The sequence below is a fragment of the Excalfactoria chinensis genome, chromosome Z, assembly GCF_039878825.1.
Source record: "Excalfactoria chinensis isolate bCotChi1 chromosome Z, bCotChi1.hap2, whole genome shotgun sequence".
Classification (NCBI taxonomy): domain Eukaryota; kingdom Metazoa; phylum Chordata; class Aves; order Galliformes; family Phasianidae; genus Excalfactoria; species Excalfactoria chinensis.
This window is the reverse complement of record NC_092857.1, coordinates 26705798-26849976: the sequence shown is the minus strand read 5'-3', so window position 1 is coordinate 26849976 and position 144179 is coordinate 26705798. Positions and strand designations below refer to the sequence as shown.

The following is a 144179-nucleotide window of genomic DNA, read 5'->3' as shown; positions in this document are numbered from 1 at the left end:
ATCATGTTACAGAAACACAAAGGGCTGCTGAGAGGGCTCACCACACGCTAGTGTGTCTTTCAGCTCAGGAAAGGAAGAAATATAGGCAGACTGAGACGGTTTGCTTGGCTGTAAGGAGATCAATGAGTAAGGTGGACGATATCTTTGCTAAGAGGCTTTGACAGGAAAAGTGATTCTTTCAAACCTACCACAACCTTCTCGGCCGTCGCCATGTTAAAGTAGCACCTCTCAAGGCCTGGCAGAGGAGGGCTGCCATCTTGCGTGGAGCTGGGGTATAGCAGGGAATGCATCCCGGATCACTGCAGCCCCACAGCAGCCAAGTGAGAAAGTCAGCTCCCTTCTTTCACATCGGGGGCTGGGGGAAGGAAGGAGGGGGAGAGAGGGGGCAGAGTGAGGCCTCCACTGTTTCCTGGGCAGGTGTTGCCCTGTGGCAGACAACGTCTGGATTCTTGGTACAACCTTATACAAATATCAAACTTCAGTGACATCTGCCACTGCAGGGCTTTTCAACGACAAAAATCTTTCCATCCATCCATCCATCCATCCATCCATCCATCCATCCATCCATCCATCCATCCATCCATCCATCCATCCATCCATCCACTATCCATCCACCATCCACCTATCCATCCATCCATCCATCCATCCATCCATCCATCCATCCATCCATCTACAAGAAAGTTGTTATGAAAATAATGAAAAGAAAACAAAGAAAATAATCTTTTAGCAATATATGCAAACATTTTTATTTCTGCTGAATTATAGTTTTATCAGATGTAACCATAAGTTTTGTGTAGAAACAATTCGCATAGATAAATACAAATGTTCCTATAAATAGAACCATAGAATCACAGAAACATTTGAGTTGGAAGGGACTCTTAAAAGTCATTCAGACCAACATCCCTGCAGTGAACAGGGACAACTACAGGTAGATTACATTGCTTAAAGCCCTGTCCAGCCTGGCCCTTAATGTCTCAAGGGAAGGAATGTCCACCACCTCTCTGGGCAACATTCCAGTGCTTTATCACCATTATCATAAAAAACAAACAAACAAGCAAACAAAGAAACAAACTTACTTTCTTATATCCAGCCTAGATCTCCCCTCTTTTGGTTGGAAACTATTTCACCTTGTCCTACCACAACAGACCCTGTTAAACAGTCTGTCCCCTTCTTTCTATCCACCTCCTAGTATTTATACTTAGAGATGCTATCAGATCTCTCCTGAGCTGAACAGCCACAGCTCTCTCAGCCCATCTTCATAGGGGAGATATTCCTTTCCTTGAATCATTTTTGTGGCCCTACTCTGGAGGTTGTCCAACAGGTCCATGTCTCTCCTGTACTGAGGACTCCACACCTGATGCAGCACTCCAGGTGAGGTCTTATCAGTGCAGAGGGGCAGGTTCACCTCCCTCAACCTGCTGGCCGCACTTCTTTTGATGCAGCCCAGAATGCAACTGGCTTACTGGGCTGTGAGGATGCATTGCTGACTCACTTGCCAGAGCTACATAGGTAGTATTCCCACTCACAGAGTTTCTGGAAATCCTAATGGCTGAGGATGGTGATGAAATTGGTACACAATCTGCTTCTCTGATGTGCAGAATAAAAGACTGTGTTGAAAAAAGAACTTGGATTCAAGATGGCTTTTTTAGAGTGCTAGGAGCTTTGACTAGGAAACACTGTTTGGCCCTTTGGCCACAGAAGACTGTCTGAGGATCAGTACAAAATAAACAAAAACAAACAAACAAAAAACTAACCCAATCAAAAAAACAAAAATCCTTTTCACGATCACTTCATAAATCTTTGCAACTTGCTCTGTAGGATCTCTCCCTGTGTGGTGTTTCACCTTTTTAATAACACTATTAGGCAACACCAATGATTTCATTCTAACAGAACACATACCTACTCATATCCGATTTGCACTTTGTTTGCAGAATCTGTCCACACTAGAAAACCATCAGCTATTAAAGCTACATGAAGTGTGTAGTTATGTCAGGTGCAAATAACTAGCTAGGGTCAAGGAGAGGACTAAATGTTGTGTCAGGAAGGAATGGAATAAAACAGCTCTGCTTTGAGCTCAGGCTAAGAGAAAGGAGGTTTAACAAAAGCAAGTGTAGAGTCTTACACCTAGGTAGAAATGATTGCATGCACCAGTACAGGCTGGGGGAGGACCTGCTGGAGAGGAGCTCTGCTGAGAGGGACCTGGGTGTCCGGGTGGACAACAGGTTGGCCATGAGCCAGCAGTGTGCCCTTGTAGCCAAAAAGGCCAATGGCATTCTGGGGCCTTTTGTCTTTGCATATGAGAGTTCAATGCAAGTGAAAACCTGTGACATGTTCTAAGCATAGCATTAGACAAACTGCCTTCAGGCTATGTGTGAAAGATAGTATAGTTTGACTTCTTTGCTTTTAGATAGAAATCGTGGAATGCTGTACCTGTAAACAGTCATGGTGTGTTACTGCTCAGACATTAAATACTTAAGTCATTGGATTTACATGGAGAATAAAATCACAGAAAGTGCTGGAAAAACCTCTAGAATCTGTGAAGGCTTCTGAGTTGTTTGCATATTGGGAGAGCCATAAAGGTACTGTAAACTGTTCAGAAAAAGACTAATGTGGTATTAATTTCCACAAAAAACCTTTGGGTTAAAGAGAAAAGGAGGAGAGAAAAAAAAAAAAATAGCAAAACTAACAAAACCATATGCTCTGTTTAGACACTGACTTACCTTCTGTGGAGGTTTGAAGCTTAGATGGAGATTGTTGCAAAAATAGGAAGGTGAGTAGCATGACAGAAGTTGACAAAAAACTCTAAAGCATAATCCTTGGTGCTTTGTAAAGCTCGGTCAGTTTTAGAGTCACTCTTATGTGTTCTGAGCACCCAAACCAGCTTGCCTGTTTTCACGTTGGAGAATGTTAAAAGATGTTGTAAAGTCACGTGCATGTTTCTACCTTACATGCTTCTTGGGGTTACTCTACAAGAAGAAGAGACTGTGGCCTTGTAAAATGTATCTTAATGCTTTTCATGTAAAAAACATAACAAAAACCAACAGACTCAGTTTGCCTTGATGTTGAAGGACTTGCTTGTTGTTTGTGTTGTGTCTTCACGTGGCTTCAGGACACGGTATCAGTATGTACCAAGAGAAAACTTTTTGTGGTAGACATTTGTTGAGACTTCATTTTTATCATAACCCTGTTCCTTAGAGTGTAACTTGCAAGATCCCTCTAAGCACCTCATACGTCAGGTCTACAGCTCAGGCCTAGCATTATGGCCTTGTTAAATGCTTTTGGCATGGCTGCATTCATAAGAGAAGGTTCCAGATCTTGTAATGTGTCACAAACTGTGTGAGCACTCTTAGTGCAAAATGAAGTACTTTCTCCATTTCTTCCTTCAAACAGCTACATCCTCTACTTTCCTTTCTAGTTACATATTTATCTCTCCCATTTTTGACAACTAAAATGCTTATCTTCATAAGGAAATGACTAGTTAAATAGGAAAGCTATTTTCAGATGTACAAAGCAAACTCAATAAAAAGATGCGTATTTTGAAACTGACAACTAAGAGTGCAGAAGCATTTGTGGTTGATTATGCCTTCCTCAGTGTGAGTCAGTACATTTAAAACATGACTATATTCTGGATATTTCTGGACAGTGACGTGCCTTGAATGTCAGGTGAAATAGGAAGCTGTCTGAATTCATGCATTTTGTTGAAGCTTGCTGAAGACTTTGTTTTGATAAGAAAAGCTTTTGTTTCTAATGTAAGTACATTGTCTTGAAACATTTTTTTACAGTGTATTAAAAAATACCCACACAAATAGTATGCTCTTTCTACAGTGACATTTAGAGTGATACAAAGTCAAATTCTGGCAAAGTGTCATGGCACAGTACAGTCGAGATTTTTAAATCAAATCTCTTAATTAAGATGATTCTTGGACTACACACAGCAACACTTAGTAAATCTACTTTGCACCATAGAAGATTTTTTGTGTTGATTTGTAATAGACAGTCTAAATGCATTACAAGGGCTCTGTGGTTTTTTATTTTTTTTATTTTTATTTTTATTTTTATTTTTATTTTTATTTTTATTTTTATTTTTATTTTTATTTTTATTTTTATTTTTATTTTTATTTTTATTTTTATTCTGTTGAACTGTACAGAGGAATCAAAATTGCTTTCCTTTGTTTTGCATGAAATAGGGCTTCCTTACATCTTCCTCATGACAAACTGAGAAGTGATGTCTGCTCTCCTGTTGAGAGACATGAACATGAACAGCATTGCAGTCTGTTGAAATTACCTGTGACTTGGTCTAACCTTTAACAGTCAGATATGTGTGATACTAGTCTAGAAACAACATCACAAGAAAATTAAAGCCTTGGTATGTTCTGCATGTCAGATTTTGCACCCTGCAAGACCTAAGCAAAAGTCTTTCTTTCTGTGGGAATAATGTAGTATGAAAAAGAATTGCATGATCTCCTTATATTTTGACACAGAAATACTATGATTATAAAACATGAATTATAAAAATTTGAAAATATTAGAGTTTATAGAATTATATTACAAGAATTTAAAATTAAAAAACAAACAAACAAACAAAAACTATTACTAGATCTATAGAACATTTATTTCTGTATTAACCAGTAAGTTTCTGTTCAATATTATGCGTCAAGCTATAGCACGTGCATAGATAGGTCATATCTGGCAATTTCAGTAAAAAGCAATAGCCATTATTTAAGTACAATTTATTATAAATGTATTGCTTTAATGTTACAGAAGGTTGGCTCTGACAGACTTTCAGGGCTGGATCAGCCTGAGAGTGAAATACTGGAGGGCCTGAAAAATTTAAGTTTTAGGAGAAATTAAAAGAGGAAGCAAAAATCACTGGTGATGCTGGAAAGAGAGGTGACTTGTTAGTAATTAGGGCTTATCAGTGTTTCTGTGGTGAGCAGATTTGGGGGGGAGGGAGTCTACAAGAGCATAGAGTAACAGTTCAGAATTATCTTGTGTTTTCTTTGGTTCAGTTTAGTTGTTTTTCTTGTTCCAGCAAGAAAATTTCTTATCAAACAAAAGGATATAGTCTTCTCTGTGGGAAAGCTTAATTGCATTGAGGAGTCAAAGATAATCCTCCAAATTAATCTTTGATAGGAGCCACATAGCCTTTGAGAAAATAAACAGGCTAGGAAAATAATACACTTCTGACAAATCTTGTGTTTACCCATAATGAAAATGTTTGATTATAACCTCCTGTCTGCAATATGAATCTCTGGATAGTCTCACTCCCCTTCTACTTCTGTCCCTCCTCTCTCCTTGTTTTATTATGTCAGACTGTAAAGTGCATACTTCTCCCCAGGTAATCTTGGATAGCCGGGGAACAGCCACAGAACTGCTTTCATAGCAGGTCGTTTTGAGGAGTTTGTCATTATTGAGTTTGCTGCCTACATGCTGTCTGTATGGGCATGGAAGAGGTTCCGTACTCTCTAGTAAAGAAATGCCAAAACTAAGCAAAGCTGGAAAAGTATGTTAGGATGAGTGGACGGGGATATATTATTCTGTTTTGACAGTACAGTGCAATACATCTTGTGAAAAACAAGGGAGAGGATGGCATGGTGTTTCAAAAATTTTTTCCCTCTTTAGGAGTTCCTTACACCAAAGGTTCATTTTCAGCCTTTGGAAGATGAGACTATTCTGTTGTAATGTGTACCAGAGGTGATACTGAAACTCCTCTGCAATTCTGTACTTAAACTGACATATTCATGCTACTTTATTGCTATGCATATATATCTCCTTTAGTGCAACAGCGTGTATTCTGTTTTTTGTTGTTGTTGTTTGGTTGTTTTTTGTTTGTTTGTTTGTTTGTTTTAAAGATGAAGAAGAACGTAGTAGTTTCTTCTACAACTGAAGCATTGTTTTGTACATGGCAGAGAAGTACTTCAGACACACTGGATTCTTGCCAGTTATGTGCCTGTAAAAATAACACACCCAAATTACAAATCACAAGACCAATACAGACTTCTGATAACAGCTCTCAGATTGCAAGAAAAACAATGCGGTTGCATTCCCTTCCAGCAATGGATGTGTTTCCTGAAGAAATTCACATCAAATGGCAATAAATGAATGGAATGAGGCAGATTTCTCTGCATGTTTAACAGTTTGTCTTAAATCTGAACTGAAAGTAGAGCCTAACCCTATAGCAAGCTTCTTGGTAGACCATGTCTTATGATAGGATTTTTTTCTGAATTGAAGTAATAATATTAGTTTGGGGGAAAAAAAGTCAAGTCTATTATAAGGAGTGATGGAAGAGGACCAGAACATTTTAATTTATTTCCAGATTCTCCACAGTTTCACACAATAAAATCGGACCGTATTTCAGTGAAATGTTCCCTGCATACAATTTTAGATTGGAGCATTGGTTTAGAATTCAGGCTGTTACGATGAATTGGAAAATGCCTGGACTTATAGGTGTTATAATGGAATAAATGCCAGTCAGGAACATTATATCCAAGAAGAAAAGTTAAATAAATCAAGTATAAGTGATTATGCCCCAGGAGCTTAAATAAAGACCTGTACATTATATACTTGTGCATAAATATCAGTATATTATGTACACTATTTTATAAACATATACACAAACTAATTTAACAGTACAATTTTTCAGAAAAAAAGAACATACACCACTGTGGATTTATTAACTGGGGATAAAAGTACTCAATTCACATGTTTGATGACTTTGCTGAGAAAGAGATTTTAAAGCTGATTTTAATAAGCAGACAGGCTGTGAAAAGTTCAGAGAACAGGGCTGGTAATAATGGAAGTATTAGAACCTATGGCAGAATGATGAAAAACTGTATTTGTCTGAAGCTACAAACACACTTGTTATGCAGTTGAAGTTTTTGTGTGTGCCTTTTGCTTAGTCCTTCCTTTCTTTCTTCATGTGTCTTTTTAAGAGATGTTCAATCTTAATTTTCCACTGCAAAATCAAGCAAGATTTAGGATAAATGTTAGGAGATGCTAAGTGCTTAACTGCCATTATATGAGTTACTAAGAAAGACAATGAAATCTGTCATTTGTGGTCTTGAAGATCAGGATAAGCAAATGTCTATTTTTGCTCCTTGCTTTCAGGCTAAATTTAAATAACCCCTGAATATGCCTTCTGCAGAAGCTGACGTACCTGAGCTGAAAGCAGGTCCAGTTAAATACGTCAGGAAATCTTTCTTTTAGATTTATTTGGAAAGTTTTGCCAACATTTCTTTTCCAGCCTAACAGTTTCTAACCTGCTCAAGCACATAAGTAAATGTGATTTTTTTTTTCTTCCTTTTTTTCTTCTTTTCCTCCATCTCTTTCTTCTTTTAAAATCTTTTTTTTTCTTTTTTTTTTTCTTTTTCTTTTTTTGCTTTTCTTTAATGCAGAAAATGACCTGATTTTCAGGATCTGATACCAACATTGTGTGAACTTTATTGTATTACCTAATGTTATGGGTGAAACTTTTATCCAACAAAGTTTGCAAGATGATGTCACTTCTATAGCTGTTTTTATTGGTATTTAGCTTTCATCCCAATATCTTTTTGAAAATGTAGGCAATTGTAGGGTTTATATATACACAGTAAAAAGTAAGTTTAATTTCCTTATGAGTTTTAAGTTATTTGCTTATAGACAAGTGCTTGAGAATATAGTTATCCGTCTGCTGGTTTTTAAAGTCCTTCATTTTTAAGAAGCATAAGTTTCAGTGGCAATGTATGTGACAGGAAATGGTGGAAGAGATGCCTTAAGCATTTGAAACATTTGTTTGAATGGAAAAATGAGATTACTCAGCACAGACAAAAACATTTATTTTCATAAATATCCATACACAAATACTGCTTGTAATTTACCACAGAACAGTAGAATCACAGATTCATAAAGTGCAAGCAGGACTTGTATCTGGATATTTATGAGATGTTTTCATATACAAATATGTGCCTTTCTAAAACTATTGATTTTCTGAGGCTCAAACTGGATAATGGAGAGCATACCTATTTTTTCAACTTCCTTTTTTTAGCACAGATATTGAGAATTTTGCAAAGGAAAGATGAGCAAATCATTATGTATTGGGCAACTCAGTGTTGCTCTTCATCTCCCCAGTTAGTTTTAAACTGGGAAATAATTTGTATTTGAGAGGAAGATCTTATGTGCATAAAACCTTGTATTTCAGTTATATATAAATGCATTAAGAATGCAAAGAAGCCATTACAGAATATGTTATTGGAAACATTATGACAAAGTGGGCTTTGGGTTGCATTCTACTTTGGTCACTTGGCTTATAGAAAAGCAAAATGTACTAAGTAAAATACCAGGGGGAAAAACAAACAAATGAACCAAACAAAACAACAACAACAAAGTTGGAAAGGGGAAAATAGTAATGTCTATCCTGTATGTAGTAGATTAAGAGTCCTTCATCTTGTAGAGATATAAGGAGTAGATGGAGTAAGACTGTTATTCTATTTTTGATAGAGACTTGTATGTTTTACATATTCTTATTCTAGGATAATCTTACTCTCTGCTCCAATCCTATTTGAGCAATGAACTAAAGGCGAAAAAGAAATGTCAGGAAGGGTGAGAGGAGTTGCTGTCAGTTTTATTTGAGGGTGGAGTATGTATGCAAGTTGTGTTGTGTTTTTCTTAGTATATCCTTCCAACATATTCATCAGTATTCTGTGGATATTTTATTAGCTGACCATTAAAGGTAGTGTCTTTTGAAAGGCGTGTGTGTGCTATGTTTTGGCTCTTGGTAAGAAATAGAATGGCTACTCATAGAATGGCTTGGGATAGAGGGGATCCTTGAAGATCATCTAATACTACTACCTTTGTTAAAATGCCAATACGTTTCTGAACAATAAAACTTATTCTAACACTTTCACTAATTAAAAAAGGAAGAGAACTGATGTATGATTCTACACAGCTTTCTTTATAGAGATTCCTTCTGGAACCACCCCATACTTAGTGTGATGATGTTCTTCACATCAGCCGATTAGCTCATTTATATTTTAGTAAATATTTTATTTGCCATGATGGTATCTAAAAAGTGTGTTTTTCTCTTCATGTATTAGATACTGAGTAATTCTCTTCCAGTTTTTGTAAGTCTGTAGAATCTTTCACTCTAAAGATTTCACACAGAATTATCAAAAGGATTTTTTTTTTTTAAAGTCCTATTTCAATAAAAACAATTGCTCCTTTTCTTCCATGTGAATTAAAATGAAAGCATGCTTTCCCTCTCCTGACTTCTATCATCCTTCTCCCTTTGGGGTGGGAAGTACTTACATTTGTTTTCTATTGGCAAGATACTACAAGCTTTTATGGCATTTCTAATGTATTTGTCTTGAAGCAGTAGAAAAATTGTTTTGCCCTCTAGGTGATCTGGGCTTAATTCAGGAAATAAATGTTCTCTGGTAACAATTCTATATCCTTATTAGTTTGTGTGCATCAAATGGAACAGAACAAGATGAATGATATCTGTGTTGAGGAAGATTAGAACAATCTATCTCACAAGAAAAAAAGAGCCATTTTGGTTGGAATTAGCTGGGAGACTGCATTGTGTACTCTTCCTGAGCACTGTGAAATAGTAAATGCAGTGGTTTACAATGGCAAATTCTAATTATTTCCAACATACAAGCATTACCAGCAGAGTACATCTCTTCAGTCTTACCAGACTAGCACATTTTGTTATGAATGCAGTTTACATAGTTATAATTTTTGCCTTGCCCGGAGATACACCTGAAGCAAATCCCTAGTTCAGTGTGGGGGGATTTATCTCACTTCAGGGAAAAAACATCTGCTTTCTTTAGCAGTACAAGTTTTCTGTGTTTCCTTCCTTGTTAGAAAAGTTAACTGACCATTTTAGTCCTCTGCTGTTATGTCCATTGACATTAAATCTGGATGGATATTAATTATTTTTTGCATGAAAAAATATTTCCTGTTTGCTAAATTTAAAAGATTAAAAATCGGAAGCTCTATGAAGCAGGACTTGTAGGAGCACACCATGTAAAATGGATAAGTAAAATGGTTTTACATCTCTCTTTATTTTCTAACAAAAAGCTTTAAAGAGAGAATGATAATTTTGCAAGTAGAGATTTGAAACGGATAGGAAGAAACATCACATTTGAAGATTTTTGTGTTTTTGTTGTTTTGTTTTTTTTAATGACCTTTCTTACAACAGCATCATTTTACATCAATTTTGTATGGTTTTCACTTTGACTCAGTAGTGACTCTGCATTTCTTAAAAACAACAAAAACCACAGGTTCATGGAGCACACAAGGAGCATACTTAATGAAATTATTGGGGGCTGGAAATAATAAATTGAATTGCTCTTTCTTAGTTTTTAGTCAGATTTACGAACTATTTGATTTTGTAATCTTAATTCAGTCTAACACTGCTTTGCATATTTTGTCTTTCCAAACCTGTTTTTGACATAAATGTCTATCCAAAGACTTTGCTTTGTCCATGCAGTTCTTGTATAAGCCTCCTAAGAATTCTGCACACTGATACCAAAACATGGTTTACTCTGTACATAGAAGATTTTTAAGTGCAGGTGGAGAACACTCTTCTTCACTCTGCTGTGTGCTCTTAGCTGCAGTGCCAAGAAGCAGTAGCACAGGTAACTCCCATGGATCGTTACTTCCACATGACAGTTCATGGATCTCATCTCTTTATAGCCTGAAACCCTGGATGGATTTACACACAGTTTGTGTTATTTTCATTCTAAATGGCATGTAATTCCATTAACGGTTTTTTTCAGTGCAGTTTACCAGCTTCAGCTGATGTTTTGAGACCCCCTTTTTATGACAGCGTTTAGCTTGTAAATATTTTGCAATCTGCATTTGCAATTGGAGGCTTTAAAAAATGAATTTGCCTTTCAGGGACTGTAATTTCTTGCAGAACTAGTAATTTTAATTGCTCTGTGTACTCTGTATTTGCAGGCAAGCTTTGAAGCTGCAGGATGAAACATTTATTTTAACTGTTTGATCTGGAGGCCCATTTCCTGACACTTCTATATATGTGTTGGATGTAGAATCAAGCAATGCTGTGTAATTATTACAAGCTACCATCTCTATTTTCCACTCTAATGATTTACTATGTAGTTGTAAACATAAGTATCACTATTCTATTTTCAATTTAGTTATTTATTTTTTGCTCAGCAGCTATTTCTAGCAGCTTCTACTTATTTATTTATTTATTTATTTATTGCACATTGATCAGGAAGGATGACACTTAGGACAAGTCACAAGAGCCTTAGTCTTTAGTCTGCTTATGAAATGCCTACTGCATTGCTTCTGCAAGTTGTATGCAGTTATTTAACTAAACTACATGCAAACCAACTTTTATAAATTTACAGGTTTTTATGTGTGACTGTCACATTTTTGAAAAGAAAAAAAGGACTCAGGAATCAGTAGTAACAAGGTGTTTGAGGAACACTTCCAGACTTTATCATGACTGAAAAACTTCAAGTGGCAATAAACTCCTATTAGAGCCACAGTAGCCGTAGCCTTTACCCCTCTAGTAGACACGCAAGAGATCAGCCTCTGGCAGAACTGAAAGTTCTCTTAAAATGAGGATTTTCTGACAGTTTCTTTGTGTTTCTCCTTTCTTTTTAGATTTCCGTTGTGAGTTATAGAACTTAAGCAGAGACACATGTGTATTTTTCTCTGACTGGTAATTCCTTCAAGGTAAATTTCTGTCTGAATATCTATTTTCAAGACCATCAGAATAATGATATCTTAATGACAGTGACATGAAATGCAGTTCCCTCGGAAGTGTAACTGCTGTGACAGCTCTCAAGCTGAATGCTTGCTCTGCTCCCTTCGCTGGAGGACTTGGGGGAAAGGGTGCATCTGCTAGGTGAGCAGGTGAGCAATTAAATATCAGATAAATAGAGACTTTATCAAGAGGTGGTTGCTGTGTCATCCTCTCTCCCTATGCATTGAGTAGTGCATCAAACAAGTAGTATTTAATTCACTGGGACAATGAAGAGGGAACTATTTTCATGGGTAGTAGTTTCCACTTCCGTTGAAACTTTGTATACCTCCTTGCATCCAGTTTGTTTTGCTTCTGAAAATCATCCTAATGCAAGATCAAAGTAGTATTTGTTCCTTCTTACAGCACGTGAAGATGGAACAGAAAGCCAGAAAAAGAGAAAATAGAGAGCCTGAAGTATCAGAAATTCCCAGTCCTACTTACCAGTGCTCTTGTAGTTTGTAATCCAGAGAGGGCTGTTTACTTTTCTTTACAAGTTGTCAAAGTTGATTAAATTATTTTGGATGAGAAATCTCCCATTAGATTTTAATCAGTGAAACGATGGCGTAAGTGTTCTTTTCTATGGTTTTACATCATGGTCTGAAATAATAATCAATTGAAATGATAAGGATGGTTACCACTGACTAGTTTATTAGCATAATCAGTTTCACAGTAGCTGACCTTTTCTGTCCCTGCCTCACATCTCCTCATATGTCATGTTTCATTTTGTCAGATTGATTTCCTTTTACCATAGCAGTTTGTATGTGTCAGATTTCAAATGCTAATCAGTCCTTACAGTTTCTCACAACATTTAGAAACCACTAAGTGTATTAAAAAAAAGGAGGGGGGGGGGGGGGGGGGGGTAGATGGGGATTCTCCTGAGAATATAAATATAAAAGAATTTTTTATTTTTCAACTTCGTTTTGAAATTCCAAACCTACATTTTAAAATGATATGATTAGTATTTAAGAAAACCTGTGGTGTTTTTTGTTTTTTTGCTTTTTGTAGGTTTTTTTTTTGTTTGTTTGTTTGTTTTTTAATCCTGTTCATTATGGAATTAAACTCACAAAAATTTGTGTCACCTTTTAAATCTATGATACCAACTTACTTGTCTGTAAAACTTGGTCTGATTCTTGTAGGACTTGATTTCCCAGCAGTAATAGGAAAGCATGCTTGAGTGTATCCACACATTCACATCACAGCTTCTACCCAAGATTGCTGGCTGGGAAATGTTCAGCACCTTTCTTCCTGCCATTGTAGATCTGCATCTGAGTCTCTTTAAGTTTTTTTAAATAAAAATGTAGGAATATGAGTAGTCCCTGCTGATGTTTCTGTGGTTCCATGGATGGAAGGCCTATGTGTTTAAAATGAAGTAGAGTTTAAACCCTGAGACACAGAACTTGGACCATGAACTGTTTACCTTCATGTATGATGTTCACCTGTAACTTTTTTCTTTGGTAATCAACTACTCACATCAGTGAGACTGCACTACGTTTGAATGACAAGGTTTTTATTTTTCTTTTGTGATCTCATGAAGTTTTACTTGAGATGTTATGGTTTCGGGAATAGATACTGTTCTTAATTCTTGTGTTCCATAAAGGAAAAAGTCCTAAGGGAGTGTGAGCTGGCCTTTGACATGAAATCTGCATGTTAATAGCTCAAAAGTCTCCTCCACTCTTTTGCTACACCAGTGTGGCTGGCATTTTCAATAGAACACATGTGGAGGAAAATAAGACACAATTACTAAGAAATTAACAGGTGAAAATGGGATATTGATTTGAAGCGCAGTCAAACCTTGTTTGGTTTTGTATCTCTCATCTAATTTGGAAGACTTTTGTGGTGGACTCCTGAATCTTTCCCTACTTAGGTTTACCATCTGACTTTGTATAATTTAATCTTCATAGAACCACAGAATGGCAGAGTTTGGAGGGTTCCTTTGAAGGCCATCTGGTCCAACTCCCACTCTGGCAGTGACACCCAGAGCAGACTGACCAAGTCCTTGAAATTAAACAATTATTAATGTAGTTGCTTTGTCTTAGGATCTACCAATAGCTGTTTGCCAGTGTAAGCTCAAAATGTCAGGCTGTCTAGTTCATTCAGAACTATGGGAATGCAAGATCTTCAGTTAGGTTTGCTGTATTGAATGGGTAGGCATGAAAGTATTATGCCTAAAACTCTTAAAGGCTGAGGTACAAAGGAACTGCTTGAGTGCCCTTGTAGCTCCTTAAAATGATAACTTACAGTATCCAAATTCATTTAAGATATAAGTACACTTTAGCCATCAAATACTGTTGATGAAAATTATTGAGATGGTTGAACAATGGATCTGGACAGGTTTAAGTGTATTCTGATGTCACACTTGTCTGTATGGTGTCCTGCCTTCTATGTGCTCTGTCAGAGTCTGTCAGATGGACATTCTCTAAACATGTGTTACTGGAGCCTGTGCTTGGGCCATGCCAGAAATATCAACTCTTTTCTTGACAATTCCCTGGCTTGAGTGTTCTCTGAATAGAACTCAGACATTCTCCAAAATATTATTTCTGCAATTATTCCAGTAAGTTTTGTGATGAAACACTTTGTTTTAAGGCAACTTTGGCCATGAGTGTTGCTTGGTTTTCCCCTTTCCTTTTTCCATAAGAAAAGCTTGAAATCCAGTGAAGTCACCATGGAATTACCCTGAAACACTTTCTCCATTATTCAGGTTCCTGTTGCAGACCTACTGCTGAAGTCTTTTGTTTTGACAGGATGAAACTACACAAAGTGACATAACTGAGCATCCACTCATGTGGTAGAAATGGGAAACAAAAATGAAGATTTTCAGACTAGAGAAGGACAGAACAAAGGGTATTTCTAGTGTTTAGAAGATGTATTTCTGTATTTGATATAATACTGCACAGATGCAAAGAGATTAAGGAGCACATTTAGTGATGGTGATACTTTATTATTTACTTATTGCTACATATAAACTGAATTTTCTTAAAAAAAAAAAAAAAGTTTGTTTAAAAACAAGCTTTTTCAGTAATACTGTCGAGTGCTTACTGCCTCTAAGGTCTTCCTTCACTCTGTCTTGGTACAGTATTGTAAATTCATGAACAAGAATAGATCTTGTATAATAACATTTTCATTGTAACATCATAGCAGTTGAGCAATAATAAGAATTAAATTATTAATTTATCTAAATGTCACTAATCAACCTTTTGCAGCCTCCTGTTCATGAAGATTACAGTGAAAAATTTTCTTCTTGACTATGTCACATTTTCCCATGCAGATATAAGATACTTTTCTCAAAATTCATCAGTCTAATCTTCCCTTTAACACATTCTTTTGTAAGAAATGAATTTAAATGCAGTACTTTGTTTCAGCTAGGTGAGATGTTTTATACTCACATTGAAGAAGTTTGCTCAAAGGAAAGGGATTATGAGGGCTTTACTGTGATTTTTTCCCATTTATTTTACCGTGGTAATGTGTAGAGAGATGAGGGGTTTAAAAGTGAAAAAATTTATTCTTCTAGTTAAAAAAGAATATGAAAAGAATATGAAAAAACTATTCATGATGTTATCTGGCTGTTGTTCTTAGTATGTACAACAAGCTGTTTTCATTAACACTGTTATTTTTATGTATTAGTTTTTAATTGTATAAATAAACATGAAAGTAACCCTGGGCTTCTGAAATTTGTTGGACAGTCTCCTACAGAAAGGCTTTTGTTTGACCTTCGTGTTTGTGACTTAATTATCCTTTCTTCTTTTCCTCCTCATTACTATGGTTACAAAGAGCTGTCACTCTGAAACTTATGTGGTTTACTTTTTAAGAAGTCGTGTTTTAGTTTACTCTTACAGATTTAAACTTAAAACTTTATTTATTATCCTTTTTCCTTTTATTATCTGTGCATAATAAACCATCTGATTTTGCTCTTCTCCAGAAAGTTTCCTTTTGGAAATACATGCATTTCATCAGCATAACCTTGCCCCACTTCTTCCCCATGTGCGTCTTCAAATTGAAGCTCATTTAGGTGCCACTGTGAATTTTAGAAGCATATGCTCCTTATGTGCCAGCAAGCAAACAAAGGATCCCTTAGTACTTTTCATACATGTGCAAACTACACACATCATCAAATTGAAGGGAAAAATAGAGAACATTAAATTACATGTCATTATTTTATCTTGTCACATCAACCCTCAGCAATTTACAAGGCTTAGGATATTTGGGACCACAATGGGGCTAATTAACAGGCAGCATGCCTGCTTACTTTAGAATCTCTAAGTCTCTTGTAGGTGACAAAATAAAATCTAATTATTTTGATATTTTATTAAGTGGTTTGCCAGCCACAGTGTAATTACTTCTTCTGAAAAAAAAGTGATCTGAAAATTATGGATGTCAGGAAACTGAAGCCTGTTGATGATATTTTTGTAAGAACAACAACTACAAGGTAAGTCTTCAGGAAAGAGATTAAATAGTATTGAGACACTACACTGAATGTTGTTTTTCCTACTGTGTACAATTATATGTAATTAGATCTGTTGTCCCGGCCCCCCCCACCCCCTTGTTTTTTTTAACCATGTTGTCTAAAAAATTAATTCTGCCTATCTAGATCCTCAATGACCTCGTAAATAAGATAGCAACATCAACATAGTCTGAAGAAATAATTAGTAACAATTTAACAGAAATTGTTCAGCTCAGGCTAAATCAATAGTAATGGAGATGAATAAATGGTAGAAACCTTAAGTAATTACAAATCCTTTAAATTATTCTTGAATTAGAAAAGAGAAGAAAAGAACAGATTTAATTACTTGCTTTACTGATACATGAAGATAACTTTCTTAATCCTCTCTGTACTTTCTTTTCTAGAATATATTTCTTTAGGCAGCTAGTACTCAGTTTCCTGTACCTTATGCAACTCACTTAGTTAAGCTAGATACACTAAATTATGTACTCTGTTTTTTTGCTATGCTGAGTTACAAATATCCATGGGAAGAAGCAGACTTCTTAGCTAACTCAACTAACTTCTTAACTACACTGTTTCCAGACTGCTTATTTTTGGCACAATTCATATTTTTAGTAGAACTCAAGGAGTAAAAACCAGTGTGTTTTTCATACATGCAGTAGAGAGGAACTTCTAAGAAACACTAAATGTACCTTTAATTAATGGGAATCAACCATATGTTTAGGTAGTACATGTAATGGAAAAAAAAAGAAAAAAAATCTAGTAGTATGCTGAGGCTTTTTTAAGCTTCTACACCATATGAAGTTCTTTGATGTACTTTTTGCGTTGTTATACTTCAGATGGTACTTTTTGCATTATTGATTTTAATGTTAGTTATGGAAGTGTTTTCTTATGGTCTGTAGAGATGTATTACATTGTCTTTAAAAGCTCTGTTATCTTCACAGTGCTTTTCCGTATTTGTAAACCATACTGGTTCACAAGAATTATTATCTTGACTCAAAGGAAAAGAAATCTTTGAAGGGCAAAGAGATGTCAAGGCTGACCCTAGATGTGTTTATAGCTAAAATAAAATCAAGCAGGAAAAAATTGAAAAGCAATTACATGACACTCTCTGGATCGCTGCAGAAATGTAAAGGTCAGAGAAGCTTAACTTAAGGACTTCTGTTGAAATTCGGGGATTTCTCAAAGATGGTATTTTGGTTTTTATGACCATGAGAAGCGGCAATAGAGAGATTTTATAATAAAGTATTTGCGAATTGACCCAAATGCTTTCTTGGTATCAACTATTCATAAATATTACTGATCATTATTTTCAGTCAGTCTACTGACTGCAGTGAAAGAACAACTGCAGTTGAGAACAGGAGGCAACTGTTTTCAGTATTTTGGATGTACAGACCAATGACAAAATGACTCATCTTTAAAACAAAATGGTGACTTAATTTTCACAGGATGATAGAATAGCTTGAATTGGAAGGCTTCGTGGGCAGGGTTGCCAGTTACTAGATCAGGCAGCCCACAGCCCCATGCAACCTGGCCTTGAATGCCTCTGGGGATGGGCATCCACTGCTCTGGGCAGCCTGTGCCAATGCCTCACCACTCTGTAAGTAAAGGATTATCTCCTAACATATTACCTAAATCTCCCCTCTTTTACTTTAAAACCATTCTCACTATAACTATCACAATCTGGCTTTTTTTCATCACAGGAGAGGTGACCCAGCCCTCTGATCACCTTTGTGGCCCCACTCTGGACTCACTCCAACAGCTCTATATACTTCTTGTGCTGCGGGCCCCAGGCCTGGACACAGTGCTCCAGGAAGAGCATCATGAAGGCATTCTCTCTGCACTAAGATACACCTGGAAAAGAATGCAGTGTTCTGATTACTACATTTTGCGTGTGTCTGGGTGGATACGTGTGTGCTCAACTGGGTAGATAATCTCATTTTGTAGAAGATATGTTAAAAACTCATTTGAAGCATTTTCTATAATGTCTTCTAACTGACAGTAAAATAAGAAATGAGAAGGTGACCAGAAGGCAATTTAATGTACCTTAACAAAGTACATTTATTTGTTTCTTAATACAATGAGGCAGATAAGCAGAGGGATAGAAATCAAGTGGGTCATAGAAAGTAGTGCTGGTTTGATGCGGAAGCAAAGTTTGGAATTTGGAATTTGTTGAAAAATGCAGTAATTTTCATTCCTTTTTTTTTTTTATTTTTTATTTTTTCAAGAGAGATCATACATTAGGGCAAGCCCCGTGAAAAGAGTATACAACGTGTTTAGTGAGGACACAGTAATGTCATACAATATTTGGAGAGCAATGGTGGAAAGTCATCATCTTAATTCTGGATCCATTAGGGAAACTTCAGTGATTTGCAAGGCTTCTAATGAAGTTTTGAAGAAAATAATGAGAAAAAAAAAAAAGCTATGGAGTCAAATGGACAATAAAATTAATGGTAGTATGTGTCTTTTCTAAGAAAATCAGTTCTCTTTTCCAAAGTAAATGTGATAGATGTACAATAAACTCTTGAAAGCATTTACAGTAAGATTAAGCCACCATGAAGGACACTGAGATTAGCAGAAATGTGAGAACTGGGGTAAAGAGAAGATATCAAACGTCTACTTAAAGAGGAAGGCTTGATTTTAGCAGGGTTATAAGAAGGATCCTCAAGAATTGGTCTGAATCTGCTTTTGTTTTATATTTGACACTGTGAGTACATTATATTGATAATATTTGTGAATGACAAAATTGATTGGTTTTATCAAGAAGACAAATGAACTGTAATACAATAACTGATGACCTGAAAAACTGACATAATAAAGCAGAACTCAGTTTGATACGAAGGACAGCAAGAAGCTAGAGATTAATAGGGATTTCTACCATCAGAACTCACCAGCTGGAAGTCATAGCGAAGAACCTTAATGCATAAGATGGTCACAGAATTAATATAACTCAGTAGTGTGATGAAATTATTAGAGCATCTTGTGAAGCCTGGGAACATCAGGTGAGGTTTTCTGGTATCATGGAATCACAGAACATTTGAGTATGAATACATGTCTAAAGGTCATCTGATCTAATCTCTGCTCTACTAAAGCAGGACCAACTAGAGCCAGCTGCCCAGGGCCATATCCAGTTGTCTCATGGATCTCTGCAAGAGTGGAGATTCCACAACTGTAGTCAGAGTACAGACTGAAAAGTATTGATGCAGAAAAACAATAATACTTTCCTTTAAATTTTGTATGTATACACTGTATAAGAAATCTAAAATCACCAAAGAGTTAAAGTTATTAGAGGATGTCAGGCTGCCTTGTAAGAGAATTCAAAGTGATTTGTTTGTTTAGCCTTACAAAAACACAACAGAGATTTATGTCTACACATCCTACTTACAGGGTAAGATATAAGAAAGTAAGAGGCAAGTTAAACTAATTATTAATTTCAGCACTAGAATAAAAGAGATTGAGCTAACCATAATGAATCTAGACTGGAAACCAGAATAAAGTTTGTAATGATGTGAAAAAATGTGTTTAGGAGTTTATTTTATGGTAAAAAACAAGTAGATGAAGGGAAGGTTTCATGACACAACTGACCTGTAGCCATCAAACTTATTCTCATTACTCAGCTGATACCTGTGTCCAGGCACATTTTCAGCCACTTTTCTGCTTGCATGCCATGGTTCATCTCTGTAGTTTTATGGTGAATTTACACCTATCTACTTCCACTGTTGCCTCTTCAATTTCACTCTTCCCTCTAGTGTATGTCAGTGTTCAGCCTAAGAGCAGCTCTCCTAAGCTAAATGCAGTTATTTCATTGTCTCCATAGTCCTCCCTATATCTGAGCCCCTTGATCAAATAGCCCAGCATCTACTCTCCTTCTTTCTTTGCAGCCATTCTGTACTACTGGGGAACTTCTCTGTTTCTGTTTCATCCAGTATTTTGTCTCTTGTCTTGTTCATATTTGTTTCATTCTGTCTCTAGTCTACTTGAAAAACATTTTCTCATGACATACTTGTTCATACATGATGATGAAAATTGAGGGTTAGTGTTTTTCTTCTGCTGTTTAGGTTTGGACTAACTAAGGATAAAACTGAGGACACAGTGGAACATACTCATTTTTTGTTCTGTTTCTGTTTTGGAAAGCTATGGGTGTGGCAGGGCTGTGTACCAGAACTGAATCTTTTGGAGATGGCAGAGCTACAGAACTGCCCACAGGTGCATCTTTTCTGAATGTCTGGGGACAAAAGAATAAACAAAGTCTCCATAGATTTCAGTCATGGACCTGCTATCTGTGCTGTTCCCTCAGTCTAGGTATTCATTTTTGTTTTTCAGACAGATTATTAGAGGAGGGGAGAGATTGTGTAGGCAGACTCCAAGTGCACAAAACTTCTCTGCTAGCCATCACGTTCTGTCTGCTTGTTTCAAGATTTCAAAAGTTCAGTCCTTGTACTCTGAGCTATCTGACAAGGATGGTAACAGGGAAGTCTGTTCTAGTACATGTCTGAGAGAATATGAATGACAGGCATAGAGATGTGGTCATCTGAAACATCTGCCAGCTAACACCTCTTTTCTGTTCCATATTCTGATGTCAAATGCATTTGGACTACCACTGTGGTTTTACCAGTCACTGAAAGTGTTAATTTACATCATCCATTTGGGTCTTAGTAATGTGTGGAAAACACAAGCACTCTAATACTAACCAAAACTGCAGCTGGAGTTTTCAGCACCCAGATCTGTTTCATAGAACAAATACAATCTGGACTGCATGACAGTATTCCATCTACATAAGTAGAGCTTCAGATCACTGCTGTATCAATTGAGTTAAAAGTTAGGATGTAGATAATCAGCAATGCACAAAACAACATCAACCAAAACACCCTTTGCCTAGTCTTCATCTTTTCTTATAACAGTCAGACTACCACAACTCATTTAAGATGTTCAGTCCCTATCTTTGTTTTTTAGATTCTCCATCCTAGATGTTCTCATTCCAGCCTTACCCAGCACGTTCTGCTCCCTACAACTTTTCCCTGCACCGCTGCTAAGACTGCATGTTTGGATAACAGTCCTGGCAAGTGTTCTGTAACCAGTACAGTTCTGTATGTGCTTGTACCCTAAGATCCTTTAGCCAGGTCTGAGGTGAGAATAGAAAGGATGCCCAAATTGGTCATATCTACGACAGCGCATAGAGGGAATTTACTTCTTAAAGCACATACACTCCATAATGTGCATGTGTGATTCTTCCCCTGGACTCACCTAATTGGTCACATACAGAATGAGGTCAGTATAAAATGCATCATGACGCTAAGTCTGCTGTGTCTCATGCCTCCGTTCCTAAGAACTTGTGCAATATAATTATCAGAATAATTCTGTAGGCTTTAGGAGAAAGAGCTAACAGGGACAGCAGCAAGAACACAACTGATTGTTTTGACTGAAGTTCTTCCAAACAAATGCAGCTTCAGGAAGGCATTCATTTCAGGCCAAATACCTCTGTGCACTTCTATCCCACTGGCCCAGAATTCCTTAAAGACAATTTTATATCTCAGTGCTGTCACTCCTTTGTAAAGTACATGTCTGCAACATGATATCTTGTTTTTCTGGACCAAATAGGAATAGATTAATCTGTCTTTTTTCTCTTTGTGTATTTGGGGTTTTTGTCTTTGTTTTGTTTTTTAAGGTGTGGCAGAGAACATTGAGCACACTTTTCTAGAACCACCAAAAGGACCATTCACCTGTGAAGACCTGGAAAAAGGATCCAAAAATCTCGAAGCAAGTTCTGGAAATAGGAAAATAGAAGAATGGCTCTGAAGTTTAGTATCTAAAATGAAATTGCAATGATGTTTTTGGATGTAAATGAATCATAAAATATAAATAAAAATAAGTGCCTTTACAAACAAAAAGAAATTTAAATATCAATGCTTTCTAAAGTAATTATCTTCATACTGGATGTATCTCTTGAAAATATCCATTTTGAAGTACAGTTTTATTGTTTAGAGTGAAGTACTCTGAAAATAACTTCCACCTGTAGTAGAAACGTGTGGTGCTGGCTGTACTCATGATAATCAACAAAAAGCAATTTAATTGGCAGATACACATTTTGTGTCAAATAGTTACAATTTTCAATTATATTTGAGGATGCAGAGATTAATTTGAAGTCAGCAATAGACCGTCAACTTCTTTGGCAGGAGGGGGCGGGGGGCCGGGAGGGAAAAGATCCTTTTTATTTCCTGTTCTTTGGGCAGTGAACTCACCATCTCTGCTTCAAATTCTGGAATAAACAGCTTTTATCAGAAGTAGGTCAGAAGTACACACGTCACTCACTAACTGTGTGTTTTATGAAAATCTGTATTAAAGTATGAGTAAAGATAATTTCTCAAAAAGAGAAAACAAATTATGTAGCTATTTCCTCTGTCTTTTTAATGCTTGTTTGACATTCTGAAACTCAGGATAATTTGTTTACATGAAATCAGAGTTTCACTACAGAGATTAATATTAACTTCGGCTAGCAGCAAGCAAAACTATTAATGCATGTTTTTATAATGGGAACATCCAAGGGGCCTTAAAAGTACTGAAAAACTGAAGGATTTTTTGCATGCCTTTGCTTTACTGAGAATATAATTTTAGTATATTTTTGTGTTCAAACATTACAATTGGAAAACAATGTAACTTTGCCTATTGGAAATGGTGTTTAAAGACGGATTGTTTGCGTGTTTGTATAGAAGATCGTCCAGTATTAATCTAATTGCGAGGATGAAAAACAAATGCCTAAAAATATCCAGTAATGAATTACGTATAAGTCATCTGACGATGCTTTTTGAAGACTACTTTACTGAGATTAGGATATTATTGCAGCAAGATAGGTGAGTAGATCATGTAACAAGAGCTTTTTAAAGTAGAAGAAATATGACAATTTTCATAGCTGTCTAAGATGAGTCCTAACAGTGCATTCACTTTTATTACTGGTTCTGTATGTCTCTCTCATCTGCATGTTAACAAAGTCTGTATGTTTCCAAAAATGATGCATTTTAACATGCAGGCCAGTAAAATTGGTTATAAATAGCTTGGTTTTGTTTTGTTTTGTTTTGTTTTGTTTGTTTGTTTTTGTTATCTTGGTCTATGCTTTTGCCATGTAGGATTTCAGGCAGCGATTTTAATCAGCTTGGAAGATGTGCCTGCTGGCAGCCCCTTACTTTGGTACTCAGGATGTTTATGGAGCAGTTCCTGGATCTCCAGATCTCTGGGGCTCCTTCCAGGTAGCCAGGGGCAGGATGCTGAGGATAAGTATCATGGGATGACAGAGAATGGAAGGACAGCATATGGAACAACCATTGCCTCAGGGATCACTCATGTTGACCTTCTGGGCATGGTTAGATGTGTGTTTTGCAGGGGTGAAGATAAGGTAGAGACCTGTATCTTGAATGTGTGTTTTACAGACCAAACCCACCAAAACAACACACAGCTAAAGTAAAGAAAAGGAACTTAATGCCAAATATATTCTTTCATAAGATCACTTTACAAAACATAGAGAAGTTGTGCCCAAATAAATCATGGATGCCCCATCCCTGGAGAGGATCAAGGCCAGGTTGGATGGAGTCCACAGTTTCTGCCTCCACTATAACACAATCTCTCACCACAAAACCATCTGTTCTAACTTGCTGCTCAGATCTGTTCTGTTCTTGGGACATGGATATCCCTGCTTACTAGGTTTTCTTCACATAGCAGATCATCCTCTATTTTTCCTCCAAGTGCTAAAAAGGGAGATGTTCTGTCATCTATTGATACTCCATCTTCCAAGAAAGGAAAACAAAGACACCAGCTTGCTTTGGTATTTGTACGTTTTCACCAGTATCTCTGAATCCACCTTTGAATCCTATGAAAGATATTTTATAAGAGAGCTATTTTAGTGGTCCATATTGTAGTTTTACTTTTAAGTCCTAGAAAATTAATGAATATCCTAATTCTATCCACTGAGATGGATTGCCGGCTATGGTGTTTGGTCTAAAAGCAGTGTTAAATAAAATAAGCATGCAAAGCAAAACAATGACCCAAACAACTAATTTAAGAGATAGTAGAAAGGCTGTGTACTACATCAACCTAGCTTAATTTCTTCTGTTTCATACTGTTTTTCTCTCCAGGATTAAACTTGAAAGAACACCCTCCTCCCCTTCCCCACCCCACCCCCCAAAAAAGAGAGATAGGGCATGTTTAATTCAGTGTTATCCAGGAAGTATCAGTGAAAGCCAACAAATTTATAAGAGAAAGGTTCAAGCATACTCTAAACAGGACAGCCTGATGCCAAACTCTGAAATGCATTTATATGCACTATACAGAATGTGCCAAAGCTTGTTAACAGTTTAGTTACTTTTATGCCGATTTATTCTGATTTTTTTTTTGTTTGTTTTCTTGCTTTCTGGGTAAATTATACTTCAGAGATGTGGGTAAACTATGCTTTTGTTTTGAAGATTCTAATTCTTTATTAATGAATATTTATTTAGGGAGGCTGAACAGTACCGTTCTCTTCAGAGAACAATGTAGGAAAATAGGAAAGCTATTATGCTATATAAGCTATATATGCTTCAGGGAAACAAATGTTTACAACACAAGTTGCTCATAATCGTCACACCAGTTGTATTCAGAAACAAATAAATAAAGCACACAAAATATCCAGATCCCTTCTATCAGGGGTGCTCAACTGGCTTCAGCTGTGACACTTCCTGTAATAAATCACAGCAACTGTCTTTGTTTTCAAGAATCATTGGGGAAGAGATGAATAACTGCAGGGGGAACCTGTTCTAGCCCACAAGCTACTCTTACCACAGTAATCCTGTTGTTGCTCTGGCTGTAATGTATGGCAGCCATGTATCCTGAATCAGTGTCACTCAGAGCAGGATTTTTCAGGGAAAGTGAGAGGTAAGTCATGATTAAGTTGTCAGAAGTAAACTTTGTATGTTTTCTCTATGGATGTGCCTTCTTTGGGATCCAAGAATGTGCATGCTACTTGCAAGCCATAACTGACTGTCCTAGCCGTAGTTAATCTCACTTCAATAGGACGTGAGTATTGCTGATAACGAAGCAAAGCTTTGTTTAATCAGTCTTGGAATACGCTATGTAAAAGTGCTTGGATTTCTTCATTTTTTTAACTAATAACTTCCTTAAAGATGAACTGCTGCTTTCCAAAACCCATTGCCTCTTTCTGATAAAGCCCTGGTTAGATATCTGGATAAAAATGATGTGTGGTCACCAGACACATGCATGCAGTGGTATTTCTCTTTTCAAAGAGAAACCAGTCTCTCTGGCATAAGCAGTTGTAAGAAATATCTAAAATTCATGCCTGAGCAACTTCCAAAAACTCAGTATTTTTGAAGAAGTGAACTCCACGGATTTGAAATGAAGTCTCTAAAAAGAGACCGACAAAATCTAAACAACTCTGTCGTCGGTTTGACATTTTGTGTGGATTGCCTGATATTTAATGTGGGAATAAACCTTTAGCATTCAAGCTTATCAAATTATTATTAAAGGGTGTGATCACCTAACTGCTTGTTTTCACAAATCACACTTTACTCTATAAAATTTGATTGCTATAAGCCAGTAGTTTCAGAATTTATTACAAGAGAAAGAAAAGGCACTTCATGGTAAATGATGGTGTATCATTTTGAATATGGGTAGGTTTTCCAGCTATGATGAACCAGCTTAGCCTCTGACTTCATTTAAATTCATGGCAAATTGCTGAAAGATTGCCAGTTAGGCTTTTCTGTATAAAAGCCTATATGATTTAAAGTTATCCAGCTTACTAGTATGCATCTTTATAACCTACTGTTTGAATCACAATAGATCCAGTCAAAAGCCCTAGGTGCGCAGGCACTGCTATTAAAATATGGCTTCAGGAAAAACACTGAGGAGTATACCCTACTGGTGACACAGCACTGAGCATAGTTACATCAAGCAATGTCAGACCGCTGCCAGCTCATTCAGGTATGATCCATTATAAAACTCATGAAATCACTGCCTGTTGTTGCAGTCTTTAATCGTAGTAAAAGAGAATTTGCAGCCTATGCTTTTCTACAAGAAGAGTGATGAAGAGTGCTGCAGCATGAGCTCCTGTGAGGGATCACAAGTGTCTTGATACGACATTCCCTTCAAAGTCTCCTTGACAGCTCACACTCTATCACCCACCAACTAGCGTTAACAGAGGCATAGAAAGTGCTCTTTTGCATTTTGTAACCCTGAAAAAGAAACACCAGAGTTTAGAAAGTTTTTCTGGACTATTTGTTTTCCAGTCTTTTGTTGAACACTGGCATTGCAGTCAGAGGTTATGTGCTTCAGACAGCTGCAAAGAATGAGTTCTTGAGAAGAAAATAAAGATAGCTATCCTAATGCCTGCCTTGGCCTAAGGAGGGTGAGGTATGGCATCGCAGTAACAATGTTCCACTTAAATTTGGAACTAAAATGCTCAGAGTCAGTGCTATCACAGCCAGACTGACCAACCAATGTGACAGCACCTGCCTTGAAATTCCCTGGTGAAAAGCTCTGAAAAATCACATCATCAATTTTGAAATCTGGATCCAGTATTTAGTATGGGCATCAGGGTATAAAATAATCGACATTAGTTGGCAAATTAAATAAGCTACTCAGGTCAGTCACTGCCGAACTCAAGAGGCATCTTCCTTGTTGCCCCGAAGTTCTCCAGCTAGGCTAACAACGAGGTTACCGGAGGTCCATAAAATGTGATGCACATATTCGGAAAAGCCTACTACACCAACAAGGTTAAGCTGCTGCTTTCTTTATAAAATGCAGGTTGTCAGTAACTCTGCTCCGTTTGTACGTAAGATAACCAAAATACAAACAGAGGGATGTTTTGTCCTTCAGAAACTTCAGACTGACAGCTTCCACCTGGCAGGATCCCATCCTCTAGTAGTCCAGGTGTGTCTGCTCCTGAAGCTACTGCCCCATCCAAAATATTGCACACAGGACCAAGAAGGAGGAAGTCCAAGCACGCAAAACTTTGAATCTTGCATACTTTCTAGATCCAGCTCAGCACAGAACACAAGAGTCCTCCTGGAAAACACGGCTGGAGTGTGTGTTCCTCCTTTTCAGCTGAGGTGCATCAGTCACCTTCACACACTGGGCTGCACGTGTTTTCTGTGTGCTTTCCTCCCAGACTGAATTCTGCAGCTTTTCTGTATGCTAGCATAACTCAAGGAATTGAAAGTACAACCCAGACACGAAGACCCACAACTGCCTAACTGTATTTTCAGGCTTCTTTTTAGCTTTCCGTAGTGGGAGTATTTAGAAAAGGGACAGCAGGGGTTTGCTGTCCGGTTATGATGAAAAACAGCCACAACGAAGCGATGTTTGCTTTCACAGGGCGCACAGCTTGTGAGGTGGGGCTGAAGAATGTCCCCACCAGCGCCGCTGGGGGCTGCTCCCAGAGCCGAGGTGGCCCCGGCGGGAGGTTCAGCCTCGGCGTGGTCCCGGGAGGAGCTCAGACTCCGCTACCACACTGCAAGCGCCCGCAGTTCTGCGGAACGGCGTCTATTTCACTGCGCTGCCTTCTGTATCTTTGCTTCAGCCCAAGTGTTGAGGATCTGAGCGGTTCGGCACAACCTAGACTGGAAAAGAGTTATCAGAGGCGCTGCTCACACGTTGAAGTCATTCCAGACAGCATCACTAGCCGACACCTGGCAGTGAACCGGGAACACAGCGGAGGAGGTGGAAGCGTGTCCCGTCCCCACGGGGGACGATGGCTACCTTCGCGCCCCTCCCTAACGCCTCGGTGCCGCTCGGTGCCGGGCAAGAGAGCGGGCGGGACGGAGCCTGCAGGGCAGCTTCATTGCCCTGGGAAGGGCCGCGAGGGCAGAAGGAGAAAGCGCTTTCCCCTCGCCCGGAGGACGGGGCGGTGCTCCCGAGCCGAACCTCGACGCCCACCCGGGACGCGAGCCCCGCAGCGGCGGCACCAGGCGGCGGGGGCGGGAGGGCACTGCCCGGGGCGGTGGGACCGGGCCGTGCCGAGGCGGTGACTCAGCGCCGCCCTCAGCCCATAAAAGGCGCGAGGCGGGCGGCAGGCTGGGGCAGCTGCGGGGTGCCGGTCGAGCTCGACGACGCTCGGCCGGACGGGACGGGGAGGCGGCGCGCCATGGGGGCGAAGCTGCGACTGCTGTGCGCCGCCGCGGCGCTGCTAAGCGCGGCCGTGACGGGACAGCCCGGAGCGCGGGGCGCGCTGCTCCCTGCGGCCGACGGGGACGGATACGGGGTGAAGCTGTGCGGCCGAGAGTTCATCCGTGCCGTCATCTTCACCTGCGGCGGGTCCCGCTGGAAGCGGCTCTCCCTACTGGCGATGGAGCCGGCGCCCGCGGTCGGTGAGTGCCCGGGAACCGGGGGCGGCGCGGAGCTGCGGGGCGGGCGCGGGGCTCGTCCGTCTGCTAGACGAAAACCCAGGGAGAAGCGAGGGGCAGGGAAGCACCGAGCTCCGGAGCCGGCGGGAGCTCAGCAGCTACCCTGGGGAAGTTCCCCGCGGTGTCGGCGCTCCTCCGTGCCGGAGACGGGCAGCGTAGTCCCCGCGCCGCGACGTGCGGGTGATGGCGGCTCACGGAGCCGCGTGTCCGTGCTTAGCGGGAGGAGTGGAGCCCCGAGCTCGGCGCTGCGGGCTGCCATCCCGACGGGCGGAGCTCTGTCAGCGATCTTCGGTGAAGTATCCCGTGGGTAAGTCGTTCCGCGCGATCTTAACTGAGTCGAATGCAGCAAGGAGGGGTAGGCGGATCGCTTTCGGATGTGTTCTCCAACGAGTTGTGAAATGCGCTCAGGTAACGGTAACTTCAGGTGCTGGCTCTCACCTGTACTGACGCATCAGCATGTGAAAGTGATGCTGTTAGTCAGAATTATGGCTGAGACGTGCAATGAAAGGGCTTCTTTCTTCTTATTTAAGCACGCTGTGAGCAACGTAGCATTTTACTTGAGTGGCAAATCAGTTATTTTTTTCTACCTTTTTAACAAGCTGAGTAGTAGATAACAAGTATACCAAACCACTGCCTCTAAAGTACATGAGAAGCTGCTGTTCTTTTGTGTGGCACCTTCCCCAGCCATCCCGCTGGCTGGGAGCCTTCCTGCCCTGGTGGCTGCTGAGCAGCAGTAACTGTCTGACAAAATGAAGGGGGTACGACTGCCACTTTCTTTTTCTTTGACGTTTTTTGATAGGTGTTTTATCTGCCAAATGTCAGTTGTCCTTACTGAAGTAAGTATAACATTTACTGGATATTCTTGTGTTCTTTCAGCCTTTTGAAACAAATAAGACCAAAGTGACAGCACTGAGAGTACAAGGCAGATAGTTCTTTCAGGTTGTTTAACTTTAGAGCAAAGTTAGCTCTTTCTCCTCATGTTAGCTGAGATAAGCAGTGCTGCTCACCCTGGCAGGAGTATATCAGGAGAAACAGTGCATGTTGAATAGAAGTGGAACTGGATCTATGGGAACAGCAGGGCCAGGAGGACAGAGTGTGTTCCGAGACTCTTCCCAAGGACTGGTCAGCTGAAATAATAAAGACAAGTGTAATGTCATGTGTAAGAAACAGTTCATATGAAATATTTGCAAATCAAATCTGATGCTTCAATCCTTCTCCCTCCGTACTTCACCTTGATACCAGTTTGTGTAACTGTGCATGAGAAAGGAGAGATTTGATCTAACTCACCTGTCACAGCCTTGTGTGGCCTTTGGACACACCTCCTTAGAACTTTCTTTACAGAAGGATTGAAGGACCTGTAGGTGTAGCAGTGCGGTTGTAATGGGATGTGTGTATCTCATGGACTGCTTCACACTGTACTTCTGTCTGACAGGCTGCCTGGCCTTGGAAACAGGGCTTCCCCTATAAGTGATGCATAAATTAATCACAAATGGAATCTCTGCAGCACAGCAGTTCTCCCAGATAAAAATGCTTTCCTTATTGTCCTGAATGGGTTTTCCCTTGCTGCTGCCTAAAGCTGTGCTTTCTGGTAATCCTGCAGTCTTAACCTGAAGTCTTTTCTTTCAGATTCTTCTCAAGCAGCAAGTAACAAACTGTTGGGACACTTCAAGCTGCAGTCAGTTCTGGGTCCTGAGGTGGAGCAGATGCAGAGAAGCAACCCATTCCTTGGATGGGAGACACTGAAGGACTTGTATAGCTTAAGTGACTATAATGAATACGAGCCTGTGGCAGATGACTTCAAAGAACTTCTTCGCCAGGTAGAAGAGGCTGCTCAGAGGGACAGGGGAGGAGCAGGAATTGCAGCCCCCCTAGGACCCAGCAGTTACCCTTGGGCCAGGTATCCCAGAAGAAAACGGGAGTCTCTGGGTTTGGCAGGAATGTGTTGCAAGTGGGGCTGTACGAAAGCTGAAATCAGTACTATATGCAGAGTTTAAAATCCTCTCTGCACTCGTGCATGAAATCTATGTTAGTCACAGTGCTACTTGATTGAATACTGTGCAGAGGAAGAAAACTACGTATTTGATTTTGTCTGTTGGTCAATAGCACCATTTTTCTTTAAAAAAATAAATAAATAAATAGAAATCCTCAAGTGTAACTGTAATGACTTAGTTTTGCTGCAGTTACTTCAAATCTATATTTTTTTAAGAAGTCTTCACAATTCATCTTAATATCAAGCCATTACCCTTATACTGCAAATGTAATTATCTTTGTAACATTTCAGGAAAACCTTAAGTGTTTCATTAAAATATAATTATGTTAAATATAATAGAATTATCCTTTCTGAGGGAAAGAACACTCAGGGATGTTGTTGAGATGAGAGTCACAGTACGAAGCTGTACGACACTTTGCCTATTGAAGCTCCCCTAAACACAGACTCAGCTTGCTGAGTGTTTTGAACACTTTTTTTCCCCACCCCCTTTCCTAACAATTGCAGAACTGTTTTATTCAATATCTTCCTAAAAAACTTACCAGAGTAGAATGCTTGCAAGCTAAATATTCCTCCTTTTGAGAAGTGATCTTTGATTGAACAACTAGTTAATGAGATTAAGAAAACTGAGAGGGGACCCGATCCAGGTCTATAAATATCTGAGGTGTAGGGGGGCAAAGTGACAAGGCCAGACTCTTTTCAGCAGTGTGTGCAGACAGGACAAGGGGAAATGGCCAGAAACTGGAGCATAGGAAGTTCTGTACAAATGTGCGCAAGAACTTCTTTACAGTGAGGGTGACGGAGCACTGGAACAGGCTGCCCAGGGAGGCGGTGGAGTCTCCTTCTCTGGAGATATTCAAGACCCGCCTGGACACCTACCTGTGCAACCTGGTGTAGGGAACCTGCTTTGTCAGAAGGGTTGGACTCGATGATCTCTAGAGGTCCCTTCCAACCCCTACAATTCTGTGATTATTTCATCACTTCTTTATCTCTTTTCCTAAGATACTATTCCAGCACCCAGGCATCTGTCAGTCATCTTTATTACTTTGAAACCATGTCAATTACAGTCAGAGATGCTGCAGAAGGAGCATTCACCATGAGCATTGCCTTCCAACCCACATACACCTTGAACGGGTCTTCTTACATCTAGAGTGAAGCAAAGACGTAGTTCCTCTCTTACATTTGTTAGCTTACGCCTTGAATGGAGCAGCCTGAAGTTTAACTTCTTGGTAAAACATAACCCAGTGTTAAAACTATAAATAACTAAAGGTGAAAGCATGAAGCATCAGTATTGATCAGTCATAAACAGGAGTTGTCACAGGCATGAGTCAAGATGCATCATTGTGCATCACCTGGAGAAATGGTAAAATCTGTGGTTTTATTTGGTTTAGTAATGGTCCTCTTGTAGTCTTTAAAGACTGTAGCAGGCCAGCTGTGACACTGATGTCAAGTAAGTTGAATTACATTGAAATTCAGTCTGTGTTTTACTGAAAGAAAATATTTGACTCCACTTATACTGTAAGATGTTGGTTCTGTTTTAATGAAAATCAAATCCTTAAAGACCTCCACTTGTTTTCTCTGTGGGTAAGTCAAATTTTGCAGTAGTTTCTTTACACTGTAGCTTTAGCTGACCATTGCACAACACCCAACTGCTGCAGCAGGTTTAACCACATGGTGCAATGTAGCCTGCTGCTGAATGCAGGTTCTCTGTCCAAACACAAAAACACTCACGCTTTCTTTAAGACCAGAATCAAACTTGACACATAAAATGAGATGCCTGACTAGTTACACAGGGGAAGCAAGGATGTTTTGAACCAGACAACTCAAAATATAAAAATATTGAGTCAACATATTGATCCAGATGGCGAACATGAAGGCTTAGTACCGCTGTACATATAGGGCAGCATAAATATGCACACAGCAGTTCAAAGCAACACACTGTGTTTACCGTCAGAGTTGTTAAAAAATACACACGTTTCTACAATAAATTGGCCTTTTTCTCCCCTCCGTTTCTCTCGGTGATCAATTAGCTATTGCAAACAGCACTGCCTTAACAACTCACTGCTTACAGAAATTGCAGTCCCATTGATGTGAACTTAACTCCAATGAAGTGGTCAATATTTGAGTAATCTATTAACATGTGAGCCATCTTCTCAACTGTTGTTTGAAGCTTGTGAGCAGAAAATAATATGTTGCCATATCGCCATATTAACACAGCTATATGTGTCTGCAAAAAAGTTTATCCTAATGAGGGGGAGGTCCAGGATTATATTTTTTTATTGTGCATAAAATCTGATGCAGGTCTGACAATGAATTCTTCTAACAAATCTGCCCAAAGACACGTGGATAATATCTAGGTCAGACTGAAAGTAATGCCCCCTATTTGTTTTAATGGAAATGACAACAGATGCGAAGACCGCTATTTGGCAGAGCACGTTCTCAGCTACAAAATACCATTTTTCAACAGAGTCACCACTGTTACCTGATTTGTATGTGTGAGCTGATTAAGCCACTCTTCATTTGAGGATGCAAAAGCTGTGCATAGCCATCTGGACCATGGCTTGTCTTCCATGTTGCTGTCATCACTGCTGAAATGCATCACCCACCACCTCACTGTGTTCACATCCACTGTTTGTTCTCCATAGATGCTCAGCTCATTTGGTGCCATTTTTTTCACATGGAGAAATTCAGCAGTACACCTTTCCTCCATATACACATTCACATCAAATGTCATTCTGTCCAGCTGCCACTCTGTTGTCATCTGTCATACTGCAACAAAATGTAATGGAATGTTGGTGGGGAGGTTCAGTCTCTGCTGCCAAACCACCACCACCACCTCTGATGCTGTGGGCCAACATCGTAAACTAGGATACATTACTTCCAGAGCAGCCCTTGTGCATCACATCTGTGTCTTCATCTTTCTCTCAACACTGGGTTTTCAAAAGACTTTCTGATACTACAGTCCTTCCTCATGAAACAGCAGAGGCACAATAGGAGATGCGAACTACTTTTCTCATCAGCAGAACGTAAGGTGGTTAGATTTCTATCCTGTGTGCTGCACTACATGTTTACTTTTACCAACAAAGATCTCAAAGAGGCTCTTCTCAGTTGTGCCACACATACCCATCACAAGTTGAATGACTTTTTCATGACACAGCTTTTCTGCATCCTGGGAACAAACACAGGAGCTGTTAGTCCTTCTCCCTGGGTTTTTGCTCCATCAGTTATATGACCATTGCTCTGCTGGTATCAAGTTGTACCTCCACAGTGTGCATTTCCAAACTATATGTTCCAGAGAACCAGAACTAATAGAAATTCTGGTATAGAATGTTTATCTGCTCACCTGTCAGTAGTCTCTTCATCTAACTGTCCTTGCATCTACACTTCTCCTGCCCCGGATTTCTCTTGTACTTGATTTGCAATACTATAAATCCCCAAAATGCATCACACCATCATGTTTTAACCTTGAAATGTAGAAGGCCACATCTGAGTCCAAGGATCTTTGTGAGTACTTTGTTAACACAGATACATGAGGCAGCAAGTTTCTCACATGTGGAACCTCAGAAGGGAAGCCAAAACTTTGCACTTTGAAAATGCTGTGTGCTGTCCTTCCTGTGGGCCAACCACACAGTCCCCGGCAGGATGGGCACATTTACCTTCTCTGGGTCCTGCACCTTGACCTGAGGCTCCCCAGCTCCTTGCAGTCTTTATGAAATTGCAGCTATCACTGAACAGGGAATCTTTGGAAACAGTTTTGTTCTGACAAGCTGGAAAATGGTATAGTAAGATGACACTTTCTGCTTCTGTACCTGAGCTGAAACCATGATTTCAGCTCTCTGGTTACCATCTGGGATACTCAATACCAGCATGAAGCTTTTTCCTGAGTGACTGGTTTGGTAAAATATATTTCCCTATGACTGCGCTTCTGGCCCTGCAGAAGTTGAACTCAGCACCAATTAGTCTTAGCATCAAAGGCCATTGCTGGAGTGCTTCTTTGCCTCTGTGGTTTTACACCTTATGCTCCTGTGCCAAGAGGTGAAATCCCTGCTACACAGGGATGGTTCCCGTGCACCAGCACAGTGTGAGAATGCAGTTCCAATTCATCCTTTTTAATTTGAGATGAGGCGCAGTGCCAGCCCAACCCCAGCTCTCCTATGCCATCTGTGCACCTCTCCTAAGAGGCAGAGATTTCAGCAGTCAGGCCAGAGCTCCTCTCCTGCCAATATGCAACAGCTTTTTGTCTGTGACTTTTTTTTTAGTAACATACAAAGGGACAGGTGTGTTCTATCACGTGTGTAGGCTGAGGTACCTGAACAAACAGACCACTTTTCAGGGCTTCTTAAGGTTTTTAAGGATCTTCTCCACTCTCATCCTTACTGAAGGAACTCTGTGCTGTCTACCTTAGAAAGCTCACCAGCTTTATATGACACAGGAAAAGGCTTATTCTTCTGCTGAACAACTGGAATAAACACAGCAGCCCTTTGTTTCAGTTTTAACCCACCTTTGTTATTTGCAGGTTCATCCAACTGATGTAGGAGAAAGGTTCTCAGCTTTACTTCAGGAAACTTCCTGCAAAGCACTGAGGAGTGTTTGGCAGACAGTCTCAACTGGGTGGGCATTTAGTGATCACCACACAACAGTCCAGGCTGAAGCCTCAGATTCACCTACATATGTCACTCCAAAAGTAGTGCCTCCTATTTATTTCCATGGAAACAACAACAAATTGCAGAATATCACTATTCGATAAAGCAAACACTGCTTTTCAACAGTCACCACCATTAGCAGATTCACATGAATTAACTGACTGATCAACGCTCTTCATTTCATGGCATGACAGCAGTGAATGGCCATCCAGAACGTGACTTATCTTTCACTGTTTAGCCTTGAGAAAAGAAGGCTGAGAGGGGACTTGATCCAGGTTTATAAATACCTGAGGTGTGGGAGCCATAATGGCGAGGCTGGTCTCTTTTCAGTAGTGCGTGGGGACAGGACTAGGGGAAATGGGCTGAAACTTCAGCATAGGAAGTTCCGCACGAATGTGAGCAAGAACTTCTTTATGGTGAGGGTGACGGAGCACTGGAACAGGCTGCCCAGGGAGGTGGTGGAGTCTCCTTCTCTGGAGATATTCAAGACCCGCCTGGACGCCTACCTGTGTGACGTGGTGTAGGGAGCCTGCTTTGGCAGGGGGGTTGGACTTGATGATCTCTAGAGGTCCCTTCCAACCCCTACAAGTCTGTGATTCTGTGATTCACGTCAGTGTCGCCAACTACTGAAACACACCACCACAACCTCAGTGTACTCACATCCACTGTTCTGCAAGCGAGAAAAACATCCTTAGGTGCCATTTTCTCCACAGGGAAGAGGTTAATAACACCCTTTTGCTTCATGTGCATGCCCATGTCAGACACCATTATGTCAAACTACCCCTCTGCTGCCATCTGTGACATCGCAACAAGATGTAACGGGATACTGTTGGGAAGGTTCAGCCCCTACTGCCACACCACCAACAACTGCCTCTGGCATCGTGGCCAACAAAATACAGAGTAGATCAGCCTACACACATGAATCTGTGTGAATTCAAAGTGGACAAGTGAGCCTTCAGATATCTAGAAAAAGAAATTCCTACAATAAAGATAAGGTCTTTCTAAAGATTAGACAAAGAGTTCCAGAATGATCAGTCTGGCTGCAATTTAGAGCAAAAGAGGAAATACAGCTAACATTCAAGTGAAAAAATATGCTGGTACCTAGAAGATGATAAAGAACAGCAGTTATGGATTTGAGGAAAACAAATAAAAACATTCTAAATTTTGTTGTTAGGTAAGATGTTTAGTATCATAGAATCAGAATTGTGTTGGAAGGGACCCTTAGAAGTAATGTCCCCTACAATGAATGGGGACATCTACAGCTACATCAGGTTTTTCAGAGTCCCATACAGCCTGACCTTGAATGTCTACAGAGATGGGACATTAACCAACACTCTGGGCAATGTTTTTCAGTGCTTCAACATCCTCATCATACAGACTTTTTCCTTATATCCAATCTAAATCTGCCCTCTTCAAGTCTGAAATAATTCCTCCTTGTTGTTACAGACCCTCCTAAAGATCCTGTCCCCACCTTACCCCCTCTCAGACACTGAAAAATCTGCTATCAGGTCTCTCCAGGGATTTCCCCTCTGGAGACTGAACAGACCCAGCTCTCTCAGTCCGTCCTTATATGGGAAGTGTTCCATCCATTGGATCATTTTGTGGCCCTCCTCTGGATGCACTGCACCAAGTCCACATCTCTCCTGTACTGAGTACTCCACATCTGGATGCAGTACACCGGGCGAGGTTTCACCAGCACAGAGTAGTGGGGCAGGATCACCTCCCTTGCCACCTCCCTTGCCCCGCTGGCTGTACTCCTTTTGATGCAGCCCAGGATGCAGTTGGCTTTCTGGGCTGTGAGGGCACATCACTGGCTCATGTCCAGCTTGATATTCACTGGTATTCCCAAGTCCTTTTTGGCAGTGCTGTTCTCTATCCTTACATCCCTTGGCTTATATTGAGAGTGGGAGTTACCATGGTCCAGGTGCAAGATCTTGCACTTGGATTTGTTTTGGGCCCACTGATTGAGCCTGTCTTGGTCTCGGGATGGCGTCTTGTCCGTTGGGCTAGTCAACTGCACCACATAGCTTGGTGTCATCTGCAAACTTGTTGCACTCAGTTCTAATGTCTTGGCAGTGAAAAATGTTATGTGGACCTACTTGACAATCTTTTTAAGTAATCCAGGGTAACATAAACTGAGCTGAACCGCTGATAACAGTCAGATATAACTCAATGTGGTATTGCAACCATTTCTAACGGTGTGCTAACAGGGAAGAAAGACATACAAAAATGACTTCAGATCATCCTCCTCTAAGTCTGTACAACCTGACATTTTCATTAATTGCTTGTTAGAAAGGAGCCAATAAAGATGCACAAAGAATTCGAGAAAAGATACAGAACCATTTACAGGTGGCATTTAGAAGGAAGGGACTGGAATTATCTTTGGAGATAAAGAGTTCAGACTGGTCTCCAAAAATTAGGCAAAGCAATTCCTACATTTAGAAATGATTGAAAGCATTTCAAGCCATTTCTGGCTATAGAAAAGAATCTGATATTATGGATGATCTCAGAATGAGGTAACAGCACCATATTGTTGCAAAAACGGGCAAATAGGACGTGTAAATGAGAATTTTATCTCTAAGTGACACAGCTCCTCTGCATAACAAATAAGTAAGGATGTAGTGCCATGTCCACTTCTAAACATTACATATCGGGAAAGAGGAAGTCTGCCAAACAGTAGTAAAATCATCAAAAATGAAGAAAATGTACATTAATAGAGAAACAGTGTAGATACAAATGTTGTTTTAAATAGAGAAAAGAAGACGGAGGCAAAAAAAAAAAAAAAGAAAAAGAAAAAAATGCAGAGGTCCTCAGGTATGTAAAGGCGGCAGTAATGACAAGATCTTACACAACGTGGCACAGAAAGCAATGAAAGCTGTTTCAGAATCAGAACGAAGGCTTAAGAGAATGGAAAATCAATAACTGAAACAGATTTCCTGTAGAAGTTGTGGGATCCTTACCGATGGAACGCTCCTGCAGCATATTGCACAACAGCTATCAGGAATAACTTTGACATGGGTGGGAGAGAGGTCTGCAAAGAACTTGCTTATAAACAACGAACAACCACCTCCACACACCCTGGTCTGTTTAGTGGTAACTTCTAAGTATCAGAAAGCAATTAATTCCAGATACTTTGTAAGCTTGTGGTTTGATAAAAGGAGTTGACTGTGATTGTCTCTTTCGATTTCCCTGTTCATTACCCTAAAATACAACATTCATTTGGAAAGGTGCTTGTGCTAGTTTGATTAAATCGACATCTGATTAAATTGTGTTTTTGTTTTTTTCTTCTTCTTTTTCCCCTATGGCAACTCTCCTCAGATCTCTCAAATCTGACAAATTTCCCCCCCTTGTCACCCTATTTAGGATTTCAGCTATCAGTGGGACTCCAAGCTGTTTGGTCCTTAATGGAGGAATTGTTTAGCCCTGTGAAAGCATTACAATAAATGAGCAACTGCAGTCCTCGCTCTGACTTGCACTGCAGCCACAGCACACTGCTGAGGGCTCAGAATTCCCCTGTATGCACTTGGTTGTCACATCCACTGCACTGCACAGGCAGATCCCATGCAGCAGGAGATCTGTATAGGACAAGGCCACAACAGCAAGCACCAAAGTGCCTGGTTCTCCCCTACTTCCCCTCCTCTTTTTCTTTCTTTGAATCAGAGTCAGTGTTACGTCAATGACCTCAAACACCTCACTGAATGAGACACCTGCATGTGTTGGAAACAGTAACCGAACTAGGATAATTATTTCCACCACAGTATAGTATCTGAATTATATATCTGATGGTGTACCTATATACATATTCTGTGTTTTGCTATTGCACCTTTCAAAACATAAAAAACCCAAAAAACCAACCAAACAAAAAACACTCCCCGTCCCTCCAATCCCCCCCAAAAAACCAACAAAAAATCCATTTGCATCAATTCTGTTCAACATGGTGACAGTCTTGGTGTATCTAAAAGCAAAACAAAACAAAAAGGAAATTAGAGGAAATCTTATAATACAGTAACAAAACCACGTTCATTTCTGCATTTGCAGCCAGGCTTGCCTGCATTACGAATTTCTGTACAATACTGACAGTAAAGGGAAGTACTTCTTCATGCTGGGTCCTGCACTTCAGCCACAATAACCCCAAGCAGTGCTAAAGGCTTGATGCTGAATGGCTGGATGACTGTGAAGAGCTGCGCTCAGTTTTGGGCCCCTCACTACAAGAAAGACATGGAGGCCCTGGAACACATTCAGAGAAAGGCAACTAAACTGGTGAGGGGTGTGGAGCACAAGACTTATGAGGAGCAGCTGAGGGAGCAGGGATTGTTTACCCTGGAAAAGAGGAGGCTCAGGGGAGACCTCATTGCACTCTACAACTTCCTGAAGGGAGGCTGTGATGAGGAGGGGTTTGGCCTCTTCTCCCAGGCAACAAACAGGATCCGAGGAAGTGGCTGCGGGTTGTATCAGATGAGGTTTAGATTAGACATAAGGAAGAACTTTTTCTCTCAGAGAGTGGTCAGCCCTGGAATGGCTGCCTGAGGAGGTGGTGGAGTCACCATCCCTGGCAATGTTCAAGAGGTATCTGGATGAGAAGCTATGAGATGTGATTTAGTAGCTTGTTGTAGGTACAGTAATGGGAGGACGGTTGGACTAGATGATCCTGTAGGTCCCTTCCAACCATGTGATTCTATGCTTCTATAATTCATCCCCTAATGACCAACTTCATACTAAGCTAGTTAAGTCAACCTTAACTTCAGGGAGCACCCAAAGTCAGCCTTTATTTTGGGACAAAAGAGTTCCTTATAAAAAGGGTCAACACTACATATAGCTACCCCAGGAAGGTCACAAAGTTGTACATGCTGCATTTCACCCCTTTAAAACAGAGCAGTCTTCTTCACCAGCAACTTAAACACCAAGAAATAGTTCTAGGATCGCATAAAAGAAAACCTTGGCAGGCACGTGCCATTCATTGTGTTCAGTTATTTTATTTTTACTAACCAAACTCAAAAGAAATGCACAGTTAAGTTTCAGTTACTAATACACAGTTTTCTAGAAAATATCCCCCTTCGTGTTCTCTCCAACAAGCCATGTGTCTGAATATTTGCAGTCCAACTACAAGTTACATGAGTTTTCTTCTCCATTCCCCCAAAGGGACTTTTTCTACTTTAATATAAAGTATTGTAAACCTCTCATTTAAAAAGCAAAATTCAGGAAAAAAACAAAACAAAAACTTAAACACCTTTTAAGATCGCTGTCTGGCATTGAACAAATTTTAAGCAGTTTCTTTTGGTGTAGTCATTCTCATGTTTCTCAGTCAGGACAGGTCTCTAAGAATTTTAGATTTAAGGCAGACAATACAGAGTTCAGAAATACATCAGCACATTTGTAATGATATGGCATTTTCAGTAGACATTATCAGTTCTTTTTGTAAATCGTTGTGCGCTTCAGAACGCTTCTTCACTGTTTAACAGCAGCCTTTCCCAGCAGTCCTGCTGTTCTTCTGTGCTTCCACTCCTGCTCTCAGAGTCCATCCCTCCCGCTTTTTCTGCTCACACCTTCCTGAACAGTTTGCTTTCTTCACACAAGAGTAACATTTCTCTATACTTCATGCAGTAACGTCGTTTCTCAAACATTTCAATACAGCTGGCCATATCTCAAGCAAACACAACAATTAAAGACTTGTTTTCTAAAACTAATTAAGGTAACTCAACGTCTTTTTAATAGTTTTGTCTCTACACATAGCGGTCATTGTCTCTACAATGGAAGCTTTTAATAATACAACTCGACAAAGTTTGGGTTTCTTTTCTTGAAAAATCTGTTCCTCTTCTGGCGTATTACATGACTGTTGCAAGGCCGTGGTGCATTATTAAAAATGGATTTTGAAGCTTAGACTATTTATACTGATCGGTAACAAACCAATATTATATTATATTAGGCAATATTTGTTTGCAGAGACTTTTTTCTTTGCTTGAAGATGCACTGTGCACTTCCAGGAAAATCCTTTCACTTAAAATAAGTGCAAAGCAGTAGTTAGTATTTTAATTCTACGTCATAGCAGCAGTCATGTATGCATAAAACAGCACTTCTCCTACAATAAATCACAGCATTTTGGGTAGCATATTGACTACACTAAAGTGTGACAAATGCAGTGCCAACTGAAGAAAGTTTCAAAAACAACAACAAAAAAGATTCTGTTAATAAAAATACTATATAAAAATACGGCATTCTACAAATCTACCATAGATTTGCTCTTGAAATGCAGGGCTTTTCTGGGGGGTGGGAGGTGTTGTGGGTTGTTTGTTTTTTTTCAATTATTATTTCATTTTATTAAAAAAAAAAAAAAAAAAAAAGGATACTACACATGGCATTAGCAAATTCAACAAATCATTGCATTTACATCCTTACAGCTTTCGAGAAAACCATGATTCTGTCTGCTCCAAGACCTAAACATTGACACCGCAGGTGATCGCACACATCCCCTGAGTCCTACGCACTACTTGGTCCAATTCATCCAGGTAAGAATACTCATTCTGAATGATCAAGCCCTTCGCACAGACCGACTTGGTACAATGGACTACATATGCTCCTGACCAACAGCACAACATTTTACTGCAGTGTAAAGATATGGCTTTCTCTAAAAATTATAAAGTATTAAAGTAAAAAGTCCACAAAACACTTAAAAAAAAATTATCCTTGAGTTCCACACTATATTTAAGCAATCAAACAGACTATGTAATCAATCATACGATAGTAGAACAAGCAAAAGACTTTTTATTCACTTGAAAAAATAGCAGACTGGAAGATCTCTTCATTGCATTACACAAACTTCCCTGAGATTTTTACATAAATTATGTTTAGTCTACTATATGTTGGAAACCAGTTAGCTACCAAGTGCCGCACACTGCAAATTTTACATAGTTCCTGCATACATTACCCCCAGCTAAAATGCTGCTTCGATGCTTTAAAGCTTTATCCTCTTTTGCTACAAAAAACACGCACACACAACTGGGAGTACAAATGCAAAGGTGTTCCTTGCCTGAAACTTCTAAATCGTCTTGAAAGCAATGTACAGAAACAGAGAAAACATACATGAGTACTCTAAATTTCTCTGCAGCTTATAAACTGCTTGCAAATTTAGTTTAAAGGTTCTGTGAAAGAGTTTCACAGGTAGAAAACCCAGCAACATTTTTACTAAACGCAAGGGGCAGAAAGAGAGATGATGCTGCCCTCCCTATTTAGCAATCTCCCATATTATAAAATTATAACTCTGAATGAGCAATTGTGGGAAAGAAAGGTCATAGTGGTACAAAACATTGCTATACTGGCACTATGTTACACTGAGCAAGAAACTCCTACCTTTTAACTAAAGTTACTTAAGCTTCTGAGTAGATGGATGTAATTAATCATAAATCTTAATGAGGCCTCACAGAGAAGTAATCCCTCTATTCCACAAATTCACTGCCACAAATTTTATAAATGAACACTTCACTTTCAATACGTGTATGGATTTTAAGGATTTGCAACCTTGTGAAGGCTTAACTGAACCTCAGCAAAAGTTCAAGAACAACAACCATTGTACTTTACCAACAACATCTAAGGACGTGTAGAAACAACCAGATTATTTGAATTTAAACAAACAAAATCTGAAACCTTTACTGCTTTTAGATACAAGGTTATTCCCAAGTTTCATGCTCGGAGGCAAAACAAAATTGTTGCCTTGTCCATAAATGTTAGATTTACATTAGATGTGGAATTAGATGTTTAGATGTGGATTTACACATTGTAATCTGCTCAGGTAACTCTGACCTCCTTCCAGTTCTCTTCTTGCCTCTAGCTAAATGTGAAGCAACTGCACTTATATTTTCCTCCTTCCAAATGGTCACAGACTATGTCTTAGATAAGAAAAAAGGAAAAAAAAAAAAAAAAAAAAAAAAAAAAAAAAAAAAAAAAAAAAAGGAAGATTTTAAAAATGAATTGGCCCAAAGTCAACTCAATGTGGTAGTCACTGGCCATATCATATACTGAGCCATAAACCTTCTTTTCAGTGTACTGGAAGGAAAATACAAGACCGTGATCATAATAAAGTGAGGAATTGAAGGACATTTTCTATATTTTTAATCTTGTTTTTAGAAAGTTTCCAATTTACAGCTACACTGAGGGCGGCATAAAAAACACAAAGATGGAAAGAGTAAAAGAGCAACGTTCTTAAGAAGTATGTTTGGCTTTTTCATACTCAGAAACAAACTGAAGACTCTTACATGAAATGTCTTCAATTCTACTTGCTATCGTTGTATCCTCAGACACGTAAAGAGACTCTAACACTTATGGGAAAAGAAGAATAAGGAAAAATTGATAACGCTTTCTTTTCCATTTTAAATTACAGTTCTCACACAAGTAAGCTATCAGGCTGTCCAAATTACAAACAATTCACTTCCTTTTCCTTCCCCTAGAAATACTTACAGTACATCACATGGCCTATGTCTCTTTGCATATATTGCTGACTGATCATTGATTCAGACAGGCACATTAAAAGTTGCTGGATTACATAACCAATTCCGTTTTGTTACACAGAGAAGCCACTTCTGCAACAACAACAAAAAGTTATAAAAGCATGTTAACAAACCAAGCCCTTGTGCAACACACAAAACAGGGTGCCCAGTCACTCACTATATACTCACAGTGAAAAGACAACATGTCTTTTCTACATATCTCCATTTCAACAAAGAAATACAGTCTTATTTCTTAATCTCACCATATCTCGTCACCTCTTTTTTGCATTGCCAAATAAGGCAAATAATGGTGTTGTAGACTGACCATATATTAATATAATTCCATTTAGAAAAATAATTTCTTTCCCTATTGAGAATTTCAACATGTTCTCATTGTAACAAATATATCCTGATAAAGAAAACCAGCAGGATTCCTCAGTTTGCAGATTCATAAAAGATATTTGCCACGCAGATCTTACTCCCAGCAAAGATAGATGCACATGTGCACATATGTCAACTATACACAGCAGACCAAGTACATTTTGTTCTGCATTCTAATATATCCTCTTAAGGAGGGACAGTTTTCTCATCCACCCATGTTGTCCCTTATTTGATCCACTCGCTGAGCAAGATCCCTAAAGGTGGGCCGCTGGGAAACATTATTGTTCCAACATTCTTTCATGATAGCATAAATCTGGAGGAGAAACACAGAAAACAAATATTATATAAATAGATACTACAGACAATTAAGTGCAAAGACTACCCAACTTAACTGTACTATTCCATGCAACAGCAACACAACAGTCCAGCAAGATTTTAGTAATAGTCATCAATTTTCTTGCTTAAGGACAGCAAAAAGCCTTTGTGGAGATTTTCTTTCTTTTAGTTAGTATAGAAATTGACTGAACTAATTTTCAAAGCATGCAAGAAACTTAGATTATGTTGCTAAGTTTTTACTTTCTTGCTAACTCTCACTTTTTTTGAAAGCTTAAATATGCTTAAAGTAACAAATTTTAAAGAAAGCTTTACAAATCTGACCAAAAAAACATTTAGAGGGACAGTAATTCTAGATTAAGCTTCTCTGCAAGTTTAACATACATACTTCAGACTCTTATATTAAATTATTATTCTTCATATCAAATCAGATGACGCAAATGCAAGCTGAACCAAATAAGATTAAAAATAGACCAAAATTATGTTTCGAAAATGTGTACTCTGAAAAGGCATTTATTCACGCTTCTTTCCCCAAACATAGAGAACAGTAGTCCTATGACAATCTCTGCATTTGTACTCTTCTCACTAATCTAATCCAGACTGTTAACAGCTTTCATACTTCCAAAAATGTCTCAAGTTTCACTTAACAACTACCTGAGAAGCTCCCAAGACAAACGTAGCTTTCAGTTCTTTTCTGCAATTCTGAAATTCTCACACTGACCTGAGCCTAAAGCAGCCCATAGGCTACAAACACGCAGAAGATTTCAAGATCTGTGGCCTTTTAGGATCAAAATGGGAAGAATGTAGTTTCTAACAGACGAAAGGCACTGCCACCTTGCTTCGCTAGCTGTAGAAACGTCAGACCTTAGAGTTCCAATGAAACAGATGTTGTATTATCCCATTTATAGGACATTCAGATTATCTATGAAAACTCAAACCTTTGTGATTCAACAACTGTTGTACTCATATGCACATGTCCAATGGTTTCCCTGCCCCATCTGTATCATTTATTTTCTTCTCTTCTAGACCACTTGACCCTGGTCTCTCCTGTCTGCATTTTTGCAAGAATTATTTCAGCAATTACTGCCAAGCATGTCCCATCATAAAGAGATAAAAGAATCTATCCAGACTAGAAGTTACAGGAAGAAACATTAGTGTATCTATTTCACTTTTCTTACTGACTCACTTACCCAGCCCTATCAATTTGACTCAAGCTGAAGTGCACCCTCCTCAAAAGAACAGTTAAGTTAAAAGCTTAGAAATAGTAATGAAATATTTTTATAACACCTGGAGTATTAGCAAATTAAAAAATATGGATTAACATACACTCACAAGACTGTTTTAGAGGCATATACCTGATCCACAAAAGAATACAAATCCAAAGGCCACAAACAGATAAAACCCAATTCATACACTTCACTGCATGCACAATCTGCAGCTCCTGTCCAAGAATGCTTGATGATTAATAATACATATGAAAAACATATGGTTTCCTTTGCTTGAGGAAGAAGGAGCAAGAGAGGAAAATAACCAAGTGTTTTTATAAGTCTCAGAATTAAATATGATTAATTGAACCCTAGGAAGACACTGAAGTTTCTCTCCTGAACATTGAATACATCAGGAAATTTAAGGTACATAATTTTGAACAAGAATGTATATAAGACCTCTGTGAAAGAAATTCCATCCACTGAACTTCACTGTCTTATTAAGTTTACATTTTTAAAATAGAAGCCTTAGTACTCCAGTGTAACAGTCATAATAATCCTATTTCATGTATTCAGAAAGACTACATCTTAGGCTCCTGAGTGAGTATAATCTAAAGTATCATGAAAACAAATGTGATTATACCCATCACGTAACTGATAAAATAACAGCACAACAATTCAGGCTGTATAAATTCTTCAGTAATCCACACAGAAGGAAACATGAGGTTTGCATTTACCATGTACTCACCCTTACTGAGCCCCTATAAGACTACAGTAATATATTAATATAATAATACTTCACCTCATCAGGGCATCCATCTGGTCTTGGCAGCCGTCCATTGTTCTTCAAAAGCTCTATCAAATGAAATACAATCATCTGCCCTTGTTTATCATTGCCAATCATGCGCATGAATTCCTGAAACAGAAGGCCAAGTATCATAAATGAGATTGGAAGGGGAAAATAAGATGCTGTAAAACCATTACTGGGTAAAACTCTTTATAAGACAAACCTCAGAAATTCTATAAATAGAGTACCATACAGCAAAGAAAATTATAAATGATAATTTCTGATAATACATCAACAACCACCATTCATTCAGGGGGAGCTGGGGGAACTAGGATTATAGATATATGATTTAAAGTTATTATTTAAAATCTTATTTTAAAATATTAACTATAATCTGACAATTATCCACTTGTAAAAGATCAAATCTTACTGCCAATTGTTAAAAGATCCCTGAAATGTTAAGATCAGGATGGTCTGAAAAGCCCCTGTCAAGCAAAAAGCAGATGATATCATTACAAAATGTTGTTATGTATAATAACATGAAATGCATAAAAAAGATGAACTGGATGAATCAGTAATTAAAGGCCAGAAATGATAGCATAATTAAACTCAGCTACAAAATAAGTCCTGCTAGCCAAGAATCAACATAACCCTGAAAGTAGACAAAAGAGATTCTAAAGTAAATGAGAAAACAGTATTAACTGAAAATAATTTCTAAGCATAATGTAAAGGGATTGTTCTTCTTCCAACGCTACATAAGTTTCTCTAATGGTGATAATATGAACACGTGAAATAACTGCTCATGGAATGTGCAAATGCCAAAAGTCAGTGACACAAGTAACAATCACAATCAATGATGATCACATACTGCTTTGTCAAATTGATAAAAATGAATTTTTCTTGACACATATCAAAGTAGCCAGGCTGCTCTCATCATGAAATCATGAACCCAGAAAATGTTGATTTGCTCAAAGTATATTCCATGACTTACTACATTACTCTCTATTTCACAGTCCTTTCGAAGAACTCCATGTATCTGCAGTGTTTGGTATCAGACAAGGAGGTCTGATACCTCCTGCTTTGAGAATTCTTCCTCTGCTGCATGCGGCAGTACAGATTAGGGTTTGAGCTGCTGGAAAGGAGCTCTGCAGAGAAGGACCTGGGTGTTCTGGTAGGCAGCAGGATGCCCGTGGATCAAGAGAGTGCCCATGTAGCCAAGAATACCAATGGCATCCTGGCATGCATTAGAGTATGGTCAGTAGGTTGAGGGAGGTAAACCCCCTATTCCTAGTATATCCTGGTGAGGATACACCTGCAGTACTGTTCCAAATCTGGGCTCCTCAGTTCAAGAGGGATAGGGAACTTTTAGACAGAGTCCAGTGGAGAGCCACAAGGATTATTAGGGGCTTGGAGCATCTCCCTTATGAGGAAAGGTTGAGAGACCTGGGACTGTTAGGCTGGAGAATGGAAGACTGAGGGGGAACCTTACCAATGCTTGTAAGTATTTAATAGGGGGGAGTTCAGTAGATGGGGCAAGACTATTTTCAGTGGTGCCCAGTGACAAGACAAGGAGCACAAACTGGAACCCAGGAAGTTCTACCTGAACATTAGAAAAAATTACTGTGAGAGTGACAGAACAGGCTGCCTGGAGAGGTTGTCAGTTTATCATCTTACAATGATAAACAAGGAGAGGTCCTGCTCCAGAAGTGAAAACCCAGCAAGACTCTTTCTTGTGTTATCTACTATAGAATCTGCCTTAGCAAGGGGATTGAATTAGGTGATCTCCAGATCATCCCTATGATTCTGTGGTTCTGTGATTCCTCGAAAGCTTTTGTAATTGCATAAAATTACTAAGTTCCACTGTAGTTGATGTAGAGGTCTGTCAAGTACATTTTGTCTACAATTACTGTTTACCTCACAGAGCAACATTTGCCAGGACTGAGACACTGGTCAACAGTGAGGACAGCTCCAGTAAACATTTGAGTTACCTCTCCTCTGTAATGCCTGTAGAGCAGTTCTAGGTAAAAGTAATGTTATGAACTTTATTTCCAACTGGAGAACTGTTCTGCAGTAAACAAGTAGTATTTTCCTTCATTTTGTGTCTTTAAAGACACTTGTTTGCAAGAAAAGAAAAACTCCCTTTCCTTTCTGAGCTTTAGTTAATTAGCTTGGGTTATGCTAAGATAAAGTAACTAAGAGTTATCTCATTTCAATCAACTTAATGTTTTAAGTATTTGTTTGGCTTGGCCTTAGATTTGGAGTGGTATTAAAAATACTTGTAATATTACAGTGAGACAGTTGCATCTGATCTCTCTATAAAGAATGAGAAAAGCAAGTCTCTAATTAGATATTTAAAATCTTTTCCAAACAGCTGGAAGTTACAGAGCAGATTAAATCTGCACAGAGTATTTTCCAGATAGCCTTTGCTTCTTATACCTAGATGCTAATGCTTCTCAGCATGCTGCTGATTTCAATTGGATGCTGCCTCAAACACCAAGATATGCTCCAGGAAAGGTTGATATTTACCGAGCCTATCTAAATACAGGAAAAATACATACACTTCTTTTTTTTTTTTTTTAAATAAACAAATAAAAATCTCTGGGAAAAAAAAAAAAAAAATTAAATACTTACAGCTGGCGGGCTTTTGCTCTTTTCAATGTAAGTGAAGAGTTCATACAAGACCACACCAAAACTCCAGACATCTGAAGCCACAGAAAATTTGCTCTCTGTCAGAGACTCTGGAGCATACCTGCAACACGTGGTAAAACTAATATCATTCCGCATCACTTGTATCTTTCCAGTTTTGAAGATATTTCTTTGAATAGGACTCTTTTTTTGTGAGTAAAGTACCTTTAACTCATATATATATGCATATATATACACACATACATACATGCATTCATATATATTCATAGTGGTTAACTGGTATGGAAGAACTGATATTTTTCCTGCATCTAGTGAGGGTAAACAAGATTTTGACATGGTTTTGACTGGAAATAAAAACAATTATAACCAGTAAGTATCTTCCTACTTCAGTAACTTTGAATTGTGTCCCATGCATCTGTGGGCTTTATTTTTTCAGATCAATAACATCTACTGTTAATACTATTTGATATCATTTTATTTACCCCTTAAGTATTACATTTTAAGGTCACCTATGGCAGCTATATACACTCAAATCACAAGTATGGAATGATGTTATGAATACACAGAAGTACATACTCCAGATGCAGCTGTATTAGGTTTACTTGACAAGTTTTTATTAGCAAGAGGCTGCAGAGGGGCCTCTGTGAGCAGGGACCAGCAGCTCTCCCATGGCAGATCAGAGCCAACTCCAGCTGTTCTGACAAGAACTTGCTACTGCTAGAGCTGAGTTATGAGCAATGCTGAATATGCCTCTGGGGGAGTGGATTTACTGGAACAAATGCTGCACAACAACAGCTGGGTGAGGGGAACGAAAAAAGTGTGAGAGAAGCAGCCCTGCAGAATCCAAAGTGCAGAAGGATGGCAGGTGTGGCAGGCGCTGCAGGTTTGGAGCAGAAGTTCCAGGCAGCTCAGCATCAGCCCATGGCAGAGTAGGCTGTCCCCCTGCAGCCCATAGGAACCATGCAGAGCAGATATCCACATGCAGCAATGGAAGAGCAGATGGTGTAGCAGTGGATGTGACTAAAGAAGGCTGAAGCCCATGGAGAGCCCCTGGAGAAGCAGCCACAGGTCACTGCTGCAGCCTGTGTCAAGGAGCCCATGGTAGGGCAGGAGGGCTGGGGGAGCTGCCATCTGTGGGGACCCAAGCTAGAACAGCCCACTCCTACAGGATGTACCCCATGGATCATTTACCTTAACACTCATCCTAATACCTTGCTAGCTGGTCTGTGCTATTTAACACTACTTGGCTAAGAGATAGTTGACCCAAAAGATCTCAGCTAGAAGATACATATTCATGTTTAAGGGTCAAAAACTTAAAGGAGCCTACTCCCCAGTAAGCTTTCTAGATATTTTTCATCTCTGAATACATTCCCTGTGGCATTGTTTAAGTAATTATGACTTTTTTCTTTTTTCTTTCTTTTCCGGGGGGCTGGGGGGGGGTGAAAATATACATAAAGTTAGGACTTCTCATCATTATTTTGTAAAGGCAAGTACCATGCACGTGACTTTCACAATGCTTTAAAAGCAGAAATGTAAATCACATTTCATAATTCCACAATATGCAAAACAGTTGTCTGAAACCACAGATCTGAAAACATCCTTATTTCACGTATTGATAAAAGACTTACCAAAATATAGGGCTTTCACCAGGTTCCTTCACTTTGTAGTACTCCTTATCTTGTGGCAAGACCTTAGTCAATCCAAAATCTCCAATTTTAACTCTGTTCTCATTCTCCACTAAGATATTCCTTGTTGCTAAATCCCGATGAACATATCTTTTTGTGCCCAGATACTCCATGCCCTAAAGTATAAGGTTCACAAACACAATAGTAAAGAAAATTATTTTAAGTGGCTGCACTATCTCTAGAGGATGAATCAAGCTCAAAGTTAAAACTGAAGAGAATGTACCAAAATCAGAGTACTTGAATATTTGCTTTCTCTATTAAGTTAATCTTTCCAAATGCAGGGATTCTCCTTAACTGAAGGCAGCTAGACAGAGAACATTTCTCAGAGAAGCGTCTTATGATTATGTAGCTAGATGGCTGTTACAGCCATACCCAAGTGCAGTTCACCAGTACTAGGCAAAAAAATAACAACAACAAAGTCTGGCCTAAGCTATATAATGCAGGGCAGATGAGAAACCTATCCTTTCATTAGCTGTTTGAATTAACCTTCTTTCCAGACATTCTTCATACCTCCTTTCCTAGTTGCCTTAACAAACTTCATCTTACAAGTTCTTGAATGTGGCAGCTATTCTCTGGCTGTATTCATATTTGTAAATCTTCTTTCTCCTTTGTATTGACCATTAACCTCTATCACAGGTCTCCTTTTACTGTACCTTGTGTAATGGCAACCCATGGAAATGATGATCTTTAGTTGTCATATCTTTCTGTTGTTGATCCCTTCTTACTAATACATACAGCTTTTGCAATTAATTGAGTGCAGAAGCCAGCATGTGAAGAAAATCAAGCTAATGTATTACAGCATTAAAAAGAATTCTTGCTTTCATGGCAATAAATGGTGAACAGAAGCTGACAACATGGTACTAAAAAATTCTTGATTCTCACGTGTGACAGGAAACACAAAGCAGGCTATCAGCTTCACGGTTTCATAAAGAAGCATAGCATTCCAACACAATGAAAAAAGCAATAAATGATGTACTAGAATACTAAATTCAAGCATTTGGGGCATTATATTTTTAATGTCAAAAGATCCCTCTTCTCCCTTTTTAAGTGAGAAACCTCTGAAAAAAGTGTAACTTAGAAGTCTAACTTTCCTCTCAGTCTCTTGCTACCTCCCTGTACCATTAGATGGCAACACTGTATATTCAGAACATCCCACTTCAAAACTGTTTAAAACAGACTTCTTCCCCATTACCTAGTAACCAGTTGATATCCTAAAAAATATTAGTATTAAACACTGTACTGAAAACAGTCCCTAAGTTTCTCTGATACTTTCCTGTTACAATAGCTGTTTTCCAGCCTCAGAGATATTTTTACTTGAGATCAATCAAATTTTGAGTGAAAATCATAATCCTCTGGCATTACACTTAAGATAGAGTCAAGTTCAATGACACTGCTCAAATGTTTTCACCTTTACTACTCAAATACCAGTTGTGGGGCCCTCCATCAAGGATACATGAAATTCTTCAAGCGTTACAAGATAGAAAAATAAGATTATTCCCAGCATCTCACCAACAAGAATTAAGAAAATGTAGTGTCAAGAGAGGGGAAAAAAGAAGAGCCTCAAAACCAGAGATGTGTCAGGAATCTCATTTTGTTATTTGCTAAGCTTTTTTTTTTTTTTTCTTTTTCTTTTTCTTTTTCTTTTCTTTTCTTTTGATTTGATGACAGAATTCTATTGCATGCCACCAGAAAAGCAGCACTAGTGACACGAGCTGCATCAGACTATAGGTGCAACAATTTGCATCTGCAGATATTGTACCAGAAGAGATTTTTGTACCAGAAGAGATTTAGATTAGACATAAGAAAGAACTTTTTCTCTCAGACAGTGGTCAGGCACTGGAATGGCTGCCCAGGGACGTGGTGAAGTCGCCATCCCCGGCAGTGTTCAAGAGGTGTCTGGATGAGGAGCTATGAGATATGGTTTAGTGGTTTATTGTAGGTGCAGTAAAGGGAGGATGGTTGGACTAGATGGTCTTGTAGGTCCTTTCCAACCTTGTGATTCTATGATTTTATGATTCTATAAAATGTCACAATTAGCAAATACCAAAAACACTGCTTTTCACAGTATGAGAAACACAAGTCAGGACATTTACATGAAAGCACAAGTTTTCCCACATAATTATCTGCATTTTGCAGATTCTAACTTCCTTCCTCCTATCTGATGCTAGTACTTAGAAAGAAGTCATTTGATCTGTTGTTTTGGTTTTACACTGGCAGCCTGCATACCTGCAGTATTTCAATGCTTCTCTCATATGTCACAAAAGCCAGGGTCCTGAGAAAGGACAAAGGAGGCTTTGGTGGACACAGTTCACCTGACCTAACTTCCATGAAAACATTAACAACTAAGATCAGCTGTTAACGGCACATGCAGCATTCATCTGTACATGTCCCAAGTTCAGCAGCTGAAAGATTTACAAAGACAGCCCAGACAGGCTCTTACTACAGATACCAGACACACAAATGCCCTGAATGTGAAAAGCACAAGACTACTAGATCATAGAATCACAGAATCACAAGGTTGGAAAGGACCTATAAGATCATCTAGTCCAACCATCCTCCCTTTACCATACCTACAAAAAAAAACACTAAACCATATCTTCTAGCTCCTTATCCAAATGTCTCTTGAACTACCTCCCTGGGCAGCCATTCCAGTGCCTGATCACTCCCTGAGAGAAAAAGTTCTTTCTTATGTCTAGTCTAAACCTCATCTGATACAACTTGCAGCCATTTCCTTGGGTCCTGTTTGTTGCCTAGGAGAAGAGGCCAAGCTCCTTCTCATCATAACCTCCCTTCAGGAAGTTGTAGAGTACAGTGAGGTTTCTCCTGAGCCTCCTCTTCTCCAGGCTAAACAATCCCAGCTCCCTGAGCCATTTCTCATAAGACCTGTGTTCCAGGCCTCTCACAAGCTTCGTTGGCCTTTTCTGGACACATTCCAGGGATTCAATGTCTTCCTTGTAGTGAGGAGCCCAAAACTGAACACTCAAGTATTGAGATGCAGCCTCACCAGAGCGGAGGGATGATTACCTCTCTGCTCCTGCTGGCCACATTATTTCTAATACAGTCCAGGACTCCAACGAGACCCCTGCTACAAGCGTCCTGAGAAGGTCAAAGTCTGCCCTCAGGAAGTTCAGGATAGCAGTTTTGCTAGTCACCCTTCTGACATCTCCAAGAACAGAGAATTCTACAATTTCATGGTCACTCTGTCCAAGACATTCCCCAACCTTTACATCTCCTACCAGTCCTTCACTGTGAAGAGCATTTCCAGCAGGGTACCATTCCTGGTAGGCTCTCATACCAGCTGTGTAAGGAAGGTATCTTTTACACACTCCAACAACCTCTTGGACTGCTTACTCTGTGTTGTATTATATTTCCAACATATATCAGGGAAATTGAAGTCTCTCAAAAGAATGAGTGCTGGCAAACATGCAACTTTGACAAGCTGCTCATAGAATGCCTCCTTCATCTCTTCATCCTGATTAGGCAGCCTATAACAGATCCCCACCAAGATGTCACCCATGCACGCCTTTCCCCTGATCCTTACCCACAGACACTCAACTTTATCATACCCAACCCTAAGCTCTTCAACTTCAAAACAGTCTTTAACATAAAGGGCCACACTACCATCCTCCCTTCCTTGTCACTCCCTTCTGAAGGGCTTGTAACCATCCACCACAGCACTCCAGTCATGAGAGCAGTCCCACCATGTTTCAGTAACAGCAACCAGGTCACAGCTCTCCTGACACACAGTCGCTTCCAGCTCCTCCTGCTTGTCACCCATGCTGCGTGCATTGGTGTACATGCGCTCCAGCCATGTCACCTGCCTCACCCCCAGCTCAAGCACTGTTCCCCTAGGCTCATCTCTTGTAAGCCTTGTTTCATTCCCTCCCCCCATCGTAGCTAGTTTAAAACTCTTTTGATAAGCCCCACTAGCTTCTGAGGTAGGATTCATTGATGCCTTTGAAACAGGCAGGTTCCATGGACAGACAGCTGGTCAGGGGCCGAGTAAACTGCCCTATGGTCAAAGATCCCAGTTTCTGGTTTGACACCAGCCTCTGAGCCATTTATTCAATACGTGTACTTTCCAGGCCTGCTCCATGTCCCTCACTCACCCTGAAAGTATATAACAAATAATCACTTGAGCTCCTGCTCCTTCAAATAAATGCCCTAAACCCCTGAAACCTCTTTTCATAGTTCTCAGGCTTCACTGAGCAATTTCATCACTGCCCACCTGAACAGTGGTGGAAAGTAATCGGTGGGCCTAACCAGCTTAGGGAGTTTCCTGGTTATGTCCCTGACCCAGGCCCCAGGAAGGTAGCACACCTCCTGATGGCATGGGTCTGGTCTGCATATGGGGCCCTCTGCTTCTCTAAGAAGGGAGTCACCCACCACAACCACCCTTCTTACTTTCCTTGCAGATAAAGTCTTAAGGTGTGAGGGTGGGCGCCCTGCCTTAGACTCCCTTTTAGGCAGCTCCATCACCTCTCCACTTACCTCCCCTTACATGTGGCAGTATGTAATGGCTACGTACCCTGAAGAATGCTCATTAACTAACCTACCGTTCCCTTGTTTGATATGGAAATCATGGAGAAGAAATTTAAAATACCTGTTACATGTCTTAAGATAAGAGGGGAATGTGCACATGTCTGTTTGTCCATCCCTCTTTTATTTTTTCTTTTAGAGGTAATAAACATGCAGTGAAATCTGAAGCATCTATAGTTTCTCATATCTCAAACACAGTAACAGAATAAATCTGAGGCAGTCATACCTCCTGCTTCTGAGATAGTAAGGCATAAGGTAATAAGAAGATTAAATACCTGTTCCCCATTTCAGAATATATGAAGTATTTTCACTGTCAGCCAGTGAGACTGAATTTTTACAGCTTTGGACACTTTTATAGCCTCTAGCTCTTCACATAGAAATCAGGTACCTTCCCTCCACTTGATCAAAATGTCAATATTACTTGCATCTTAAAGTAAAGTTGCCAAACACACGATCACTGTTATAGATATTCATCTCTAAAAGTCACCAAGTCTATATAAGAAATATCAGTTATGTTATCCCATGAACAGTTTGCCTGAATGAGCACACTAAATCCTTCAAAATTTTAATCCAGCTTTCATTAGAAAAAAAAAAGGGTTTAATGCTTTTGTATTAGTCTATATACCTCATAAATATAAATGACCCTCAAAATATAGTTCTCCCTCAATCAGTAGATACATCAGTGCCAGCATCTTGCATTAAGGATTACAAAAATACTCAGAATTTTATCAAGGTCTTGAATATATGAGTACACCTTACTACCTTTTTTAGTGTTATGTTTTACTATCTGCCTAACACTATTATAAAATATATACCAAATCAACTAATTTATGAACAAAATGATTATATGTCAAATTTGTCAAAAAAAAAATGTAAGTCATCTGAAAGCTGTCTTACCTTGCATATCTGAGATGCATATAGCAAAAGCTTTTTGTGGTCCAACCTCTCTTTGTGTTTCTGCAGATAATCCCGTAAACTTCCATACGGTAGATATTCCATAATTAATCTCAGATTCCTACGACCTTTTAGAATGAATAGAACATTTCATGTCACTTTTCAACGCAAAGTTTTGAAATAGGTATATTTACAAGTGTATTGAAGTAATAAAAAAGTCTCACTAACAAAAAATGCATTTTACTGCATGCTCATTAGTATGCATTTTTTCATCTGTCATTTGTACTTGTTACAGAAATGCCATTTATTTAAACATGACCAGAATGTGTATGCGCTTAATATTCATCATCTCATAAATACTACTATTGGTAGAAGTAAAGAGCAAGTGCCAGACATATATACCTGTGTTCACACCATTCCTCCTTTTTGCTGAGGTGAAACTCGGGATGACAACTGACATCCAATCTCCAAAACTATGTTCGACTTTGAACAATTTTTTCTTTTTTTAAACAATCAGATCTTGCACAAAACTTGTGCTTTTGCTCAATTTCAACATTATCAGCAATTAATTCAAATACATATGTTTCTGAAACTTTCTCCTTCTTAATAATTTATTATAATTATATTATAGTTGTTCAAGAAGAGGTACTGTCCACTCTCAGGCATCAAATTAAAGAAAACATAAGAACAGTTAAAAAAAATGGTTTAATCTTCCTACTTAACTCCAAATTCACTGCTTTAAGATGAAGCAACTAGGTAAGCAGTCAAAACAACCTGTTCTTTAAAGATCATAAAAATTATGCCATGAGCTGACTGAAAAAAAGAAGATTAATTTTACAATGAGAAGCTGTACATAACAGACTTTACTTCCTTTGGAACAGTCATTAGGCAATGGCTTTTGTAAACATTTATCTGAATTTCTTGCACTACACTTGCTCAGTTATGCAACCGAAGGTGTATTCAACACAGCACATACCTGCACTGTAGCATACTCCTTTGTATTTAACAATGTTATCGTGCTGCAGAGATTTAAGTATTTCAATTTCTCTTTCAAAGTCCCTAAGGTGCTCTTCTGTACTATGCTGCAGCTTTTTCACAGCCACCACCTCCCCAGTATTATCCTGCAGGGGGTCATATCGGCACATCTCAACACTGCCGAAGTTTCCCTAGATCATAAACAAAAATATTTGAATTAAAAAGTTAGTCCACATTATCTTCTCTTTGCCAGTGTTTGTCTACAAATACCTCAATGCTCACTATAATATAACATTGAAGAGATACAATAAGTTTTATGTAACATTTATTATGTTATTATTTATGTACTAATTATTTAAGTGAAATACCACAAAACCACCCTGAAAGAAGTTAAGAGTAAAGGATCACAGTGACATTTCTGCAGCAACTATCTGTGTGAAACATGCTCTGTGAAAGGATGTGAACAACACTGGGAAAAAAAAGGAGGGAATACCCATTCATTTTCTCTCCTTTCTTCACAAATTTCTGCTTATACTCTCATAATGCCTGCTGGGATACCTCTTTTCCTGCATTTGTAAAGAACTACACATTAAGATTAAGGCTCCTGCTGGTTCACGGCTCCCCTCTGTTTTTCAGTAGTTTTTCTACCACTCTCTGCTCTACTTTCTTCTCTAATCTCTTTATCTTTGTTTTTGCAGTCATCACCAGCAACTCTGTTCCTTTCCCTACTCTACACTATTGTTTATAGTCAATAATCACCTGCAAATAGAAGCAGTTCTGCAACTTTGCTTTCAGATTTTGTCACCAGTAGAGACAAGCCAACATGTAGCTACACGTCAGTAACCAATATAAAAAGTGAGAAACCATTCTGGAATAATGGTGCTTAGTGCAACTGATAGAACCCCACTGAAGTCATCTGTCTGTACATGTTTTCCACAGCCAAACTGCAATGACTTGCAAAACTAGTAACCAAACGCTGATTTCTAAAGCTTAAAAAGTTTGAGGCTCACAGATATCTCAAAGACATTGTTGAGTTTTGGGCCCTCATATTCAGACTTCCCAAAATGTGCATACAAAAGAAAAGAACCAACAGCCTCCTAATTTCTATACAAGATTGCTCTGGAAGAATTGTAAATGAATCCCAAGTACAAAAAACAACAAACAAAAAATTAAGCAACAGATTCAACTCTGCACTGGAAATATTAAGGTTTTCCTTGTGACTGGATTCAAAGTAGAAACCAGCTACCTTTCTTCTGCCTAAAAACATCAAACAAGTTCCTTTACATCGTTTTTTTTCCATTGTGCTCAGATAAGACTTGAATTATTCATTTCTGTAATGGAAGCATCTAATGTTACTAATATATACAGGGCCATTAGAAGACAATTGAAAAAGGTAGCTATTTCTTAGGCAATTCGAGATTTTCCAAATATTCTACCTTGCCAAGTTGCTGTAAAAACTTAAGATGTCTCTCTTCAAATTGTGTTGGGTCCCGATCTTCAAAGGCCCCAGAAAATCCAAGAGCTCCAGTTCGTATATTTGGTAACATATCATTTTCTGTCAATAACTCATAATCTGAAGTGTAGGAGGGAGAGAGAGGATGGAAAAAGAGAAGCAAACAAGAGAATGAAATAAACTTACTACAATCCAGCTTTTACCTTTACTAGACATACTCTGAGCTTAGTAGAATATTAGCAACCTCCTTTATTTCTATACAGCAAAGACGAGATACTACCAAACAGACAAGTAACTTGACTTGTTACAAGTCTTGCTGTAATCTCCAAATAAACTTTTTTTTTCCTAAAAGATCAACTGAACTTAAACTCAGCAGCTATTGTACAATGACTCCATTATTATAGAGGGAAGAAATGAAAACTTCCACTTAGTAAAATAACTCTTACTTTTCAGAGATAAGAAAAAACTTTGCAAATACATTTGACTAAGGACTAGAATATTTAAGACAGACATTAATCATCATTCAAAATGTTATTTTTATTTCACACTAACTTTTAACATATTCTTTATTACAACAAACTAAGCAGCAGTAATGTAATATTCTGTGGGGCTGGAGAATGGTTGTAGGCCAAAATACTGAAATGGAAGGCACCATAAGAAATACAACCAGCAGAAACTATGATTTTTTTCTCTCTGATGCTATCCTTTTGTATCACAGACTCACCAGGAGTGAACAAACTATTCAAGTCACGTATAATTGCCCTAAATGACGGCCTGAAGTCTGGCTCATAATCCATACAGTTGTTTATAAGATTTGCTAGCTCTGTCCAATTTGGGGCAGGAAGCTGGTGTCTATCTTCATAAAACTGTAGTTTCTGGAATAGAAGGGAAAAAAGCCTTTTTACCATGCAAGCATGAAGAGTTGCTCGACACCCCACCCCATCCCTTGCTGAGTCAACAGTAATATTTCCAGTTTAAATAAAATAGGATTGTCAGCAACACATCCCATCTTACAGGCCCTACGTATTTAACTACAGTACAACTAGAATTATGCTAACCAAAGGTCATGCACATTGTTAGGAATGCTTTTTGTTTTAAGAGAGATAAGGTTATAACAAAGGAAAAGAAGCGCGTGCAAGATAATTCTGGCACAACTGAACTTAGTGCCCATAAAAATAAAAAATTAACAACATAAAAAGAATCCTTAAATCATCACTTAGGATCACTGCCGATCAGAAAACATGTGATGTTGCCTATGGTGGTTATGGGCCGCACCATTTTGCATGCTGATTAGTTGCAAGAGCAGACGTTTTAAAGTATCCAAAGAACTGCCACTAATGCAGATCCAGTGACACTTACTCTTGAAGAATCGAGAGCACTCAGAGGTTTGTCTCCTCCACTGCAGATTTCCCATAAAGTGGTACCAAAACTCCACTTATCTGTAGGTAGGCTTAGTTGTTTGGGGTTCTCAATACATTCAGGTGGAACCCACGGTATTCTCTCAAGAAGAACTGTGCAGTCATGCAAAGAAAACATTATGTTAAGATCAGAAGTAAAACCAGAAAGTTCTAAAACACATTTGGTTCAGTAAAAATGGTTTTAGTACAGGTATTTCATTCCGTAACATATTTTAATACCTTTTCAAGCTTTTGTTCTTTTCTTGAAACTACTGAATATCTACAGAAGTAATACTTTTGAATCAGTAATGAATATTTTTGAATTAAGTAATACTAAAGTGATACTTATGAATACTTAGGAAAACATATGTTCAGAAGATCATTAGTTTTACTACAGAATTAGAGTAATGTTTTTTAAAAAATACTTTTCTAACCTCATTTCCACACTATATTTTGGCTCTTGCTTTAATATTCTCCCCCAAGTTATCAAGAATTTAATAGCTGTCATGAAAGAGCTAGATAGCAAAGAGCCAAAAGTACTTTACTGTTTGTTGATACATCATGGCACAGCAGTATAAAGTAAGCATAGTGAGTGACTTCCCACTTCATGATTTTCAAACTTTCAATAGTGAGTCTAGTATCAAGTTGAAAGACATTATTATCCTGATGCAGATATAAATCTTTTTAGAATGTGTTATTTTTAAGGTTACTGCTGCACTATGCTGCTAACAGTCTCTTAGATGCATTATATCCTCTACATAAAATTAATTGGTCTAAAAAGTGCTCATTTAAAAAAAAAAAAAATTAGGAAGACTCAGAAATGGACAAGATTACTTCTGTTTCATTAGCATAAGGATCTTGCACACACCTTATGCTTCTCTTAGTATGAGTTAATTTTGTTTGCAGTAAAATAACTCCGACGGCAAAGCTGACAACCCAGTACCTTCAGCAACACCTGTGACTGGGGTCATTCACCAAAAACCATACCAGAGATGATTTTCAACTGCCAGACAGCATTTTGATAATTCCATTAACTTTGAGTTCAGAAAAAATCCACAGAATAAAACAATTTAATCCTGATCAATAACATGACACTAAGCCCAGCAACTATCCACAGACTTACAGTACTTTATAGTATGTTCATAGTACCATAAGGGAAAAACATTTGTTCATATTGAGAACAACAGGAAATACTCATACAGTGGATAATTGTGACTTTTTTTTTTTCCTGTAGTTATTTGATGAAAAAGAGAACGCACTAAAAACTGCTGACTAGGGCTGCAGGGATTATTTTAAGGAGACAAAATAGTGAAGTGGCTTACTGAAACAACCGTAATCAGAAGGTGGCAAGGAAAAAAAAAAAAAAATCTTGATTTTCAAGTCAGAAGCATTAAAAAAGAAAGTTGATACAAAGACTTACTATCCCTTGGCAAAACTGTGATACTGATGCCAGGATCACTTAGTTTTATAAAAGGAAGGTTTCCAGACTTCCTGTCCTCCTCCCTGATAAGCAAGATATTCTTTGCACAGACATTCCCATGAACAAGGCCTTTATCCTCCTGATAAAAAGAAAGGCATCTTTTATAAAGACAAAAAAAACCCTTATGATTGAACAGCTATTTAAAAAAAAAACACAGCATAAAGGGAAAAAAGAAAACAATGATCAGAGATAAGGTTGACCAAACCTCAGACACTTCATCAGTTCCTTTCAGTTTTTCTACGCAAATTTTCAGTCATTTTAATTATCTACTTGTTTTTGTGTTTATATTAAGTATGTTAATTTAAATGAATGGGTCCATCAACACAATACATTTAAAATGAACACAAGAACAGTTAAACTCTGTCAAAAGGAACATTCCAAAAGAATGAAAAAAATCTATTACTTTTTTTGTAAGATACAAAGGTCTGACTTCAGCACTCAGTCAACATCTTATTTCTGCACTCAACACTTAGTTTCAAGAGATAGGATAATAGCTCAGTCACTCTACATGCATTGAACTGAAACACTTTAACTCAACCATTAACAAAAATGAAGAATAAACTACCTACCAGGAAATGCATGGCTAATGCCAACTGTTTGGCAACTTCCAGCTTCCACAAGATATTAATAACATTTTTGTTCTTTTTCAAATATGTGTCCAAAGATCCAAATTTCACATATTCTTGTACAAGGATATCTGATATAAGATGTTAAAAGTGTAACAATTAAAACCAACAATAAGTAAACGAAACTTCAAGGCAGACACTACCATAATATTACCCATCTCTTTCTTCATTATCCACTGACAATCTATATATTCAAATCTATATGACATCTTAATAGTGTCAGAAATACTTCATGTAGTTTACATTTCTTCAAGGTGTGAAAGCCTACCTAACTTCCACTCAAATGCAAAATTACAAGACTTAATCTTTATTTCACATATCAGGTTTCCACCTTAAGAAATGCAGTGAGCATCCTTCCACCCTCACTCCAAAGGCACAACAGATACTGTAGTTTCTCATAAGAGTAGAATGCAATAAGTCAAACAATGTCCAATGCAAACTTCTTTTAAAATAACAATTATGTGAAGCAATTGTTCCCAAATCTGTACATCAAATGTCTAATGCAGGGAATAAGTAACCTCTTTTCTTCCCATTTCTTACTAACTGCCACTTAGTAATATGTTGTAAGCCCCACCTTCAGGAAAAAAAACAGACTACAGAGGCTGACTGTGATCTATGGGAGAAATAATATCCATGCATAGATAACTAGCAATTTATTATTTCCATGTCTTAATGTCATAAACTATCTATCTGGAACTTCATCTATAGTCTCTAAGTATGATAACACGAATGAACTAGGAAAGGTAATCGCGGATGTATTTAAAATTGAAACCAGTATTATGTGTTCTCAGACAAAAAATGTACTGCCTTCCCAACCTTCGTAAGAAAAGCCACAACTTCCCCCCAACTTCCTTGCATTGCAAATTCCATTTCTCTTGATGGAGGTCACAGTCTACACATTATACATTTACTACAAAAATGCCTCATTTTGATACAAGCAGTTAAGTAGAAGAAAAAAATAGCTTTAGTCCAAACTGACATTTCGGCCAAAGACTGAATTAAAATGAAAACTGGTAAAGTGAGGTCCGGTAACACATATTCAAAGATAGCACATAAGAACTGCACAGCCAACCAAAATTAAGATTTAATTATGAGGTGCTGCAATTATACATCAGGTGTTCTCAACAACTTATTAATAAATAATTACAGTGCAGTAAGCTAAACCGAGGACATACTCCTGTAGATAAGGTAAAGATTTTGCTACTATTAATGTTTCATCGGTATGTGAAGTTTTTTTGTGTTTTTTTTAAATGGGAAACAAGTTCCCATCCTCCCCCCTTTAAAAAAAAAGCCCTAATGGCAGCAGTATATAATTAGTGAAAAAAAAATACTTACTCTCCTCTCCACACACACAGACTCCATAATTTAATACCAAATGTTTGTAAGAAAGCTGGCTCATCATACTTGCTGCCTCAAAGAAGGACTTTGAAAAAGAGAGGAAGAGAGAACAGATCAGTGAAAGAAATGACATATTTGTAGAAAAAGATGCGTACGGTTTAAATATACATATATATTTTAAATAATTCATCTCCCTCCTAAGTGCAAAGACTGCCTGAAATTTCATGTTATTTATTTGTGGATGTTATTTGGTTTGTGCTTTTTTTAAAAAAAATTTGATTTGCTGTTATTGTGGGTTTTGTTTGTTTATTTTAAAATGCAATCCACACTCTAGGAGAGCTAGCAGCCTCTTTTCCTACAGGCAGATGCATCACCACATCTTAAAGAGAATCTTCTATATTAGTTAAGTAAACAATGAGCAAATTCATAATGCTCTATTCAGTTTCCAATTTATTCTTTCATAATGCACTATTCAGTTTCCAATTTATTTCTTCATAGAACATTATTAAGTTAAAAGACAAGAACTATTATATCCCTCATCCAGTACTGTGAGACCTTACCCAACCTTGTTAGAAAATTTTCAAATGCTTTTATCTCTTTAGTCATTTTCTATTCTTTTCAGTGGTATCTCCAGCTATGTTTCCTCATGTACAGACTGTTTCCCCAATGAGATGTGGTTAAAGTTAGTATATTTTCAAGCAGGGGTCATATTTATATTTCTTTATTCTTGGAGTTCCTTTAACTATTTTTATACTATTTTAAAATAAGAGCATATTATCCAATTTCTTAAATTTCACAGACGTGCTATTTTTATTATAATTTTTACTTTCATATGCTCAAAGGGTATGTGTATGTTGCTTTTGACACTAGCTCTCGGAAATTTCTTCTCCTTTTCTTTAATTAACATTTTAATATAGATACATCCTAAGCAGTTGAAAAGTTCACTGAATAAGAGTTCTCCTGGCTTAACGCAAATGCTGCTAGGTTAATGAGGAATTTGAAACTATTATATAATCAGAATACACAAGAAATGGCCATATAGAGTTGCACTGAAATAGCACATCTGTTAATTTTTTAAAATAAATTTTTCACATATGCATTCTTGAGCTTAATTATACTACCACTGCATTGCTTTCTGCAAGACGGCATTTCAGGTCTGGTCACAGATTCACTCAAATATTAGAAAACTAATCAGATACAGATGATTCTACACATGGAAAGTGTTCCTCATATTTCTGATTTTTTATGACCTCAAATGAAATATTTATTTTACTGGAGACCTAAGTAAGACTTCAAAATAAACAAATAAATAAATGGAAAATAGTGAACAAAATGAAATTTTCCCTATAAGTTCACAGAATCACAGAATCACAGAATTTTTCAGGTTGGAAAAGACCTAGAAGATCATCTAGTCCAACCATTACCAATACTTCCCAACTAAACCATATTCCTCAACACAACATCCAAACGTTTCTTGAACACTCCCATGGTCGGTGACTCTACTACCTCCCTGGGCAGTGCATTCCAATGCCTGACTACCCTTTCTGAGAAGAAATACTTCCTAATGTCCAGCCTGAACCTCCCCTGTCGCAGCTTGAAACCATTCCCTCTAGTTCTATCACTGTCTATACGAGAGAAGAGGCCAACCCCCAGCTCACCACAACCTCCCTTCAGGAAGTTATAGAGAGCTATAAGGTCTCCCCTGAGCCTCCTCTTCTCCAGGCTGAACAATCCCAGTTCCCTCAGCCGCTCCTCATAAGGCCTGTGCTCCAGACCCCTCACCAGCTTCGTAGCCCTCCTCTGAACACGTTCCAGGGCCTCAATATCTTTCTTGCAGTGAGGGGCCCAAAACTGAACACAGTACTCGAGGTGTGGCCACACCAATGCCAAGTACAGGGGGACAATTACCTCCCTGTTCCTGCTAGTAACACTGTTTTTGATGCAAGCCAGGATGCCGTTGACCTTCTTGGCCACCTGGGCACACTGTCGGCTCATGTTCAGCCGTGCATCAATCAGTACCCCCAGGACCATTTCCTCCACACAGTCCTCCAGCCACTCTGTCCCAAACCTATAGCACTGCCTGGGGTTGTTGTGGCCGAAGTGCAGGACCCAGCATTTGGTCTTGTTAAACCTCATCCCGTTGGCTTCGGCCCAGCTCTCCAGCCTATGAGGTATAAGTTGGTACCTCACATGTAATTAATGAGTTTACTTGTACAAGTTTGTGGTCAAACTTTTTCCTGTGCTACCTGTGCAGTATTGAAGGATCACTGTTTTTTGGTTCTGTGTAGTAGCTCTAAATTGTGATAGACAGTGGGAAGAAAGGAAATGAAATATACAGGGGAAGTTCACAGAGCTAGTTTCAAACCTATTTTTCCCAATTTCACAAGGCCAAGAATGAGCTCTGTTCAACAATCATCCCCCTATCATATAACAAACACAGCAAGTTGTTTACTGTAACAGAAGTAATATGGGATGGACAAGTGCTGCAATTGACAATCATACCAACCTCAGAGTAGTTTCTGTGCACTTTATCCAGAACCTTTAAAAGAACTTCAGTTTGGTGGAGCTGGCCATAGTCTCCCACTTCTTTCCTTATACCTTTGAAAATCTTTGTAAAAGTGCCCTGTCCAAGACTTTCTTCCTAAAAACAAAAAGCGGGAAAGGGAAAATGAGAAGACTTCCACCACAGACAATGCGTATGTGTGAAACTTTTCAGCTAGTCTACCTCCAAAGTCTGACTAAGGAGTCAAAGAAGCAACTATACCATGAACAGTTGAAATACTTGTTAATTTATTATTATTATTGTTTTATTTATTTATTTAACAATCTACCAACTTGTCAAGAATCTTAGATAACAAACCGCTGACAGAACTACAGAGAAAAACAAAGAAAACCTAGCACTGCAGTCAAGAAGACACTTTTTTTTTTTTAAAGGAAAGAAAAAGCTTTTATTAATACACACTGAGTTTTTATCTAGTACTTACTAAAACAACCATTTGCAACTAGAAGCAACTAGTGGACTTACAAAAATCAAGTCCTCATTCCGGATTTTGTGAAAGACCATCTGACTGACATTGTGCCTCTGCAATGCTGGTGATGAAGGTACATCAGAGACGCTATTGCTTCTAAAGACAAGGAGGTTTGATTTATCTGGAAGAAGAAAGAGAAGTTGAGACATAAAAATATAAAAATCACATACAGCTTCCAAAGAAGCTGTAAATCCAACAAAAAGGCAACATCAGAGATCAATTCAATTTAAAAGCTATAGAGCATCTTGGTAAATAACTCACTTTTTCTGATTAGCAAGAACTGGTTTTGCTGCTTCTACTCCTACTGCTTCTGTACTGCCCTGTTTAAATACTCGTACTTTCAACATACGTTCTGAAACTACTCCAGCCTCCTTTCATATTTTAATTTCTGCTGTATTTGTAATAACAAGCAGTGGTGGAAAGAGGGCAAGTAACTAAGCTTCTTTACAGAAGCACTTCATAATGTGAAGACATGCATATCATTTTGACACCTGTCTAAAGATTTTGAATATTTTTGCCCTGGAAGCACTTTAGTGATCCTCGCTGCCTTACCACTACCGGAGATGTATACGGCAGATGCATTAGTGAAACCAAAGCCAAAAGATATGTATTTGTGGGTATATCCGTGCAAGTATGTGTGATTATTTCACAAATTAATACTTCTGATGAATATAAAACATTCGTGTTTGATCTTACTGGGTTATGCAGTTATTCTCTGTGATGTCCAAATGCATTTACTTATTAAATCTCTTCTAAGCTTTTGACCGCATTGGCTTTTTGGCTTATTTCTATCATATGTAAAAGAAGTATAAGTCAAATAGTGTTTTTGCTTAATCAGAGACCTGGAGAGCAGCAAAGACTTTCTAATATTAACTGTAAGTAGTATCATAATAAAAAAGGGCAGACAATCATTATTGCATTCATACTGGAGAAATATATGGTGCAGTGGTAGAATTGCCGCTTGCAACACCGGAGGCCTGGGTTCGAATCCCCCCTGTGGCGCAAGTGGTAGAAGTGCCGCTCTGCTACGCAGAAGGCTCGAATCCCAGGAGTTGGACTCAATGATCTCTAAGGTCCCTTCCAACTCCCACGATACTGTGATACTATGAATATAATACCTAGGAAGAGCCTTTTACATGTACTGAAGGAAGAAAAACACTCTTTTGGCCAGGGGCTCTAATCCACATGTAAAGAGGTGATGAAATCACACTGTAAACCTTTTATTTAAAACAAATACATATAAATATAAATGTATATAATAAATACATATAAATACATATAAATACATATATATATATAAAGAATAAATAGTTTCAGTTATAACAATGAAACTGGGATAGCTATCAATGCAGTCTAGAAGGCCATGTCACAACAAAGTAAAAACTGGCAGTCAGTGGAAATGAAGAATGTGACCAAGATGATGAACAAACAGGTAAGTGGAATGAAAAGAACCACACAAGCCAATATATGTACCTAACCACCTAAAAGTCATTTACTTTGTTGTTTTACTTTAAAATCTTTATAAGTTGTAAACATTCTTGTTAGAAATAAACTGCCCTTTCTTACCTTTCGGTTTTGGAGGACAGCACTTGATGAACTGGAAAATTATGCTGTCTGAGCGGACAGTTTCTGTCTGATAACAGGTCAATAGATCCTTAAGATTACCAAAACTTCTCTTGGTTCCACTAAGATTAAATTCCCCATTCTCATTCTTCGTAATTAAGCAGTGTTTATAATCAGTGGCATTCTCGCGCTGCAGAGATTTTTTCCAATCAAAAAGAAAATTGATCAATACTTAATCATTAAAAAATATTAAATGCACAGCAGTATCCTAAAGAACACACCCATCGGTAAAACATTACTACAATTTGTTATTTTGTTACTCACAATGTAACTGTGATTCTGACAAAAACAAAAAACAAAACAAAAACACAACCAAGATTCCACCTCCATCCCTGAAATTAGTATGTTAGCACTAAGGTGAACAAACATTAACAAATCTCCAAGTACCATTCTGAGGAAACATAAAACATAGGAAAGATCCCTTATATTTACAAATCTAGCAATGAAAGTTCATTTACTGTTACACGTGGTAATAAAATAACAACAGAAAAATGTTGGAAGCCATAGCCCACCAAAATCTCAAACTCCTTCATTTTCACAAGTATTTGGAGATCTAAGGTGTATTTCTGTTTTTTCTGCAGTGTACAGTGCAGTTCTAAGCAATTAATTCCTAGTGCAGTAGGCTCTCGATATGCATGTAATTATTTTGATGAATCATGAAAATATACCATTAGACATTTTTAATCAAGAGGAATTCTTAATAATGCTTTCATAATCCTTCATGGTAACGCTGTGAAAAACATTTCAACTAATTCCAAATCTGAAAAGTCTTCTAAAGGCTTGCCCAGAAATAATTAGAACAAGAAAAACAAATGCAACCAGGTCAGTTAATGGCAAGCTTCACTCTCAGAATTTGATTCTAGACTTGCTCAGGGACTTCTCTCTTAGTCTAAAAAATCCTTAATACAGTTCGGTGTCTAGACATAAAATTTTACTAAAACTAGTCTTAGAAATGGCTCTTTACTTCTCCACCCACAAATCAATGTTAATTTATCATTTTGAAACAAATACCTACTTGTGGCAGTACTGAGTAAATCGGATAGCTTGCTGTAAAACTAGTAAGAAAAGCTATGTATGCTACTTTCTCCAGTTACAAACCCAAAAGTAGCTCTGTTCATTTAATTAAAAATAATCCCATCCTTGGAACAAGATCAATATTGGAACAAGATCATGTAATTATGTAACAGCACTATTAAAGTGCTGCATTATCACTAACTGCAGTCTCATAGAGCAGGTGAACATCTGGCTTTTCAGCAGCAGAAGAATTGTAGGCATTTCAAGTGCAGCTTCTCATCTAGTTTACAGCAGATATCTTGAAGATGTATGCTGACATAACATGTGTCAGATAATCTGGCTAGATGAAGGGTACGACCCAAACCTATAAAAACTCATGAGAGACAACCTTAGATCACCACAGGAACCAACTGCATACTCAGTAGCTAAGTCCTACTGTGCCAGAAACAACAGAAATCACCAAAAGCCCTACACTGGCACCCAAACAATTGCAATAGTTTGAACAGCCATATTCCAAACCCCACAAAACTACCAAACTCTCTTTCCTCCACCTGTTTTGTTTTTGGGGCATATGATCTGTGCCAGTGATTCTTCATCATAAATTTATTTTGGTATGTTTCTCATGACACTGGAAAGTAGGCCTAACGCAAGTAGCTGTAGAATGAACAGACATCATACTAGCATTCTGAAAATCCAGAATCATTTACTGAACTTCCCATGCACCTTATCGCAACATAACAAAGCACAGAAGTACCACCCATGCCAGAATACAAACCTCAATAGCAAATGTGAGGAAGTATTTTTTAAAATCTTTAGGACTGCAACGAAGAACGTAGAAGCCAGTCTGATTACCCGCCTTCTTCAGTTTACTGATAGCAAAGTCCATGCTATATGAAAAGAAAACGATCAGTACTGCTTAATTTTAAAGAACAAGACCAGATATTGACTTTTGAGCACTGTTGTAAGATATCTAATACAATGACAATGCAAATTCTGAGTTTTAGAATCCCCTCTGAGATAATTCACTTGCTTCTCTATTTCTCAGTGGTCACAGTGGCTGCTTATGTGCAAAAGAATGTGGTAATTATTCTTAACACTGTAAAACTCAATGACCTATTTGATTAAAAACTTTGCAGTCTAAAAAGGTATTGCCTTGGGCTTGTGATATGACTCAGTTTCCATCATGGAAGAACCCATTCGAGTGAAACTGCCTAATAAACAAAGTAAGATAAGAGAAGCATTTGTGTGCATGGAATATGACTAGTTTAGTCTGGGAAAGGGCTAATAAAAAAAACAAGATTTGATAGAAAGCTTAATTTGTTACTACAAGAACTAACCTCCCCCTAATCGAGTCATTGCTAACTATTTCTATTTATCTCAAGGAATTACAAAGACAATGGTATGGAAAGTTCTGTACTTACAGTACATAATGCTAAAGAATTCTAAATAAAAATCAATATATGGTATTAGTCTAGGTGAAAAACACATGTACAGACACCTAGTAAGGTCTCTGTTCCTTTTTTCCTTTATCTCCCCTGATACTTATAGCACCTATACTCTGTCACTGGAAATTTCCAGAAGCATTCTGTGTTAGTGGAATGGTGCTAATTTTATGCAACCTATTTAGTGATTGTTTGCCTTTGAGCTTTCTGTACCCAAAGCTAACACCCATTTTTTTCTGCCTAAGAAAACATTTCTAAGCTCCCATATTAAGAAAAGAAGTCTAGGAAGGTATTGAAATTCTTCCCTAGAAATACAGAGAAAGTGAACAAGGAGACAAGATTCCTTGAAAACAAGCAAGCCCTCCAATTTACATGGATAGCAGTCTACTGTATATGAATTTGTCTTTTTCTCTTTAGCAACTCAAATAGTATAACTGATAGAGGCTGCAGCTAAAACATGAGTTTCTCTATGGCATTACACATTGCTGCGCTGTTAATTACTATAATTCAGTAAAAATCAGCACCATGACTTTACTGTGTGTATTGCTTGAACAAAAGACAGAATTCTAGGAGGAGAAAATTAAAGCCACAATCCTTCGTTCTATTTCTGATAATACATCAACAAGGTATTGTATTCTGCAAAGTGAAAAACAAGGAAAAAATGTAAACCACTTTAAGTTACATAAGTGAAATAAATGCATATCTTAAGACATCCATCATGGTTCACAATCAGCTGAAGATCATCCTTCAAAAATAACAGCACCTTTTTAAGTCACTAAAAAATTGCTTACAAAATTGGTCCATGGCAATTGCTTTGGATATTTTCAAGCACTGATGGTGGTGCTACTTCTTTGCAGAGATAATGGTGGGCATCTGCAGTTAATCTGTAATATCCATCAATTAATGATACAAAGGAGAGAGCTTCTCTTAAAGACTGAAATTCAGCCTCCTGTTAAATTGCCAGGGGAGAAAAAAAAGAGAAAGAGGAGAGAAACAATGAGAATTTGTAACAGTCAATGCAAATCTTCTGGATATTCAGAATTCAAGACAATTTTCATTGCTTAAGATTAAGGAAAACACCATTCTCCTATCCAAAATATTTTCATACTCTGAGCACTGTAAATATATATCACAGATATCTCAGCTACTTTTACATTTCAATAAAACGCCTGGACAAATTTTCAGATTCTTTACAGGTCATTAATTCTGTGCCATTAACATTAAAGTGATTTGCAGATCTTTCAAACATCAGTGAACTGTATGACTTTTGTCCAAAAGTGAGGAACACTAAAAAATGACTAATGTTTTTTGAACTACTTTGAAGGGGTTTTTTTTCATTATTATTTTTATGAAGAAGCGCATAAGCTGTATGTGGCTTTCTCACGCAAACAGTGGAAATCTCTGTGATCACAGAAATAGAGAGACTGTGTGTCCTGTGGACCTGCAGACCAGTCATGGAGACAAGTGAAATAAAAACTGTATGCCACTCAAATAAGACTTTCAAGCACATGGCAGTGGAATTCCTGAAGTTCAAACTAAAACAACTTTTTACACTCACACATAAAATTATTTTCCAGTATCGTCTTCAAAGCATTTTAAAAAGTAGGAGCAATGACATTAATTTGACGTCCATACACATTTTTTGAAAAAGTATTATTTCTCCAGAGTATTTTGACCCCTTTTCAATTTTTTTGTCACTGGCAGCCAGCTTAATCATGACTTCATACAAACAGTATGCTAGATTGCTAAAACACAGACTCAGATTTTAGGCTCCAACAAAGGAGAATCAATTTATCTGCAATCTTCCTAAGCTAGAATTGCCTACATTAGTCCACACACAAGACCTTCAGGGTTGTAATACACTGCTTACCTTGCAAAAATGCACTCAGTTTTACCTTGTGCTTAATTCACAACTAATGTTTTGTTATATAAAATCATGAACTCTATAGTCCGCTCAAAGCAACACCTATATGGAAAACAAAAATGGCAAACAAAAGTAAACAGACCAGATTCTTGCTGTCTTGTTTGTGAATGGTGACAATCCTCCTCTCACTGGAACCTTCTTGACTTGCTTGTTTAATGCTGACATCAATGATATCAGGAAAATCACAATACGTTTGTAAATCCTACAACAAATAATTATATAACCTCAGTATTAACAAATTTCAGCTGGAAAAAAAAAAACATACTTACTTGTAGCATTAAAATTCCTGCAACACTAACCTTGTGAAGTTAGCAATGACAGAGGTCAATAAGCCTTAAACATGCAGTTAAAATTAATGAGAAGCTGTATTCTGTGTGGTTTAACTTTTTTTTTTTTTTTAAACAAACAAACAAAAAACATCCCAATTAGAGAGCCTGTTAACATTTCAAAACATGATGTCTTCATGTCCTCATTTGCAGAAATTCAAGTTGCAAGATCTGGTACCAAAGAGATGGAGGTAGTACTGACAGAGAAGACGTCTACAAAAAGATCTTCTCAGCCATGGCCATCTCAGATCAGGTAGGAAGATTTCCAGCCATGACTTTTTCCCCTTAGTGGCAGCTTAGGGCCTTTTTGATATAATAATATATAATATTCTGTATAACTTCCTTGAGTCTTTCACAAGTCAAACTTCCATGTCATATAGCTCATATCTTCTTTTGTTTGCAGCATAACTTTAAATGTTAAGCAGCATCTTAAATAAAGATGTGTTTATCTAAAACTATTCCTCTAAAACAAATTTGGCCTATTTTAAGGCTGCAAGTGTATCTTAACACAAAGGGATGTCATACTACTGAGCTGATTATCAGAAGTCACAAACCAGTTCAAACATGTTTAATAATTAATTAATAGAGCTTCAGGGTCTTAAATGTGAACTGGCAAAACAAATTTCCTTGTATTTACCACATGTATGTTATTACCAGCTTCAGAAAATTAAAAACCTTGTTTCAATCCAACATCTCAATAAAGTATCATCAGTAAAGTCTGCTGAAAGTTATTATCACTTTTTACAGTCAACCTATTCCTTCATTACATTTTCACAACTAATTCTATACACAGATTCTGTATCAATGAAAACACATTCAGCCCATACTTGTCTTTGTCACTAAGGATGCCAATATTATCAATTATAAAAGATAGTTCTAAAATAGTCATATGAAAAGCAATCATTTTAAACACTATACTTAATAAAGGCGTAATTGCCATGACAGCACAGTATGCATAAGTTTTGTACACCAAAAACTAGAAGTTACAGAAACCCAACACCAGCTCCTGCAAAAGCAACTAGTGCAATTTTCCTGTAGCCACAAGGATGAGGGCTGCTACATAATGTAAAGGAAATTACTGGACCCCTAGCATGAATCTGCAAATATTCTAAGAAAAAAATGTAGAAAATCTGGGTAAGTAAACAGATTATTTTTTATTATTTTATTTTATTTTTTGAGTTTCAGGAAAAAATGGCATTTTTACAAGTTCATTAATAGTATATTACAAAAACATCACCAGTTTTGTAGGTTGGTCTTAATGCATAATGTGTAGCAGTCAAACTACCAAGCAACAGATGTAATTATTTTGGAAAACTGACATCTGCTTCACTTTGCCTTTAATCCTACCTTCACAGAATTCCCACACTCTCATTGTACACAGCTATAAGCTACTATTTGATTGTGCTTTGATAAAATGTACCTAAATCTTTCTGGGAAACCATACACAAAAGAAATAACAGAGATAAATAAAAATACAACAGCATAAGATTATGACAAGATATTGAACCACTTAGCACCTAACTCTTGAACAAGGAGTAAACAGTCTGCAGTTATAGAAACACCTCTTTAAATGTGCTAGCTTAGATACTAGTAAGAGTCTAAGTGAAGCAATACAAAGGTAAAGTGGAATTTGTCTCTTTTTTCTGGACCCCTTAAAATTCTGATTTCAAACAGAATTCAAGGACAACACGTATTTTATTGAACATAAATTTTAACAAACTAATCAAATTGTCACATGACAAACTGTGTAACTATTAAAATAATGAAGTAGATACAAAGAAATTACCTGCTCTGCCAGTGTCTCACAGTTTTTAAGTTTTCCTCTAGAGCACTGAATTCCACCATTCCCAGTTATTACAATAGTTGCAAAACTTTCTTCTCCAGAAGGATCTCCACCAGGTTCTTTTACTTCAAAAACTTCTGAATAGAAGGCAGACTGAAGGGTTTCCAAATTTATGAGATACTTAAGTTTCAAGTTCCTGGCAGTAGCTTTGCACTGGCCAAACTGCTGTATGAATTTACGAAACCTGTACCTTATTCTCTTTCGGGTCAAAATGTGATATTCTTGGATCTTTGCTCGCACACATTTAGGCAAAAACATTTTGTAGCTGTGAATATACAACCAGCAAAAACAAACAAACAAACACATAAATAAAAACACAACTAATGATTTAACCCATTAAATCCAGCTAAGATATCAATGTCTGTACTGAGCAAGACAACATGAGAAAACATTTTCAACTATATGTAATCTTTTTAAGCTCTAGGATAACAAGGATTCTTTCTTTAGTCTGTAATACAACTTTTCAAACACAGACTTATCTCTTCTTCTATTTTCCTTTTTTGTCCCCCATCAACTTTGAACATATACTACATTAGGCATTTTCCAAATATCCAGACACCTGCTCAAGGCATCATTTAAGCCAGAGGCAAGACACACACACACAAAAATAATAATTCAAATTATACGCTAAACAAAGCAGCTCTGTAGAGTGGAAAAAAGATGCTCAACAAACTGAACTTAGAGCTCATTGTGGAAAACACAACAGGTGGTAGAACACAAGTAACAGTGTCACAGATTCTCATATAAGTATTTTATACCACAGTCCATATTAGATCACAAGACAAAAATATAGTTTTACAGCTCCAATCAGCTGGTCATTCTGTTGTCTCATTCTATTTAACTCATTCTGCCAGCCTTCATTAAAAGACAAGCATCAAGAATGAAGTACCAACCAGAGACAGAATTCACTCAGCTGAAGCAGAAACTGATTACTTTGACAAATTGGAGTGAAGTGATTTGCTGAAGCAAGTTTAGTGGAGACTTGCCAGAGATAGTTAAGTGCCTGGAACACACAATATGAATGAAAAGGCTTATGGAATTTTGGTCTGTACAGTGTGGAGAAAAGGCCCCAGCAAGGTATTCTAGAAACTGTCTTCAACTAACTAGTTATGGAGAATACTGATGTAGGATTTTCACAGACATGCACAGTAAAAGGACAAAAGGTATTGCACACATGGTATGACAGAGGGGAGACTGATCAAATGAGGAGAAAATTCTCCCCAGTGAGGACAATAATACATATGTCAAAACTTCCCAAAGATATGGTGGAATCATCATCCCTAGACATTTTCAGAACTTTAGTGCCAAGGCCCTGTGCAACTTGTCTCAAATTTGGAGCTGGCCCTGACCTGAACTGGAAAAAAATCCATGTACTGAAAAACAAAGAATGGCTGTTGCAGTACAAGCTTTTTATTGATTTCAAGCTTACATTCTGTTTAAATTTATGGAACCAATACATAAGGCTAAATTAACCCCCAACAGTTAAACATCTCCACCCGGACAACTATGTTGTGGCTTTTCATAGGTATTCAATACCATGACATCATGCAGTAAACCATCTGAGTTGGGATGGCTGCAGAGGAGCTGCAGTTCCTAGCAACTACAGTTCCCAGCAGGTCCAGTCATTTTTACGTGGTTTCCAGGAACAAAGGAGGTGATGTAACCATGGCCTTACTTCTGGCCACATCACCATTCACAGCACAGTCAGAAAGATGTCTCTCTCTCTCTCCCCTCTGTTTATTACCCTCGATTCCTTTTGTATTCAGTTATCTCACATTTCATTATAATTTCAAGTAAATGAGCTTCTCTCTAACTCACTTGAGCTGTAATATCTCCTTTTCATTTCCCTGCCTTCTTCCTGCAGGGGAAGAGGTAGGGGGGAGGGAGCCCACGCTGCTGTGGGACAATAGATATTCAACTTGCAACAAACTAGTGTGCAAAATTAATATTTATAGATAAGAGGTGTTACACAGCTACAAACTGAGTTACCTGACTGAGTTGTAAACAGCCAGTGGGGTTTGGTCCTTTTCCTTGGCCACCCTCATCATATCCAGAACAGCCATTCCAAGGCATTCTTCCTGCGTTTCATGAGTAACAGGCATCTGTATCCATCCACCCAAAAAATCATCTCGCCACTGTAGAAAAATGCAAGTAAACAAATATTTGTTCATGAACTGCAGTGATACAGTTTTATTTTGTTGGTTTTGCTACTAATTTTATAGATAACACTCTTTAAATTGAACCTTTTCATCCCCAGAGAACAACATATGCTCATATTGGACACCAGATACAATTGTGACTAGAAGCTGCTCTCAAAACGTGCCTGATTAAAATCTTGACTAGGCCCATATATCACAGAGCCACAGAATATCCTCAACTGGAAGGGACTCTGGTAGATACCAAGTTCACCCCTCCTGGCTCCACACAGGATTATCCAAAATCAGACTATATTTCTGAGAGCACTGTCCAAATGCTGCTTGAACTCCAGCAGGCTTGATGCAATGACCACTGCTTTGGAGAGCCTGTTTCAGTGACCAATCATCTGTTGATGAAGAACCTGTTACTAATCCCCAACCTGACCCTCCCTGACACAGCACTTTACAATTCCTCAAGTGCTGTTGCTGTCAGTATAAAGATCAGCACTGACCTTTTGCTCCCCTGAGAGGAGCTGTAGGCCACTGTGAGGCCCTCCCAACCCAGTTTCCTCTTTTCTAGCCTAAGCAAACTAAAGGACCTCTGGTGCTCCTCATACATCTTGCCCCCTAGACCCTTTACCATCTTTGCAGACCTCCTTTGGACAGTAATAGTTTTATATCCTTATATTGTGTCACCCTAAACTGCACTCAGTGCTTGAGGTGAGGCTGTACCAGTACAGAGCAGAGTGGGACAGTCCATTCCTTTGACTGGCTGGCAGTGCGGTTAGCCCTACTGGATGCCAGTGCATAGTGCTGTCTTCTGTTCAACTCGCCATCAACTAGAACACCAAGTTCCCTTTCTGTGGTGCTGCACTCTAGACTCTTGAACATCCCAGTCTACACATATACATAGGATTAGAGAATCTGGTACTTCCTCTTCTTATACTTCATATGGTTGGTTATTGTCCATCTCTCAGTATCTCTTTCAAGGCCTTTTTACCCCTTGAGTGAGTCTACAGCTCCTCCTAATTTAGTCTTGGCTCAAACTTACTTAGTATCACATTGAGCCTTTATCCAAGTCACTGATGAAAACATTAAGAACAGGCCCTAAAAGTGGAAGCTTCCAGAACCCCACACTAGTGACTGGCTACCAGTCTGATCTCTAGCCCTCTATTCATTTCAAAAATAGTTTTTAAAAGCTGTTAACTACTTTGCTGGTCAGTTTCAATTCTAATTGACCTTTTTTTCTGTATAAATTTTCTCCCCAAGAAGGGAACAGCACCTTTGTACACCTCCAGTATTGCCTAACCTCACTTTCAGTGGCCACACGCTTTCTTTTTTTCTACCTAAGCTCTAGGTGAAGATCACTGTTGAGCCAAACCAGCTTTCTGCCCTGCTCTGTTGACTTCTGACACTTTGGAATTGCTTGTTCCTGGGCTGTTAAGCAGTGGTACTCAAAAACAGATCAGCACTGATGAACCCCAACACTTTCAAATTAGTTTCTCAGCAGACACTCCTAACCAGTTTCCTGGGCAGCCTTAGATCTTCTCTCTTCATATCCAGGGCTGAAGTCTTAGTGGAAGTTTTCACCCTGTCACCAAAGATTGTATACTACCGAGCAACACAGTCAGTATAGTCAAGAGAGCCACTAATTGCCACTTCACTCATAAGACCTTCTCTGTTTACAAGTGGCAAATCTGTTCCTCACCACACAGCAGCCACAGGACTCTTCCCAACAGGTTTCACTTATGCCAATAATGCTGTAGCTCTGGGATTGAGCCAAGACTTCTAGCTTTTCCTGCCTGTCTATCGCACTGTGTGCACCAGTATAAAAACACCTCTGATGTGCTTTACTGTACCTAGCATCTTGTAGAGCAGGCTGAAGGATCTCACTAGCACACGGACCCTCAAATTTTGGTATGCCGTTCCAGAACTTATCACTGGTGAGACTAGCTTTATTCTTTTCCCCTTCAGAACCAGTTTAAAGCTCTATCAGTCAGTTATGATAGCTCAAGCACAGAAGTCCTCTTCCCACCCTCTGAGAAAGGTGCATCTCATTGGGTACCAGTAGATCTCATCTTGAAAAAGCTATCCCATGATCAAGAAACAAAACTCTGCAGGACACCAGTTTTGGAGCCACCTATTCAACAGCTGGGTCTGCCTGTTGCTTTCAACATTGCTCCAGGCTTCTGGAAGGACAGAGGAAAATAATACTCCAAGGCCCTGAGGTTCCTTCTGACTTCCCTGGACTTTTTTGCTACCTTATCACCATGGACATGAAAACCCAATAATAGACATTAATCAGAGAATCACAGCAGGGTATTGAGTTTTCTAGTGATGTCTCCTACCCAGGATGACAACAGACTTCCTATGGATTGAGGCTGTTTGGTATATGAGACTCTCTGTTCCTCTCAGAAAGGAGTCACCTATGATAACAACCTTTCTTGTATTGACAGAGGTGATCATGATATGGGAAAAAGGCTGTCCAGCCCTAGGTGGCCCCTGCATCTGGATGAACCTTCATCCATATCAACTATCCATCAAATTCCAAAGCTTCATTCCTGTTCTAAAAATGCACCCAAATGGGTGAGATAGGCAGGGAGGAGATTCACCTGCCAACACAAGCAGAAGCCTGCCTCTAGTCTCCTCTCTCACTTAGTTACCTTCCTTCCTCCTGTTGTCAAGAAGATAGGGAACCCTTCATTTCTCTTCTTGTGGTCAGATAATACATCTGTCTTGGGGATGGTAGGGTACAGCTCCACTAGTCCTCCTCTTTCAGCTTCCCAATGTTCCTCAGCCTGCTCATTTCCTCCCAAAGTTCTGTCCCCAGGCTGAGCAGTACTTCTATCTGGGCATACTTCCTGCAGGTGTGCTCACTGCTGCTTCCAGACACTGATGGAAAGCTTGGGCACACCCTGCAACCTGAGACCTGGATTACTCCATGCTCCATTCAGGAACTCTGTCTGCATAATTGCATCAGTTTCTTTGGTGGGAAAGGCCAGAGGTGTCACACAACTATCACAACTATCTGTTGAATGGATAGCAAGAGCTATTGGAAATGGCAGATGGTCAGCAACTTATACAAACCGCAATGCTAACACTTGTGGAGGATGTTGTTCTACACTGTAACAGTACAAAATGAAAGTCGCAGTGAAAGATTTTCACATGGTGGCACTAGATGGAAACTGCACAATCTCTCTGCTCTCCCCACAACCACCATTTGAACTTCACCTTTGCAGAAATACAATGTGACAAAAGCTTTTATTTTTCTGCTTAAAAGCTTCAAGCTATCAAAAGAACTTGCATAACTACGATTAGATGTGAAAGAGAGAAATATCAACAACCTTTGTAAGTCTGCATTTTAAAGAAACAATCAAGCAAATCATACCTGTGCAAATAGGTAAGACATTACAAGATCATCAAGAACAGGGCTTTCTGAACCCCGAATAATGCCATAGCGATATGCTCTGCTTGTGCCATTGCAATACCAGTGAGGAAAATAAAACCTGTTAGAAAATATTTAAGTAAACGACAGTGAAAATACACTCTTGTTTACCAACACCAGAAATTATTTATTTCATATATCCAAAGTAAGTGCTGGCTGTTCTGATAAGCCAATATTAAGCTCCCCCAAAGTCAACAGAAGGATCTGGATCTAGCTCTTGGAGCTAGCACTTATAGGGTGAGAAGCTGCACTGGTAAAAACAATCTCCACAAATCCAACCTCACTAATCAGAATACAGAGGATTTTGTGTTACTCTTCCAGTTTCCTCTAAGACAATTCCTGAAGAAACAATCGAGCTATCAGGTTACATTATGCAATTTAAAAAAATAAGCAATTGTCTCCCTAAGGAAAACGAAGACTAGATTTAGAGGCCCACATTCAAAAATCAGAGTAGACAAGAATATATCTATTACAGACATACACCTGACTAAAATAATTATTCTGCATTTTAGAAATCCTACTGACTCCAAATGGGCAAGTAAGAAGGAAATCAGATGTAGTACTCTTAAGAACAAGATTATTTTGATTCCTGATATATTTAAATCGTTTCTTTCTCCAGTCTGAAATGGCATACATATAATACATATACAACTTAAACTTACTTGATTTTTATTCTCATCTATCCTTCATCTAGATCCCATCAACAATGTAATAGAGAAATTACAGTTCATCGAAATACCTTACTGACTGTATTTTCCTCACACATTTCTGTACTATCATGAAAAGCACATAAAATTTGCTTTGGCTTACCTTATCCGGTACAGTAGTATTAGTCTCGTTGCTTCATCTACGTGGAAAATGTGATTTGGAGGATACCAAACTCGCTCTGTTTCACTCATGAGTGCAAACATATTATGATACACTGGCATGATACCTAAATAAAGTACAGAGAAAAAAGTATCTATAAGAAATTATTTTCATGGATAATCAATCTCACCATGAAAAATACACTGTTAAAAGCAATAGATAGGCATATGTTCTCCAACTATTCATTACACTGCTCTAACACTGACAACAGCATTGCAGAGATCAACTTAAAACCTGCAGACTTTTTCCTGGTTTGTTTTCTCGTTCTCTAACAAGATTGTACCTACTTGTTACTCTATACTGAATGTTCAAGTTATAAGATTTTATCTGAATGGCATTTAGTACAATGGATTATTAGTCTTTTAGTTTAATTAAGAAGTAACAGTCAACAACAGTACCTCTTCCTTACCTTTTCCAAAAATCAAATCTAGGTAATGGTTTCGCTATTTCAGGTTGATGACAAATCAGAAGCCATCATTACTAGAACAACCTGCCATTCACACTTCAGTAGCTTAGTTAAGAACAAAACCAAATGTAAATTAAAATAGATTTTTTTTTTCCCCCTCAAAAAAAGTTTCAGAACTCTTTCAATGAGAACTGAGAATCAATTCTACTTAATCACAAAATATGTAAATATGTGAAGCACAAAATCTTCAGAAGCACAAAATTATAATTTGCCTTTGAGGCTGCTAACTTCATGGTACAGCCTAACTTGAAAGACAGATGACAAAGTAGCATACTATTGTGTGTATAAGGGATGCCAATGCTATGATTTGGAAAACTGGTTAGATATCCGAGACTTTGCAGCATTAAAGAAAGAAATTCAACCACTGACAAATTTTCAAGACATAATGGGATACGGGTATACAGACTATCCTACAGAGCGGGATAAAAGTTGTAGTGTGAAAGTCAAGTTAAGGAAATGAACCTGGAGGTGTCAATAGACAGTCTGCTGAACATGACAGCAGTGTGCACAGGTAGCTAAGAAGGCCAATGGCACCTTTGTTTGTATAAGAAATAGTGTAGTCAGCTAGACCAGGGAGGTGACTGTCCCCTTATATTCTGCTCTAGCAAGGCCACAACTCAAGTACTGTGTTCAGTTTCGGGGCCTTTGCTACAAGAAAGACACCGAGGCCCTGGAGCATGTATAGAGGTCAGGGAAGCAGGTGAGGGATCTGGAAATACTAGGAAATACTTCTGGGCCTGGAGCATCTCCCCTATGAGGAAACTTAGTGAACTGAGTCTGTTTAGCCTTGAGAAAAGAAGGCTGAGAGGGGACTTGATCCAGGTTTATAAATACCTGAAGTGTGAGAGCCATAGTGGCGAGGCTGGTCTCTTTTCAGTAGTGCGTGGGGACAGGACTAGGGGAAATGGGCTGAAACTTCAGTATAGGAAGTTCGGCACGAATGTGCACAAGAACTTCTTTACGGTGAGGGTGACGGAGCACTGGAACAGGCTGCCCAGGGAGGTGGTGGAGTCTCCTTCTCTGGAGACATTCAAGACCCTCCTGGACGCCTACCTGTGTGACGTGGTGTAGGGAGCCTGCTTTGGCAGGGGGGTTGGACTCGATGATCTCTAGAGGTCCTTTTCTATCCCTACAATTCTGTGATTCTTCTCTGAAAGAGTGGTCAAGTGCTGGAACAGGCTGCTCAGTGAGCTAGTTGAGTCACCATCCCCGGAATCATTCAGAAAAACATTTAGATATGGTAACAAGGGACATGGTTTATTGGGAAAATATTGCTAGTAGGACAGCTGGACTAGATGGTCTTAAAGGTCTTTTCCAACCTTGGTGATTCTATGATTCTATTCTATGAAATAAACACAAATATTTTAAATACCTAACAGATAGTGAGAAAAAAATGCAATTGCAAATAATGTCTCTTAAGAGACAAGAATTCTGGGAAGAGGCAAAACACTAAAAACCAATTCCATCCTGAAGACTTGGAAGGAAATCACAGAAATTCACACAGGAAAAAAATACAGTAGAAAAATAAGTGTTTTTTTTTATATACTTCACAGAATCACAGAACAACTTGGGTTCAAGGGATGCCAAAGACCACAAAGCCTCAACTCTCTGGCCACAGGCAGGGTTACCAGCTGCTAGGTCAAGTATTAGATCAGACTGCCCAGGGCTCCATCCAAACTGGCCTTAAACACCTTCAAGAACAGGGTATCCACAGCCTTTTTGGCAACATGTTCCAGCACCTCACCACTCTCTCAATAAAAAACTTCCCCTAAAATCTAATCTAAGTCTTCCCTCCTTCAGCTTAAAATAATTCCCCCTCCTCCTATTGCTCTCTATCCATGTAAAAAGTTGATTTCCCGTATATTTATAACCCCCCATTAAACACTGGGAGGCTGCAATGAGGTCTCCCTGCAGCCTTCTCTTTTGCAGTTTGAACAAGCCCAGTTGATTCAGCCTGTCTTAACAGGAGAGGTGCTAGGGGGTACTAGAGGTACTAGTATTATCTGGGGAGGTTGGTGGCCATGCCTGTGGCAGGGGTGTTGGAGATTCATGATCCTTGAGGTCCCTTCCAATCTGAGCCATTCTGGGATTCTGTGAAATTCTGTTAACAATGTATAGGTACAAGTAATTACTGAAGGAGGTAGGAACTGTATTTCTTTCATCACATCTAAAGCATTTAATCAGTTAGAAACAAACTAATCAACTCTAAGTTTAAAACTGCATGAGCACATAGAACAAAAAGTAATTCACACCTAAAGAACAAGCTTAAACTTCTTATAAATTGAGTATGTTGCTGCAGGGAGCCAGCAACAAGGCTAAGAACAAGAGCTCTTGAGTAGCTGCCAGATTAAGTCACTGAAATCTACAGGCTAATCATCTGAGATAGCTCACCAAAACATACAATACCTACAGATACTAACACATGATTTTCAGTTGAATAGAAGAAACTACGTAACCAAAGAAATACAAAAAACAAACAAACAAAAAAAAAAATTTGCACACAAATAACCCTGAATAGATTAGTAAATGAGAGACTGGGTATAAATCAGGATCTAGCAAGTTCATGGTGGAGTAAGAAATATTTGAATATTTGATCTGGGATTTTAAAAAATACCCAACTAATTATATTTTCTGGAGTTGAGAATAAGTTTATCCTCCTGTGCAAGTGAATACGGTTGTGAAATTGGATCAACTCATATTACAGATTACTAGCCTTCAAAGCAACAATAACTGACATTAGTTCTGAGTCTGTGTGGTATCCGGACACCAAATTATGACAGAATATTTAACAGTGTAACGCAAGTAAATTACCAACCTATTTGAGATTCTAGCCAAATGCTAGACACCACTCAAGACAGTGTTGAATATTTATGAAGTTTCACTAAGATATTACCCCATTAACGTCTGAAATAAGCTCACTGAAAAATTCCAATTAATTTTTAAATTCAAATGCTAAGGTACTGTGTTTCATCAAGTACATTAAGAAAAAAATAAAGGGAAAAACATACATATTTCACACACAACACTTCAATACTTCAACCCACATCATATCATTGCCATTCTCGACAGAAACTAATTGATTTCTTAGGCAAGGAAAAGGACTTCGAAATTCTCCCTACAAAGAGAAACACTGTTATTAACAAAATAAGAAGAAATCCATCTTTACTTCCCTCCTATGCTTAAGAAGTAATTTATATACTCATTCATCCTTCATACTTTATAATTTGTAATGCTATATGGTAACTGGTATCTTTCAGAGCAAGTGCTTGGGGACATATAAATCATGTGTTCATCAAGAAAGGGTGCTAAATTTCTTAATTCCTAAGGAAGAAAGAAAATGTGGGGGAGGAGAAAATTATATATCTATGCATCAGCATTGAAACATTTCCAGACTTGAAAAAAATTCAACCATTATGCACTTTGAGAAAACCCATTTATTAGGGTCTCAAAAATTGTCCATTAAGGTCTGATGAAGGCACAATTCAAACACTTCCCTTTTCTTGTAAATTTTGGCAGCACTGCTAATTGCAGGGATGTTTGAAACAACTAACAACGTCAGGATTTAAGTGTTTTCTCCAGAAACAATGAAAATCAAGAAGGAGGGAAGAGAGTGGGAGGAGGTAGTGTGTCTGTGCATCTAAATCTCACGATGAAACCTAGACGAGGATCCAATGGTGAAAATTTCTGAGAAATATATTTTCAGCACAAGTAAAATCTGAAAAGCTGTTCCAAGAGGTATTAAAAGCCTCCTCTGGTTTTCCACACTGCACTAATCACATTAGCAAATAAAACAATGAATAGCTAGAAGAGGCAACAGTGACTCAGACATATTAAAGCAGAATTACTCTCCACTTTTCATTCCTAGCAAGTGCTATTAAACAGATTGTCTGGACTACAGCAAACACAAAACCAGAGCTGTCTCTTGGCAAGTATTTTGTTTAGCAGACAAGGCTAAATAGAAAAGCCACATCACTCTATGCCATTTGTCAAGCAACATCATGGAAGTCTTTAACACAACGAAGTTTTAATCCTCTAACTTCTAACTCAAGCCTAAAAATAATAAAAGCAACAAAAACATTTGCACAGAGCTCCTTTCCCTCACTGTGCTTTTATAGCTTCACATTTGCACTGATCATGCTACTTGTTTGTTTTGTTTTTTATAAATAAACAATATACATACTGAATGCTATTTAAAAGTGTAATTTCCTCTTAGATTAATTTGAAAGAGAAAAGATATAAGAAGATAATTTCCAAAAAACAATCCCAGATACTGAACATAGAAAATGAATCTAACACAATGATGCTATAACCTCTAAAATAATTCTTTGTATCTCACTTTGATGGTAAGTTACTTGCTCTAGTATCATTTACTCTCTTTTGCTAAGATCGAAGGCTTCCCTTGGTTTTGGTGCAACTACTTTAGAGTTGCCTCACGTGGCAGATAACACTGATAAAGCTGACTGCTGAAAACAACTCATCAACTTAAAAACAAAACAAAACAACACAACATTTCTGGTTAGAAAATTTCATTCTTGTTTTTACATTCTGACAGTTTTTCATATAAAAATCCAAACAACCTACAAAAAGTTTCTTATTTATTATATTTTTCCCAAAATTGAATGCTGTTTTTTTAAATAAAAAGAGGGAAAACCTAGCTACTACATGAATGTCTCAAACTGGCATTCAATTACAGAATTTTTATACAGACAAAAATTTATATATCTAATATATGGCATATACAATGGATTTCCAGCATAGACTGGAAAACCTATGATTGTTTGACCTGTCTAAAAGGTACACAACAAGGCTGTTTGCCACAAACAGCAGTCATACTTTGATGTAACCATCTCTGCTACCAAGTGACCCTGCAATTGCTCGAATCATGGAAAGCACTGATGAAATTTTTCAAGTTTACTGCATCTCAGAGATTCCTACTACCTAAACCACTCTCTTCTTTATGAAGTACACTGATTCATAGAAAATTCCTGAAAATTCTTGCCAGCTTAAGCATTTGTGGAGTACATATGCTATGCAAACCAACACACTGTATCTTACAAGCATAAAATCTCTTCAAAAAAAGTGAAAATGTTTAGAGTGATAGTTTGTGATATAAGAACTGATGACTATTATGAAAAAGAGAATGAAGCCCAACATACAAAAACCATTTCAGTCTTTTCCACCAATTCAGAAGGTAATTAAGTTATAAATTCCACTGAGAATCTGGCAGGAAAATATTGCCATGGTAGCTGTCAGGCAGCAACCACACTTTCTTTACCTTAGCTCTACAAGAATGAAGCCTCAACATAACAAAATATTTTCGTTTATAGAAGCAAGTATAACATCACTGCAAATATGAATTACAAACTGATACAGAATGATGTAAAAATAGCTAACAAGATAAAATCCACTCAATAAGGAATTCTATTCCTACAAAATCACTTCTTAAAATAGTCAATTGCAGAAGGATGTATCTGGGAGCTAGAAACCAGTGATACCCACAAAACAGGAGCTAGTACAGCAGGATACTAGAAACCTTGAGAAAGACTGGTGGAATCTGAGAAAAAACAGAAACATGAGGTCTTTAGATATAATGTCATGGGAAATACAACTAATTGGATTCCTGGGTTAGCAGAAATTATATCATGCATGTTCATGACATGGATGAGAAGAATATTGTATATGGCCTGCTCTACACATACTCAAGGAAAATGGAGAAGGTGCAGAAGACAGTAAAAAATGGTAATAGTATAGACATTTAAACTACTGAAATCTGCCCAAAAACTTCATTTAAAACAATGATCTAAAGGTAATATAATGATGGTAATGCACATATCTTTCTAGCAGTGGTGATGAGGAAAGAATGGAAAAAAAACATGACTTCAAACAACGATCTGAAAACCAAAGCCAGGTTAAACACTGGCTGGACATCTGGGCCTAAAGAGTTGTGGTCAATGGAGTTAAATCCAGTCCAGTGCCTAGTCACAAGCAGTGTCCCCCAGGGCTCAGTACTGGAACTGCTTCTATTTAACACTTTTCTTAATGATCTTGATGAGGGAACTGACTGCACCCTCAGTGCATTTGCAGTGACACCAAGTTGGGAGGGGGTGTTCCATCTGGCAGAGGGGAGAAGGACATTACAGATGGACCTGAATAGACTGGATCAATGGGTCAAAGTTAACTGTAGGAGTTTCAATAGGGCCAAGGGTCAGGTCCTGCATTTTGGTCACAACAACCCCAAGCAACCCTATAGGCTTATGGAGGCATGGCTGGAAGGCTGCCTGATTCAAAGGGACACATTAGTGTACTGATGGACAGTTGCCTGAATGTGGGCCAGCAGTGTTCCCAGGTGGCCGAGAAGCCCAGTGGCATCCTGGCTTGTATCAGGAGTGGTATGGTAAGCAGAACTATGGAAGTCATCCTGCCCCTGTACTCAGCACTGGTGAGGCCTCACCTCGAATACTGTGTTCAGTTTTTGGCACCTCAGTACAGACAGGACACTGAGTTGCTGGAGCAGGTCCAAAGAAGGGCAACAAGGCTTGTGAAGGGCTTTGAGAATATGCCCTGCGAAGAGCAACTAAGGGAACTGGGGCTGTTCAGTCTGGAGAAAAGGAGGCTGAGGGGAGACCTTATTGCTCTGTTCCAACATCTGAAAAGTGCTTACACAGAGCAGGGTTGGTCTCTTCTCACTGGTGACAGGACAAGGGGAAATGGTCTTAAGTTGCACCAGAGTAAGTTTAGGTTGGATATTAGGAAACACTTTGTTATAGAAAGGGTTGTTAAGCACTGGAATAGGCTCCCCATGGAGGTGGTTGAGTCACCATCCCTGGGTGTGTCTAAAAACCATTTGGATGTGGTATTCAGGGACAAAATTTGGCAGAGAGATGCCAGTCAGGGTAATATGGTTAGGTTGTAGATGGACTCAATGATCTTTAAGGTCTTTTCCAACCTAACCAATTCTGTGAATTCTGTGATTCTAATTCAAATTAGAGAAGAGGGAATGAAAATAAAAAGTAGACAAGAAATAACAGTAGAAACAGCTAATTAAACTATCAAGATAGTTACTATTCCAGTAAATTCAAACTAGGTTGCCTACTTATCTGGAAGATGAGTTTCAAATAACTGATTTGTTAGAAGAGTTAGAGGAATTTATGAACTTCTGTTATATCTAACAAAAATAACCAGTCAAATAGTTAGAAAAAGAAGCAAGTTACCTGATGTCATGGCTGACGACACAATATATTCCTTCAAAGACTCTGCTACTCTAACATAGACATACATCAAACATACTAAGTTTGATGTACACAAGACCTCATTACTTTAATATTCTGGCAAGTTATTAGGAGAAGACTGAACTTAAACAAAGAACACTTTATTTCTCCACTTTCTAGTGAAATCATTCTCTAATTCATTCCTTCAGCACTGGTCCTTCACTAAAGTAGTAGTTAGATTATATTTGTCCCCATAAAGTATTTAATGTAAAAAATTCAACACCACTTTAGCATTCGAAAAGTGAAGAACCTCCTCCCCTATGCCACCTAGACTAACATACTTATAAATACTGTACCCAAGAGTCTTACAGCCTTGTGAGATTTAAAAGTCCAAAAAAGCCCACAGAAAATGCTGGCAACAATGCTAAGTAATGTACTCTTACTAAAGAATTCACAACAATCAATAAGCCACTAAGGAGATGATTTCCAAAGTGGGTTGACATCTGTGACTCATTGGAAAGCAAGTATTTGAAATTATTATCCCCTCATTTAAATACATTTGCACCTGAAACGTAGCATTTGGAGAACTAAAAGACAGACTTGTACCATGGACAGTCCCCAAAAGAGACAGAGATACTGTGTACAAGTGCACACATGGATAATAAAGTCCCTTCAGTATCTGGACTTTGAGATTTTTTTTTTTTCTTTCCAAACTGCTCACATTCAGAAATTCAATCTATTAACACAATGAAAGGAAAAATCCTTGTACAAAACATGTCTAGATTAATTTACTATAGATCTCAGCACCTACCCATGGTCTGAGTAAATATAACATTTCCAAGACATTAACTAGACATATTCTGAAATTGATTACGTACCTGCCGACTTTACTTTGTAAATGAGTCAGAAAGGAAAAAGCCACAGACATAGTGGTCATGCTGTACCTAATATCAGTTCCCATGAAAAAAGTGACTCAACCACTTACAGTAAATAAATATAAATAAATACAAAAATATGCATTATACATTAATATTACATGCTTGTATTCACATAAATATATAAACATATATGTTACAAATATAAATGAATATAGTAGACATAGTAACCTGACCACAATTTCAGCTTCACCGCCTGACAGCAAGAGAAGCCTTGCGGTAATCACTACTGATAATGATTACTTGAAAAACATCAACGAGATTAGCATTTCTGTTAAAACACCAGTATTATGATAATCTTTGGTTATTTTAAAGCTCTCTTGCATCAAGTGCAATTACACTGTCAAGAAAAACACTGCATGTGTACTTACCACATGCTTTACAGGCAACAGTGCAAATCTCTTCTGCAACATATTCTCCAGCTGGAAATTGAAGATAATCTCCTCCTGTCTTCCCAGGTGAATAATAAAGGTACACTTGAAGCAATGGCTCCGTCTGCTTGGGTGCACTAGTATTCCCAAGGATGTCACCATTCTGGTGAACAGTGGCAGTTGCTGTGCCTTCTATATTTGCCATTGTAAGACAGGCCATTGTTTTCATTTTATTTCTGTTCAGAACATTTGCCTAAAAGAAACATAAAGAGTGTTCTTTGAATAACTGCATACTGTCTTGCTTGTAATACTCTTATCTAACAATAGGTCCCTTCTGACACAAGGAACATTAACACCTTACTGAGAATAAGAGAACAGCTTAGAAGGTCTTCTAAAAGCCGAGTTTCAGTTCAATTGACGAATCACAGAATGGCTTTGGCTGGAAGGGTCCTCAAACACCATTTAGTTCCAAACCCATTGTCACCATGCTCAGGGTTGCCAGCCACTTGATCAGACTGCCCACGAACCCACCAAGCCTGGCCTTCAGTGCCCCCAGGGATGGGGTGCCCACAACTTCTCTGGGCAACCTGCTTCAGTGCCTCACCGCCCTCTAAGTAAAAAATTTCTTCCTAACATCTAACTGAAATCCCCCGTCTTTCAGTTTAAATCCAGGCCCCCTTGACCTAGTCCTGTCGTTTTCTACCTGTGTAAAAGTTGGTTCTCCAACTCCTTGTAAGCTCCTTTCAAGTACTGGAACATGCAATGAGGTCTCCCTAGAGCCTTCTCCTCTCCAAGAGAAACAATTCCAACTCCCTCATCATTTCTTCATAGGAGTAGTGCTTCAGCCCTCTGACCATCTTTGCGGGACTTCTCTGGACCTGCTCCAACAGCTCCATATCCTTCTTGACCAGGCCTAGGGCCCCAGTACACAGTATTCCAGGGGTTCCTCACCAGAGTAGAGAAGAGGGGGACAATCACCCCCCTCTCTCTGCTGGCCCCTGCTCTTCAGATGCGATCCAGGATACCACTGGCCTTCCAGGCTGTGAGAACACACTGCTGGCTCCTGTCCAGCTTTTCATCAATCAGAATTTCTAGTCCTTCTCTGGAGGGCTGATCTTAATGAGTTCTTCTCCCACTCTCTCTGTACTCATATCTAGAATTGCCCTAGTCCAAGTGCAACACCTTGCGTTTGGCCTTATTGAACCTCATCAGATTCTAACTGGCTCAATTTTCAAGTCTGTCCAGCTGCCTCTGGATAGTATCCCTCCCTTCTATTGTACTGACTGCACCAATGTTATCAGCAAACTTGTTGAGTATACACTCAATCTCACAATCTCACATCTGTTGGTAAAGGTGTTGAAGAACAGCAGTCTCAAGATATACCCCTGGGGAACACTGCTTCTGACTGTCCTCCACTTGGATGTAGAGGTACTGACACCAACTCTTTGGCTATGACCATGCAGCTAAGTCTTCATCCACCCTTCAAATCCATATTTCTCCAATTCAGAGGAAAGGATATGGTGTGGGACCATGTCAAAGGCCTGGGATTACTATCTAACCCTAATTCTGGAAATTATAAAACACCAGAAGAGGAAAAAACTAAGGTAAAAACTTGGAGTCCCGCTACAAGGTTTATCTCTGCTCACTACATTTTATAACATGTGCTCACTTATGCATCTGAAACATGCTACTTAAAACCTGACAGCCAAAATAATGCTTTTAATGACACTTGTGAATCTTATGATAATCTCAGTTTCAACCCAAAGATTGTGCTGAATATTTACAAAACAACTAGCCAGGTCACAAGCTGACACAGAAAAAGAGTAGGAATACTTTCAAGCTGAGTTTTTTTTACTCTTCCACACTTGAAACAAAACATGTCCCAACTGAGATGAGAATCGATGAGTAAGCAGCTACTATTTGTAGATATAAAGCAAGACTGCCCTTCAGACTTAGTCAGGTAACTCTTTTCCTTTGGAATGCAAGCAAGAAATCCACAGTAATATAAATGGAAGACAGGGAGACAAGTAACTCAACACACAAGCACAGAAATATTTTAAAATGAAATTAAAAAAAGTTAAAAAATAAAAGTGAGATTGACAGAGTATTCTAAAAGGTAGTTAAAGAATGGCTTTGCTCTATTGACTTCAGTTTTAATCAGTAAAAGCCATGCTTACAAAAAAAATTCTGGCCATAGTCTACAAAGCTTGCTACTATGAAAGCTATGAGAGTTCCTCTGCAAGTAATGCTTCCTATTTTACAAGGATTACAAGGGCTTCTCTGAAATTAATGCCTCTTATTACCCTATGTCAGCCTGTGACATCAGAAGCAGATGTTGGTAGTACAGAATTTGAACCTTCCCAACAAAATTCTCTTAATATTTTGTACTTAGACAACATATGGCAGAAGAAGGACTGTTTGACAAAGCAGCATCTGACACAAACACATGTACAAAGCAAAGGTGTGCCACTGAATTCCTCCATGTTGAAAAAATTGCTCCTATTGACATTCATTGATGCTTGCTGAATGTTTATGGAGATCAAACAGTGGATATAAGCACAGTAAGCACAGTATAAGTGGATATAAGACAGTAGAGTGGTGCATAGCAGTAGCAAAGCTGACGTTAAAGACAAGCCATATTCCAGACTGCCATGCAGATCTTTACAAGCTTGGAATTCAGGCTCTTGTTTACGGCTTGCAAAAGTTTATAGCTCATGGTGATAACTATGTTAAAAAAAAAAAAAATAGTGTCTTATAGCTGAGAATTTGCTCTGACAAACATGATTACTGTGCTCTTGGTATCTGTTGTAATTTCCATGGAAATAAATAAGAGGCATTACATTTGCAGAAACCGACGATATACTGCTTTATCATAAAATACCTGCTTGGATAGTAACTGTCATGGTTTTGTAATTTTACTACTGGTATTCCACATCATGACATCATGCAGAGCACAGAGAAGAACTACACGTCCCAGAGGACCTCACAGTTGGAGACGGAAATACATCATGGAAGTGATGCTGGCTCTCTCTCTCTCACTGCCTGGCAGCAGGTATGGGTATGCTTCCAAGCCACGCACCTTCAATCTCAAAGTAGGCTTCTTGGTCTCTGAAAACTTTCTCTTATTTTACTTGATTTATTAGCCTCAATTTCAATTTGATTGTCTTATATTGTGTCATCTCATATTCCAATATCATTGTTAGTAAAATAAGTTTTCCTCCTTAGATCATTGTCACTGTTCTGTTTGTTTCCTTGAGCTCAACTCCCACTTCCCTACTCCTTCCCTTTTCCCTTCCCATTTTTGGGGCCGGGGGCCCACAGGCCTACTGCCCCTATCACAGACAGATTGATCTAGGTAACTCCAGGACAGTAACTTTTAAGTTTTTTCCCCCTCTCAAAACTACAAATACTAAGGAAAAGATGACTGTACAATTTATGTAGGTTTACATTTATACGGGCTAAAGATGACCTGTTCTACTAAAAAATAAATAAACAAATAAATAAAAAATAGCTAAGTCAGCAGGAAAAAGGCTTTACACAACAGAGGAAGAAAGTATTCATAATCTATGGAGCAGATAAAAATACTCAATCTACATACACAAGAGGACAAAACTATGCTAACTTGATGGTATATAAAAAAAGAAAGTAAGCAAGACAAAACAGAAAATAAAATAGCCAACAACATCATCATGACATCATCAACAGAAAAATACATCATTTTAATTTCCAAACTGAAGCAACACAGAACCAGTATATCACAGAATCATAAACCTACACTTCTAAGTACAAGTGTATTTGGGCTCTGGGCCTCTGTCATATATTGCCACCTTAAAATGAAGGTCTTTCAGCTACAAAGACCACAGTCAGGCAATTAGTGTTCAATGAAGAGAATAATTATGCAATTCTATTAAGCCACCCAGAAACATGTTCTGTTGAAGGAAAAAAAACAAAACATTGCATCAAAGATTTATTATGCTCAGAATGGGCCATCTGTAGGTAAGTTACTCGCAGAACCTACACGGGTATTTGTTGCTCAAATAGATGTAATGTACAAGGTCGATGTATATCAGGAAGTTGATAACCAACATGCAACCAGAACTCAGCGAAAGTCAAAAATTACCAGTCCACTTGCAGACATTTTTGCTATGAGTATAAATAACAAAATCTTCAATGAATACATTCTGATCTGGTGATCAAAGCAGCTATCTGTAAGAGATCTGATTCTGGAACTAAGGAACAATGACTTTGATCCAATAGGGTTATTTTTATGTTTCCAATCTTGATCATATTTCAAGACTGAATTTTTAAAGGATTAATTATTACTCATGCTGCTCTAACAACAACCTGCATTTACAATGCAACATGTTTATATGCACTTTTCTATCCCTGGCTGCAACTCCAGTGCACCTGAGGACTGATTTTACCTGCCATGCTGTCCTGTGCTGATTTAAAATAATAATATAACTTCAACCAGAAAGGAGAATTAACAGACTGAAAATCACCACACTGTAGGAAAATACATTAGAATTCAGTGGGCATAAAAGCCCCCTCATGATTTAATAGTATTCAGCATTAACAGCCCAGTTCATAATAGATTTGTTTTCCTTCTTACAGACTATTTCAGCTATAGGCTGCACCACTAGCTTCTTTCGATCTAAACTCTTCTCTTGAAAATAATCACTCTCCTCCTCTCAGCTTGTTTTTGTTTTTTTGTTTGTTTGTTTGTTTGTTTTTGTTTTTGTTTTTTTTTTTTGGAGAAAGAGCATTCTCCCACTACAGGTAAATCTCGTCAACTACATTTACTACTTTTTATCACTTGAGAAAGCTCTGTATAAAACATAAGAATGATGAAACCTTCTAAATGAGCATATCAAAAGTCACCCACTTGCTGTTGGTATCCACAGGAGGTCAGACAAAGCAGGAACGCAGGCAATGGTAGAACATAATGTATCTGCAATAGAAACATACTTAACATTAAAAAAAAAAAAATATATAGGGCCCTGAGCAAATAATATCATTACTTAAGAACTCAGGTGTTAAGTTTCAGACATTGTGATTCATTCCTTTTTCATTTGCCTGAATTCCTACTGTCTTCTTCAACGAAGAACTTTTCAAAACCACATTTTTGGTTCTCTTAGACCTTGATCCTTAGTCATAACAAGAAGCCAGCACACTAAACAAACGCTTCTTTCATAATTCACAGCTGGTTTTTTGTTGTTATTGTTGTTGTTTTTGAACACTTACTGTGTTGGTTTTTTTGTTTGTTTGTTTTTTGAAAATACAGAATTGGTTTAAGAAAACTGCTGATGGCATTAGAAGAGCAAAGAATAAAAAGACACAGCAGTTTCACTTCAGGTAGTAACACTCCATTTTTCTAAAACACTTAACTCAGCAAAAAAACTGGCAACACCCTCTCCATACAACTCATGTGGAAGTTTGGGTCAAATATTCTGCAGCAGGAAGGACAAGGGCACGCCTACTTTCACTCTCTTTGCATACTTCTGTGGTTGCAAGAGACACCATTTGAAAACATTTAAGCAAAACAGTAGGTCTCTCCATTAGTGAAAGAAATGGATCTGATGTGATCCTTCAACAAGAAACAGTTGAAGAAGAGATAAACAAGAGCGCATTTTAAAAATGACTAGAAGCGGGGAACAAACCAAAACAAATCCAAAACAACAAAACACCATAATAGTAGGTAGCTGAAAGTGGAAGAAACTCAGAACACTGCAAGGTTTAGATTTGATGACTTTTCAGATAAATCTTCCTGGGCAGAAGGAAAAAGAAGGAAAATAAATTTCTCAGCACCACTTGCTGCTTCTACCAAGTTTACCATCCATGGACCTGAAAATAGAATCCATCTCACACAGCTGTAGATTCAGCTTCTGCCTCCACATAAATCAGACTTATGAAAACAGCGATTCTCCCTCTTGTGAATCTGGCTTTAGAGATAAGCAATTACACCTTGTTTTGGACAGCTGTGCTTTTTCTATACACCTCCAAGGATGCTCCTTAAAATGCTGTCTAGTCAGCCAATTAAGATCTGATATAAAGTCCACTAGAGTTAATTCAAGTTTTCCACACCTCTGTTAAGGGATGGAGTAAGTTGCTTGGGGACAGAGCAGTGTATAATTCACCTCTGGAGCACATGCATTTTAATCTGATGGCACCAGTACCAACAAAGCACTGAACCATATCCTGCTCATGCAGGTTGCAGACCTCTGGGCATTGCTGGGTAATTCTAAATTACCTTCTGCTTTAAGACTACCATTTCATGCTTCTTACTCCCAGCCTTGCTTTTGAATGAGGAAAAAAGATTTACCTGACTGTAATTGGTTGTGACCCTTCCCCCAAAACTCCAGATCAGCTGCACAACATTTTAAGTTATATGAAGCAAATGGCATTGAACTGATGGTACAAACCACGCTGAGCTAGTCACACAAGTCACTTCCACTCTGGCTACAGCAGTGCCCATTAGAACAAGGGTTGCAATATTTTGAGTAAGCTCAGTAACATCGCAGCTTGCATTTTAAGTGCAACAATTGGGTAAAGCAACCTAATGTGAAGCCTATGCTACTTCACTTAACAAACAGAAAAATGACTGCTTGCTTAAGACAGAAACAGCTCACAGCTCTGGACAAAAGGTATGAAACGCACGGTGAAAGACATTAACAATGGATAGGCTCACAGTGGCTATTGTAACATCACCCTCTTAGTCAACCTCTGTTCCTCCTGCCTATGTATCTATTTATGGGATCTTCATCAAGGCCTTACAAATTTATTTACTCAATTTACACACTTTTTAGGCTGAGTATGTCTTGTCTGATACAGCTTGTTCTTTCAGCAGCAAGCTTTCAAAGAACGTCACCTATATTACAGTTTGGACTGACCTGACAGTGCACCATCTTGCCAGAAATTCAGCTCTCTCACTTCCTCCAATTTGTTTACATTTACACCAGACCACATTCTGGCAGTTGCAAGGATTTAAATTCCCAGTTGCAAAACAAAGTCCAGAATCTAATGAAACAGTTAACTATGTCAATCATCTCCCTGCTGCTGCTATTTGCGAAGAACATAGTAAGGACGTAGTGAAGATTCTGCAAGCAAAAACAGGCCCTTCTCAGCAATCTTTTAGAATTCCCATAACTGCATTTAATGTTTACTGTGTCTTCTACTAAGTACCCTGAATACTCAATTTACAAGCAAATGTGAAGAAATATAAAAATAGCATTTTCCATTATTTGATATTTCTAAATAAGGCCTTGAAGACATAGACACCTCCCAACACCTCTATTAGTTTATTGGTAGTAAAGTAGGACATCATCTTTAAGCTTGAAAACACCAAAAACACACACTTTCCAACTTATACACACATCCTTCTTTCAAGAAATTTGAATTACTACTATAAACAGCAACTAAGAACACCTTCTCAAACTGATGGTAAGTAGGCCATAGCAGGGTAGGAATGAGTGCAGAAATGTCTCACAAAGTTCTGTCAAAATTAATAATTCTAAAGACTATTATGGATCTTGTTACAAGAACACTGAAAGAAATTTTACTTATTTTCATAAGATGAGAGTAAGATGAAAAGTCTGTCAGTTCCCAACTTCAGACAGCTTTGGATAGCTTGTTTGCTTGTATTCATTAGTTAAACTTGACATTTATACTCAGAATATCTTCTCAGTTCAGTTTGGTTATACAGGCAGACGGAGCACAAATAAGCCTGCCCACAGCATATATCCAGCAAGGCCTGTTGTAGTGTGAAAACTTTAAATCTTAAAAATCTAACAGTATTCACATTCTGCATATAATGTGCAGTAACCTTGATATGATTTGCTTCATGGACTACTCTTTCACTTTGGACAGAAGTACATATTAAAGGACTCAAACGCATACCATTCTTTAACAAATAGTTAAACAGATCATCAAAATATTAGTGTACGCAGAGGTACCACTACTCCTTAAAGGATCAACAAAAGATTCTTAAATTTTTGCTCAGCCAGAACACAGCAGAACAGTGTCTGGTATTTCACCAAAAAAAGAAAAATCACTACAACAGATCCCTGTCTTTACAGCAAATATATTCATAATAAATCATTCTTCTCACTAACCTTATCAAACTCACAGTACTCACAACAAAAACGCTTTAGCAATCTCAAGAATCAGAGAACCTTCTCCACAGCTTAAACAACAGAAGCCAATTCAATCAGACAGTTGATCCATACTTTAATTGTATCATATCCTGTACTAAGAGAACTTTGCTGTCCCTCCCCCATGTAACATGTTCTGACTTCAAAAAAACAGGTTTCACAAAAATCTAAAAATCTTCCCTTAAGCATATTTAAAGATACTCTGCAGAGAAATAATACTTCTTCAGTTCCCACTGTCTCTTGTTCACATGCTCCACTTGTTGTCCTGCTGCAAGTTAAATACATAGACACAAGAAAAATAATGGCTCATACAAGAAACAACTGCAAAAAGTTAGATTATTCCAAAGGAATTTTTCCTATCTCATCAGCTACATACTAATATTATGCAATGATTTTTAATATATCAGAAATTTGAACGCAAATGTTAACAAGCAGATGTAGAAGGAAGATGACAGATCTGTAACATATCAACAACAAAACATGTGTTAAAAAAACCTAGAGAAAAAAAAAAAGATAACATTTGCTTACAGTTTTACTTTGGCAAACCACTGACTTTTATCAGCAATTCAGCAAGAGTCCATGAACTTTTGCACAAGGAAAGAGTACTGATCCTGGTCTGATCTGCTTGCATGACAGAGAAACTAACTGGACAGAAGCTGCTAGCACGAGGCTTTTAATCTGTTCCTCTGATTAGAAACAAAAATTAGGAATCTGAAGTGAACTGAGTGATGCCATTATTCTAGCTTTTCTCAGGAAGAAAGCAGCCAAGAGATGTTATCTGAAAAGCGGAATGAAAAATACTTCATAGAAGCCTGACCACCATAGTAATCTGCCAGGTAGGTGAGCTACCAGAAAAAAAAAAAAGGGATCAAATCAAAGGTTGCCCACAGACAACAGCTCTGGTTGGGTTCCATCAGAACTCTGGCAAATGCTGATTTCTATCTGCAAAACATTTAACTTTCACCATGTTGATAAACTTCAGCAAAAGACTATTTCATCAGAAAGTTCCCAAGCAATTCAGATGGTTGCCCAACTGTTCTGGCAAAGAACATCTCCCAAGACAGTGACATCTGAGAATCTTTAGTCCATCAGAGCCCACTGTCATCTGCATAGTCTTACATGCACAGAGGATGCAGGAAGGGTAACCACAATAGGTCAGAAAGACCTCTGACATGAGGTATGTGGAAAAAAAAAAACAAACAACACAAAAAAACCACATTAATTTCCCTAACGCATCTCTCAAAATTTTTATGAAGCAAAGCAATGAAGAATGACAACATCAAAACTAGGACACTACTCAGCAGGTCAATCTGTATGTACTTGCTTGAAACTGAAGTGGATTCAGAAGAGATCTCAGAAACTCATAGTGAGGATGTTCTTTTACCTAGCTAGCTGTCTGCTAGCTGTGGAGACTAAGTGTATTTCCAAAACTACACAGTATCATGCTGGTTTTTATGTTTCATATGCAATACTGAAAACAGAATTCTATTTACTAGATCAGACAGTAAAACAAGGGTTAATTAGTAGAAAACAGATAATCCTAAATTGTTTCTTTAATTTCTTCCAAAAAAATTAAAGAGAGTGTTGATGTTCCTGTGTGTTGGGAACAAATTGAATCAAAGTAAAAAGTATTTTTGAATGTTGCTGACTGGTAGTTTCATTCCCCCTGGAGGATTTTGGTTGCAGAAAACTCTGAACCACCTTCCTACACCAAAGTACTGGCTTATGAGTAAAAACAAATACTAATAAATTACCAAGGAATTAAGAAGCATTAAGGGTTACAAAATAATTATAATAATAATAATCACATTTCAAAGTGGAAAAATATTCTGATTCACCACTGGAACAGAAAGGAGTATTTTTCTCTTAAATGGCATTTTTGTCATAAACAAACAATGTTTAGGGGAAAAACCCTCCAATCCAGAGTACACAGGTGACAGTTATAGCTACATTCGTGAGTTAAAATAAGCATTGAAAGCACAAACAAAAGTGAAAAGTACAACGCAGCAGCAAAAGTCATCTAACTGCTTGGATTTCTTAAGCAGGGAAGTGATACTTTTGAACAAATCAAGTTAGCCTTTTCAAGAAATGCAGTTCCCTATGCCACAAGGGATAGGAAAGAAGGATTGTGATGTGCTGGATCAAAATGTGATCCAGCAACTGTTTGTACAGTTCTGTGCTAGCGAAGAACATCAACAGTTACAAACCAAATGCCAGTTTAGCAGATGCTGTCAAGAATCAAGCAGGTGACACTAAGCTACTAGAAACCACACTTATTTCATACAGCAGTCTAAGAATGTACAACAGTGACAGCAGAAAACAGCCCCTGTATCCACAAATGAAATAGTCTCAAAAACTGTCCCTCTTCTCAGATCCTTCAAACACCTGTCCTCTCCCTTTGGGAGGCAGAGATTTCTCAACATATGTCTGCTTTCAACAGCTTAACTGCAGAGGAAACAGAACTGTCATGATCCATCACCTGCTGCAGCTTCTGAAGAGCACCAGAATCTGAACCAAGTTACTTATCCCCTCCAGCAACAGAAGTGCTGTGAAGCTTCAAGTCTATGCAAGTGGTATCTTCCAGGCAAATAACAGCACAAATCCTTCATCACACATTTACAACCTGGTAGCAAACACAACATTCTCTTCCTTCACAGAAGATAAGGGGTTTCTCACAGCAAACATTTCTGTGAGCAAAATCAGTCAACTCTTTCTAGCTACCATTGAAAACTAGGACAAATTGCCCAGTCTGTAGTTGTTCAGCAAGCTTTTCCAAGAACTGGATATTAAAAAGTTGAAGTCTTTGGGGCATTCCTTTTCAATTCTGTTATCTCCCTTTTCTTGTCCCCTTATCTCACTTCCCCAGTTTGGCAACTTCCCTCCTCAGAAGTTACTACAACTACTGCCTCTGAAGAAACTGTCATACATGTTTACATAGTGTGCAGAAATTCATGCAAGTTGAGAAGCTAGAGTTTTCTTCCTGGAAAGGAGGAGCAGAAGTTAACACCACTAAACACCACTAAGGTTCAGTCTTATAAGTGGGAGGTACGAAGAAGGAGAAAGTAACAAAAAGCAAAGATTGAAGGTATCAAAACAAGGCTTTTAGACCCTACTCCCTCACCATGAGTCAAGACACTTCTGCTGTTTACTCTCCTCTAACACAACCTGAATTTATAAGCATATTGGAAAAAAAAGGGGGGAGGAGCGGGGGGGAGAAAATGAACCAAACATGGACAGATCCTGACTACACTGGAACATGCAGTGAGAAACCACTGCAAAGAATTGTATTGCTGCACCTCCTTGCTATACCGCCCAAGACAACTAGGTGTCTGTAGTTTCAGTAGCCAGGATATCATAACTGAGAGTATTCTTCTGACACTTCTAACCCTCTAACTATGGACACTAACAGCATATCTTCACATTACACCATACAGGGTAAATATTTTCTAGCATGGAAAATATCCTCATGACCTTACTCACCTTTTCTGCCTACAAAAAGAGAAAATAAAAACATATGAACCATGTTTTTCACCAATTATTTTTATGAGATGCCCATCCAGCTGTTCTCAATTCTGTGTTTTTTGTTTTTTTTCCTCTTCCAGTTTTCACAACTGGACCAAGCAGTGAATAAAGTTGACTTGGACGAGAACATTGCGTAATATGCTGCTTGAAGAACACAACTGACCTCAACTTCTCTAACATTTTTCATTAAAAACTGGGGGAACAAAGGCAGGAAGACAAGTAAAACCGAGATAGTCACCAACAGTGTGAAACATCTAGGTGAATGAAGTCACCCTGTACTTCCATCCCACGTTTTACAGCAGCTGAAGAGAATCTGAAAACGCGCTTTTCACCAAATCAGCACTTTGCCAAGGGAACTGTCAGAATGTAAACAGGATAACATTTAAGTCAGAGTGAATCAGCAGTCTCTACAGAACAGCCAAAAGGTGTAGATTCCACTGTCTCCTCATCTTCAGCCCAACCTGCTTTTACAGCTTATCTTAATTGCCTCAGTTTCGAAATTACATTTCAACAGATGAGACCTGATGCAAATTTCATGTACAAATTCCTTAAAGTGTGAGTGGGTGATGGTTTCTTTTTTTCCTTTTTTTTTTTTTTTTTCCTGGATGTGTTGCTTTTTTTCTTTTCTTTCTTTCTTTCTTTTTTTTTCTTTTTTTCTTTTTTTAAGTGTTTAAAATTATTTAGACAAAACAAAGCTAAGCCTTTAAACATCAGCTCCACTAACTTGAAATACTGATTTTATTTACAGGTGTCTAAGTGTAATTTTTTATTTCAGAAAATTTAGTCCCAATATAATCTATATAAGATGCTGTTCATTTGTATTTAACTTTTCTATAGTATTGCACTAGCAAGTAAAAGCCTACTGAAGACAACACCTGTCCTAGAAAACAAAACCGAAAGAAAACCACAGCAACACTTTCCAACTTGTAACCTCCTTGATCCTAGATGAATTCAATGAGGCTACAAACAGCCATGAAGCACAAACTACATCACATAAATTAGAGAATCGGGGTCTGGTTACTTAATGTGATAAAGAACACACAAAAAAATGACCCTATAAGAAATCTAAGAAGCAATATCATACAAGACAATGCCATAGAAATACTTGAAAAGGACTGATTTCTGTTTATGGCAGTTTAACTAGTGCTAAAACTCCCAAGACCATACCAATGCATTCAAAAGCTTCTTAAATAGTGACTTAAGAGTTCAACAACTACATACATAAATATGTATGCTATTCTTTTTATAGAAGGGTTCCAGCATGTGAAAAAAAGTGTTGTTTTTTTCTTTTAAACCACATTTATAGCTTTATAATGTTGAATCATTTATGATAACAACACTGACATCTTATAATTCAGGAAAATGTACTTGCACGATAGTTTGCTTAATGCTTCTTTAATCATCAGTGGCCTGAGTGTCCTCCACTCATTCCCTATCTGAAACACCAGCCAGCTTTTGCGAAGATACAGCACTACAAGCTTTGCCAAGATCACGTTATCTCTATAAACACAGATTGTCAGGGGAAAAAAAAAAAAAAAAAAAAAAAGTTGAAGCCAAAAAAGAAAAAACAAAAAACAACCCAGGACTCTGAAAGTAAACAAAGACTCGTCATAAAGTGAGCCAGCCACTAGTGCAGATTCCACAAAGATGATGAAAATGAGCAACTTGCTTGAAAGAAAAGGTAATAACAAATTTAATGAAGACAACCACATTTTACCAAAGTAATTTATCAAATGCTCTCTGTTCTCTTGTGGAACAGCGAAGTAGTAAGCTTTACCTTTTGTTCTACAAAAGAAACCAATGCTTACAAAATTCATCTGTCCTTTTTTGTTTTGTTTTTTTAAACAGAACTCAGGAGTAAGTTTACTCCGACTAAACTGTTTACTTCTAAAGGAAGAAGTAAGTATTTCTGAATAAGATAAATACAGGGAGCTACTTATACAAGTATCTTTGAGTGCTTTCCTCAGCTCTGAAGTTACTGACAGAACTATCATCATTTTTGACATTCAATCCTGACAAAAACATTAAGGAAATAACAGAAAGCAAGAACATGAGAATCGTGCCCCACTAATTCAAAATTCAAAAAGTAATAGCGGACTACCTGACAAATTCACAAAAATAATATAATGAAAAGCAAATAAGGATTCAAATGCAGTAGCTTAAGATTAAAATCATAAGCAGTTGTTTGAAATACATTTTCCTGTCTCTTTCAGAAATAAGACTAACTGCTGACAAACAGTCAAGAAAGCTGTAGATTCTTTACTTCTAAAATAGAAGTTGATACAAAGTAGATCATTGATAAACTCGTATTACTGGACTGTGTGCAGAAGGAAATCCAAGATATAACCAACACTGATAACAGAAGATCAGATAAGATAAAGTGTTCTTTTCTGGATTTCAAAATGTGTCTCTATAGATTGTGCTATTATCAGTTCCTTTACAAGAGGACATTACGAAGAAAGAAGAAACATCTGTAGCGTAACTATATTTTTATACCAATAAATTGTTTAGGACAAGTTACATTACAAAAATCCCCACTGACCAAATACTAAGCTTCCTAAAAGTCTATCTGGTGACAAAATAAATAAATAAATAGAAAAACCTAACAAAGTCTCTCAGTACATGTCACACTCCAACCCTAACTTCAGTTCTTAACTCTGGGGCTTCCACTTACGTTCCAGTCTTGGATGAGCTCAAACTACTCCAAGGAAACTTCTCTGGGTGTGCCCACTCAGTATTGCCAAACAGAGCATGAGTTCCTCCTGCTAAACTCCAGTCGCATTCAGAAATCATGCAGGATAAATAACTGTCTAAATAACAGAACAATACATAACTTCTCCTGGATCAGTCTTGAATTCATGAACATCTTCAGTTTTCTGTGGTGTTTTTCAGGATAATACTCATACACAACTGCAGTTCTAACTCAGTTCTGCCAAGCTACAAACTCCAGACTTAGCTGAAAGGGTTAAGGAGGAGCTGTTCCAAGGGAGTAGACATTTACAGACATCAAGAATCACATCCCAAGGCAAAGCAACAACAAAAAACCCAAATATTAATGTCTGGCTGATGAACGGGTGACAAAAAACAAGCCATAATCACGACACAATGATAAACCCTGCTAAGCTTTCCCCAAAAGCCTGCCAAAAGTACTGCAGGCTCACTTTGATAAATTTCTATTGAAAGCAATTACTTTTATTAGATGAACTGGATCTAAATCTAAAAACAAATCACACATTACAGTCAAAGTGATAATGTGTTGGTTTTTGGAAAACTGCAAGTCAGCAGTTCCTGAAGTCAGGGGGACAAACTGCCAAGAACTCCTGAAGTCAATAGGGAGTTCTACCACCAGCTAATAGTGTCTCTTATCTTTATGCATGCTTTCGTCTGCTGAAGGTCCTCCTTTAACATGCAACAAACTACAAATTACTATAAATACTATTAGTTACAATATTTGTTAAATGTATATTCTAATCATGCAACTGAAATCCCAAGCAGGAATTAAAATTGTCTGAATGGACCACTTCTGACAAGGCTTTTCAGTTGCTATAAATGGATATTCTGCTACCCTCTCCTACCCTGAAGTGTTTGTCACATCTGGTCACCTACCAATAAACGATCTTTTAAATGGATTTTTTCCTCTTTCTTAATTGGCACACAGTAAGGACTTTGACCGCCAGTACATGTAAGAAACACTACACCCACACCTAGTTCCAAACCAAATATCTACATACCCATCTGCCAATTTCATCAAATAATAACTGAATTGAGTTTCATTTTATTAAATCAAAACAAGAAGGTCACAGTGGAATTACATCCTTCTGTCTGGTACACAGATAAATGAAAAAATGTACAAAAAAACACCCCGCAAGATAGAAGAAGCCAAACTATGCCCCCTTTCTGTACATTATTGATGATACATATGTGGTATTAAATTTATTTAAAAACAAATCCTACAATGCAGTTTTATTGTAGATAAAGAACATGTTTCTGCGACTCACAAATAGCCACCAGATTGTCTAGAATATTAGAGGCAATCTCTACCAACTGGCAGGGGCACTTAAGTGCACACAGTTATTCCCATGCTCTTTTCTGCACTCCACTTTGGTACTAGGGTACTTTAAATAAAACACCATCACCCTTCTTATTTTCCAAACTCAAAAGAAATACAGGGAGTTACTATTATTTGCCTAATTTCACACTGTGAGCCACTGATAGATCAGATATAAATACAATTATCTGTTTCACAATATAGTTAATTTAATGGATTTCTATTGTAAAGAAGGAAATGCCTCACAGTTCATTTCAAAGAAGGTGAATAGTTGCAATGAAGTACCAGCTGCTGAAATCCCCAAACTACTTAAACACTGAAGAAAAGCCATTTTTAAGTTAAATTCTTAGTGTAATTCTCCTCATACACAGCATCTCAGTTTCAGTTTTCAGTCTTAGTATATGGAAGAAACCTCAAGCAAGGGAATGAAAAACAATTTTACCTGAACCCACAAAGTTCAATATAAAGTTAATATATGCTTAAAAATAAATAAATAAAAATACAAAAACCCACAAAACTAAACTAGGCCTTACAAGTGAAAGACATAGGAGAGAGACATTTAATGCACCTCAGAGCAAAGAATACAATGATTCCATAAGCTGTTTTCAGAATTTCTGTTCAATTACTATTTAGAGTTCCAAAAAAGACGAATTATACAACAAATGCAACACTACATTAACATCTCTATCAAAGGCTCTGGGTGTACTGCCGAGAGCCTAATAAGTGACTAAGATACTCTTCACACATTCAGCAGAAGCAGGATTCTTAGTGGATCAGAAACACTGAAGCAATCTAAATGCCATCACTATGCAGAATTGCATGAAATAAAACAAAAATCACAAAAATGGATTCTTGTTATTCTTCCATCCCCATTTATGACTGATGAATTCCAAAAGGGAAGTTTATCTCCTTCACTGGATAGGTGTATCTGTTTACCTCAAACTGCTTTCTGTTTCATGAACAGTACCACTACTTAAACACTTGACTTCATCAAGCTACCACTAGTACAAGCAACATACATCACTACAGACTCATGTAAGGATAGTATAATCTGGGACAGATCCTGCCAGTCACTTCCAACAGGCGTGACAGATTAGTTTCTTCTGAAGAAAAGTAGATCGATGATTCTCATAATTCATATGGGATATTAGTGACCCCTCCAGAAGCAAAGCAACAAAGAAAGTGGCAGGGCTTAACTGTCTTCCTTTGTGCTTTTGTTGACAGCAAGACAGCATAATGGAAGGATTCATCCTCTGACGAACAATTTCATCTCACCTGATGCAGAACTTTCCTAAAGCCAAATTATCCATTTCTCAGACTATCACCTGTAAAGCGGTATAAGTGCAGCATCTGACTCACACCTAGGGACTTCTGCTTGTGCCGTCTGCTCAGTTACAGAAAAAAAGAATGTAAAACAAGAAAAGCAAACCCATGGGCAAAAACTAGAGAATTAGGAGAGCAAAGATGATCAGATGACAGATTAGAAGACTTCACAATTACATCAAGATGCGGAATTTTCTCCTAACAAAAATCTGAGAATCCCTAGCTCTAAATGCAGATTAGAACACAAGAGTTTGAGCCCAAAGCTCTCAGAATAAAGCAGTTCTCCTTCTCCTATCCCTATATTTCCACCCCACTGAGCTTTTCCAAGAAAGAAAGGCATCTCGCACTGTGTTCTCACCTCATTTTCAGCTCGGTAAAGAACCAGGTTCTGAATTTTAACTGAAGTCTACTCAGTCACCTAGTAGTTACTTCACCTTACTTAAAACTAATTAAGTTACAGTGGATTGCTATACAGGCATAACCTTAATACACACAAAGTAAAAAACAGATGATTATCGTGCATGAAGAGATGCAAAAACTGGCAAGTTAGAACCTGCTTCACTCCAGAAGGTAGAAGAAAATATAGAGCAATCATTTACTAAGTGTGACCAACAATCCAGACTCAATTAGATTCCTGTAAAGAATAAAATAATTAATAAAACAAACAAGCAAACAAACAAAAAAAACTATTCCTGAGAAGATACCTTTTCATGGTGATTATTTACTGGAAGGCTGTAACAGACACTCTAGAGATGACATACTCCATGATAGGGAAAAAAGTAACAATAATAAGAGCCTTGGTTCAATTGGAAGATAGAAATATCACACTGAGTAGTACAGGAAACAAGAAACCTTGGGAAAGAGTAGATATCTGTACTAATTCATTTTCTGCATCTCTATATTCTTGTCTTACACAAAAAGTATGTAGGGTTTCACCATCCCTTCCCAGCACGATACAGTCCCAGGCTTACCCAAGTGAACAAGTACTGTGAGACTCCATTTTCCTCAGATTATCTGAAACTACAAAGCATCCCCAGACCATTAAAACAAATACTGCAAGAGCGCATAATAAAGACTACCTTACTACCCCAGGGTAACAAACCAATGAATTTTCCATTTCCATGGCATCCAAATCATAGCTACATGTAAATAGAAAGAAAAGAAGTTGCATTTAAAATGCACCACTGGTGGTCAGGGTATTTTTTTCTCCCCCCTCTCCTTTCTGATGGTAGGAAGATATTTTTTGTTGTAAAACATTATGAAATATTTCTTTAGATCTTCTTTCACTCTAGACAACATTTAAGGATTCCCTCAGAGTGCTGGAGAAAATGATGGAGAAGGATTTTATTACAGTGCAGAGCCTCAGTGGTCAGAGGTAAGAATCTTGCAGCCCAGGATTTCCGACATTTCTTCTCGTCTAAATGCAGGGAGTAAATGGAAGACATCTCCACAACAGTTAAGCTAAGTATAACACCACAAGTCCCCTGCTGTTGAAATTTGCAGCCCTTTTTTGCCTGATGTCAAGATAAATAAAACTTACAAAATCACATTTTAAACAGACAGAAAATTAGAAGCAGTAGTGGGAGAGATATTTATGAGAAAAGCAGACTACCAGGGTGGTCCATAGAGAGGGGCATAAAGGAATCTTTCAGTAGAACACTTGAACAAGACTAAGCTAACACAGACTTTGAAATTACTTCTTAAATATTTTTATTGTTTTGTGCAGAGTAAAAGTAACAGCAAAGGTGACTTGCTCCCCTGTAAACTTGGGACAGATTCGCACAAAAAGACATGATATGTATATTCCAAATGAGAGAACAAAATATTTGGAGAATCAACTACTGACAAAAATATCTGTCAAGGTGCCAACTGGCCTTACTGAAATAAATCAGAGCAGGTAAAATTTGCAATAACATACTCCAGAAGAGCAAATCAGCTCGAATCCTAATGGTTCCAACAATACTTTCTCATCTGCCACTCTCAAGCAGAGTGAATTGACAGGGAAGAAGCTACACTATTTTCATTACCATCTGAGATGCACAGTGAGCCAAACTAGAAAGGACTGTAGGAATCTAGCTGTGTCCCAAAAAGAAGAAATAAGATGAGAACTGAAGGAACTGTGCTGCACAGTCCACCGGCTCTCACGTGTGAATTCAGGAGATGGGTAAGAAATTGTTGAATTTTTTCTGAGGCAGTCAATGCAAACATCTACTTAAAAATATTGGCTTTGTTTTTAATGGACAAAAGAAATTACCTGGCTTTTCCCAAAGCTTCTGCATTATACAGTCTAAGTACAAAGGACTTTCAGCAAGATGTACCACTATTAACACCAGTTTCTGAAAAGGTGCATAAAACATCGGTGTTTGTTGGTTGATTTATGCTCTGGACAAACAGTCACATTGGTACTATGAGTTCTTGCAGGACCTCAGTGCTGATGGTATTCTTAACATATAGTCAGCAGATCTCAGACAGCTTTTAGAAGCACATCACTTGCTGGTTTCCTGCCACAGGTCTTCCACTCTCACTACAACCTTGTTTTTGTTATATGACTTGGAAGCTTTGGTACCACACAGAAGTTAAAGAGGTCCAAGCATAAAAGCCTGGATGTTCAGAAGAACTAAAGGCAACTAGCTGATCCTCACTTGCTGATAAATTAACATTAGTATTTCTACATACAGCATGACTCCTCAGCCACATGGTTCATTTAAGTTTAAGAAAGATTTTATGATAATTGTGAACAAACAACCCTCCCACACTCAATGGTGCACATCCTCTGTCTTCCCCATCCACTGAAGAGGCTGACAAAGTTGCACTTGTGGTATGTCTTCTTTCCTGAGTTGCTTTACACAACATTATCACAATATAATGATAAATTTGTGGAAAAGCAGATATAGGTACCAGCTTTCCAAGAAGCTGGAGTTTATTTTAGCCTTTGAAAAAAAACTCAAATGAGAGCTGAGAACTGATGTCTTACATCAAACACCTAAGTACACAGCAAGATTAGTGCAGGGTTTTTAAAAATAATAATAAATAGCTTTTACAGTCAGTAAGTAACACAGCAGGAGACAGTTCATTACAAATTATTTTGCGATTATTAACCCTTTTCCCAGAAAATGTACGGGAAGAAAACAAGCCTGCATTGGTGCTTTACCTTTACACTGTTGCTTTCCACTATCCACTTAGAATTACAGAATAGAAGCACAGAATGATTTTCTTCAGAAAAGATCCTCAAGACCTTGATGAAAAGGTCATCAAGTCTAACCATTCAACTAACACCACTAAGCCATGCCCATAAACACCACATCCATGCACCCCTTGCAGTCCTCACATAACGTTGCTCATCACCTGAGAAAAACAGCTGGAATCTCCTTTCAGATAGCTGTAGTGAGTGATATCTCCCATCAGCTTCTTCTCCTGACTAAACAAGCCTACTTTCCTCACCCACTACTCACAGCTGTCTTTATAACACTTCTGTCAGCTTAGCTGCTCTGCTCATACTTGAGCAACTCAGTGTCTTTCTCGTAGCAAGGAGACCAAAACTGAACACAGAAGTCAAGGTGCAGTCTCACTAGTGCCTTGTCATAGAGGATAATCGCTTCCCTAGTTCTGCTAACCACACTACTTCCAATCCAGCCAGGATGCTGTTGGTCTTTTTGGGCACCTGGGCACATTACTGGCCAGGGAACCTGCTGGCTCTTGTTCAGTCAGCACCTCTATGTCCTTTCCTGACAGGCAGCTTTCCAGCTACTTCTCTCAAAGCCTCTACCACTGCATTAGCCTGTTGCAAAACAAGTGCAGCACTCAATGTGTAGCCTTGTTGATGGACACAGCCCAGCAGCTTAGCCTATCCAGATATTGCATGATCCTTCCTACCCTCAAGCAAATCAGCAACCTCATCCACCTTTGTGTCATATGGGAACTGAGAATGCATTCCACCCCTTCATGATCACTGAAAAGAGTGTTGAATGAAACTGGACCCAATATTGAGCCCTGAGGAACACCAGTTGTGACCACATGTCAACCAGATTACAGCAGCCCATTGGGCTAAGGCAGTTTTACCCAGCAAACAGAACTGTAGAACCACAGAATCATAGAACTGCTCAGGTTGGAAAAGACCTTGAAGATCATTAAGTTCAACCACAGCTTAACCATATTACCCTAACTCTAACAACCCTCCGCTAAATCATGTCTCTGAGCACCACATTCAAACATTTTTTAAACACATTCAGGGATGGTGACTCAAGCAACTCCCTGGGCAGCCTATTCTAGTGCTTAACAGGAAGCACTTTTTATAGGAAGGTTTACTGATATTCAACCTAAACCTCCCCTGGCGCAACTTGAAGCCATTTCCCCTTGTCCTGTCACATGTGAGAAGAGACTAACCATGCTCTCACTATAAGCACCTTTCAGATACTGGAAGAGAGCAGTAAGGTCTCCCTCAGCTTCATCTTTCCCAGACTAAACAGCCCCAGTCCATAGTACATACGTCAATAGGTTCAATATTACATATGTCCAAGCAATAAGCAGCCATTTTCTCTGGGTGAACGCTGTTGAAAGTAGTATTCATTGCTTTGCTAAAGTTTGACCAAAAATACACAACCTTACTCTTGTCCACTGAATATGTCATCTCACCAGAGGAGAACGTGTCCTTCACAAACCTCTGCTGACTGAGGTCTGATCATTTGGTTGTCCTGCATACATAGTGGTGGCACTGCAAGATGATCTGCTCCATGACCTTCCCAGGGACCAAGATCAGACTGACAGGCCTGTAATTCCCTAGATTCTACTTCTAGCCTTTCTTGTAAATTGCAGTCACATAAAACAATGTCCTAACAGACCTCCTCAGTTAGCCAGGACAGCTGATTAAATTATTTGTTCAGTGAACACTTTGATCAGATCATGCAGCACCCCTGAGTGGATCCCAACCAGATCCATTAATTCGTGGGTGTTCAAGTGGTACAGTAAATTGTTAGCCATTTCCACCTGGGTTATAAGCACTTCATTCTACTCCCTGACCCTGTCTTCTGGCTCAACAGGCTGGACTTCCCAAGAACAACTGGCCTTCACAGTTAAGACTGAGCCAAAGAACACACTAAGTACCTCAGCATCTTCCTCATTTCACCACTCACTGTAGGTCCCCCCACACACACATTCAGTAAGGGGGATGGCAATTCTCCTTGGTCCTCCTTTTATAAGAGCACTTCTAATTGTGTTTTACTGCAGATGCTAATTTAAGTTCTAGCCGGACTTTGGCCCTTCTAATTTTCTCCGTGCATACCTTTTATCACTTTCATAATCCTCCCAATTTGCATGCCCCTTCACAAAAGATGTAAAAATCTCTTTTTGTTTCTAAGTTCCAGGAACAGGTCACTGTTCAGCCAGGCTGGTCTTTTCCCCTCTAGCTCATCTTTTGGTACATGAGGATGACACTGTCTGCCTTCATGCCCCTTATTACTTTTAGAGGATCCAGGTCAAGTCCAACACCAAGTATCCAATTACTTCAGTATTTAATACGCATTGTAAGATGGGGCAAGGAAGAGAGTCATATACCAAGAAGTTTAATGCATTCATAACAAACAACAGGACTTGCTACAAAGAAATGTTCATCAAAGTAACACGACTGTGGCATGTTAAATGAAACAAAGGTTGCCTCTAAGAGGTTGTTGTGTGTGGTTTTTTTTAAATATAAGTAGTAAGACTTCTAGTTTCTTCAGCAATAACGAAGAAATGAACCTTATTTAAAAGAAAGAAAAAACTCTTGCAGCATAAAATCCACTTACATTTATTCAGCTGCCAGTTGACTCACACATATTAAACATTTTTATTCATGTCCACATTGGTCAAAATGAAAATGGAGAAGTATTCAAATTATTTTGTTGATTTCATAGGGCTTTGACTATAAGCTTAAATAGCAAGACAATATTTAGAAGAAAATAAATTAGAAGCCAAACAAAACAAACTCCAGATCAAGGAGTCTAGCATGACTGATTGCTACCAGAGTAGAAGTCCACTTAATGTATTTTTCAATTTGAGTCTCAAAGAGGCTGGACATTTTAAACTAGGTGAACATCAGAAGTTCAGTTTCTAATGATAATGCTGAAAAGTTTGTGTATATTTGTTTTAATACATGCAGAAAATACAACGAGGCTGTAGATCCTCTTTAAAGTCACTCAAAATTTATGAGTTTCAAGAGCTGTAACTACATAACGTGGTTGTAATTGTTCTTCTGTTCTCAATACGTTTCATGCACTGTATACTGTATGTAATCAAATAAAATCAATTATTTTAAGAAGATACAGGTACGTTATCTCTACAACAGTACTTCTTTGAATGCCTTCAGTAATTGTAACAATACAGTATATCTGGGTGCAAGGATTTTGTCAGCTTAATACCTGTTCCTTATCACTGTACAGCTGTAGTGCTACAAAAAACCAAAAACAATCAAACAAAAAAACCAACAAACATCGATACAGACCTACCAGCCTTCTCTGTCTAAGCCTCTGGTTAAATTAGTTGCCAGCTAAGGATCCTTGCAGTACTCAGAGCCCCACACTGCAGGGTCCTCCAGCTATAATTGCAGCAGTGTGGCATTACGTATTTGTCAGCTCCTTTACATTCACAGTGTGTTCCAAAACTTCTGTTTTGGAGAATTCTGAAAAAATAATTTAAAAAATTCCCTCTCTCAATGCCTTCTACTTCAGTAGCTCATTCTTTCTGTTTTATTAGGCTTCCGTATAGGAACATTGGCTACACTGGCACTAAGCTTCCGCAAACCTTTTGATGGCAGCCTTGTCATCTCTTACTCCCCTTACTCTACTGCCTACTCCACCTTGTCAGCAATTATATGAAACAGTTAATATTTGTGCTGTTTTTCTCCTTTATACTCTGCTTTTCTTACTTTTTGAATGACTGACACATTGCAAGAACACTTCCATGACATTATTCATATAAGAACAGTTAGGCAGTCATAGGCCTAAAGTGTCAGTGCCTCAATCCTGGTGAATGGACAACATGTTCTGAGAAACAGCTAAACAGTTGAAATGTCATTACATGTTTCTCTTTTCATATATCCAAACCTGACCCATACACAGTCTAACAGTCCTCCTTGAATTGCATTTACTTTCAAATCTGTGTTTCTACTCTATTGCTGAGGAACCCCTTTACTTACAAGTTAGATGTTCAGTGAGTTGTTCCAATGCAGTGGCATGACTTTGACAAAAGTGATTTAATTATGCCTTCCTTTACCACCAAACTACAAATGCATTGTCTATATTGGGATTGCAAAGCCACAAAGTACTTCTCAAGCTGAGCCTTCAGTGCACCAGTACTATAATTATATATTAGTAGCTAGATCCTCTTCAACCCTTTCTCCAGTTTTATATTCTTTCCTTCTCTTCAGTACAAGACAATTCACTCTCTGTCCTAAAAAACAACATGAAAAACAAAAGCATACAGAGAAAGAAAAAAAGATGACACACTTCCTTCTTCCCACTTTCACCTATCTCTGCTGTACTCAGGGAAAGATCTCCACTTTAAATGTCTTTTCTATTGTTTATTTCGGGCATCCTCCTTTTCCCATTTCTCCTCTCTTTCTACCCCATTCCTCAAAGGAATCCATTCAACTCTATGGAAGTTTTTTTTTTTCAGCACTGTGCAGAAGGAAAAAAAAAAAAAAAAAGAAAAAGCCAGTTTTCCCTAGTATTTTGTATCTTTATCATTCCAGAGCACACAAGTTACTTTTGGAGTTGATAGTCATTAATGTCTTCTTGCATAACAGTTTCAAGACAGTAATTAGAAGTTTTCAGTTAAAAGTATAAAATATTTATCAGACTACTTATGTGTGATCACAGAACTTCAGGAGATTAAAAATAAGTGCAGGAAAGCTGCAGTCAAAAACTGGCATAATAGGAAAATAACATAATTACATGTACTCTACGAGTATATTGAGAAAAATATTCCAGAAAAAATATTTTTTGCAATCGTAAGGAATAGTGTTGTTGAATTTTTCCTGTTACTGCACTACCAGTTATTTCTCTCTATCAGACCATTATCTAATTTAAATCAGCATTGCTTTTGTTACATCAGTATTAGTGAGCTAAATGCACACTTTTTTTCCACCTGCTACTTTCACAGTGCAAAACTCAAATGATACATTACTGTTACTAAGTCAATATACTGTGCATTTATTACAAAACAAAACAAAACCCAGACTAATTATCTTAGCTGTCTTGACAGTCACTAGCATTCTTCTCTATTCAGCCACAACTTTCAGGTTAAAAAGGCAAAAATAAAGACAGATAAAAGAAGAAATTGGCATTCCCACACAGACTGTGTAATCCACAGTCAATCTGCCACTTCTTTCTTTACTTGTAGACACCATTTAACACTTTAAATATGCCTGTAATCATATAATGAGATTTGCTAAAACCAGACTCAGTGTGATCTAGTACAACAACAGTACTTTAACAATCTACTTGCTAAACACCACTAATTCAGATGTTTCAGCAGAAGCTGTAACATAAGTAATAACACATTTTCAATATTCTGTTCATATTTTGAAAGCATGTGAAACCTTCTAACTCTGATGCAGACTACTCCCAAGCTCCATGAAGTAGAAGTATGTGATTATTTCAAATATGGAGTAGAAAAAAATGCTTATTTGTGCATGCAGTGACAACCCACTAAAGGTTCTCTCTCAAATAACCAAATAACACAGTATTCTGCTGAAAATATTGTATGTGTAATTACGTATTTATGACTATGAAACTGTTTCAGTAACTTAAGTTCTAGTCTTTTGTGCCAACTTAATACTCATCTTTCGTGCTCTGATCTGATATTAAGCCTTCAAAAGGACCTCACCCATTACAAAGATAAAAGAAAAGGAAATAAAAGTGTGTAGGAACAAACAGGAAAGAAGAGATCACAAATTATGATTGCAAAACTAATCCTATACACCATCTGTGACAGTAAAACAGATGTGATAAAACAAAAAGTCTTGCTAAACTGCTACTTTATTCTACCACGTGGTCTAAATAAGACAGGACTATAATCTGAGATAAATGTTTCTGCTCATTCCACAGTTAAAAACAAAAAGTTACGAGGAGAAAATAAGCAAGAGATGCGTGGACGTATGTGTGTTAGAAGTTCCTTTAAGATAAAAAAAAATAAAAATCTTCAATTCTGATTTTGTATTGCTCACATACAGCCAGAGAACCTTGCTCTCAACCATGGTCATTTGGAAGTGAGCATGATGCTCAAATAAAGAGTAAACAGCAGCCCAAATTAAAAGCAGCATCCACATTCCTCTGGATCACTTTTCCTTTCTGAAGTTACAAAAGAACAGTTCCAAACTCCTATCACAACTCCACAATGTATCAATCCCATTAAAATTTGAACGAACATAACAGTATTTCCAACAGCTACAATAACAAGTACTATAATTAAATGTATGTGAAAAGTTAAGATCAAGATGCATACAAGTGTTTGCACTGTCTGCATTTGCTGCACATAGCCACACATCAACCCACACCTTATTACACTCATCTGTCATGTCCTTTTGTTATCCATAACACATACCTTCCTTTCATCACTCCTCCATTTCAGACTAAATGCAAGTTTCCATCCAGTCGACCACCAAGCCACCTGCCAGTCTACCTTCCTTCCAGACAAATATTGAATCTTCTGATCCTCCACTTTAAACTCTAATCACAATACCACACCCTTCCCCACTGATACATATAGAATTGAGTCAACTTGCAATCTATTTTTCACAAGCAAAGCGTTTCTTCTAATAACAAATCAAAACTATCTCCTTCTGCAAAACCATCCACAATTCTGCTCCCACTGAAAATAGGTTTTCCAGATTCCTACCAATTTTAATACAGTTATATTACAAGCTGTTCAAGAATATGTTTAGCATATAGTTTCTGATCTTAACATTTCTTTTTCATAACTGTTTGCTTGGGTTATTTTCTTCCTATTTTCTTATCCAGGTGCACTCACAATGAACTGTGAAGCTTTACTTAGGAAGCAAGAGTTTTTTGTCCCAAATGGTACATTACAAACCTGAAGATGCTGAAGTCTGAAGAAGGACAAGAAGTTTTTTCCTGAATGTAAACTGAAAGCCTAAATATCTGGCCCTGAAGTGTGGTTCCAAGTAGCTCAGACCTTGGCTACTACTGAGATCAGAGAATTGCCTTAAAAAGTACATAGTTCTCTTATTACAGGAGGAAGGGGGGGAGAGGAAAGATCAACAAGAAGCAACAAACAGTAGAAAAGAAAGGGGAAAAAGTACAGATATGGTTAAGTAGGCAAAGAAACAGTCAGGCATTTGGATGGATAAGGGGACAAAGCTGTTTACATACTTGTTCCCTTCTTACTGTAAGCCATTTTGTTTCCAGAATCCTACTGCGTCTTTACCTCTGCCTGTAAACTCACTGTTTCACTAGTGCAGCAACAGTATTTTTGCCATTGCAAATGACAGCACCTTTTAATGTAGTGTAGAAAACAGCCACTTAGAAGCAGTGAAGATGAACTACATTCTCCGCACAGTATATTTGACTGAGACATTTCTCAATTTTAGGCTGAAAACAGTTATGTGTGGTGCAGTATCATTCATATTAGAATGTCTGTTTCTGTAAGATGGTAGGAAAAGTATAAGTTTTCAAAAATCAGCAATGTAAGCTTACTGAATGAGTCCTCAAGTCTATTGGACTCTGTTGCTGCATCTTATATTTTTTTGGCAGGAAGACTCATAGGGTTCTTTTTATTTCTTCAGGTCTCTTTTCTTGTCTTTAATGTGTTATCAGCAAGGATGATTTGCCACCTTATTTACCTGAAAGCAAAAGGTTACCCATCAGTTCTATTTGCATTGTTTCATTCTCCAGAGGATTAAAGAGTTACTAGAAATGGTGACAGGATGAAAAAAATACTGTAGTAAAGAAACAGTAAGTATACTAAATTGTTATAATTAACTACAATAAATTAACAATTAGATGAGAATTTATCTTTGCCTATTTCTATTCCAAGCAAATGTAGTTTCAACTAATAACACCATAAGGATAATATAAGCACACTTACTGCTTCAAAGTGGATTTATTTCTTGATTAAAAGAATTAAGACATTTACCTAAACAGTTCAATATGAGATTTTTTTTTTTTTTTTTTTTTTTTTTTTACATTTCTTCTTGTTCCTTTTGCACTAATATTCAACAGTCAGAAAAACAGCCTAATGTTTTAGCTCATATCCACTTGATAAAGGAAGGACAGCAACATGAATTTTAGAAAGCAGTATGAAACAAAAGAAATAAAAGGCAAGTGTTTTACACACATGAGATTCTCAACTTCAACTATAAGTCTCTTAGAAATAAAAGAATTTATAAAAATCAATAGAGCAAGTTCTAATTAAACAAAGATAGTGAAATCATTAAAGGACACAAAAACGGAATACCAATTTGTCATGTGTTTATGCTGCTTGAGGAAAGTCTACATTCCACAATTACCTTATTTCTACTATCTTAGTGCAGAAATAGGCAACAGAACTGTTAGAAATGCAACTATGAAAATTAACATGATTTGTTAACTCAAGAATTGAAGGTGGCAAAAGAACCACCTGCATACTCTTGACACTAATTCTAGATAACACCCCACTGAAAAATATCGGTCTCAACTGGTTGAAGTTAAACAACTTTCAAAACCAAATTATAGTACTCCAGGAGTTCCGGTTGACTTAACAGTCCATGAATCTTAGAAAAACAAAAACAATTTTAAAAATACTCTGATTTAAATATATCTACATATACACTCACATAATACATATGAACTCAGTGTAATTAAGTATTCAAGAGCCTCAGGACAAGACAGATTAATTCACTGAAAACAGTTTAAATTTGGAAAGTCAGAGCCTGGCTCTTCTTTTAGACCAATAGGCTCTTCTTTTAGATCAATAGGTCTAAAAGTTTGAGACAAGACATAATGAGAAATTCTGTCACCCTGAGGAGAGCCCAGCAATACAGCTATGACCCAGAGAAGATGTGATGACACTACCTTTGAGTTTTCATGACCTCACCAGATACAGCTCTGAGCAGCCAACCTGTCATGATCTCATTACCAAAGCTGCTTTCGTATTCTTGTTTTGTGTCTGTACATTTAACTTCATATGCAACAGCCTTTCCCAGGCTCACACATATTTAATCTATTGTTTCAATATATGACAAAAGATGCTGGAGGTTGCTTCCTCATAAGAATTCTCAATAAGAAACGCTTCAGCTACATCACTGCAAGTCAGAACAATACCAAATTTTCCAGTCAGAACAGATTTCATATGTAGGGAAAGAGAAAAATAATTTGACACATTCACACGAAGTGCCAGTTGGAAATTGAAGCTTTTTCATATTTCTTGAAAATGCTTCAAGTAATCCAAACAGAAAGTTGCTCGAAGATATTTCATATGAGTAATACAGAACAGTCCACAAGGCTGCTTACCAATAAGAAACTAGAAACACAGCACTGAGATTCTGCTACTTGGGTATGTCCTTTGAAAGGAAGATACAATATATAGAATAAGTAGCTTGGCTTGTAACTCCTTTGACACTGCTACATCCAGACATACTGACACATGGCTAATTTGCTCTAACATCAGGTAATGACAAACTCCAAATCTTCTTCTTAGAAGTCTGACCATAAGAAACACCATTTCACCAGCACGTACAGTCATCACATCACAATATCTTAAACAATATGACAACATATAATCTTTTAACAAATTGTTAAAAGAAATATCTCAGCTTAAGTTCAGATGCTCAAAACCAAACCAAAACAACAAACAACAACAATAAAACACCTGTGCAACCACTGACATATAACAGCCATATTTTGCTTATAATAGCTTAGGACTCAGTCCTGTGAGTCTATATGTAAAAATATTGATAAGCAAATAGATGAGTTCTAAAACAGACATGGAAAAACAATAAGATCCAAGAAAGTAACAGCATGTTTTAAGTCTGCTGCATACCACTGGTACCCTTGTAAACACTGTTCACATGCCTGAACCAGCTTGGTTAGCAAGAACAACGTGAAATCTAAAATGTCTTGCACAACTCCCCTGGCTTCCAGCTGCTGAAACTTCAGCTAATTCTACCTTAATAATGCATTAAAATCACACATGCAATGCTTCAAATTGATTTGGTTCTTATCCTGGAGTAATCTCATTAACCTCAACCTGACAAATCACCCGATTTATTCTCCATTTTGGCTCAAGTCTACTTATCACACTGTTTTTAGGTCTACAAACATCTAACAACTTAAATGGAGACTTTACCTCATTTTCAACATACCTTGCACAGGCCCGTAAGTTCTACCAACTACTTTATTTTCTCATCATGACAAACTTAAGTTTAACACGGTTCTACTCAACTTCAGGAACCTTGTTTTCAGAATACTCCCTGGAATTCAGTATAGCTTTACCATTCTCACCATTCTTTCAGTGCTGAAAACAGACAATCTGTGTGCCAGTCTCTAGTTTCAGAGGTCAAAAGACTCTGGGAATAGAAAGTCCTAAATTTAGCCAGAAGCCTTGAAATCACTGTGGGCTGATGCTAGGTTAACACAAAAGCAACCAAAATTATTTATTCACAAAATCCCTGATAGACAACACAGTTACAAAGGTTTATGGTAGCATAGTTATAGAGCAATTAAAAGATAACTGTGCACCTATTTGCACAGTTAGAATAGTTCCAAAGTCTCAAAGTTTTGGAAGCCAGCTGTTGGACTGACATGCTTTATTGCCCACAGCTGAGCATCTGGGTCTTGTGCAATCCCATGTCCTCAAATTCCACAGGGAACCCGAACTTTCTTTTGTAGTTCAGTTCATTTTCGGGGTTGTCCAGGATGCTGTTGCACAACATTTTCTCTGGCACTGCAAGCCTGTTTAAGAAGTGACCCTGTCCATTCCCCTTCCCTTTTGCCACTTGTTCCAGAGATCAAAAAGAATCTTTAACTTAAGTCACAGTTACGATATAGCACAACTCTACAAAGAGATGCTGTGTTTACAAAGGCGATGGAACAGCAAATTCCAGAGTTCATGAAAGGAAAGCAACATCTTGTGTGGCATACGTTTAGAACATCATGAAACTGCGATCCTTAACTTTCAGATTCTTGGGATTTCTTGTTCTATAATTCCTCACAAAAAGGCCAAAACTCTTTTGCTACTCGGATTCCTATCAAATTTCCCCAGCATTAAAAGTTCACCTACTCACAGAATGGCTCAGGTTGGAAGGGACCTCAAGGATCATGAACCACCAACCCCACTGCCACAGGCATGACCACCAACCTCCACATTTAATACTAGACCTGGCAGCCCAGGGCCCCATACAACCTGGACTTGAACACCTCCAGCAATGGCATATCCACAACCTCTCTGGGCAGCCTGTTCCAGCACCTTACCACTCCCATAGTAAAGAACTTCCCCCTGACATCTAACCTAAATCTTCCCTCCCCCAGCTTAAAACCATTTCCCCTTGTCCTGCTGTTATATCTACCCTTTCAAGGAGCTGACTCCCCTCCTATTTATGGGCTCCCTTTAGGCACTGGAATGCTGCAATGAAGTCACCCCACAGCCTTCTTTTCTCCAGGCTGAACAAACCCAGCTCCCTCAGCCTGTCACAGAGTCATAGAATCACCAAGGTTGGAAAAGACCTGAAAGATCATCCAGTCCAACCGTTTACCTATCACCAATAGCTCCCACTAAACTATGGCCCATAACACAACATCCAATTGTTCCTTGAACACCCCCACTCTGTCTTTGTAGCAGAGGTGCTCCAGACCCCTGATCATCTTTGTGGCCCTCCTCTGGAACCCCTCCTACAGCTCTGTCTTTCTTGTACTGGGGGCTCCAGCCCTGGACACAGTACTCCAGATGGGGCCTCACAAGAGCACAGTAGAGAGGGACAATCACCTCCCTGTCCCTGTTCAACAGCCCTCCTCTGATGGAGCTCAGGATACCATTTGTTTTCTGAGCTGTAAGAGCACCCTGCTGGCTCATGTTAAGTCTTTCATCCATCAGGACCCCAATGTCCTTTTCTGCAGGGCTACTCTCAAGGACTGCTCCTTCCAGTCTGTATAAATGCCTGGGATTCCTCCAGCCCAAGTGCAAAACCTTGTGCTTTGCTGTGTTGAACCTCATTAGGTCTACCTGGGCCCACCTTTCTAGTCTGTAGAGATCCCTCTGAATGGGAACCTTTCCTTCCATTATGTCAACCGCACCACTCAGCTTGCTGTCATCAGCAAACTTGCTTACTTACTCCTTGGACAGCAGTGCTCGAAGTGCCTACTTTCTACTGCCTCAGACAGCAATACCTCAAGATATCGAGACATGTAAGTGGGGGAAAAAAAAAAAGAAAAAAAGAAGGAAACATTGCTGTTTGTTTTACTCGGAGCAGGAATCATAAAGATATGTACAGTACAGGACTGTCATAACACATCTGTTGCTTAAAAACTGCATAATTAGCACTGATCTTAACTCACAAGAGTAGGTACTCAAATTTCACAGTCTTTGACTCTGAAAAGTACATTCTTGTAAAACTGGCTTAAATCTGACTTCAGACTACATTAAAAGCAGCAGGCACTTATGTACATACTGTATGACTGCAATATATTCTATAGCAGAATTTCTAATGGTTTGAAATGAGCCCAAAGAGAATCTGTACTACCAGCACTGCAAAGTATGTCAAAATAGTGTCAGAAAATAAGGTCAGAGATTCCAATTATAATTTTCAAAGTCATTTTGTACAAGAAGCACTTCTCTCCATGTGTGGTACATTTCCCAGTGAGAGGAAATGCCTTTAGTCATTTGATGATAATGTTGAAAAACAGGCAGGCTTTCAGGTGCACAAATCTTCTTGGCAGCCTTAATGCAGCAACCTATAAAATGGAAATAATTTGGCTTTGTGTTCAATTTCAATTCTTTCAACTATAAGAAAAGAGATTTTAAAGGTTTCACTCAATTCAATTCCTTTTGCTCACTCCCTCCATTTTCTGAGCATAACAATGTTTTTGCCCTCCTTACCTTTGTAGTTTATACCTTTGGAATAAGAATGTTTTTGATTCTAGAATAAGAATGGTTTTGATTCTGCTTGTCCCTGCAGGGATGCCAACTCATACAGACCAAACGCTATTTGGCTCCAACTCCAAATTTCCCAGCACACAGGAGTACTTCATACAGATGGAATACAACAAGCACATACTTAAATGGCCTTATTTCTCCTTTACATTTTAGCAAGCATTTACTCCTTCGCTTCACAGAGGAGGGAGGTACTTCTACCCCTTGCAACTATATCATAATTAACTTATGAGCAAACATAGCATGTACTGTTACATTTTCTAGAACCAGAACTAAACATTACAGCACGTCACAATTCCCTACAGCTAGGAAATGCTGCAAAATGGGATTTTTGCTGGCTTCACTGACTAGTGTAGTAAACTGTACACCAAGTACAGCACAGATAACAGACTTAATTTTCCTGACCAGCATCTTTTAACATGAACTCTCACTTGAAAACTATATTTTTAAAAGCCTTATGCCTTTAACTTCAACACAACCTTCTATGTTTTTTGACTATCATAGTAGATTTCTAAAGCATCTTTTTAGCTTGAAAAAAAAAAAAAAAAAAAGCATACTAAAAAACAACCCTCTTTAATCAGAAATTAATGGTTGTTTTTCAACAGCCTTTGTCCTGAAATGCTCTTGCATTAGGCTTGTAGATAAGTTTTGCTAATATACTCAGAAAAACCCAGACACCACCTGCGACCCTGTCTCTATAACTGAATCCCTGACTACAATCCCCTAATTTCATACTGAAGTCAACAGGGTGCATCTAAATGCACTTGAACAACTGATGCCTCCAAGGATTGTTTGAGAAATGAAGGTAAAAAATTTACTGAGTGTTTATACGTAGCAGGACTTAATATGTGGAAGTAAAATCTTCTTACTGTGTGGGAAACTTAGGAGGCCACATTACACATCAGAAAAGAAATACAAGCATTTTGCTCTTAACTAAGAAGCCCTAGCCCTGTTGACCAATATTAATGGAGAACAAAGACTGAAGATCCTCGTTTCAGGTATATTGGGCATGTTCTTGAAGATCAATCTATTTTGTTCACGCAGAATGCATGTGCACATATATGCTAGGACTAAAAAGATATTAGCACTATTATTGTAAAATATTAAAGGAAAAATCTCAGGCAGATTCCTAATTTCCATATTCTGTTTCTGGAAAACAAGACCGCTGCAAAAATAAAGTCTGACAAATTGATGTCAACTGAACTACTAAACTAAGGGCAACAAAAACAAATCTGTAAAACCAATGAATTTAAGAATATATATTTTTAGTTCTTAATTCATACATGCAAATAACTTTAACCACATCACTTTAAACACACATAGTATTTGAGACACTGGTTAAACACACTCCAAAAGCCTGAAGTCTACTGTAACTTATCATTGGAGCAACATGATAAAGGTGATACCATCTAAGATAGCTCCCTGGACTGTCAATGCAAATTTCACACCTAGAAGAACATACATCTCACGAACTGCAATAAATACCAGAACAAGGTCTAGATGGGGATGCATACAAAGTGAGAAATACCATCCCATACACACTTACACAAGTATGTATAAAAATATTTCAAAAGTCACAGTCCAGGTAATTAATTTTAATTAGCCTGTAGAATATTCCAGCTCCATCTCCTAGGCCTGGCAATGAAGATGCTTTTCAACTTCCTAGTAAAGACTGAACAGCAACTTAAAAACAACTGTATCGATAACTAGTTAACTAGACCAGGATCAAGACAATCCAACAGAAAATGAGACCCAGGTAAATGAAGAGTAAAAGAAAGATAACATTCTATGTCAACAGACAGAAACTAATGAAGTCCTGAAAGAGTAACTTTCAGCTGCTCCCACACGGTGTTAAATTTTGAGCCAAATGTACGCAGCCATACAAAACAACCATGTCGAAGGATGTGCTGCTCAACAGACTGCTGAACACAGGCATACACAAGGCAAGAAACAAAGTGTTCCAATGAATAATGAATGGCATTGAAAACATTATAATTTCACTTGCTTCTTTTGGCTTTTTTTTTTTTGTTTGTTTGTTTTCTGTGATGTCACAATTCAGACAAAAGCATTTGATCTGTGGATCAAAAACTAATTTTACTCGGAAAAATCACAGAAAGATGCGCAGAAGAAGGGATTGGAGTATGGGGAGAAAAACCACATCGACTTCCAATGTCTCTCTCTCTCTTGCTCTCTAACAGAAGGAAACATTCAGCCATCATTAAAAAGCAATTTGTTATGAACTGTTAATAACAATACCATGAAAACTGCTATCATAAAAGACATAGGTGAAGAGAAAATATGTATAATAAAAAGACAGTGTTTGTACAGATTAAAAAGAAATGCCTACAATTAGGCTCCACCCTACAGGATTTTCTTTCCCCCGCTCATACAAGCCAAATTTAAATATTTATGTTTGAATATGTAATACAATGGCAGCATAACCAAAATTACAGAGACAGTTACTTTACAGGCAGGTCATTCTATTTGTCTACTTACGTGGCTACTTACTCCAAATAACACGACAGAAACAAAGCTAGGAATTACTTTAAAACTTCACATCATCTGTACTCAATACCCACAATAGCACAAGAGGATCCTGTCTTTGTCCATGTGAATACTATCTCCCTGTGTTCAGTGCTGCCAAACCAGAGAGCTGGTGGCAGAGGGAGTCATCACCCTTTTTCTTTCGGCATTGGACAGGCTGTGAATGACAAGAACAAAATACCTTGCACTCACATCCTATAGCTCTTGCTGTATTCCAGCAGTCACTTCAGTGACAGATATAATGTACTCTGTAGATCAGCAGATCAACCCAGCAAAAACAGCACCTACCTAACAGAATTGACTACAGTTCTTCCATAAGAACGACAGTAAAGAAACTACATACACTACATACTTGTTTTCATTTTGTTTTTCTAAGTCTCTATATAGAAAGAATTACTATACAGAGTAGTTAACAAAACCTCATATCCAGAAATTCAGGAAAGCTCCTCGCTTAAAATCTGATATATAAATCACTTTGGAAATACATTAGAGAAATACAAATAGAAGCCTGAGCTCAAACGTTGACTCAGATCTTGCTAGTCTCACTCATATTAGTCATCTTATTCGGCTCGTGCTGAGCACCCTGTGGGTGGACACATGAATTCATACAGAACCCACTGAAATTAGCACAGAGCTAGGGCAAGTGACTTTTAATTGCATTCTATTGAGTTAAATGGAAAAAAACACAACTATGTATTGCTTAATTACACTGTTAATCCTTGCATGCAAGCCTTGGTAAAAGTGAGGAAGGGGCAGAAATAGGATGTTTAAAACAAATATGCTAACTTATAATAGCATAGTACCACTAGGATAGGGTAATTCAGGTTGAAGGTATCTTGGGAAGTCTCATCTAGTAAAACTTCCTCTTCAAAGCTACAGTTAAGTTTACCTTAAAAAGCCACAAGGTTGTGTTGTCTTCTTCCATGTTAAACATGTTTGGGTTGTTTTTTGTTTTTTTCCAAAATCCCATTAAAGTAAATATATTAGTTGTTTCATCAATAATAATTTTACCCTGCCTCTTAAGCAAAGTTTCATAACTTCTGACATTAGTTGCCTTTTAGGTACATGTTAACACCACTTAGCTGGTGTGTTTGTTTAGTATTACCATACATATTCCTGCTCAAGGGTCTTTCAGCCAAGTTTCTAAAGTATTTTTTGTAAATGTTTCCTCTTAGCTTTCTGTTTACTTTAAGTCATACAGTAAAAATGCTCCAGAACTTTAGTAAAGTGATCAAAGTTAGAAGACACAGCCCTGTTCAGTAACCACTGTTCTTGTAGTTTGGGCAAGAGAATACCAATGTCAGTACAAGACAGCAATGACATTCACTTTATTCATACTCTGTGGTCATGTACAACATCAGCACCACTTCATTTGGAAATGGTTATTATCACCAGGCTGAACAGATGCATGTGAGAGGCAGCAGCAACCTCCTTTCATTTTCCATTTTGCAGTTCTAGTCAGCAAGATGCTGAACCACTTTCAGTATTCTGCAAACTTGTTGCTCATTGAATTTCCCCTCCTAGCAGGGGTTAGTACTTCCCAGTGACATCAGGAAGTCACTAACATTTATGAAAGTGAAAAAGATCTTGCAAATAACTTAAATTTAGGCTTTTCTGGAAAACACACTACTGTTTATAGCTACTACAATTTCACACTGTAACACTGTAGTTATTAAACACTAAATTTGATATTCAGACTTCTGGAGTCACTTGGGACTCAGGTCGTCAAGCAGAAGATAGTAGAGACAGTGTTCCTATCCCCAAGCCCTCAAATTATGGCCCCTGGACATGAAACAGAAAGGCCTGAAGCACATCACTGCTGTTACCCTGTATCAGTGACCATATAGACTGAGCATCACAAGGAAAAAAAAAAAAGTTAATCCACGCAATCAATCCAAGCTACACTTTTCAACAGCGCACACAATCCCCCTACAATCTCCTGTCAATACTGACTTTTCATAAAATACAAAATTCAGAAATATACCTATCTCCATCCGAACCGCATATCTGTTATTTTTCATTAACAGTGGAGACAGAGATGACAAACAGGGGAGCATACGGGGCAGGGATGTCAGAAGCACTGATCACTGACCAGCTGACCTCCCCTACGCCTGGCACTTTCACTGACTTCCACATCTTCCTCATTACATTTCTCCCTGACAAAACAACCAGAGGGAACAGCCTATGTCTCACAGGTAATAAGTATTAAAGCCAGGTGTTAGTTTCTGCCCTGTCACACAGGTTAGAGAAAAGGGAATTTGAAGACACAGCCAATCAGGCTGGCATTAGACTTGTTAGACTTCAGCTGTACAAAAAAAAAAAAAAAACAACCTGAAGTTTTACCCGCAATTGTTTCCTTAATAATAACAGCAATAGCAACTTCATCCTGAGGAACTAAATGAAATGCAGTAATTGGTAACATACGGCTAAGTGTCCCAGGAACAACTTTAACAAGGGCTGACAACGAAGTGCCCCAAAGCCCCCGCGGCGCTCCTTCCTCCCGCAGCGCGGATCTTCCAACGCCACAACTATTCTCGAGGAAGTACTCCAGCAAAACGCAACAGTTTCGCCGAGGCGCGGCGGCCCGAAAAGAGACGACGGACTTCCCGCTCTCTCGCCCCGCGGCCGGGCTGGCCGGCACAGCGCTGTCGGACAGAGAGGCCTCAGTGCCCAGAGAGCCCTCCCGTCCCCCCTCTCTGCGCAGGGCCTACTCGGGGCACCCTCCCCGCGCCCCGCCGCCGCCCCGAGACGATCAGCGTTGCCCCCATCGAGCCGGCCTCCGCTCGGGACTCCCCACCGGCAGGACAGAGCGGAGACCCCAGAGGCGGAGGCGCAGCTACCCCCCCCCCGACCCGCCGTCCCACCCCCCCCACCTCTCCCCTCTTCCGCACCGACCCCGGCGATCAGCGGACAAGTCGCCGCCGGGGTAGCGGCTCTGCCCCCACTCACCCCGCGGTAGCTCGGCGGAGCGGCGCGAGCTGGCGGCTTCCCCTCAGCACCCGCACCCTCTCCATGCACGGCACCGGGGCAGGCAGCACGGCGGCGTGTTGCCGAGCCGCGCTTTACCCGCTGCCTCGGCACAGCCGCCCCGCCTCCCCACCCCCCTTTTCCTCCCTCCCTCCCTCCTTCACCGCCGTGCCGGGGAGCGGCGGGGGCGGGGACAGCCGATCGCGCGGGGAGGAGCGGGGACCGCGGGGCTCCCGCCGCGTGCGTCATCACGCAGCTGCTAAGCGACGCGGGGCGGGGTCGGTGGTGGCGGCCGTTGCTCCGCGGCGCTCGTGTCGCCCCGCCCTCGGCAGGCGGCTGGGCCCAGGGGGCGGGGGTCGGTCCCGCGCCGCTGTTAGTCGCCTACGGGAAAGCTGTGAGGGCGGCGTGGGGTTTGTGTCTCTGACGGGGTTCGCTTGTGCCTCCCGGCCGGGAAAAACGAGAAGAAAGTGTAGCGCGGGGCCTCCGATCAGCAGACAGAAGTGGTAGCGGGCAAAGGCAGAGGCACCTTCGTCGGTGCCCGCTGTTTCTGTCTTAGCTCACAGTAAAAAGTACAACTTAGGGGGGGGAAAAAAAGAAGTGGCTTTTAAAGTATTTTCTGTAACTCGTGTAGTAAGTTTGTACCTTAGTCTCTTATCCACGCGAAGCAAATGCTCTTGGTGCTTCAGTTCTGGGGTAGGTGAGCAAGGCCGTCTGCTGGGGCAAGCAGGTGGGAGGAGAGAATGTCGGTGAGAAGATGATGAGTTTGGGATAGGAGGAAGAACGCCAGCACCGCAGGACTCCACAGAAACGTGAGGTCCTTTTACAGGAAACAGCGGGGAGGAGAACAAGTGGCAGAGGAGAACTAACCATTTGATCAGACGTGGTGGTGACTCAAATCCACCAACAGATGTGGCTTCACTCCAAAGCAGGTTAACCTGCCAGCCAACATAATGCGGTACTGTTCAAAGAAGATGCTGTTCCTTAAGGATGAGCTTATCACTGTCATCTCTGGTATATATTGTTTATTTGCTCTTAAGCAGAAGAAAAGTGTTGCATATGTCATGTAGCATCATCTTACAGAAATCCAAGGAAATTCAGAACTGAATTTTAACTCAGTGTTCACATTACTTTGCATATTTGGTTTCTTTACATATGCAACTTACAGGATACTTGATGGCTGTGGATTAGAAGTGATTAAAACTTGTTTTACTCTAGTTTGTGTAGCTCCTGGTCTCACTGAAAGTCTCTGTGGTAATATATTTTGTACGTTTGCTTTTCATTTCTAATGCCCTTCTCTTGTTCCTGGCTGCAGCATAGAAAAATCACACAAGCATCTACCGCTGTCATTCTGAAAGCTTCTGACAGACAGCGAAGGAATGAACTTCAGTGTGTACCACTGCCTCCCAGATATCATGAGCACTGGTATCCAGACTAAAAGATTAGGAGAGTTAAATGTTAGTTGTGCATCAGTGCCTAGCCACACTATACTCAAGGTCAATCTTGATAGAACACTGAAAATCCAAAGAATATTGCAGAAGTGGATGGGAAATAAATGATTAAGTTTACTAAGTTTCAGCATGTTAATAGTGTCAGGCTTGGTTAGACCATCAAAACCATCCGAATTCTCAACCAATAGATCACATCGTCAACTGATAAGACTCTTGAAGACCCATCTATGTTAGGACTCCCAACGTTACAGCTTATCTAATGACATTTTCACTCTTGTTTGTCTCCTGTTTTAATAAAATACAATTTAGTATATTCTAGAAAGAAAAAAAATATTCTCTGAAATGTTTTTGTTGTTCTTCTTCTTTGTTTTGTTTTTATAATTCCTGTAGTCAAATCAGGGTTGCTTGTTTGAGCACTATTCCTGCTACTGTTCATTTTTAGCAAGCCCTTTCAAAGTCATCTTCAGCAAAAACCCAGTATCTCAAATTTCCATCTTATTCAAGCATTAGACTTTCCTTCTGTCTTTGCTAAACGACTGTAATATACTTTGCATACTTTTGCGTACCTTTGCATGTTAATACACTTTGTTACTATGTTGTCAGCCTATGATGTGTGGCAACTTACTTCTAAAAAGAGTGAAATACTATTTAGCTTCATCCTGTTTACAGCTTTGGTTTCTCTTTTTCACACTAAGTATGTCAAACAGAAATATGTTTAGTGTCTATGAATATGGACATATTAACAGAACTCTAAACTATATGCTCTGGGTAAAAAGCTTATTAAATATATCCCCAAGTAATGGGCAAAAATACCACAAATTACATATGAAATGTTTATTTTTACAACTATTGTTATAAATTCCCCTTCAGAATTAGTCTGCTTTTAAAACAAGTTACAAAACTTGCTATCTTTATGAGAGACTTGGTTTTAATTTCTTCATAATTATGTGTTCCAAGTTCTGAAGATAGAAAGCAGACAAGGAAATAGATGTTGCTTCATTTTCAAATTCAAAAGCTAAACATGGTCAAAACAGTTTTATTGCAGCTACTTAAAAAACTCTCAATATTGGGATTTGATTTCTAATTTGCAGCTGAAAGTAAATTAAATGTCCATTATTTATTTGGGACAATGTGAGGATTTATTTGCAAAATCTTCATGAATTAGAACCAGGCTTGAAAATTTATTCAGTTAAGTTAAATCTATGAAGGCAGATTGTGCATATTTCACTTTTCCATCTTTTGCAATCTTTCGGGATGTAAAATGCTTTAAGATCACAGAATCACAGAATTGTAGGGGTTGGAAGGGACCTCTAGAGATCATCGAGGTTCAGAAAGGTACACAGCCAGTGACTTGGGCAAGACAGACCTAAGGAGAAAGGTCTGCTCCCCTAGTCACCACTGGAACAGAATTGTAGAATCACAGAATTGTTTGAGTTGGAAGGCCTTTGAAAGTCATCTACTCTATCTCCCCTGCCATTAACAGGAACATCTACAGCTAGATCAGGTTGCTCAGAGCCCAGAGTCCAGCCTGACCTTGAATGTCCCCAAGGGCAGAGCATATAACACCTCTATGGGCAACTCATTCCAGTCCCTCACTACCTTTTCCTGATATCCAGTCTAAATCTCCCCTCATTTAGTTTGAAACTGTATCCCCTTGTCCCAATGCACAGATCCTGCTAATTCTGTTGTCTTCTTTCCTCTAGCCCCCCTTTAGATAAAGGAAGGCTACTAGCAGGTCTTCCCAGAGCCTCTCCTTCTCCAGCTAACTCAGCCTGGCCTCCTAAAGGATGTACTCCATCTCTTGGATCAAGCTCCGACAGGTCCTCCTGTCCTGAGGACTCCACATATCACAGAATCACAGAATTGTAGGGGTTGGAAGGGACCTCTAGAGATCATCGAGTCCAACCCCCCTGCCAAAGCAGGCTCCCTACATCACGTCACACAGGTAGGCATCCAGGCGGGTCTTGAATATCTCCAGAGAAGGAGACTCCACCACCTCCCTGGGCAGCCTGTTCCAGTGCTCCGTCACCCTCACTGTAAAGAAGTTCTTGTGCACATTCGTGCGGAACTTCCTATGCTGAAGTTTCAGCCCATTTCCCCTAGTCCTGTCCCCACGCACTACTGAAAACAGACCAGCCTCGCCACTTTGCCCCCCACACCTCAGGTATTTATAAATCTGGATCAAGTCCCCTCTCAGCCTTCTTTTCTCAAGGCTAAACAGACCCAGTTCCCTAAGTCTCTCCTCATAGGGGAGATGCTCCAGGCCCTTCACCATCTTTGTGGCCCTCCACTGGACTCTTTCCAAGAGATCCCTGTCTTTTTTGTACTGGGGAGCCCAGAACTGGACACAGTATTCCAGATGAGGCCTCACCAGGGCAGAGTAGAGGGGGAGGATCACCTCCCTCGACCTGCTGGCCATGCTCTTTTTAATGCACCCCAGTATGCCATTGGCCTTTTTGGCCACAAGGGCACACTGCTGGCTCATGGCCAACCTGTCGTCCACCAGGCCCAGGTCCCTCTCAGCAGAGCTCCTCTCCAGCAGGTCTTCCCCCAACCTGTACTGGTGTATGCAATTATTTCTACCTAGATGCAAGACTCTACACTTGCTTTTGTTAAACCTCATCCGGTTTCTTACTGCCCAGCTCTCCAGCCTGTCTAGGTCTCACTGAATGGCCGCACAACCTTCAGGTGTGTCAGCCAATCCTCCCAACTTCATATCATCAGCAAACTTGCTGAGGATGGTCACTATCCCCTCATCAAGGTCGTTGATGAAGATGCTGAACAAGACCGGACCCAGTACAGACCCCTGGGGGACGCCGCTAGTCACAGACCTCCAGCCCGACACCGCACCGCCAACGACAACCCTCTGCACTCTGCCAGTCAGCCAATTCCCGATCCACCTCACCGTCCACTCGTCTCTCCCATACTTCCTCAGCTTTGTTATAAGGGTGTCATGGGGGTCAGTATGAAAAGCCTTACTGAAATCGAGGTAGACTACATCTACCACTCTCCCCCCCATCCACCCAAGATAAACACTTAAGATGAGCACTTAAGTTGTAATGGTTTTCCTTCCCCTGTGTGTTTTGGCCTAGCCTTTTAGAGAAGCATAATTTAGTCAGAAATATGGTGGGGTTGTTTTGTTTGTTTGTTTTTTGTTTTTGTTTTTGTTTAGTAGAGCATAAAGAGCACTCTTAAAATAATTTTGTTCAGCATTCATAGTCATTATCTAGAAGCTATTTATTTGAGTGATATGACTGAATGCTCCCTTCCTGAACCAAGCACATGTAGATAATGGGTCTGCATACAGGTAATCTCCTCGAAGGATATAAGTCTAAGTCATCCCCATTGAGGAAAAGAAAAGAAAGAGTGAAAAAACCACTCTCGGTGGTATGCCCAATTTTGTCCTCTTCTACGCATTGTCTTGATAAGTGAGGTGTGGGTAAGGAGCACCTGGAAAAATGTCGTAATGCTTTTCTGCTAAGTCTACTTTTAAATATCTTTACATATTCATATTCTTACGCACACAAAATGCAAGTCACCTAACACTAAATACTAACCTGACTACTCATGGAAGATGCTCTGCTTTGGCACTTCCTTCTCTTAGCAGTCTTGTGTTCTTGATTAGGCACAAAGCACAGCCATATACAACAATCCCAGAGGAAAAATAATAATCATTAAAAATAAAAGACCCACATAGGAACTGGCATCAAGTCACACCACTGGCTAACTGGAAAGCACTTAAATGCTACAATGACTAAACAGTGCAAGGTCTTCCTTAAAACAAAACAGAAAAAAAATAGATAATGCTCCTCCTCCTTCCTATCTGTCTGTAACTGCCCCATTTCCCTTCCACAGTGTTCTCCAAACTGGTGGACAGCTGTAGCTTTCCAAGCAGCTCTCTGGGATTTCCTCCAGAAATCCCGAAGTGGTATGAGCAGAAGGCAGCAAAGAAGTTCACTGCATAGCCTACTCTAGTCAGGAAGAGCACTCCACCTGACGGCTTTCTGTTTTGTAGGATGGGTTGGTGTGTGCAGGAAGTGCAGCAGCAATAAAACATGGATTAAAAGGAGGTGACATAGGTGTGTTTCCCTATTGTTGACCCCGTAGCAATGGTATATACACAGATGAACCATATGCAGTGCATAACATTTTCATGTCTTTCTTTAAAATTGAATTACTTTGCTGTTGTTGTTTTTAATAGCTTGTGTCAGATTTCATGCAAGTAGTGAAAGACACAATTTTTTAAATTCATCTTCAATAAAGCAAATTACTTGTTGTGAAAAGCAATGTCCACACCAACTCCATGGCTCTATTAATGGTCCCAGCCCATCAAACCCTGGCAGTCATGTGGCTCTGCAAAAGTTGGTCTGTTCCGAATTAGGGTAAAAGCTTTTCTTGCCAAGTCAGCTGAGTCTCAGTTTGGTAATAGCTTGGGGACTCCTTTTAAGGGACTCCTACCTCCATTATAGGACAAGCTGCCAAGAGTTGTGTGGATGGAAAAATGAGACAGGCAGGCAATAGTAAGTAATCACGCTAACTATAGAACTTTCTGAAAATGAAGTTTGAAATAGTGTTCACTGATGGGAAGTGACTTCTTATAAAAAGCATTACAAGGTACCACAAAATATTGTCACTCCATGACACAGAACACTCTGCTGGGTGCCAGAGAGAACAGATAACTTATGCCAGCACCATCCAGTGAGAAAAAGCGTCAGTAGGAAAAGTCTGAGGTCCCTCCTCAGCAGTCTGTACACAGAACAAAACAAAATTAAATGATTAAAGCTACAGTCTGAGTCAAAGGAGAAGACTTAGACAGTACAAACACCAGCTTGCTGTGTTCTCAGTGGATCTGCAGTTAAAACCTCTGTTGACTGCAACACAGATTCTTCTCTAGCCCATCGCTGTAGGTCTCCATTCACTTTACTTCCGAATCAAGTTCAGCTTGTGTAGAGTTAACACTGTTTTGTTTTGTTTTCCCAGTGCTATCCTATTATCTATTGTGGTATATCCTCTGTATTTAACCAATGCCTTAGCGCAATGAGATGTGCTTTTATTTGTGTTTTGGTTATAGAAACAGGATGTATTTATAATAATGAAGGACTGAAGCTCTGCCTTTTGGGATATACTTACAACCAAGAAAAAGTTCATTGCTAATATAACGTCTCACTTGAAAATTCCATGGAAGAAGCAATGGCTTCTAACTTGCAAACCTTTTATAAGGTAATTGTGATGAACTGGGTTTGGGGGTCTGGGATTTTCTTTTCTTTTTAATATATCCAAGCAGAATTATCTTAAATGCCTTCATGTTGTTCAAACATGGAAAAAGCCCACTTCCCTCTCACAAACTACACTTTCTGCTTTCAGACCTTAAGCACGTACATTCTCATCCTGCACAGAGCTCAGGAGTGCATAATGACTCAAGTGGACTTGGATCAATTTCTGGAAATTAAGTCTGTTATTTGAAATAGATACTTTCACATATGTACGTATCTTAGATATTATGCATGTTTCAAGATATGTACTGGCAAGTTGGTAGAAACCTCTCAAATACTCTTTAAATTAAGGCTCCTAGAACTTAAATGTTTACTAACTCATTAGATCTGGTTTTAAAATTCAGCAGACTGCATCTATAATAAGGTTCTTTTGCTTTGCATTATTACTGAAAGTTAAGCTTCCTGGACTTACTTGGCAGCACTTACCTATGAAAGGCAGGAAACTCCAAAAGTTTACGTTTTTATAACTCAATTGCAGCCAAACAGTAATTTCTCATCCTGTTTTTATTATTATTTAATCTGTTCCTGTAATTTAATCTGTTTTCGCCAGTGTGACAGGATGTGAATGTCACGCAGCTAGAAATTAAAGGGATAAAAAGCAATCAGCTGAACTGACAATAGTGAGGATAACTACATTCTCGTACTGTTCACTACTAAAGTTGTGGAATTCTCTCTTAGTAGATATCAAACCATGGTATATTTGACAACCCTCCCCCTTCTCCTCCTCCCCTCACCTCCTCCCCCCCTTGTTTGTTTTGTACATTTCTGTGTATACAATACAATTAGTAGGCTGCTTGAATCCCTTATAAAAGTTAAAATCATAAAACTGAATCAGGTTAGTCCTGTACTTTTTCCAAACTGCCAATAGTTTCCATATCAATCACCAGACATCTTGAAGATCTAGAACCTTTAATATAAATACAATTATATGTACAACAACCATTTGTGAACTATTCCTAAAACTCTTTAAATTGCTCACAGCAAGTTCAAAGTAAACTATGTAATTTGTTTTCAGATAATTAATTTTTTCCGCTTAATCTTCTTATCTTAGTATTAGACAGCAGAGTAAAACTACCCAATTTCACTTTTCTTTCTTCTCTGCTTTACTTCTAGTTGCTAGTACAAGGCTATAGCAAGTTGTCTTTGGGTTCACTGAAAAAAACAAACAACAATGCACATAATTTAATTTATATTCAGAAATTTATTTCAGTTTGAAATAAAGTGCTGTTTTCTCACAAGTGCTAAGTAAAAATTGCTCACACTGTAAGAGATGCTTTGCTTTATTAGTATTTCTGAGGGTGTCTAAAAATCAGCGTCAAGTGCACATACTGTGATGAACTGAACACCAAAACATTTTGGAGTAAAAATAAATTGCACAAAAATTAAACATCTTTAACACAGATGTTTTCCTTTTGAATTTTTTTTGGCCAGTTTCATTTAAAGCAGGCAGAAGAACAGGTGTTAAACTTCCACAAGTTCTGTGGTCTATTATATTCTCACCCACTCACTGAACACCACCAAGCAAGAAAGAATGGCAGAGAGGGAAAGTAATAAGGAGAAAGTCAGAGACTGTAAAAATCCTAGATTATGTGAGATGCTGTTACGTTTCAGAGACATAACCCACTGTATCTGTCTTGATTTTAATGTCTCTGGAAGTGCCTGTGAATTATAATTGGAGCAGGCAGGATGCTCACATCCACTCATCTATCCCACACTTCCTCAGCTTTGTTATAAGGATGTCATGGGAGACAGTATCAAAAGCCTTACTGAAATCAAGGTAGACTACATCTACCGCTCTCCCCCCGTCCACCCAGCGAGTGACATCTTCATAAAAGGCCACCAGGTTGGTCGAGCACAACCTCCCCTTGGTGAACCCATGCTGAGTACTCCTGATAACCTCCTTTTCTCCCAGTTGTCTGGAGATGGCATCCAGCACAAGCTGCTCCATCACCTTCCCTGGGACAGAGGTGAGGCTGAATATGGACTCAGTACTCCAGGTGTGGTCTTACTAGTGCAGAGCAGTGGGGCAGGATTAGCTCCCTTGCTCCGCTATGCTTCTTTTGATGCAGCCCAGGGTACACTGTCTTTCTGGGATGGGAGAGCACACTGCCAGCTCATGTCCAGCTTGCCCTGCTTTAACTAATGAGCTGTGGCATAAGGCTCTGCATAATTTTAATTAACTATTAATTTTCCTTGCTTTTCTGGAATTATTTTGGCACAAACAACAGGAAGCATGTCCCTCTTCTTCTCCTTTAGTTTTGCTCTCCAGCCACACTGGCTGATGTTTTATTTATTTATTTTTGTTTGTAATTAAAGTCACAAATCAGCATTCGTCAGTTTTCGTTTCTCATTTCCAAAGAATGGCACCCAGCTGCTATTACATTGAAAAACACTGGTTCCTCATTCTACTTTTTGTAGTGTAATGGAAATGAGGCACGTGTGCAAACTCTCAGGGAGGGCATTTTTTGTTCCAGAAATTGCTTCCACAAACTCTTGTTTCTTGGAGGAGTGAGGATTTTTGAATGAGAAGCTCTGACAAGTACTTCCTCACATGAGACATCACACAAAGCATAGGATTTTGCCTGCAGGCAGGAGCACTTCCCTCTGGTTGCTGGGCCTCCTGTGTACCACTGGAGGAGATCTCATTGCAGACTTTAGATGGAGACTACTTTTTACATTGTCTGATAGTGACAGGACAAGGGGGAAGTATTTTAAACTCAAAGAGGTGGGATTTAGTTCAGTTGTTAGGAGGATATTCTTTACTCAGGGGGTGGTGAGGCACTGGCACAGGCTGCCCAGAGAAGCTGTGGGTGCCCCATTCCTGGCGGTGTTCAAGGCCAGGTTGGATGGGGCCCAGGACAATCTGATCTAGTAGCTGGCAGCCCTGTCTATGGCAATGGGTTGGAACTGAGTGGACTTTAAGGTCCATTCCTACCCAAGCTATTCCATTATTTGTGATTATGAGGGATTATAAAATCTCTGCTGAGGTAGCTGCATATGAGATATAGAAGCAGAGCCAGCACTCAGCTCTAAATGATCATTACAGGCAGCATTTTCCAAATACATCATTCCCACAGCGGGGCTTGTGTGAGGACCAAACCAATTTTATGTGTTCTCCTAATTGCTTGGACGAGTACAAGTAATCCTTGCCCACAGAAATTAAGCAAAGCTATTTTTGCTGTGTGTTGAATTCCATATGCAGTGTGTAGCAGCACTGGGCCAGGTGCTTCTTGGGCCAGAGGAGCCACAGGAGCATGTTGGGGCACCTTCCTTCCCAGGGCAGGAGCTGGGACACACAGTGTCCCCCAGAGGAGAGCTGTCCTCCCTGAACTAACCCTGTCCTATTCTGGATTTCTGCTCTCCTGCATCCCCTGCTGCTGTGTAACTGAGACAGACAGCAATGGAAAGCCCAGAGCTACCAGTAACACGGCTGGAGGCATTTTTGGTAGGTGGAAAGAATATGCCATTACAATTGTGAAAAAGTGAGTCGGTTTGTGTAGAAAAGATGATGCAGATGGTAACAGGCGGGCCTACAATTTACTTAATGATAGAGGAAGCAAGCTGAAAAGATTGCCAGAAAGGCTGCTTTTACTTGGAACCACCATTTTTCTTCTTCCCCTCAAAAGTGAAACTAACGTGTTATTCACACTCACAGCTTGCTGAGCTGAGTATGTGGCACAACACGCTAGCAGAAGTGGGTTGTCCTGAGGATGGTGGGTGGGACACGGCTACTGGAATCCTTACCATCAGCATTTCTTGGTTTATGATGAAACATATGATGGTTTACGTTGAGTTGATGAACCGTGGTTTATGATGTGCTGAGAAAATATCCTATCAAGTGCTGCCAATTATTTTTAATCCCTACAAAGTGCTGCAGCAATATTCTAAAGCAGTATCATTTTAAATATAAAGAGATTCTGGAAGCACCAGCATACTTATGTTTTTTTATTTCTTTGTGTGTTTTGCATCTTTGCGACTTTCGCCCTCCCTCCACCCCCCCTTTTTTTTTTCCTAATTCATGTTCCCTGCCTTGCTTCTTCTGAAAAGCAAGGAGCTGAAAAGTTGTGTTGGTCCCCAGAATTCCCACTCATAAGCCAATATTTCTTTTGTATAGGAAATAGCGTTTCAAATAGCAGTGGTATGAATGACATGTGTTGAAGACGTAGTGTTAATGAGAGAAAACCCCACAACGCTGTTAAGCAAACACAACCCTAGGTATGCTTTCTTCACAGAGCATCCTGAAAGAGCTGAGTCTTGCAGCTCAGTAAGGGCGGAGCTAGATTTCAAGATTATCTCCTGGACTTAATATGCCTTGTGTCTGTTCAGTAGTGTGAAGTGCCACTGCTTTTAAAGGAGACTTAATTTTAAGTTAAATTAAACTTAATTTTTTTTAAGTAAAATTAAACTTAAATTTTAATGACAGACTGCAAGTATTTTTTAATTTTTGTTAATTGGTAATTTGCTTTTTTGTTCCACTTTAAATGTCAGGAGATACACCTAGGACTTAATTTTCCTTGTTTTTGTTTTTTGTTTTTTGTTTTTTTTTCTGATAATGTTTTCTGATACCAAAGCAGAAATATTTTATCTTTGATGCTGTTCATGGAGTGGAAACATAAGGGATCCCAAGCATTCCTTAGCATTGTAAGAACTGACCAGGTGAAATAAGCATTTCTTTTTAAATAGTAAGCAATTAAATGCTAGAACAAATTCATAAGAAACTGTGTAATGGAAATGCCTCGTCTCAGTTTTTCTGCTGAATACTGGAGGCCCTTCTGCACCTTTAATTTCTTTTGAAAGAGGAAGAACATGCTAACACATAGGAGGCCAGACTCTTTAATTAACAACGCCTTCTTTGTTCTAAACAATCTTTACTTCAAGATGACAAGCTTGCAAGGTGACTTCTGAGATGGAAGAGATGAGGAGAAGTAGCTTTTCCATTTTATAAACCCTTAATTAAAATCCCTGCAGTGAAGCTGATCAGTGAACAGCATTTTTAGAATTTAATTGCTGGACAAAAGAGGGAGTACCAGCTGGGTGAGTGGCCAGAGAGAAATCTGTGGAAGTGCCAAGAGAAGGGGGATTATCCAGCAACTCAAAACCCCACAGTGGCATTGTGGAGGCTCTTCTTCCAGCTTGTATGATGGAGGAACAGCCTTGGAGGTATCAGAAGAAGGAAGAACATTCTAACAGAGAAAGATAGATGGTAGCACTTAGGATGCACCATGGAGGAAATCGTTCTCAAGTAAAATCAGCAGGGTTTAGTCTAAGCAAGAATCTAATGTAGACAAAGAAACACAAACAAATCCTGTGATCAGTGCAAATCAAACCAAGCAACCGAGAAAGAAGCAAGACCAAAACAGAGTAAGAGCATGAATAAGCCAGGGAGATTTAGGCTTGTAGAGACACAACCTGTTTATAGTGCTCATAGAGTGAAGAAAATATTGCATAGACTGAGAGTCTGTGGATCTCAGTATTTTCTAGTTCAGCTCCCTGTGGAATGTAAGAGCCACTTCATTTTCATCTACCACAGGCACAAAAGCATTTCAGCAAAATGCAGACTTTGGAACAGAAGGATAAATCTATAAAGCCAAGAATTTCATTACATGAATACAAGCAATAAACATTTTTATATCTATATGCCAAATGCTTTGGGGAAACAATTGAAATTGTTCATTAATTAAAAATATTGTTCTTGCCTGGGGAAGACATAAGTTAGAGGAAATGAGCTAGGGATTTTACTGAAGAGTGCATTGGTGTGAAAACAAAAGCTCCAAATTCTTTCATAGCAGATATCTGAAAGTTGGGTCATTGGAGAAAATGCCATTGCCGTACACACAGTAAAATTCTACTCTTTGCTTCACTCAGGAGATTCTGAGCGAATAGCTCAACTCTTACTGCTTAAACCTGTGGGGCTGGAGAGAGAAAAAAAAGCAGATAATAGGATTCTCTAGTTCCTTTAGCTGCTAGTTGCACTTTTCATGAACACCTCTCATAGTAATTTTCAAATCTTAAGGCCTTTTACTTGTAATGTTTTGGGTTTTGTTTTTTTTTTTAACTCTGCAAGCCAAAATAGGCTCCTTGTTTAAACTCAGTGCCTGGACAAGTTACAGAGAAGGTAATTCTAGAGGATACTGAAAATCAGTTAAAGAACAAAGATCTTCTCAGGCGTGGTCAACATGAGAAAAGTCCTGCCTTGGTAATTTCATCTCCTTTTATGAAAAGGTCACCAAATTAGTGGATGAAGGGGAAGCAGTGGATGTAATCTTATTGGATTTTAGTAAGGCTTTTGATGTCATCTCACAGTATAATTCTAGACAAACTGTTAAACTATGAGATGAACAAGTTCGCGCTGTGATGGGTGATGAAATGGCTGAATGGTACTGCACACCAGATGGAGCAGGGTTAGATGCAAGCACTGACTGGGAGTTGAGTGGCTAGAACAGGGAGCTCACCAGGAAAGGACTTGGGGCTGCTGGTGACATTAGGCTCAGCATGAGCCAGCAGTGTGCCTTGGAACCAAGAGGGCAAAGCTGCATTTGGGGATGCATTAAACACAGCATAGCCAGATGGTGAGAAGTGATTCTACCATATTTAGCACTGCTTTAGCCTCACCCCAAACATTGTGTGTACTTTTGGGATCCATAACATAAAAATGATATAAAGATACTTGAAAGCATCCAGAGGAAGGCAACTGGACAGGAAGGCACGCTCTGTGAGATGCCGAGGGCACTTGGGCTGCCCATCCTGGAGGAGGGCAAGAGGTACCTCAGTGCTCCTTGCAGTTCCCTGAGGGAGGTGCCAGGTCTGTTGGGAACTGATGGCAGAACATGAATGGCACAGAGTTGCCTGGGGAATGTCATTAGGGAAAAATATATGAGGGTAGTCAAACATTGGAATAGCATTCCTAGAGGGGTGGTTGGTGACCTATGCCTGTCAGTGCTCAGAAGGCATTTGGACCTGATGATCTTTGCATATCCCTTCCAATGGAACTATTCTGAATTCTAAAGAAAAAAAAAGGTTTATCCTTTATTTTTACTTTGAAACTGAAAATCAAGAAGAAAAACTTTTGAGACAGCTGCCAGTCCTCATGTGAAGAGGCCAGGCCCAGATGTTGTAGCTTTAGACTGTCAGTTTCATGTTGAGTAAGAAGCTGCTAAGAAGCTGTGAGCTGCTGTATAGTAGCCTGCTCTCCTAAGATGTTGTGTACCATGAAAAAAATCCAGATCCTTTCATATCAGATCTTCTTTAGTCTGAATTACAGCATTACTTAGAACAAACTAGAACAAGACCTTGATGCTGTTTCTAGGGAAAATTTGCTACTGACATTAAGGATTAAGAAACAGTATTTTTATTAACAACCTGACAAACATATTTCCAAACAAAACAGAAATCGTGTACTCTAGGCTCTCCTATTGAGTTCTGATTTATCACAGATGTTTTCTCTGAAAGTATATTACATATACAATTTCAGTTACAAAAAACAAGGTGAAAATAGTGGATGAGATGCTTGTGGTGCAATTTATGGCATAGATTTTTTACATTTGATGTTCAGGAACATTTCACAGCAGACACCTTTTCACTCAGATACACTCTGAATCTGTAGAGGCATTTCTAAACACAAATGAGTATGCAAACCTTTAAGGAAGCCCTACAAGATCAGGCACCTTCAGAATGCTGAAACACAAACAAGCTTTAAGGTTTGTTTTTTGTTTGTTTGCTTATTTTTCCTAATATCTTTTCTACTTAAACTTTGGTAACATAATAAATAATCAATATTCATGCATATTTTGGCATAGACTCAGCTTGCTGATATTCCGTAGCAGACAGGGAATATAGGTCAGGGTACTCTTTTTGGTGAATAGACATAGTAATTTTACTGTTTCAGGAGAAAGATCAGCACCCACAGCTATCACAGCTATACCTACTGCTACAGATATACTACGAGTCATTCTAACAAACCTGTCTTAATGTAAAGTTCTACGTTACTAACTGCAATTATTGCTTGGACATTGTGGTGCTCTAACAGAGCGCACGGCTTTCCTTCGTCACAGTTCTGTACAATGATGTCACAGCAGAATCCAGCCCACACACAGTTCCTAGCAGGACTGTCTTTATTCCTTTCCGTCTTTCAGGTTTATTGGGACCTAAACAGTAACTGTTGAAGATGTCCATTATGCCTAATTTTTTCTTTTTTTAATTTATGGTTGCATTGACACAGTAGAAGCCTTATTCTGTATTCCCTGATATCCAGACTGAGTAGAAATCATAGAATTGTAGGGGTTGTAAGGGACCTCTGGAGACCACTGAGTGCAACTCTCCTGCTAAAACCTTGTTCCTTACAGTAGGTTGCACAGTAAAGCATCCAGGAGGGTCTTAAGTATCTCCACAGAAGGAGTCTCCAGAGCCTCTCTGGCATCTTGTTCCAGTGCTATGTTACCCTTGCAGTAAATATGTTCTTCCTTGCATTTGTATGGAACTTCCTGTACTCCCGATCTTGCCCACTGCCCCTTGTCCTGTTGCTGCAGACAAGAGCCTGGTCTCATTCACTTTATGCCCACACCTTACTTATAAACATTGATTAGATCACCTTTCAGACTTTTCTTCAGGCTGAACAGTCCTAGGTATCTCAGTTTTTCCTCCTAAGAGAGATGCTTGAGACTCCTACTCATCTTTGTAACACTCTGCTGCACTCACTTGAGAAGTTCCCTAACTTCAACACAGCAAAACACAAGGTTTTGTGC

At 38.7% G+C, this 144179-nt stretch overlaps 2 protein-coding genes across 3 annotated transcripts; one reads left to right on the top strand and one right to left on the bottom strand.

Annotated features, from left to right (window-relative positions):
- Positions 1–28252: 28252 nt before the first annotated feature.
- Positions 28253–30673, top strand: LOC140264440 (relaxin-3-like). The gene is made up of 2 exons (XM_072360219.1): positions 28253–28537; positions 30200–30673. Exons 1-2 carry the CDS (start codon positions 28315–28317, stop codon positions 30565–30567), a joined length of 591 nt encoding a protein of 196 aa, XP_072216320.1. The 5' UTR covers positions 28253–28314; the 3' UTR covers positions 30568–30673.
- Positions 30674–43160: 12487 nt separating this feature from the next.
- Positions 43161–128847, bottom strand: JAK2 (Janus kinase 2). Of its 2 annotated transcripts, XM_072360174.1 has the most exons (25): positions 128700–128846; positions 94933–94998; positions 90048–90300; positions 81011–81134; positions 80144–80261; positions 76610–76755; positions 74564–74885; positions 72534–72653; positions 71319–71476; positions 69861–69972; positions 68015–68201; positions 66445–66569; positions 65926–66060; positions 63417–63504; positions 62025–62152; positions 61396–61534; positions 59938–60089; positions 59303–59453; positions 58562–58698; positions 57127–57316; positions 56154–56278; positions 50661–50833; positions 49018–49135; positions 46402–46515; positions 43161–44374 (listed from the first exon to the last, which is right to left on the bottom strand). In XM_072360174.1, exons 3-25 carry the CDS (start codon positions 90274–90276, stop codon positions 44267–44269), a joined length of 3399 nt encoding a protein of 1132 aa, XP_072216275.1. In that variant the 5' UTR covers positions 90277–90300; positions 94933–94998; positions 128700–128846; the 3' UTR covers positions 43161–44266. The 2 variants fall into 2 exon arrangements, with proteins under 2 accessions (XP_072216275.1, XP_072216276.1); XM_072360175.1 differs by lacking the exon at positions 94933–94998 and having other exon boundaries at positions 128700–128847.
- Between the last annotated feature and the right edge of the window lie 15332 nt (positions 128848–144179).

Excerpts from the sequence above, each read along its gene's own strand:
- LOC140264440 (XM_072360219.1), top strand. The coding sequence starts at position 28,315 with ATGGGGGCGAAGCTGCGACTGCTGTGCGCCGCCGCGGCGCTGCTAAGC. Across the intron at positions 28,538-30,199 it reads GGAGCCGGCGCCCGCGGTCG|ATTCTTCTCAAGCAGCAAGT; the intron begins GTGAGTGCCCGG and ends CTTTTCTTTCAG.
- JAK2 (XM_072360175.1), bottom strand. The coding sequence starts at position 90,276 with ATGAAAACAATGGCCTGTCTTACAATGGCAAATATAGAAGGCACAGCA. Across the intron at positions 80,262-81,010 it reads ATACTACTGTACCGGATAAG|GTTTTATTTTCCTCACTGGT; the intron begins GTAAGCCAAAGC and ends ATTTTCTAACAG. Across the intron at positions 63,505-65,925 it reads TGCACAGAAACTACTCTGAG|TCCTTCTTTGAGGCAGCAAG; the intron begins GTTGGTATGATT and ends TCTTTTTCAAAG.